This window comes from Oncorhynchus nerka, linkage group LG12 (genome assembly GCF_034236695.1).
Source record: "Oncorhynchus nerka isolate Pitt River linkage group LG12, Oner_Uvic_2.0, whole genome shotgun sequence".
NCBI lineage: Eukaryota > Metazoa > Chordata > Actinopteri > Salmoniformes > Salmonidae > Oncorhynchus > Oncorhynchus nerka.
The window spans coordinates 87993752-88109417 of NC_088407.1; the positions used below are offsets into that span (position 1 = coordinate 87993752).

A 115666-nucleotide genomic window follows, 5' to 3' on the forward strand; every position below is an offset into this window, starting at 1 on the left:
TCAGGAGAAGTGCAGTATTAACATAAGGAGACTTGTACTTGGAATACGGAGGAGGAATGGAGGGAAAAAGAGAGGCAGAGGAGGTCTAAGAGAGAGAGAGAGAGAGAGAGGAAGAGGGTGAGCTTGAGTCGGTTAAAAATGGTGGATTAAAGGAAAATGGTTTGTTAAAGAAGAATAGTAGAAAGTGTACGCAGTGTGAGCTGAAGACAGGAGGAGAAATGGAAGTGAATGAGGTCAAAGTATCAGAGGTGATAGGTGTGGTGAAGTTCTCGACGCCCGAGGCCTTCACCAAGGGTCAGGATAAAGATGAGTCTGTGACATTTTTGGAAAAAGTGGACCCTTGCCTTTTGACTGATCTATTTGTAGTTTCAGGGTGGGTGAAAACAAGAGTTGGGTGCTGTGGAATCGGTCAGGGTAACCACAAGTGGTCTTGTGATAATCGTTTGTGTTTCTGCTGGTCAGAAGGAGAAGGCTCTGCGTGTTAAATGAACAGGGGCAAGAAATGTGAATTGTTTTGCTCTTATGAAAAGGGCGCCATTGAAAGGAGTGATTATTGGGGTAGCAGTAAATGTAAAAGTTGACCAACTGAAGGGGAAGATTCCCGGTGTTTGTGATGCTCGTGGTTTGGTGCGACGCAGACAGGGTGGTGTGAGTGGTGAAACAGAAGAGTCGTTGTCTGTTCTTCTGAGTTTTGATGTTGTCTTTCCCTGACAAAGTGATGTTAGGATATATAGGTTATCCTGGACAAGCTTTTGTGCCGAATACATTACGTTGTTACAGGTGCCAAGCTGTTGGGAAAGTTATGATTAAATGACTGAACAAATCATTTTAAATGGAACTGTAACTAAGTAAACTTATACTCTGTTTTATTATATCTGATTAAAAATATGAGTTCATAAGAAGGGATTGTGTGACATGGACAAGGAGTAATTAAAGTTAATGAACACCATTCCAACTAGGAATAAAACTAATGGGTTGTGGACTGTGAAAACAGATAAGGTCGTTAGCCTATGGTTGACCCTACAGAAACTTAGCTCTGGGGTTTTTAGATAAGGCAGTGAGTGCAAGTTTTCTGTTAATTAGAACTGTCAGCTCAGTGGTGATTGATAATGTTGAGGGGTCAAAAGTTACCTGGGAGTGTGTTAGTAAGTTAGAATGAACTTTTCACCTCCCTTTGTCCCGGTCGAGAGGAGGGGATTCTGTTATAGCAATGAAATGACGTCATGATCTGTATATAAACTGTTATTCGTGGTTAAGTGGGAGCGCGCTCCGAGAATAAATTCTGTTACCTATTATTGAAAGACTGGTCTGCGTCTATTTTATGCAAACAAGAATCTTACAAATTCTCATAAAATAGATTAAGGGTTTTCAATTAATGAAAGCACATTGGCATAATTCAATTACATTAACACAAGCTTATGGGCATATGGCAGCAGTGTGTGTACGAGTGAGGTTCCTCGGTGTGAGAAGTGTGCAGAAGTGCATGAGACAAAGGAATGTGTAGCATTGGGGAAAGTAGTGGTATGTGTTAATTGTAAGGGTGCCCATGCGGCTGGGGATCAGAAATGTCCCGTGTGAGAGAGAGGCAGGTTGAGGTTTCAATGGTTAGAGTAGTGCAGAAGTTGTCTTGTGCTGAGGTAGTAAAGAAAGTAGAGGAAGATGGGTCAAGGTGGAGGGATACTGAGAGGAGTGGTGTGACTAGTAGATCTGTACCAGTACAGAGCGAGCGATCCTGAGAGGAGGGGTGTGACTAGTAGATCTGTACCAGTACAGAGCGAGCGATCGATCCTGAGAGGAGGGGTGTGACTAGTAGATCTGTACCAGAAAAGGGAGGGATCCTGAGAGGAGAGGTGTGACTAGTAGATCTGTACCAGAACAGAGGGAGGGATCCTGAGAGGAGTGGTGTGACTAGTAGATCTGTACCAGAACAGAGGGAGTGATCCTGAGAGGAGGGGTGTGACTAGTAGATCTGTACCAGAACAGAGCGAGCGATCCTGAGAGGAGGGGAGTGACTAGTAGATCTGTACCAGAACAGAGGGAGGGATCCTGAGAGGAGGGGTGTGACTAGTAGATCTGTACCAGAACAGAGGGAGGGATCCTGAGAGGAGGGGTGTGACTAGTAGATCTGTACCAGAACAGAGGGAGGGATCCTGAGAGGAGAAGTGTGACTAGTAGATCTGTACCAGAACAGAGGGAGGGATCCTGAGAGGAGGGGTGTAGTAGATCTGTACCAGAACAGAGGGAGGGATCCTGAGAGGAGGGGTGTAGTAGATCTGTACCAGAACAGGGGAGGGATCCTGAGAGGAGGGGTGTAGTAGATCTGTACCAGAACAGAGCGATAAACCAACAAGTGATATATGTTTCAGTAAGATTGGATTTATAGCATTTATAGCAATGGCTATCAACTGTACTGCAGGGATGGAACGTAAGTTGCAGAAAATTGAGATTGGGAAAGGGGGATACCTAATCAGTTGTCCAACTGAAAAGTGTCTTCTGCATGTAACCCAACCCCTCTGAATCAGAGGTTGTGGTGGCAGCTACAGAGAGGTATTTGGGTGTGTGAGACTTGACATCAGAAGAGTTACAGGGGGTGTTAAGTGGTGGTGTCCCGTCCTTTCAGGTTGTTGGCCTGAAGTAGGACTAAATATATTTAAATAGTGGAGTAGGGTGGTGTTAGTTAGATGGTAGGGTATTTGATTATTTATTTGTTTATTTTTCAAGCAAAGTGTAAGGGAGTTGTACTCCCAGCCTAGTAGGTGGCGGTAATGCAACATTTATTGGATGCCAACCGCCGTTAAACCTCATCGAAGAAGAACATTGCAGAAGAACATTGCAGTCTTGAATGCAGCCCAAGTATAATCAAATATTTGTATAACTAAACCAAGATAGACCACAGCCTGTCGTCTCCAATAGGAATAAATGAGTCATAGTTTGCAGAACAAGCAAGGAGGTGAGCAGAGCCAAGAACGAGCTAGCGAGATCCTATTTACCTGTTATAGCATGTATCTTCATATTTCCATTAGGGAACGCCTACTCTGTGAAGTTCACGCTTGCACTCCTAAACAATGCGATTAAAAATAATAATAATAATAACTTAGTCCACTCTGTTCAAAACAGATTCTAGTTTTGGCAACAGAAAATTGTCATGAGATCAAATGTTTAATTGACGAGGAAATGTGCAAAATGTCGACCCAAAATCCATCTCCTTCCATATTCTCCCACTGCCGGGCCACTGGGCTTCCTACTCACTACCATATTTGGTCACGAGTGGAAACGCAAAGCGGATGCTTCACATTTATAACATCCGGTGAAATATCTGTCTCGTTGTTCTATCTGTTATGTTCTTCCAATGTCCCATGATTCCGTGTTGCGGCTGTCCACGTCAAGCTCTGTCTGTGACAACACAGCACCGAGCTGAGATGGCAGACCTAGTACGTTATCTGAACCGGTATATACATACACGATAAAGACAACTGATATAATAGACCGGGTAATCTTCTCATTAATGTTACGCGGATGATCTATTATCGAAGTTTGTTTAGATTCGTAAATCCACGGGATCAATTTGACTGCAAGTGAGTGACACATTCAGCTAGCAAGTCTACGTTAGCATACCAGCTAACTAGCTATCCGGCCAACTACTGTAGCTAGCTTGACAACCAGTTTCACTCTACCAAATTGACAACTTCACAAAGGTGACAAAGCTAGTTTTAAGAAGTGCTGAATTGTATGAAGGTAGGGTCGAAGTTGATCGCCACCTTACCAGCTAGCCTAGCCAGTGTTGGGCCTTTTTGTTATTGTTTAGCTAGCTTACTAGCTAACGTTAGTTATTCTCAAAGATGTCATCGTGGCTGGGTGGACTGGGCTGTACTATCCGGTACTATCAACTGGGCTATCAACTGTACTATCAACTGTACTATCAACTGGCCAGGTCGGGGATATCAACTGTACTATCAACTACTATCAACTCATTCATCAACTGTACTATCAAATATCAACCTTCACCAAAGATATGCTATCAACTGTACTATCAACTGTACTAGATATTGTACTATCAACTGTGATATCAACTGTACTATTGTGATATCAACTGGTGACTGTACTATCAACTGTACTAAACCAGAAGCTATCAACTGTACTATCAACTGTGATATCAACTGTACTATCAACTGTACTATCAACTGTACTATCAACTGTACTATCAACTGTGATATCAACTGTACTATCAACTGTGATATCAACTGTACTATCAACTGTGATATCAACTGTACTATCAACTGTGATATCAACTGTGATATCAACTACTATCAACTGATATCAACTGTACTATCAACTGTGATATCAACTGTACTATCAACTGTGCTATCAACTGTACTATCAACTGTGATATCAACTGTACTATCAACTGTACTATCAACTGTACTATCAACTGATATCAACTGTACTATCAACTGTGATATCAACTGTACTATCAACTGTACTATCAACTGTACTATCAACTGTACTATCAACTGTGCTATCAACTGTACAGGAGGTACCTCACAGCCAGCAGGGCACTCAGGTCAGCAGGAAACTAATAGCTAGAAGCAATTTAACTGAGATGTTTCAGTTCTTAGGTGAACAAGTTCAGGGCTACTACACAATTGTGAAACGTCTGGGAGAGGTTTGAGAACCACTGCGCTACAGGACATGTTGCTGGTTGGTTATTCTATAACCGGACTGCAGTAAACCGGATCAGGATAGCTTTCTATTTGAGCTATGATCAGATAACAAGATTGCAATATGACCATAACATATCAGCATCAATGTAAACGTTTAATGGAGAAAATGCATCCTGTTAGAGTTTCACATTATAACATGCGAATAGCATTTGATTTCTTATGTATGTGTGTATGTATGTATGCATGTATGTATTTATGTATGTATACACTTACGGTCAAAAGTTTTAGAATACCTACATATTCAATGGTTTTTCTTTATTTTTACTATTTTCTACATTGTAGAATAATAGTTAAGGCATCACCACTATGAAGTAACACATATGGAATCATGTAGTAACCAAAAAAGTGTTAAACAAAACCAAATATATTTTATGTTTTAGATACTTCAAAGTAGCCACTCTTTGCCTTGATGACAGATTTGCACACTCTTGGCATTCTCTCAACCAGCTTCACCTGGAATGCTTTCCAACAGTCTTGAAGGAGTTCCCACATATGCTGAGCACTTGTTGGCTGCTTTTCCTTCACTCTGCGGTCCAACTCATCCCAAACCATCTTATTTGGGTTGAGGTCTGGTGATTGTGTTGGCCAGGTCATCTGATGCAGCACTCCACCACTCTCCTTCTACAAATAGCCCTTGCACATCCTGGAGGTGTGTCGGGTCATTGTCCTGTTGAAAAACAAATGATAGTCCCACTAAGGCCAAACCAGATGGGATGCCGTATTGCTGCAGAATGCTGTGGTAGCCATGCTTGTTAAGTGTGCCATGAATTCTAAATAAATCACAGACAGTATTACCAGCAAAGCACCATCACACCATTTTTATTTATTTTATTGAACCTTTATTGAACTAGGCAAGTCAGTTAAGAACAAATTCTTATTTAAAGTGACGACCGAACCAAAACACCTCCTCCTCCATGCTTCACGGTGGGAAATACAAATGCGGAGATCATCTGTTCACCCACACGGCGTCTCACAAAGACACAGCGGTTGAAACCAAAAATCTTAAATTTGGACTCCAGACCAAAGGACAAATTTCCACCGGTCTAATGTCCATTGCTTATGTTTCTTGGCCCAAGCAAGTCTCTTCTTCTTATTGGTGGCCTTTAGTAGTGGTTTCTTTGCAGCAATTCGACCATGAAGGCCTGATTCACACCTCTGAACAGTTGATGTTGAGATGTGTCTGTTACTTGAACTCTTTGAAGCATTCATTTGGGCTGCAATTTCTGAGGCTGGTGACTCTAATGAACTTATCCTCTGCAGCAAAGGTAACTTTGGGGGTCTTCCAGGGGTCTTCCATTTCTGGAGTGGTCCTCATGAGAGCCTGTTTCATCATAGCGCTTGATGGTTTTTGCAACTGCACTTGAAGAAACTTTTTAAAAGTTCTTAAAATGTTCCGTATTGACGGTCCTTCATGTCTTCAAGTAATGATGACTGTCGTTTCTCTTTGCTTATTTGAGCTGTTCTTGCCATAATATGGACTTGGTCTTTTACCAAATAGGGCTATCTTCTGTATACCACCCCTACCTTGTCATAACACAACTGATTGGCTCAAACGCATTAAGGAGGAAAGAAATTCCACAAATTCGCTTTTAACAAGGCACACCTGTTAATTGAAATGCATTCCAGGTGACTACCTCATGATGCTGGTTGAGAGAATGCCAAGATTGTGCAAAGCTGTCATCAAGGCAAAGGGTGGCTATTTGAAGAATCTCAAATATAAAATATATTTTGATTTGTTTTTACACTTTTTTTGGTTACTACATGATTCCATATATGTTATTTCATAGTTTTGATATCTTCACTATTATTCTACAATGTAGAAAATAGTAAAAATAAAGAAAAACTCTTGAATGAGTAGGTGTGTCCCTAATTTTGACTCGTACTGTGTGTTGTCATAAGTAAACAATGTTTGACAGACAGACAGACGGACAGGAACCACAGAGAACTTTGATCACTACGTTCCAACCGACACATACTGGACGCAAAGCGAGATTACGCACATGACTCATGTCAGTAACTCTTGGAAGGCTGTTTCACTTCTGAAATTAACACACAGCCAATAGTACTTTGTTGTTGTATTAAATAAACATATTAACTATTGAGAAAGAACTAGGCTAATTGGACTGAAAATATGTTTGAATTGTAGGATTTACTTAGAAAATCTATTTTGTTTGTGGGGTTCGTGTAGAAGAGTGAAGGTGAAGGCATGTTTGTTTGTGGGGTTCGTGTAGAAGAGTGAAAGCATGTTTGTTTGTGGGGTTCGTGTAGAAGAGTGAAGGCATGTTTGTTTTGGGGTTCGTGTAGAAGAGTGAAAGCATGTTTGTTTGTTTGGTTTGTGAAGAGTGAAGAGTGAAAGCATGTTTGTTTGGGGTTCGTGTAGAAGAGTGAAGGCATGTTTGTTTGTTTGGGGTTCGTGTAGAAGAGTGAAGGTGAAGGCATGTTTGTTTGTGGGGTTCGTGTAGAAGAGTGAAAGCATGTTTGTTTGTGGGGTTCGTGTAGAAGAGTGAAGGCATGTTTGTTTGTGGGGTTCGTGTAGAAGAGTGAAGGCATGTTTGTTTGCCTTCAGAATGTTGTTTTGTCATGTGAAACACTTTAAGCAGATCTCTTCATATGTGTCACATGTAGTTGCCAACCCTGGTAGTGCCTCATAGCTGCCGGATAGATAAAATACCTCATCACCTTCCAGATAATATCAGATTCCCTCAGAATGGCAGTAGCCTATTTTTTAAAAGCACAGAAATCAATATTATATCAGGATTTCCCGCCCTAACGTCCGTAAATGAAGATAGTTGCTTAGTGAAAATCCATAATTGGTGAGTAATTAACATATTTTTCCCATTTTATAACCCTTGCAGAGCTGTCTAATGGGAGTTTAATCTAGGTTCAGGACTGTAATCTAGGTTCAGGACTGTTGCTGCCACCACGGACTCTAATCTAGGTTCAGGACTGTTGCTGCCACCACGGACTCTAATCTAGGTTCAGGACTGTTGCAACAGGAGTTCTGGCTTGTAAGGCCTCTAGGTAGCCAGGAAGGATGTGTTAAGATGAGGGGGTCTAGAAGAGATATATGTGTATATATATGGAAAACATTAGGAACATGTCACATAAAGGTACAGACTCGACAGAGTAGAGACAGGCGACAGAGTAGAGACAGGCGACAGAGTAGAGACAGGCGACAGAGTAGAGACAGGCGACAGAGTAGAGACAGGCGACAGAGTAGAGACAGGCGACTATGGGGATCAGATGGGTCTATGATCAATATTTACAGTAACATACACACATATTGCGGTGTTTTCCATGAGTTTGCCTACATTTCCAGCACCTGAGGAAATGACCTGGACGTGCGCGTGTTTTTTTTCAGCTTTTGTAGTTGATAACGTACCGTAACTACAAACGTAGAAGACTGCCAGGGTTTTATCATCATTACCAACTGAGGGCATGGTTATACAACGTAGAGCAACAACTGAATATTATTGAGGACTTCCATTGTCCAAACGGTATCATCATATCACGCACAGTGGAAGGAGGAAGGATAGGGCCGCCCATCACAACGAATAAACTGAACCGGGCCCCGTTTTCCCTAAAACATTTTAACACCAGGTTAATCGTTAGAACCTTTTTGTAGGAGCAATTGTTACATCTCCGAGCTGTGTCCCAAAACCATTGTTATTAAAGTTGCACTTGAAAAAAGCTTGTTATCTAACGCCTGCCTCAGACCACTTGTAGAACAGCGAAGTGCGTCATTGGAGCCCCCCCCCCCCCCCCCGTGTCATTTTATACACAAAAGATCTCCCCTTAACACAGAATCACATGGTTTATCCATCTCTCTGTGACGCCGATAACTTCAGGACAAAGTTGACTACAAATACAAAGTAAGTTGCCAAATGTCTTTTTGCAATTGTTACAAACAAGCGACCATGTAAAATGATGCTTCAAATGAAAACCCGAAATGACTGAATTAAAATAAACAGTAGTCTATAGGCTTATTTCAATCCATATTGAAATACATTTCATGTCCAATCAATTGAGTTTTTTCTGCTTGTAGGCTACTGTCTGTAATTTGTCTCAATATATTTCATGATGTGTAGCCTAACATGTGCGTAATGATGTGCCAAGCTTGGGATTTGGGGAATTTTCATTGGGTAAGCATTAGAATAAGCCGCCTCCATATGGTAGTATCTCTCTAGGAGCTGGTCCGTCGTCAGTATTGGGGAAATAATTATAATGATAAGAAAATATTTGAATGGAGAAATCTCATCTGAGAGCAGCGTTCCCTTTTCCATCGAGCCTATCAAGATAGACACACATGCTCCAACAACGCACTTAGTGACCGTTCTTTCTGCATGTTACATCTTCGGGCCGTTGTGGGAAAGATCGTTAAAACACCAACATTCTGTCACTGTCTGGGAACTGGTGCCTGGTAAATAGGAAGGAGCATGCAGATTATATGCAGATTATATGGGGTGAAGAAGGTAGAGGAGTGGGGGGTAGAGGAGAGGCACAGGTGGGGGAGGAAGGGGCCGGGGCCTTGGGTAGAGGAACGTGAGTGGGGGGGAAGGGGCGGGCCCTAGGGTAGAGGACGGGAGTGGGGGAAGGGGCGGGTCCTAGGGTAGAGGGACGGAGTGGGGGGAAGGGGCGGGGCCTAGGGTAGAGGGATGGGAGTGGGGGGGGAAGGGGCGGGGCCTAGGGTAGAGGAACGGGAGTGGGGGAAGGGGCGGGGCCTAGGGTAGAGGAACGGGAGTGGGGGGAAGGGGCGGGGCCTAGGGTAGAGGCACTGGAGTGGGGGGTAGGGGTGGGTCCTAGGGTAGATGCACAGGTGTGGGGCCTAGGGGCGGGGCCTAGGGTAGAGCTACGGGTGTGGGGGGGAAGGGGCTGGGCTCCTTCCCCCCCACACTGGACACTGGAGTTCTGTAGGAGTGCTATGGCCCTAAACAACAGTCAGCGTCTCTAAAGTACAGATACTGGGGCACATGCCGACTAACGGAAATACACGCCACAATTTAATTCCAAACTGTTTTGCTAATTAACCTATAGACCGATAACCATGACTGTGTTTACATCGACTGATATTTCGGTCATTGAAAACATTCTCCCGGACAATTTTGCTGGCAACTACTTTATTTATCGGCTATTCATTTTTTTTAATCGGCCAAAAACCGACAATTACCGGCTAACAACAACCCTGTATATTAGGACAGTAGGTACAATTACCGGCTAACAACAACCCTGTATATTAGGACAGAAGATACAATTACCGGCTAACAACAACCCTGTATATTAGGACAGAAGATACAATTACTGGCTAACAACAACCCTGTATCTTAAGACAGTAGGTACAATTACCGGCTAACAACAACCCTGTATATTAGGACAGTAGGTACAATTACTGGCTAACAGCAACCCTGTATATTAGGACAGAAGATACAATTACCGGCTAACAACAACCCTGTATATTAGGACAGAAGATACAATTACCGGCTAACAACAACCCTGTATCTTAAGACAGTAGGTACAATTACCGGCTAACAACAACCCTGTATATTAGGACAGAAGATACAATTACCGGCTAACAACAACCCTGTATATTAGGACAGAAGATACAATTACCGGCTAACAACAACCCTGTATATTAGGACAGAAGATACAATTACCGGCTAACAACAACCCTGTATATTAGGACAGAAGATACAATTACTGGCTAACAACAACCCTGTATCTTAAGACAGTAGGTACAATTACTGGCTAACAACAACCCTGTATCTTAAGACAGTAGGTACAATTACTGGCTAACAACAACCCTGTATATTAGGACAGAAGATACAATTACCGGCTAACAGCAACCCTGTATATTAGGACAGAAGATACAATTACCGGCTAACAACAACCCTGTATATTAGGACAGAAGATACAATTACCGGCTAACAACAACCCTGTATATTAGGACAGAAGATACAATTACCGGCTAACAACAACCCTGTATATTAGGACAGAAGATACAATTACCGGCTAACAACAACCCTGTATATTAGGACAGAAGATACAATTACCGGCTAACAACAACCCTGTATATTAGGACAGAAGATACAATTACCGGCTAACAACAACCCTGTATATTAGGACAGAAGATACAATTACCGGCTAACAACAACCCTGTATATTAGGACAGAAGATACAATTACCGGCTAACAACAACCCTGTATATTAGGACAGAAGATACAATTACCGGCTAACAACAACCCTGTATATTAGGACAGAAGATACAATTACCGGCTAACAGCAACCCTGTATATTAGGACAGAAGATACAATTACTGGCTAACAGCAACCCTGTATATTAGGACAGAAGATACAATTACTGGCTAACAACAACCCTGTATATTAGGACAGAAGATACAATTACTGGCTAACAGCAACCCTGTATATTAAGACAGTAGGTACAATTACTGGCTAACAACAACCCTGTATATTAAGACAGTAGGTACAATTACTGGCTAACAACAACCCTGTAAATTAGGACAGAAGATACAATTACCGGCTAACAACAACCCTGTATATTAGGACAGAAGATACAATTACCGGCTAACAACAACCCTGTATATTAAGACAGTAGGTACAATTACTGGCTAACAACAACCCTGTATATTAGGACAGAAGATACAATTACCGGCTAACAGCAACCCTGTATCTTAAGACAGTAGGTACAATTACTGGCTAACAGCAACCCTGTATATTAGGACAGTAGGTACAATTACTGGCTAACAACAACCCTGTATATTAGGACAGAAGATACAATTACTGGCTAACAGCAACCCTGTATATTAGGACAGTAGGTACAATTACTGGCTAACAACAACCCTGTATATTAGGACAGAAGATACAATTACTGGCTAACAGCAACCCTGTATATTAAGACAGTAGGTACAATTACTGGCTAACAACAACCCTGTATATTAAGACAGTAGGTACAATTACTGGCTAACAACAACCCTGTAAATTAGGACAGAAGATACAATTACTGGCTAACAGCAACCCTGTATATTAGGACAGAATATACAATTACTGGCTAACAGCAACTCTGTATATTAGGACAGTAGGTACAATTACTGGCTAACAACAACCCTGTATATTAGGACAGAATATACAATTACTGGCTAACAGCAACCCTGTAAATTAGGACAGAAGATACAATTACTGGCTAACAGCAACCCTGTATCTTAAGACAGTAGGTACAATTACTGGCTAACAACAACCCTGTATATTAGGACAGTAGGTACAATTACTGGCTAACAACAACCCTGTATCTTAAGACAGTAGGTACAATTACTGGCTAACAACAACCCTGTATATTAGGACAGTAGGTACAATTACCGGCTAACAGCAACCCTGTATATTAGGACAGAATATACAATTACTGGCTAACAACAACCCTGTATATTAGGACAGTAGGTACAATTACTGGCTAACAACAACCCTGTATCTTAAGACAGTAGGTACAACTACCGGCTAACAGCAACCCTGTATCTTAAGACAGTAGGTACAATTACCGGCTAACAGCAACCCTGTATATTAGGACAGTAGGTACAATTACCGGCTAACAGCAACCCTGTATCTTAAGACAGTAGGTACAATTACTGGCTAACAACAACCCTGTATATTAGGACAGTAGGTACAATTACCGGCTAACAGCAACCCTGTATATTAGGACAGAATATACAATTACTGGCTAACAACAACCCTGTATATTAGGACAGTAGGTACAATTACTGGCTAACAACAACCCTGTATCTTAAGACAGTAGGTACAATTACCGGCTAACAGCAACCCTGTATCTTAAGACAGTAGGTACAATTACCGGCTAACAGCAACCCTGTATATTAGGACAGTAGGTACAATTACCGGCTAACAGCAACCCTGTATCTTAAGACAGTAGGTACAATTACTGGCTAACAACAACCCTGTATCTTAAGACAGTAGGTACAATTACTGGCTAACAACAACCCTGTATATTAGGACAGAATATACAATTACTGGCTAACAACAACCCTGTATATTAGGACAGTAGGTACAATTACTGGCTAACAACAACCCTGTATATTAGGACAGAATATACAATTACTGGCTAACAGCAACCCTGTAAATTAGGACAGAAGATACAATTACCGGCTAACAGCAACCCTGTATCTTAAGACAGTAGGTACAATTACTGGCTAACAACAACCCTGTATCTTAAGACAGTAGGTACAATTACTGGCTAACAGCAACCCTGTATATTAGGACAGTAGGTACAATTACCGGCTAACAGCAACCCTGTATATTAGGACAGAATATACAATTACTGGCTAACAACAACCCTGTATATTAGGACAGTAGGTACAATTACTGGCTAACAACAACCCTGTATCTTAAGACAGTAGGTACAATTACTGGCTAACAACAACCCTGTATATTAGGACAGAATATACAATTACTGGCTAACAACAACCCTGTATATTAGGACAGTAGGTACAATTACTGGCTAACAACAACCCTGTATATTAGGACAGTAGGTACAATTACCGGCTAACAGCAACCCTGTATATCAGGACAGAATATACAATTACTGGCTAACAACAACCCTGTATATTAGGACAGTAGGTACAATTACTGGCTAACAACAACCCTGTATCTTAAGACAGTAGGTACAATTACTGGCTAACAACAACCCTGTATATTAAGACAGTAGGTACAATTACTGGCTAACAACAACCCTGTATATTAGGACAGTAGGTACAATTACCGGCTAACAGCAACCCTGTATATTAGGACAGTAGGTACAATTACCGGCTAACAGCAACCCTGTATATTAGGACAGAATATACAATTACTGGCTAACAACAACCCTGTATATTAGGACAGTAGGTACAATTACCGGCTAACAGCAACCCTGTATATTAGGACAGAATATACAATTACTGGCTAACAACAACCCTGTATATTAGGACAGTAGGTACAATTACTGGCTAACAACAACCCTGTATCTTAAGACAGTAGGTACAATTACTGGCTAACAACAACCCTGTATATTAAGACAGTAGGTACAATTACTGGCTAACAACAACCCTGTATATTAGGACAGTAGGTACAATTACTGGCTAACAACAACCCTGTATATTAGGAGAAGACACAATTACTGGCTAACAACAACCCTGTATATTAGGAGAAGACACAATTACTGGCTAACAACAACCCTGTAAATTAGGACAGTAGGTACAATTACTGGCTAACAACAACCCTGTATATTAGGAGAAGACACAATTACCGGCTAACAACAACCCTGTATATTAGGACAGTAGGTACAATTACTGGCTAACAACAACCCTGTAAATTAGGACAGTAGGTACATTTACTGGCTAACAACAACCCTGTAAATTAGGACAGTAGGTACAATTACTGGCTAACAACAACCCTGTATATTAGGAGAAGACACAATTACCGGCTAACAACAACCCTGTATATTAGGACAGTAGGTACAATTACTGGCTAACAACAACCCTGTATATTAGGAGAAGACACAATTACCGGCTAACAACAACCCTGTAAATTAGGACAGTAGGTACAATTACTGGCTAACAACAACCCTGTATATTAGGAGAAGACACAATTACCGGCTAACAACAACCCTGTATATTAGGAGAAGACACAATTACTGGCTAACAACAACCCTGTATATTAGGAGAAGACACAATTACCGGCTAACAACAACCCTGTATATTAGGACAGTAGGTACAATTACTGGCTAACAACAACCCTGTATATTAGGAGAAGACACACCCAGTACAAATAAAGTGTTGAACTAAAATTTGATTGGTTTAGCAAATCTTATTTTGGAGGATGCATGGCTGTGATTGGTTGTCCAATTGTTATTCCACAGTATCTCTTTTCTTTCAGATGCTTCCACTGAGCTGCTGGTGTCCAGTTCTAAGCAGGAGCAAGTGGAGGCTGAGGTACGAGGGTTCTTACCATGATAGGAGACGCGTTTCCAACACACAATATTTTAAAGCCTAATCCTGGACTAAAATGTTATTTTAATTCAGATTCTCCGTTGAGTTATGCTTTGGAATCCAGGACTAGATTTAATAGTGTTTTTTGACCGCAGTCCCAAAAGTATATATTTGTAACAGATTCCATGTGTGTGTATTGGAGTCTGATAGTTGGTTATGTACGCTCTCCTGTTTCTCTGTGTTACAGTATGAGGGTTTTTAAGGGTACATTTTTTGGGGGGGGGCCAAAATAGTATTTTTTTTTTTTTTGACAACTTTAAACTTCAAAGAGTAGGTCTGATGGTAATTTGGGATATCAGCCCCACCCTCGCTTGGGGAACAAAAGAGGACCCCTCCCCCCTCCCACTAGTACCATGTCATGTTATACCCGGACCGCCTATTTATTAGTTAATTAAATCAATATTTAAATGAGGTGAAAAGGGAGACTGGAGGAGGACTTTAATTATTTTTATTTTCATCTTGTTTCAGTACATGCGTTTAAAGAGGATCCATGCCGAGCTGGAGGAGAAGCTGGAGGCCTCAGAGATCCAGAATAAACAGCAGTCAGCTGAGTACAGGACCATGATGCAACAGAAAGATGTATGGTCTGATACATAGAACTATATTATACACTCAATGAAATGTGAAAATGTCATCCTCTTGGAATATGGATAGATAGCTACAGTTTTTCAGAGGGAGCGTTTCAAAGTGTGCTGGTATCTGACATTACTATTTTTTTTTACCTTTAAACCTGGTACTGGATGTGTCCGCGCTACTTCTAAACTGTGTCTTCATGTCACCTGTCCAGGTGGAGATCAGTCACCTGAAAGCCCGTCAGAGTGGACTACAGGACGAGGTTCAGAAACTACAGCACTCGGCTCAATCAGCTACTTCCGACCCTGCCGTACTTCCTGTCACCACCGCCTCCACCACCACCACCTCTTCCTCTTACATGTCCCGCCCCCTGGGGGCCCCCCACCACCACCAGGGTTTCCATGGCAGCGATGAGATGGACTTCGGTGACGTGATCTGGTCCCAGCAGGAGATTAACCGTCTGTCTACGGAGGTGATGAGGCTGGAGGCCGAGGTCTCCCATTGGAGACGCGTGTCTCAGGTAGGGTGTTTTATTTATTTATTTATTATTATTTATTTATTTACAACGTCGTTCATTACATCCACTATAACACATTTGATCTATTACCGTTTTACTGTACGGATTCTAAAGGTTCGTGTCAAATTCCTATTTAAAAAAAATCCTTGGTATGAAATTCAGAGGTTTCTTCTCTAGTAATACATACAAGTAAAAACAAACATTTTTAAATTGAGGGATGGAATCATATCTTAATTCTGATATTTCTATATTTTCTTTCAGGCATCCGTAGCCCCAGGGGCAGGAAACGGTGACCAGGGAGAGGTCCTGAAGCTTCAGAGGATCATCAAGGTGGTTTGCATGTGCTTTCTCCTTGGGAGGCCGGGTTACTGTAAAACAGGGCTCTCCAACCCTGTTCCTGGAGAGAAACACTCCTGTAGGTTAACTACAACCCTGTTCCTGGAGAGACACCCTCCTGTAGGTTTTAACTCCAACCCTGTTCCTGGAGAGACACCCTCCTGTAGGTTTTAACTCCAACCCTGTTCCTGGAGAGACACCCTCCTGTAGGTTTTAACTCCAACCCTGTTCCAGGAGAGACACCCTCCAGTAGGTTAACTCCAACCCTGTTCCCGGAGAGATACCCTCCTGTAGGTTTTAACTCCAACCCTGTTCCTGGAGAGACACCCTCCAGTAGGTTAACTCCAACCCTGTTCCCGGAGAGATACCCTCCTGTAGGTTTTAACTCCAACCCTGTTCCTGGAGAGAAACCCTCCTGTAGGTTTTAACTACTGGAGGGTGTCTCTCCAGGAACAGGGTTGGAGTTAAAACCTACTGGAGGGTGTCTCTCCTGGAACAGGGTTGGAGTTAACCTACTGGAGGGTGTCTCTCCAGGAACAGGGTTGGAGTTAAAACCTACTGGAGGGTGTCTCTCCTGGAACAGGGTTGGAGTTAAAACCTACAGGAGGGTATCTCTCCGGGAACAGGGTTGGAGTTAACCTACTGGAGGGTGTCTCTCCAGGAACAGGGTTGGAGTTAAAACCTACTGGAGGGTGTCTCTCCTGGAACAGGGTTGGAGTTAAAACCTACAGGAGGGTATCTCTCCGGGAACAGGGTTGGAGTTAACCTACTGGAGGGTGTCTCTCCAGGAACAGGGTTGGAGTTAAAACCTACTGGAGGGTGTCTCTCCTGGAACAGGGTTGGAGTCCGGGAACAGGGTTGGAGTTAACCTACTGGAGGGTGTCTCTCCAGGAACAGGGTTGGAGTTAACCTACTGGAGGGTGTCTCTCCAGGAACAGGGTTGGAGTTAAAACCTACAGGAGGGTGTCTCTCCAGGAACAGGGTTGGAGTTAAAACCTACAGGAGGGTATCTCTCTAGGAACAGGGTTGGAGTTAAAACCTACTGGAGGGTGTCTCTCCAGGAACAGGGTTGGAGTTAAAACCTACTGGAGGGTGTCTCTCCTGGAACAGGGTTGGAGTTAAAACCTACTGGAGGGTGTCTCTCCTGGAACAGGGTTGGAGTTAAAACCTACAAGAGGGTATCTCTCCGGGAACAGGGTTGGAGTTAACCTACTGGAGGGTGTCTCTCCAGGAACAGGGTTGGAGTTAAAACCTACAGGAGGGTGTCTCTCCAGGAACAGGGTTGGAGTTAAAACCTACAGGAGGGTATCTCTCTAGGAACAGGGTTGGAGTTAAAACCTACTGGAGGGTGTCTCTCCAGGAACAGGGTTGGAGTTAAAACCTACAGGAGGGTATCTCTCCGGGAACAGGGTTGGAGTTAACCTACTGGAGGGTGTCTCTCCAGGAACAGGGTTGGAGTTAAAACCTACTGGAGGGTGTCTCTCCTGGAACAGGGTTGGAGTTAAAACCTACAGGAGGGTATCTCTCCGGGAACAGGGTTGGAGTTAACCTACTGGAGGGTGTCTCTCCAGGAATAGGGTTGGAGTTAAAACCTACAGGAGGGTGTCTCTCCAGGAACAGGGTTGGAGTTAAAACCTACAGGAGGGTATCTCTCTAGGAACAGGGTTGGAGTTAAAACCTACTGGAGGGTGTCTCTCCAGGAACAGGGTTGGAGTTAAAACCTACTGGAGGGTGTCTCTCCAGGAACAGGGTTGGAGTTAAAACCTACTGGAGGGTGTCTCTCCAGGAACAGGGTTGGAGTTAAAACCTACTGGAGGGTGTCTCTCCAGGAACAGGGTTGGAGAGCCTTGCTGTAGACCTATTTTGCCAACTGTTTATGTAAAAAGGGCTTTATGAATCAAATGTTTAAAAAATATTGTTTTAAACCCTGCTTGGACTAAGAGAGACTGACCGTCTCTATTCCTCTTTCTGTGGAACATTCTATATGATTCTATTCTACTGGAACAGGAGCTGCGTGAGGAGATGGGTCGTGAGGTAGATGAGCACCAGCATGAGTTAGCAGCTCTGCAGGACGCTCAGAGACAGAAGATGGCCGACGTCATCCGGCGCCACCGGGACGAGCTGGCAGAGTACGAGGAGAGGATAGAGGAGCTGGAGGAACAGAAACAGACTGGAGGAGAGGAGGAGGAACAGACTGGAGGTGAGGAGGAGGAACAGACTGGGAAGGAGGAACAGGGACAGACTGGGAGGGAGGAACAGGGACAGACTGGGAGGGAGGAACAGGGACAGACTGGGAGGGAGGAACAGGGACAGACTGGGAGGGAGGAACAGGGACAGACTGGGAGGGAGGAACAGGGACAGACTGGGAGGGAGGAACAGGGACAGACTGGAAGGGAGGAACAGGGACAGACTGGGAGGGAGGAACAGGGACAGACTGGGAGGGAGGAACAGGGACAGACTGGGAGGGAGGAACAGGGACAGACTGGGAGGGAGGGACAGGGACAGACTGGGAGGGAGGGACAGGGACAGACTGGGAGGGAGGGACAGGGACAGACTGGGAAGGAGGGACAGACTGGGAGGGAGGAACAGGGACAGACTGGGAGGGAGGGACAGACTGGGAGGGAGGAACAGGGACAAACTGGGAGGGAGGAACAGGGACAGACTGGGAGGAACAGGGACAGACTGGAGGTGAGGAGGAACAGGAACAAACTGGGAGGGAGGAAAAGGAACAGGGACAGACTGGGAGGAACAGGGACAGACTGAAATATCACACAAGTATTCAGACCCTTTACTCAGTACTTTGTTGAAGCACCTTTGACAGCGATTACAGCCTTGAGTCTTCTTGGATATGATGCTACAAGCTTAGCACACCTGTATTTTGGGAGTTTCTCCCATTCTTCTCTGCAGATCCTCTCAAGCTCTGTCAGGTTGGATGGGGCGCTGGATGGGGCGCTGCACAGCTATTTTCAGGTCTTTAGAGATGTTTGATCTGGCTGGGCCACTCAAGGACTGACATTCAGAGACTTGTCCCGAAACAACTCTTGTGTTATCTTGGCTGTGTGCTGAGGGTCGTTGTCCTGTTGGAAGGTGAACCTTCACCCCAGTCTGAGGTCCTGAGTGCTCTGGAGCAGGTTTTCTTTAAGGATACCGCTGTACTTTGCTCTGTTAATCTTTCCCTCGATCCTGACTAGTCTCCCAGTCCCTGCCACTGAAAAACATCCCCACAGCATGATGCTGCCACCACCATGCTTCACCGTAGGGATGGTGCCAGGTTTCCTCCAGACGTGACGCTTGGCATTCAGGCCAAAGAGTTCCATTTTTGTTTCATCAGGCCAGAGAATCTTGTTTCTCATGGTCTGAGAGTCCTTTAGGTGCCTTTTGACAAACTCCAAGTGGGCTGTCATGTGCCTTTTTACTGAGAAGTGGCTTCCATCTGGCCACTCTACCATAAAGACCTGATTGGTGGAGTGCTGCGGAGATGGTTGTCCTTCTGGAAGATTCTCCCATCTCCACAGAGGAACCCTGGAGCTCTGTCAGTGACCACCGGGTACTTGGTCACCTCCCTGACCAAGGCCCTTCTCCTCAGATTGCTCAGTTTGGCCGGGCAGCCAGCTCTAGGAAGAATCAGTGGTTCCAAACTTCTTCCATTTAAGAACGATGGAGGCCAGTGTGTTCTTGGTGACCTTCAATGCAACAGAAATGTTTTGGTACCCTTCCCCAACCTGTTTTTACTTTGTCACTATGGGCTATTGTGATGTCACTATGGGCTATTGTGATGTCACTATGGGCTATTGTGATGTCACTATGGGCTATTGTGTGTAGATTGATAAAAACAAATGTATTTAATCCATTATAGAATAAGGCTGTAACGTAACAAAATGTGGACAAAGGGAAGAGTCTCAATACTCTCCCAATGCACTGTACCTGTGACTGATTTCCCCACCCTGACCTAAGACTCTCACACATTTCCCTTACGTCTTACCTTCTGTCTCCAAACCCTTCCACAGCCAACGCTCTTCAGGAGTCCTCCATGCTCTCAGACCTCCAGAACACTATCCAGTCCCTGCAGGAGGCAGCGAAGGAGCGGCTGAGGGGAGGAGCAGGAGGAGCAGCTGAAGGAGGAGCAGGAGGAGCAGCTGAAGGAGGAGCAGGAGGAGCAGCTGAAGGAGCTGACGGCTCATCTGGAGGAGGCAGGGAAGAGACAGGCCACGCTGCAGCAGGAGAAAGAGGAGGCGCAGGCAGAGAACGCTGAGCTGCTGCAGAACTACACTCGGCTGCAGACGTCTGTCACAGAGCTCCAGTCACGTGTCCAGGAACAGGAGGGGAAGGCCCGGAACAAGGCTCAGCTAGACCAGGAGATACAGGGGCTGAGGAATGCTCTCGCAGGTACAGCCTCAGTATTTATTCCCCCCAAAAAGTATTGAACATTTATTTATAACAGGTAAGATATATTGTGAAACTTAGGCCTCATTTACAAATGTATAATACAATATAAATATACACAAAGTATAGTGAGGGTCAACTGAAATTCAGATTTTCCATTCAGGTTACTGATTGAATTTAAATGAAAGGGAATTGATTCTATCCCTTGAGTGGGTTTTAGTTATTTGTCAAAAGCTCAAGTTACCTCCCAACTTCTTTTTTTGGTCCTCTTTTTTCAAGGTGCAGAGAAGGAGATCTCTAGGCTGAAGAGTCTTCAGGTATCTATCCTGATCACGTAATGTATTCACAATGTGGTTGAAATCTGTAGTTTATTCTGTGATCGTTCCTGCTTTAAATGATTGTGTTGATTGTTTGGAACAGAGTGAAACAAAGATGGAGATGGAACACGCTGACATTCTAGAACTCAACACTGTCATCGAGACGTTGAGGAAGGAGAAGGTGGGTGTTTACTCTCAAATGGAAACTTCACTTGGGAAATTACTTTAAAAAAAAATTTATACAAGTTAACACAACTTAAAGATCTATATGACTTGATTTCTGTTTGCTAATGGTCATCATTGTAAAAGAAGAATTTGTTCTTAACTGACTTGCCTAGTTACATAAAGGTTAGATGAAATAAAAAATATAAATGTATGTATATATATGTATGTATGTATGTATGTATATATATTTGTGTGTGTATGTGTATATATATGTGGATATACACAAGGTACCAGTACTGAGTAATGATAGCTAGGCTATATACACAGGGTACCAGTAATGAGTAATGATAACTAGGCTATATACACAGGGTACCAGTACTGAGTAATGATAACTAGGCTATATACACAGGGTACCAGTACTGAGTCAGAGTAATGATAACTAGGCTATATACACAGGGTACCAGTACTGAGTAATGATAACTAGGCTATATACACAGGGTACCAGTACTGAGTAATGATAACTAGGCTATATACACAGAGTACCAGTACTGAGTAATGATAACTAGGCTATATAGACAGGGTACCAGTACTGAGTAATGATAACTAGGCTATATACACAGGGTACCAGTACTGAGTCAGAGTAATGATAACTAGGTTATATACACAGGGTACCAGTACTGAGTAATGATAACTAGGCTATATAGACAGGGTACCAGTACTGAGTAATGATAACTAGGCTATATACACAGGGTACCAGTACTGAGTAATGATAACTAGGCTATATAGACAGGGTACCAGTACTGAGTAATGATAACTAGGCTCTATACACAGGGTACCAGTACTGAGTCAATGAGTAATGATAACTAGGTTATATACACAGGGTACCAGTACTGAGTAATGATAACTAGGCTCTATACACAGGGTACCAGTACTGAGTCAATGAGTAATGATAACAGGAGTATGCAATAATTGAGGTAGATGGGTACATATAACTAGGAATAAAGTGTTAGATTGTAATCAGTTGCCTCAGAGAGGGTGAGGGCCCTGAGAAGGGTTTTCTACAGTGGCGTTTGCTGTTCGCTGAGAGCTATTTTCAGTTAAATTATTTCATGATTGTTGACTATTTTATTCTTCTTTTTTCTTCCTCAGCGGAATCTACAGGAGAGGCTTGCCAGGGCCGAGGAGAGAGTGGAGTCAGACAGCCTTGATGGAGAGGAGTCGTCCCCATCCGCCACAGAGCAGCTATCAGGGCTGAGGGCAGAGCTAGAGAAGAGCGAGCGGTCGTTGAGAGAGATCCAGGAGGAACGAGATACCCTCCTCAACGAGCTGGAAGAACTGGACCGACAGAACCAGCAGGCTACACAGGTCTGGTTTGCATTTGTACAGACTACACTGTGGGGTTTGCTTGTTTGTTTTTTTTAACAGGGAAATGGGTCATTTCATTGTGAATTTATTTAAAGACGAGGTTTACGTGTTTGTCACTCACATTTGTGTTATGCCGTACAAACAAGTCTCCATATTAGTCAGACGCGCAGCAAAGTAACACGACTGAGACAAGGTTATGGACATGCTGTTTCATTGTGTTGCGTCTCCACGTTACAGCATGTCATCTCGGTGAAGGAGCAGCTCTCTGTTCAGCTGAAGGAATCTGAAGCCGTTGTGGCTCGGCTCCAATCAGAGCTCAGTACCACCGCCGACCAGAGGGTGGCGCTGCAGCAAGAGCTAAAGGCCCAGCAGGAGAAACTGAGCCACAGTGCCTTCACTCTCAACGACTTACACATGGGCAAGCAGCAGCTGGAGGACACCGTTAAGGAGCTGAGAGACAAACTCGGACGGGCAACAGAGATGGGCAAAGAGGCACGCAGGGAAACCCAGGAGTTCCAGAGAACCATACAGGAGAGGGAGGAGCAGCTGTCGGCTGCCCGGGCAGAGCTGTGTGAGGCTGGGGAGAGAGGGAGAGAATCCGGGGCGTCCATAGAGCAGCTGGAAGTGCTCAGGAGAGAACTGGCAGAGATGAGGAGCTCCCAGGAGAAGATGATGTCAGAAGACTACGAGATGAAGATGGAGAAGCAGAGGCTGAAGACGGAGGCTGAGCAGGCCCAGGGGAGGATAGAGGAGCTGGCCAGGCAGGTCAGGGAGGTCCAGGCTGCTCTCACCAGGACCGTCCTGGAGAAGGACACTCGTATCAAGGCTCTGAAGCTGGAGAAGAGCCAGCTGGAAGGGGAACTGGGCCAGGCAGAGAAGGGCTTACAGGAGCAGACCAGGCAGTACCAGCAGACCATCGAGGAGCTGACCGCTGCTCGCTCCATGGACGCCTCGGCACTACAGGTCCACTGTTGTTTTAATCAATTTATCGATCTTCATTTAATGTTTCTAGATATTTTCAAGCTTTTTTTCTGATGTTATTGAACAGAGAGAGATGGATGTCAGTGGGCAGGTACAGAGAGAGGTTATGTCAAAGTCCCGTAGGCTGGATTTGAACATATGCAGACTTTCTATGCCAGGGGTGTCGAACTCATTTCGTAGAGGGACTAGTGTCTGCAGTTTTTTGGGGGAGGGGGGGGGTTCCTTTCAATTAGAACCTAGACAACCAAGTGAGTGGAGTTCCTAACTCATTTGTGACCTTATTTCATCAATCAAGAACAAAAGAGGGGCAATAATCCGCTGACCCTCGGCCGTCCGTGGAAGGAGTTTGACCCATGTGTGCCGGAGGCTGCTGCATTAGGATGCTGTTAGACCGGCCAGGACACTTAGTATCTTCAGTTATCATTAGACCAGCCAGGACACTTAGTATCTTCATTTATCATTAGACCAGCCAGGACACTTAGTATCTTCATTTATCATTAGGATGCTGTTAGACCAGCCAGGACACTTAGTATCTTCATTTATCATTAGGATGCTGTTAGACCAGCCAGGACACTTAGTATCTTCATTTATCATTAGACCAGCCAGGTATCTTCATTTACATGCTGTTAGTATCTTCATTTATCATTAGGATGCTGTTAGACCAGCCAGACACTTAGTATCTTCATTTATCACTTAGTATCTTCATTTATCATTAGGATGCTGTTAGACCAGCCAGGACACTTAGTATCTTCATTTATCATTAGACCAGCCAGGACACTTAGTATCTTCATTTATCATTAGGATGCTGTTAGACCAGCCAGGGCACTTAGTATCTTCATTTATCATTAGGATGCTGTTAGACCAGCCAGGACACTTAGTATCTTCATTTATCATTAGACCAGCCAGGACACTTAGTATCTTCATTTATCATTAGACCAGCCAGGACACTTAGTATCTTCATTTATCATTAGGATGCTGTTAGACCAGCCAGGACACTTAGTATCTTCATTTATCATTAGGATGCTGTTAGACTAGCCAGGACACTTAGTATCTTCATTTATCATTAGGATGCTGTTAGACCAGCCAGGACACTTAGTATCTTCATTTATCATTAGGATGCTGTTAGACCAGCCAGGACACTTAGTATCTTAATTTATCATTAGGATGCTGTTAGACCGGCCAGGACACTTAGTATCTTCATTTATCATTAGGATGCTGTTAGACCGGCCAGGACACTTAGTATCTTCAGTTATCATTAGACCAGCCAGGACACTTAGTATCTTCATTTATCATTAGGATGCTGTTAGACCAGCCAGGACACTTAGTATCTTCATTTATCATTAGACCAGCCAGGACACTTAGTATCTTCATTTATCATTAGGATGCTGTTAGACCGGCCAGGACACTTAGTATCTTCATTTATCATTAGGATGCTGTTAGACCAGCCAGGGCACTTAGTATCTTCATTTATCATTAGGATGCTGTTAGACCGGCCAGGACACTTAGTATCTTCATTTATCATTAGGATGCTGTTAGACCAGCCAGGACACTTAGTATCTTCATTTATCATTAGGATGCTGTTAGACTAGCCAGGACACTTAGTATCTTCATTTATCATTAGGATGCTGTTAGACTAGCCAGGGCACTTAGTATCTTCATTTATCATTAGGATACTGTTAGACCAGCCAGGACACTTAATATCTTAATGTATCTATCTTCATAGTCATATTTATCTGACTACATTATCATATTTATCTGACTACATTATTATATTTATCTGTCTTCATTATCATATTTATCTGTCTTCATTTTATATTAATCTGTCTTCATAGTCATATTTATCTGTCTTCATAGTCATATTTATCTGTCTTCATAGTCATATTTATCTGTCTTCATAGTCATATTTATCTGTCTTCATTATCATATTTATCTGACTACATTATCATATTTATCTGTCTTCATAGTCATATTTATCTGTCTTCATTATCATATTTATCTGTCTTCATTATCATATTTATCTGTCTTCATTATCATATTTATCTGTCTTCATAGTCATATTTATCTGTCTTCATTATCATATTTATCTGTCTTCATTATCATATTTATCTGTCTTCATTATCATATTTTTCTAGAAAGTTGTTTTTATCTTTCTCACTTTGTTTATTATTTTAATTTCATTTGTTAAGCGTTGACTTTGAACCAAAATGTTTTAAAGTGCTATATAAATACAGTTTGATTTGATTGCTTGCAGACAGAGCATGAGCGGACAGTGAGGCTGAATCAGGAGAAGGATCTGGAGATATCCCTACTTAAAAGAAACGTGGAGCAGATGTCCTCCGACCACAGAGACACCAACGAGATGCTGTCCATCACCGTGGCCGGGCAGAAACAGCTGACCGACCTCCTCCAGGTCAGCTGACATACCATAGAGTTAGATAGAGGACTCATCTTTTGTCTGACATACCATAGAGTTAGATAGAGGACTCATCTTTTGTCTTATAACGGGTATATATATATATATCCATGAGTCCTTTTTATCTAACTCTGTGACAGACCTTTCTGACATTTTAAAGGGTCAATCTGTAGTTAAAACAACTACATAGCGGTCACGCCCGCCACCTTTCGGGTTATTAAGGATAGATATGGCTGCCGAAATGTAATGACTCTCATAATTCGTAGACCAAGCTATGGATACAAGGACTGACTACAAGATCAACATGATAAATGTAACCATGTGTTGGAGCTATACAGCGTTTGTTTACAATTACGTTTTTTATAAACAATGGAGTGAAACGTTTGCCTTCCGATGGGATTAGACAGTTGAACGAAGCTCATGAGACATTTATAAGTTATATATATATATATATATAGTTTTTTTTATAATCAATGCCTATGTATCATTCATTTATAAGTCCAAACAAATGCATGTAGGAATTGCAGATTGCACCTTTAAAAAAAAAATTTTTTTTTTTTAATGATTCTAAATGTGAATCTCCAGGAGAAGGACTCCTTCACGGAGAGTCTGAGAGCCAACATGGCCGCCACCCAGAGGGAGCTGGAGGCCGGGGTCCAGGCAGCCACCCAGGAGGCTGAGACCCTGAGAGGAGCTCTGGAGGAGAAGGACAAGCAGCTGGGAGGCATGAAGGAAGACAACAGCCACCTGAAGGTAGGTCTACAATATGTATGACATGGGTAACGTGCAATATATCTGTTATGCTATTCATTATGGTTTATTTGGATAGTGACAAGTACACGTTGAGACCGTACTGTGTGCCTAAGTTACTTTTCCCCTCGGGGAAATTCAAGTTCGTCAACTCCGCTCTTACCCTTCTCACTGATCTACCCGGCCTGTCATGACTGATCTACCTACCCGGCCTGTCATGACTGATCTACCCGACCTGTCGTGACTGATCTACCTACCCGGCCTGTCATGACTGATCTACCTACCCGGCCTGTCATGACTGATCTACCCGGCCTGTCATGACTGATCTACCCGGCCTGTCATGACTGATCTACCCGGCCTGTCATGACTGATCTACCCGGCCTGTCATGACTGATCTACCCGGCCTGCCATGACTGATCTACCCGGCCTGTCATGACTGATCTACCCGGCCTGCCAATACTGATCTACCCGGCCTGTCATGACTGATCTACCCTGCTGTCATGACTGATCTACCCTGCCTGCCAATACTGATCTACCCGGCCTGCCAATACTGATCTACCCGGCCTGTCATGACTGATCTACCCGGCCTGCCATGACTGATCTACCCGGCCTGATCTACCCGGCCTGCCAATACTGATCTACCCGGCCTGTCATGACTGATCTACCCGGCCTGCCAATACTGATCTACCCGGCCTGTCATGACTGATCTACCCGGCCTGCCATGACTGATCTACCCGGCCTGCCAATACTGATCTACCCGGCCTGTCATGACTGATCTACCTACCCGGCCTGTCATGACTGATCTACCTACCCGGCCTGCCAATACTGATCTACCCGGCCTGTCATGACTGATCTACCTACCCGGCCTGTCATGACTGATCTACCTACCCGGCCTGTCATGACTGATCTACCTACCCGGCCTGTCATGACTGATCTACCTACCCGGCCTGTCATGACTGATCTACCCGGCCTGTCATGACTGATCTACCCGGCCTGCCATGACTGATCTACCCGGCCTGCCAATACTGATCTACCTACCCGGCCTGTCATGACTGATCTACCCGGCCTGTCATGACTGATCTACCCGGCCTGTCATGACTGATCTACCCGGCCTGTCATGACTGATCTACCCGGCCTGTCATGACTGATCTACCTACCCGGCCTGTCATGACTGATCTACCCGGCCTGTCATGACTGATCTACCTACCCGGCCTGTCATGACTGATCTACCCGGCCTGCCATGACTGATCTACCCGGCCTGTCATGACTGATCTACCCGGCCTGTCATGACTGATCTACCCGGCCTGTCATGACTGATCTACCCGGCCTGTCATGACTGATCTACCCGGCCTGTCATGACTGATCTACCCGGCCTGCCATGACTGAACTACCCGGCCTGTCATGACTGATCTACCCGGCCTGTCATGACTGAACTACCCGGCCTGCCATGACTGAACTACCCGGCCTGTCATGACTGATCTACCCGGCCTGTCATGACTGATCTACCTACCCAGCCTGTCATGACTGATCTACCCGGCCTGTCATGACTGATCTACCTACCCGGCCTGCCATGACTGATCTACCCGGCCTGTCATGACTGATCTACCCGGCCTGTCATGACTGATCTACCCGGCCTGTCATGACTGATCTACCCGGCCTGTCATGACTGATCTACCCGGCCTGTCATGACTGATTTTCCCGGCCTGTCATGACTGATCTACCCGGCCTGCCATGACTGAACTACCCGGCCTGTCATGACTGATCTACCCGGCCTGTCATGACTGAACTACCCGGCCTGCCATGACTGAACTACCCGGCCTGTCATGACTGATCTACCCGGCCTGTCATGACTGATCTACCCGGCCTGTCATGACTGATCTACCCGGCCTGTCATGACTGATCTACCTACCCAGCCTGTCATGACTGATCTACCCGGCCTGTCATGACTGATCTACCTACCCGGCCTGTCGTGACTGATCTACCCGGCCTGCCGTGACTGATCTACCCGGCCTGTCGTGACTGATCTACCCGGCCTGTCGTGACTGATCTACCCGGCCTGTCGTGACTGATCTACCCGGCCTGTCGTGACTGAACTACCCGGCCTGTCGTGACTGATCTACCCGGCCTGTCGTGACTGATCTACCCGGCCTGTCGTGACTGATCTACCCGGTCTGCCGTGACTGATCTACCCGGTCTGCCGTGACTGAACTACCCGGCCTGTCGTGACTGATCTACCCGGCCTGTCGTGACTGATCTACCCGGCCTGTCATGACTGAACTACCCGGCCTGTCATGACTGAACTACCCGGCCTGTCATGACTGATCTACCCTGCTGTCATGACTGATCTACCCGGCCTGCCAATACTGATCTACCCGGCCTGCCAATACTGATCTACCCGGCCTGCCAATACTGATCTACCCGGCCTGCCAATACTGATCTACCCGGCCTGCCAATACTGATCTACCCGGCCTGCCAATACTGATCTACCCGGCCTGCCAATACTGATCTACCCGGCCTGCCAATACTGATCTACCCGGCCTGCCAATACTGATCTACCCGGCCTGCCAATACTGATCTACCCGGCCTGCCAATACTGATCTACCCGGCCTGTCATGACTGATCTACCCGGCCTGCCAATACTGATCTACCCTGCTGTCATGACTGATCTACCCGGCCTGTCATGACTGATCTACCCGGCCTGCCAATACTGATCTACCCGGCCTGCCATGACTGATCTACCCGGCCTGCCAATACTGATCTACCCTGCTGTCATGACTGATCTACCCGGCCTGTCATGACTGATCTACCCGGCCTGCCAATACTGATCTACCCGGCCTGCCAATACTGATCTACCCGGCCTGCCAATACTGATCTACCCTGCCTGTCAATACTGATCTACCCGGCCTGTCATGATTGTCCATCTAATCATTAGTTTTGTTTTTTAAATTGCATTGTCGTTGTCCCCCCCTCTTTAAAAATACTTTTAGATGATTTAATTAATGTAATGATAAATGCAATAAAAGTGTAATAACTGATGATCACCCTATCAGGAGGAGATCGATCGCCTCAGGGACCAGCAGAACAGACCCCAGCCCTCCGGCCTGTCCGAGCCACGCACCCTGGACATCATCACAGGTAAATAGAATTTGCTGTTCTGCTGTTGTTTAGAACATGATGTGATTTCGTCTGTGTATATTGTTATGGCTCCAGGCTTTCCCTTGGTGGCACCAGCCCATGATTTGGGGTCACACCCCACAAAAGTTTTGTAGCCGTCACATAATAAATACATTTCGAATCAAACTTTATTCATCACGTGCGCCGAATACAACAGGTGAAATGCAGTGAAATGCTTACAGGACCTAACCAATGGTGTAGACCTTACTTAACCAACAGTGCAATTTGTAAGTAAAAAATAGGTATTAGGTGAAAAATAGATAAGTAAAGAAATAAAAAACTACAATAAATGACAGTGAAAAATAACAGTAGAGGGGTCATACACGGTAGAGGCACTCTATACGGTAGAGGGGCTATACACAGACACCGGTTGGTCGGGCTAATTGAGGTAGTATGTACATGTAGATATGGTTAAAGTGACTATGCATATATGATAAACAGAGTAGCAGTAGCGTAAAAGAGGGGTTGGTGGAGGGCACACAATGCAAATAGTCCGGGTAGCCATTTGATGACCTGTTCAGGAGTCTTATGGCTTGGGGGTAAAAACTGTTGAGAAGCCTTTTGGTCCAAGACTTGGCGCTGACTTTATATGAGTCATCTTTATAAAGTGATTATGAAGTCGTTCACAATATACAGATTTATAGGTTTATAGGTTTATAGGTTTATATATACAGTTTATACAGGCCTAATTCGATTGGTTCTAATTGACCACCTGAGGAAGTAGAAAGTCAAAACACATTAGCTATGTCGCTAACTTTTAAATATAACACCATGTATTAATCTAACTGTAAATGTAAATACGTTGCAATGTGGCCGAGTTCACTTGTGATGACCGTCACGCTGCGTATTTCAAAGCCCTATCAGATGTCTTGATTTGTTTAAATAGGTGTGTTTGCGCTCGGTAATGAGCGTTAAGAAAATAAACATTACACCTACAAGAAAGCGTTGACCGTCCTCTCTTTTTAATTTGGACAACTTATTGCTTCCAAAGTAGTAGTAGTTTTCACGCAATTCTGAGAGGCGTGAGAAGACTCACTCACTACAGCAGCCGGTCCCAGCGCACCAGGCACAGCAGTAGGGCAGACACTTTCATTACAGCAATCATGAGAATAATGCCTTTTTACTGTTTAATCAAATTCATGGTTTTATCCGCCCCAGAAAATAGGAAGTTTTGATTCAGGTGAACAATTCAAAATGTAACTCACGCAAAGGGTCGCAAAAATACCTTTTTAAAATTTTTTAAAAAAAAATGTTAAGTCGCCGTCTCATAGTCCTGCAGAAAGGATTTGCCTCATTGACGACAGTCACATTCAGATTTACATAAAATGTTAATCACAGAACTGGAGAATGAGATCAGCCAGCTGAAGAGCACCAGAGACGGACTGGAGGAGGAGGGCCACTCCCTGACTAGGAGAGTGGAGGAGCAGCGAGGTCACCTCCTCTCCTCCCAGCAGTCTCTCCTGGCGCAGCAGAATGAGTTGGAGCAGGCCCACCAACGCCACGAGCAGAGCAGAGAGAACTACGATAGGCTGATCCACGCCAAGGACAAGGAGATTGGGCGCCTGCAGCAGGAAGTAGATCACCTCGGCCACACCCACTCCTCCCAGGAACAGGAAGTGGTCATCCTCCAACAGGAAGACAAGACCCAGTCGTCCCTGAATAACGGAGAGAACGACAACGAGAAACATGACCTGTCAAAGGTGGAGATAAACCGTCTCGTGAAGGTATTTCCTGCATTTTATTATTTAATATTGTAATAATAATCTAATAAATAACCTGATTTCTGTTAAATGACAACAACAACAAAAATTAAAATAAATGTAATGACATCATCCATCTCACTTGACTTGAGCAACTGTGGCCTTCTTGCTAATAAACCTGAAGGGCATCAAGGAGAAAGAGACTGAAATCAGCCAGCTGAATGAAAAGAACCTGAACCTGACCAGACAGCTGGCCCAACTGGTGGTCTCCAGAGAGGAGATTGGGAAACTCTCCCAGATGCTCTTGCAGAAGGTATGTCGTTTGTAAAAGGGCAATATGCAGTTGAAACAACTGTTTTAGTAAAAAAAAGCCGAGGGATGGGGCTGGAGAAATGTAACGTCTGGACCCTACTATGGATACAAGGACTTGACCATCCCTGATATCTAATGTATAGTTTAACCATGTTTTGAGGTCGATGTAACAGTTTGTCTTATTGAAGGATACAGATTTGTATTCCTCTCTCTCAAGGACCTGGAGATCCAGGCACTGCATGCTAGAGTCTCCCTGGGGGGCCACAGCCAGGACGTGATGTTCCTCCAGCAGCAACTGGAGGCTTATGCCGTGGAGAGAGAGCAGGTCAGAGTAAACTGTATTTGCCAAGTAGACTGTATGTACAAATACTACTACTACATCTATATACTATATGTAGACAAATACTACTACTGCATCTATATACTATATGTAGACAAATACTACTACTACATCTATATACTATATGTAGACAAATACTACTACTACATCTATATACTATATGTAGACAAATACTACTACTACATCTATATACTATATGTAGACAAATACTACTACTGCATCTATATAGTATATGTAGACAAATACTACTACTACATCTATATACTATATGTAGACAAATACTACTACTACATCTATATACTATATGTAGACAAATACTACTACATCTATATAGCATCTATATAGTATATGTAGACAAATACTACTACTACATCTATATACTATATGTAGACAAATACTACTACTACATCTATATACTATATGTAGACAAATACTACTACTACATCTATATAGTATATGTAGACAAATACTACTACTACATCTATATACTATATGTAGACAAATACTACTACTACATCTATATACTATATGTAGACAAATACTACTACTGCATCTATATACTATATGTAGACAAATACTACTACTACAGATGTACACTACCGTTCAAAAGTTTGGGGTCATTTAGAAATGTCCTTTTTTGAGCCGTTTCCAGCTACAACAGTCATTTACAACATTAACAATGTCTACACTGTATTTCTGATCAATTTGATGTTATTTTAAAAATGGACAAAAAATGTGCTTTTCTTTCAAAAACAAGGACATTTCTAAGTGACCCCAAACCTTTAAACGGTAGTATATAGATGTAGTAGTAGTATTAGTCTACATATAGTGTAGATGTAGTATTAGTCTACATCTAGTATACATGTAGTAGTAGTCTACATATAGTATATAGAGGTAGTAGTAGCCTACATATAGTATATAGAGGTAGTAGTAGTCTACATATAGTATATAGAGGTAGTAGTAGTCTACATATAGTATATAGAGGTAGTAGTAGCCTACATATAGTATATAGAGGTAGTAGTAGCCTACATATAGTATATAGAGGTAGTAGTAGTCTACATATAGTATATAGAGGTAGTAGTAGCCTACATATAGTATATAGAGGTAGTAGTAGTCTACATATAGTATACATGTAGTAGTAGTCTACATATAGTATATAGAGGTAGTAGTAGTCTACATATAGTATATAGAGGTAGTAGTAGCCTACATATAGTATATAGATGTAGTAGTAGTCTGTATATAGAGGTAGTAGTAGTCTACATATAGTATATAGATGTAGTAGTAGTCTGTATATAGAGGTAGTAGTAATCTACATATAGTATATAGAGGTAGTAGTAGTCTGTATATAGAGGTAGTAGTAATCTACATATAGTATATAGAGGTAGTAGTAGTCTACATATAGTATATAGAGGTAGTAGTAGTCTGTATATAGAGGTAGTAGTAGTCTACATATAGTATATAGAGGTAGTAGTAGTCTGTATATAGAGGTAGTAGTAGTCTGTATATAGCGGTAGTCTACATATAGTATATAGAGGTAGTAGTAGTCTGTATATAGAGGTAGTAGTAGTCTACATATAGTATATAGAGGTAGTAGTAGTCTACATATTGTATATAGAGGTAGTAGTAGTCTACATATAGTATATAGAGGTAGTAGTAGTCTGTATATAGAGGTAGTAGTAGTCTGTATATAGAGGTAGTAGTAGTCTACATATAGTATATAGAGGTAGTAGTAGTCTGTATATAGAGGTAGTAGTAGTCTACATATAGTATATAGAGGTAGTAGTAGTCTGTATATAGAGGTAGTAGTAGTCTACATATAGTATATAGAGCTAGTAGTAGTCTGTATATAGAGGTAGTAGTAGTCTACATATAGTATATAGAGGTAGTAGTAGTCTGTATATAGAGGTAGTAGTAGTCTACATATAGTATATAGAGGTAGTAGTAGTCTACATATAGTATATAGAGGTAGTAGTAGTCTGTATATAGAGGTAGTAGTAGTCTGTATATAGAGGTAGTAGTAGTCTACATATAGTATATAGAGGTAGTAGTAGTCTGTATATAGAGGTAGTAGTAGTCGACATATAGTATATAGAGGTAGTAGTAGTCTACATATAGTATATAGAGGTAGTAGTAGTCTGTATATAGAGGTAGTAGTAGTCTGTATATAGAGGTAGTAGTAGTCTGTATATAGAGGTAGTAGTAGTCTACATATAGTATATAGAGGTAGTAGTAGTCTGTATATAGAGGTAGTAGTAGTCTACATATAGAGGTAGTAGTAGTCTACATATAGTATATAGAGGTAGTAGTAGTCTACATATAGTATATAGAGGTAGTAGTAGTCTGTATATAGAGGTAGTAGTAGTCTACATATAGTATATAGAGGTAGTAGTAGTCTACATATAGTATATAGAGGTAGTAGTAGTCTGTATATAGCGGTAGTAGTAGTCTACATATAGTATATAGAGGTAGTAGTAGTCTACATATAGTATATAGAGGTAGTAGTAGTCTACATATAGTATATAGAGGTAGTAGTAGTCTGTATATAGAGGTAGTAGTAGTCTGTATATAGAGGTAGTAGTAGTCTGTATATAGAGGTAGTAGTAGTCTGTATATAGCGGTAGTAGTAGTCTACATATAGTATATAGAGGTAGTAGTAGTCTGTATATAGAGGTAGTAGTAGTCTGTATATAGAGGTAGTAGTAGTCTGTATATAGAGGTAGTAGTAGTCTGTATATAGCGGTAGTAGTAGTCTACATATAGTATATAGAGGTAGTAGTAGTCTGTATATAGAGGTAGTAGTAGTCTACATATAGTATATAGAGGTAGTAGTAGTCTGTATATAGAGGTAGTAGTAGTCTACATATAGTATATAGAGGTAGTAGTAGTCTGTATATAGAGGTAGTAGTAGTCTGTATATAGAGGTAGTAGTAGTCTACATATAGTATATAGAGGTAGTAGTAGTCTGTATATAGAGGTAGTAGTAGTCTACATATAGTATATAGAGGTAGTAGTAGTCTACATATAGTATATAGAGGTAGTAGTAGTCTACATATTGTATATAGAGGTAGTAGTAGTCTACATATAGTATACATGTAGTAGTAGTCTACATATAGTATATAGAGGTAGTAGTAGTCTACATATAGTATATAGAGGTAGTAGTAGTCTACATATAGTATATAGAGGTAGTAGTAGTCTGTATATAGAGGTAGTAGTAGTCTGTATATAGAGGTAGTAGTAGTCTGTATATAGAGGTAGTAGTAGTCTGTATATAGAGGTAGTAGTAGTCTACATATAGTATATAGAGGTAGTAGTAGTCTACATATAGTATATAGAGGTAGTAGTAGTCTGTATATAGAGGTAGTAGTAGTCTACATATAGTATATAGAGGTAGTAGTAGTCTACATATAGTATATAGAGGTAGTAGTAATCTACATATAGTATATAGAGGTAGTAGTAGTCTACATATAGTATATAGAGGTAGTAGTAGTCTACATATAGTATATAGAGGTAGTAGTAGTCTACATATAGTATATAGAGGTAGTAGTAGTCTACATATAGTATATAGAGGTAGTAGTAGTCTACATATAGTATATAGAGGTAGTAGTAGTCTGTATATAGAGGTAGTAGTAATCTACATATAGTATATAGAGGTAGTAGTAGTCTACATATAGTATATAGAGGTAGTAGTAGTCTGTATATAGAGGTAGTAGTAGTCTGTATATAGCGGTAGTCTACATATAGTATATAGAGGTAGTAGTAGTCTGTATATAGAGGTAGTAGTAGTCTACATATAGTATATAGAGGTAGTAGTAGTCTGTATATAGCGGTAGTAGTAGTCTACATATTGTATATAGAGGTAGTAGTAGTCTACATATAGTATATAGAGGTAGTAGTAGTCTGTATATAGAGGTAGTAGTAGTCTGTATATAGAGGTAGTAGTAGTCTACATATAGTATATAGAGGTAGTAGTAGTCTGTATATAGAGGTAGTAGTAGTCTACATATAGTATATAGAGGTAGTAGTAGTCTGTATATAGAGGTAGTAGTAGTCTACATATAGTATATAGAGCTAGTAGTAGTCTGTATATAGAGGTAGTAGTAGTCTACATATAGTATATAGAGGTAGTAGTAGTCTGTATATAGAGGTAGTAGTAGTCTACATATAGTATATAGAGGTAGTAGTAGTCTACATATAGTATATAGAGGTAGTAGTAGTCTGTATATAGAGGTAGTAGTAGTCTGTATATAGAGGTAGTAGTAGTCTACATATAGTATATAGAGGTAGTAGTAGTCTGTATATAGAGGTAGTAGTAGTCTGTATATAGAGGTAGTAGTAGTCTACATATAGTATATAGAGGTAGTAGTAGTCTGTATATAGAGGTAGTAGTAGTCTGTATATAGAGGTAGTAGTAGTCTACATATAGTATATAGAGGTAGTAGTAGTCTGTATATAGAGGTAGTAGTAGTCTACATATAGTATATAGAGGTAGTAGTAGTCTGTATATAGAGGTAGTAGTAGTCTACATATAGAGGTAGTAGTAGTCTACATATAGTATATAGAGGTAGTAGTAGTCTACATATAGTATATAGAGGTAGTAGTAGTCTGTATATAGCGGTAGTAGTAGTCTACATATAGTATATAGAGGTAGTAGTAGTCTACATATAGTATATAGAGGTAGTAGTAGTCTACATATAGTATATAGAGGTAGTAGTAGTCTGTATATAGAGGTAGTAGTAGTCTGTATATAGAGGTAGTAGTAGTCTGTATATAGAGGTAGTAGTAGTCTGTATATAGCGGTAGTAGTAGTCTACATATAGTATATAGAGGTAGTAGTAGTCTGTATATAGAGGTAGTAGTAGTCTGTATATAGAGGTAGTAGTAGTCTGTATATAGAGGTAGTAGTAGTCTGTATATAGAGGTAGTAGTAGTCTGTATATAGCGGTAGTAGTAGTCTACATATAGTATATAGAGGTAGTAGTAGTCTGTATATAGAGGTAGTAGTAGTCTACATATAGTATATAGAGGTAGTAGTAGTCTGTATATAGAGGTAGTAGTAGTCTACATATAGTATATAGAGGTAGTAGTAGTCTGTATATAGAGGTAGTAGTAGTCTGTATATAGAGGTAGTAGTAGTCTACATATAGTATATAGAGGTAGTAGTAGTCTGTATATAGAGGTAGTAGTAGTCTACATATAGTATATAGAGGTAGTAGTAGTCTACATATAGTATATAGAGGTAGTAGTAGTCTACATATTGTATATAGAGGTAGTAGTAGTCTACATATAGTATACATGTAGTAGTAGTCTACATATAGTATATAGAGGTAGTAGTAGTCTACATATAGTATATAGAGGTAGTAGTAGTCTGTATATAGAGGTAGTAGTAGTCTGTATATAGAGGTAGTAGTAGTCTGTATATAGAGGTAGTAGTAGTCTGTATATAGAGGTAGTAGTAGTCTACATATAGTATATAGAGGTAGTAGTAGTCTACATATAGTATATAGAGGTAGTAGTAGTCTACATATAGAGGTAGTAGTAGTCTACATATAGTATATAGAGGTAGTAGTAGTCTACATATAGTATATAGAGGTAGTAGTAGTCTACATATAGTATATAGAGGTAGTAGTAGTCTACATATAGTATATAGAGGTAGTAGTAGTCTGTATATAGAGGTAGTAGTAGTCTGTATATAGAGGTAGTAGTAGTCTACATATAGTATATAGAGGTAGTAGTAGTCTGTATATAGAGGTAGTAGTAGTCTACATATAGTATATAGAGGTAGTAGTAGTCTACATATAGTATATAGAGGTAGTAGTAGTCTACATATTGTATATAGAGGTAGTAGTAGTCTACATATAGTATACATGTAGTAGTAGTCTACATATAGTATATAGAGGTAGTAGTAGTCTACATATAGTATATAGAGGTAGTAGTAGTCTGTATATAGAGGTAGTAGTAGTCTGTATATAGAGGTAGTAGTAGTCTGTATATAGAGGTAGTAGTAGTCTGTATATAGAGGTAGTAGTAGTCTACATATAGTATATAGAGGTAGTAGTAGTCTACATATAGTATATAGAGGTAGTAGTAGTCTGTATATAGTAGTAGTAGTCTACATATAGTATATAGAGGTAGTAGTAGTCTACATATAGTATATAGAGGTAGTAGTAATCTACATATAGTATATAGAGGTAGTAGTAGTCTACATATAGTATATAGAGGTAGTAGTAGTCTACATATATAGAGGTAGTAGTAGTCTGTATAGGTAGTAGTAGTCTGTATATAGAGGTAGTAGTAGTCTGTATATAGAGGTAGTAGTAGTCTGTATATAGAGGTATAGTAGTCTACATATAGTATATAGAGGTAGTAGTAGTCTATAGAGGTAGTAGTAGTATATAGAGGTAGTAGTAGTCTACATATAGTATAGAGTATATAGATAGTATATGTAGTAGTCTACATATAGTATATAGAGGTAGTAGTAGTCTACATATAGTATATAGAGGTAGTAGTAGTCTACATATAGTATATAGAGGTAGTAGTAGTCTGTATATAGAGGTAGTAGTAGTCTACATATAGTATATAGAGGTAGTAGTAGTCTACATATAGTATATAGAGGTAGTAGTAGTCATATAGTATATAGAGGTAGTAGTAGTCTGTATATAGAGGTAGTAGTAGTCTACATATAGTATATAGAGGTAGTAGTAATCTACATATAGTATATAGAGGTAGTAGTAGTCTACATATACATAGTAGTATATAGAGGTAGTAGTAGTCTACATATAGTATATAGAGTAGTAGTACATATAGTATATAGAGGTAGTAGTAATCTACATATAGTATATAGAGGTAGTAGTAGTCTGTATATAGAGGTAGTAGTAGTCTACATATAGTATATAGAGGTAGTAGTAGTCTACATATAGTATATAGAGGTAGTAGTAGTCTACATATAGTATATAGAGGTAGTAGTAGTCTGTATATAGAGGTAGTAGTAGTCTATAGATATAGTATATAGAGGTAGTAGTAGTCTGTATATAGAGGTAGTAGTAGTCTACATATAGTATATAGAGGTAGTAGTAGTCTGTATATAGAGGTAGTAGTAGTCTGTATATAGAGGTAGTAGTAGTAGTCTACATATAGTATATAGAGGTAGTATAGTATATAGAGGTAGTAGTAGTCTGTATATAGAGGTAGTAGTAGTCTCTGTATATAGAGGTAGTAGTAGTCTACATATAGTATATAGAGGTAGTAGTAGTCTACATATAGTATATAGAGGTAGTAGTAGTCTACATATAGTATATAGTAGTCTGTAGTAGTAGTCTGTATATAGAGGTAGTAGTAGTCTCTGTATATAGAGGTAGTAGTCTACATATAGTATATAGAGGTAGTAGTAGTCTGTATATAGAGGTAGTAGTAGTCTACATATAGTATATAGAGGTAGTAGTAGTCTGTATATAGAGGTAGTAGTAGTCTACATATAGTATATAGAGGTAGTAGTAGTCTGTATATAGAGGTAGTAGTAATCTACATATAGTATATAGAGGTAGTAGTAGTCTGTATATAGAGGTAGTAGTAATCTACATATAGTATATAGAGGTAGTAGTAGTCTGTATATAGAGGTAGTAGTAGTCTGTATATAGAGGTAGTAGTAGTCTACATATAGTATATAGAGGTAGTAGTAGTCTGTATATAGAGGTAGTAGTAATCTACATATAGTATATAGAGGTAGTAGTAGTCTGTATATAGAGGTAGTAGTAGTCTGTATATAGAGGTAGTAGTAGTCTGTATATAGAGGTAGTAGTAGTCTGTATATTAGAGGTAGTAGTAGTCTGTATATAGAGGTAGTAGTAGTCTGTATATAGAGGTAGTAGTAGTCTGTATATAGATGCAGTAAAAACAGAACAATAAGAGGATATAATAAACAAATGGACACATTTTTTAAAATTGTGTAAAGTGTGTAAAGTGACTGTGTAAAATTGGTGAATGTGTGTAGAATTTGGGATTGTTAAAGTAAAATGTGTTTCTGTTCATTTAGGTGCTGGCGGTGCTGAATGAGAAGACGAGGGAGAACAGTCAGCTGAGGGGGGACTACCAGCGCATCATGGACATTGTAGCAGGGAAGGAAGCTGTGCTCCTCAAGGTCCAGCAGGAGAACCAGAGGCTGTCCACCATGTCTGACCCCTCAGGCAGCCAGGAGATGTTCAGAGAGACCATCCAGAACCTGTCCCGGATCATCAGGTGTAGTTGTGTTGTACATTCGGTGCAGAAATACAGTAACTCAGTTGGTAGAACACGGTCCTTGCTACTCCAGGATAATGGATTCCTTTCCCGGGAGTACAAGTCCATTTGAATAAAAGTGTCTGCTAAATTATATACTCTACCGTTCAAGAGTTTGGGGTCCATAAAAAAAAAAAAAGCAGTATCTGAGAATGGCCAATAAAAAGAAAAGATTAAGATGGGCAAAAGAACACAGACACTGGACAGAGGAACTCTGCCTAGAAGGCCAGCATCCCAGAGTCTCCTCTTCACTGTTGATGTTGAGACTGGACAGAGGAACTCTGCCTAGAAGGCCAGCATCCCGGAGTCGCCTCTTCGCTGTTGACGTTGAGACTGGTGTTTTGCAGGGTACTATTTAATGAAGTTGCCAGTCTGTTTCTCAAACTAGACACTCTAAAATACTTGTCCTCTTGCTCAGTTGTGCACCGGGGCCTCCCACTCCTCGTTCTATTCTGGTTAGAGCCAGTTTGCGTTGTTCTGTGAAGGGAATAGTACACAGCGTTGTACGAGATCTTCAGTTTCTTGGTAATTTCTCACATGAAATAGCCTTCATTTCTCAGAACAAGAATAGACTGACGAGTGTCTGAAGAAAGTTCTTTGTTTCTGGCCATTTTGAGCCTGTAATCGAATGCACAATTGCTGATGCTCCAGATACTCGACTAGTCTACAGAAGGACAGTTTTATTCCTTCTTTAATCAGTTTTCAGCTGTGCTAACATAATTGCAAAATGGTTTTCTAATGATCAATTAGCCTTTTGATTGTTGCTGATAATGGGCCTCTGTACACCTATGTACATATTTCATTAAAAATCAGCCGCGTCCAGCTACAACAGTCATTTACAACATTAACAATGTCTACACTGTATTTCTGATCAATTTGATGTTATTTTAATCAACAAAAAATTTGCTTTTCTTTCAATCACAAGTACATTTCTAAGTGACCCCAAACTTTTAAACGGTAGTGTATATATATGTATGTGTAATAAATTGTTATTATATATATATATATATATTATATATTATATATTATATATATATATATATATATATTATATATATATATATATATATATATATATATATATATATATATATATATATAAAATGTGTTTTGGTGCCATCTTGCCCCTTCTAGTGTACTGTGCCCTACTTGGTAATGTCATGTATCCACGTGCTGTTAAATTCTATTCTCCTGTCCTTGAGTATGCAAATACAATTTCATTTTCTTCTTATTATTGTCATCATCGTTGTTGTTGTTGTTATTATCAGAGAGAAGGACATTGAGATCGACGCGCTGACCCAGAAGTGCCAGACCCTGGTGTCGGTGCTGCAGGCAGGAGACTCTGGAGGCGTCAGCTCCAACCAGTTTGAAGAGCTGCTGCAGGACAGGGACACATTGAAACAACAGGCAAGACAAGATATTTAGCATTTTGTCTGTTTTTACAGAACTGTGTCTCACAGGACATAAAAACATTATTCACATCACAGATGAGGAATCGCTGTTTTTAAAGTGCGATAGTGCAATTCCATGTATAAAGGTGTCTCTAATGTATGTATTGGAAGGTGCCTAATGTAGCTGAGGCTAATGTAGCTGAGGCTAATGTAGCTGAGGCTAAGGTAGCTGAGGCTAATGTATGTATTGGAAGGTGCCTAATGCAGCTGAGGCTAATGCAGCTGAGGCTAATGCAGCTGAGGCTAATGCAGCTGAGGCTAATGCAGCTGAGGCTAATGCAGCTGAGGCTAATGTAGCTGAGGCTAAGGTAGCTGTGTCTAATGTATGTATTGGAAGGTGCCTAATGTAGCTGAGGCTAATGTATGTATTGGAAGGTGCCTAATGTAGCTGAGGCTAATGTAGCTGAGGCTAATGTATGTATTGGAAGGTGCCTAATGTAGCTGAGGCTAATGTAGCTGAGGCTAATGTATGTATTGGAAGGTGCCTAAGGTAGCTGAGGCTAAGGTAGCTGAGGCTAAGGTAGCTGAGGCTAAGGTAGCTGAGGCTAAGGTAGCTGAGGCTAAGGTAGCTGAGGCTAATGTAGCTGTGTCTAATGTATGTATTGTAATGTATCCAGGTGAAGAAGATGGAGGAGTGGAAGATGCAGGTGATCACCACGGTAAAGAACATGCAGCATGAATCTGGACAGCTGGTAGAGGAGCTCCACAAGCTACAGGGACAGGTAACCATCATAATATCTTAAAGTAATGAATCATGTATCATATGTAATGATAATGAGCCTGCCCAGCAGTAATAATGTTAAGATAAAGTACTAACTCAAAGCCACCCCCATACGATTGGCGAAGTAACCCTAAACGGAAACTAAAGTACTAGTCGTCCCATCCCACTGTCTACGATGACTGTAGACATCACCATAGACCCTGTAGACATCACCATAGACCCTATAGACATCACCATAGACCCTGTAGACATCACCATAGACCCTGTAGACATCACCATAGACATCACCATAGACCCTGTAGACATCACCATAGACCCTATAGACATCACCATAGACCCTATAGACATCAACATAGACCCTGTAGACATCACCATAGACCCTGTAGACATCACCATAGACCCTGTAGACATCACCATAGACCCTGTAGACATCACCATAGACCCTAGACAGACCCTATAGACATCACCATAGACCCACCATAGACATCACCCATAAACCCTATAGACATCACCATAGACATCACCCTGTAGACAGACCTATAGACATCACCATAGACATCACCATAGACCCTATAGACATCACCATAGACATCACCATAGACCCTGTAGACAGACCCTATAGACATCACCATAGACCCATAGACCCTATAGACATCACCATAGACATCACCATAGACCCTGTGACATCACCATAGACATCACCATAGACCCCATAGACATCACCATAGACCCTATAGACATCACCATAGACCCTATAGACATCACCATAGACCCTGTAGACATCACCATAGACATCACCATAGACCCCGTAGACATCACCATAGACCCTGTAGACATCACCATAGACCCGTAGACATCACCATAGACCCCGTAGACATCACCATAGACCCCGTAGACATCACCATAGACCCCGTAGACATCACCATAGACCCTATAGACATCACCATAGACATCACCATAGACCCTGTAGACAGACCCTATAGACATCACCATAGACCCTATAGACATCACCATAGACCCTGTAGACATCACCACAGACCCTGTAGACAGACCCTATAGACATCACCATAGACCCTATAGACATCACCATAGACCCTGTAGACAGACCCTATAGACCCCGTAGACATCACCATAGACCCCGTAGACATCACCATAGACCCCGTAGACATCACCATAGACCCCGTAGACATCACCATAGACCCTGTAGACATCACCATAGACCCCATAGACATCACCATAGACCCGTAGACATCACCATAGATCCCGTAGACATCACCATAGACCCCGTAGACATCACCATAGACCCTATAGACATCACCATAGACCCTATAGACATCACCATAGACCCTATAGACATCACCATAGACCCTATAGACATCACCATAGACCCTATAGACATCACCATAGACCCTGTAGACATCACCATAGACCCTATAGACATCACCATAGACCCTGTAGACATCACCATAGACCCTGTAGACATCACCATAGACCCATCACCATAGACATCACCATAGACCCTGTAGACATCACCATAGACCCTATAGACATCACCATAGACCCTGTAGACATCACCATAGACCCTGTAGACATCACCATAGACCCTGTAGACATCACCATAGACCCTATAGACATCACCATAGACCCTATAGACATCACCATAGACCCTATAGACATCACCATAGACCCTATAGACATCACTATAGACCCTGTAGACATCACCATAGACCCCGTAGACATCACCATAGACCCCGTAGACCACCATAGACATCACCATAGACCCCGTAGACATCACCATAGACCCCCATAGACATCACCATAGACCCTGTAGACATCACCATAGACATCACCTATAGACATCACCATAGACCCTATAGACATCACCATAGACCCTATAGACATCACCATAGACCCTATAGACATCACTATAGACCCTGTAGACATCACCATAGACCCTATAGACATCACTATAGACCCTATAGACATCACTATAGACCCTGTAGACATCACCATAGACCCTGTAGACATCACCATAGACATCACCATAGACCCTGTAGACATCACCATAGAACCTATAGACATCACCATAGACCCTGTAGACATCACCATAGACCCTGTAGACATCACCATAGACCCTATAGACATCACCATAGACATCACTATAGACCCTATAGACATCACCATAGACCCTGTAGACATCACTATAGACCCCGTAGACATCACCATAGACCCCGTAGACATCACCATAGACCCCGTAGACATCACCATAGACCCCGTAGACATCACCATAGACCCCGTAGACATCACCATAGACCCCGTAGACATCACCATAGACATCACCATAGACCCTATAGACATCACCATAGACCCTGTAGACATCACCATAGACCCTATAGACATCACCATAGACCCTGTAGACATCACCATAGACCCTATAGACATCACCATAGACCCTGTAGACATCACCATAGACCCTATAGACATCACCATAGACCCTGTAGACATCACCATAGACATCACCATAGACCCTGTAGACATCACCATAGACCCTATAGACATCACCATAGACCCTGTAGACATCACCATAGACCCTGTAGACATCACCATAGACCCGATAGACATTTACATTACATTACATTTACATTTAAGTCATTTAGCAGACGCTCTTATCCAGAGCGACTTACAAATTGGTGCATTCACCTTATGACCTCCAGTGGAACAGTAGTGCATCTAAATCTTTTCAGGGGGAGGGGGGGTGAGAGGGATTACTTTATCCTATCCTAGGTATTCCTTAAAGAGGAATAGGGTCTATGGACATCACCATAGACCCTGTAAACATCACCATAGACCCTGTAGACATCACCATAGACCCTGTAGACATCACCATATACCCTGTAGACATCACCATAGACCCTGTAGACATCACCATAGACCCTGTAGACATCACCATAAACCCTATAGACATCACCATAGACCCTGTAGACAGACCCTATAGACATCACCATAGACATCACCATAGACCCTGTAGACAGACCCTATAGACATCACCATAGACATCACCATAGACCCTGTAGACAGACCCTATAGACATCACCATAGACATCACCATAGACCCTGTAGACAGACCCTATAGACATCACCATAGACCCCGTAGACATCACCATAGACCCTATAGACATCACCATAGACATCACCATAGACCCTGTAGACAGACCCTATAGACATCACCATAGACCCTATAGACATCACCATAGACCCTGTAGACATCACCATAGACATCACCATAGACCCTATAGACATCACCATAGACCCTATAGACATCACCATAGACCCTGTAGACAGACCCTATAGACATCACCATAGACCCCGTAGACATCACCATAGACCCTGTAGACATCACCATAGACCCCGTAGACATCACCATAGACCCCGTAGACATCACCATAGACCCCGTAGACATCACCATAGACCCCGTAGACATCACCATAGACCCCGTAGACATCACCATAGACCCCGTAGACATCACCATAGACCCTATAGACATCACCATAGACATCACCATAGACCCTGTAGACACACCATATAGACATCACCATAGACATCACCATAGACCCTGTAGACAGACCCTATAGACATCACCATAGACCCTATAGACATCACCATAGACCCTGTAGACATCACCACAGACCCTGTAGACAGACCCTATAGACATCACCATAGACCCTATAGACATCACCATAGACCCTGTAGACAGACCCTATAGACCCCGTAGACATCACCATAGACCCCGTAGACATCACCATAGACCCCGTAGACATCACCATAGACCCCGTAGACATCACCATAGACCCCGTAGACATCACCATAGACCCCGTAGACATCACCATAGACCCCGTAGACATCACCATAGACCCCGTAGACATCACCATAGACCCCGTAGACATCACCATAGACCCCGTAGACATCACCATAGACCCCATAGACATCACCATAGACCCTATAGACATCACTATAGACCCTGTAGACATCACCATAGACCCTATGGACATCACCATAGACCCTATGGACATCACCATAGACCCCGTAGACATCACCATAGACCCCGTAGACATCACCATAGACCCCGTAGACATCACCATAGACCCCGTAGACATCACCATAGACCCTGTAGACATCACTATAGACCCTATAGACATCACTATAGACCCCGTAGACATCACCATAGACCCCGTAGACATCACCATAGACCCCGTAGACATCACCATAGACCCCGTAGACATCACCATAGACCCCGTAGACATCACCATAGACCCCGTAGACATCACCATAGACCCTGTAGACAGACCCTGTAGACATCACCATAGACCCTATAGACATCACCATAGACACTGTAGACATCACCATAGACCCTATAGACATCACCATAGACCCTGTAGACATCACCATAGACCCCGTAGACATCACCATAGACATCACCATAGACCCTGTAGACATCACCATAGACCCTGTAGACATCACCATAGACCCGATAGACATCACCATAGACCCTATAGACATCACCATAGACCCTATAGACATCACCATAGACCCTATAGACATCACCATATACCCTGTAGACAGACCCTGTAGACATCACCATAGACCCTGTAGACATCACCATAGACCCTGTAGACATCACCATAGACCCTATAGACATCACCATAGACATCACCATAGACATCACCATAGACATCACCATAGACCCTGTAGACCCTATAGACATCACCATAGACCCTGTAGACATCACCATAGACCCTGTAGACATCACCATAGACCCCGTAGACATCACCATAGACATCACCATAGACCCTGTAGACATCACCATAGACCCTGTAGACATCACCATAGACATCACCATAGACCCTGTAGACATCACCATAGACCCTGTAGACATCACCATAGACCCTGTAGACATCACCATAGACCCCGTAGACATCACCATAGACCCTATAGACATCACCATATACCCTGTAGACAGACCCTGTAGACATCACCATAGACACTGTAGACATCACCATAGACCCTATAGACATCACCATAGACCCCATAGACATCACCATAGACCCTATATACATCACCATAGACCCTGTAGACATCACCATAGACCCTATAGACATCACCATAGACCCTATAGACATCACCATAGACCCTGTAGACATCACCATAGACCCTATAGACATCACCATAGACCCTGTAGACATCACCATAGACCCTGTAGACATCACCATAGACCCTGTAGACATCACCATAGACCCTGTAGACATCACCATAGACCCTGTAGACATCACCATAGACCCTATAGACATCACCATAGACCCTATAGACATCACCATAGACCCTATAGACATCACCATAGACCCTGTAGACATCACCATAGACCCTATAGACATCACCATAGACCCTATAGACATCACCATAGACACTGTAGACATCACCATAGACCCTATAGACATCACCATAGACCCTGTAGACATCACCATAGACCCTGTAGACATCACCATAGACCCTGTAGACATCACCATAGACCCGATAGACATCACCATAGACCCTATAGACATCACCATAGACCCTATAGACATCACCATATACCCTGTAGACAGACCCTGTAGACATCACCATAGACACTGTAGACATCACCACAGACCCTGTAGACAGACCCTATAGACATCACCATAGACCCTATAGACATCACCATAGACCCTGTAGACATCACCACAGACCCTGTAGACAGACCCTATAGACATCACCATAGACCCTATAGACATCACCATAGACCCTGTAGACAGACCCTATAGACCCCGTAGACATCACCATAGACCCCGTAGACATCACCATAGACCCCGTAGACATCACCATAGACCCCGTAGACATCACCATAGACCCCATAGACATCACCATAGACCGCGTAGACATCACCATAGACCCCGTAGACATCACCATAGACCCCGTAGACATCACCATAGACCCCGTAGACATCACCATAGACCCCGTAGACATCACCATAGACCCCGTAGACATCACCATAGACCCCATAGACATCACCATAGACCCTATAGACATCACTATAGACCCTGTAGACATCACCATAGACCCTATGGACATCACCATAGACCCTATGGACATCACCATAGACCCCGTAGACATCACCATAGACCCCGTAGACATCACCATAGACCCCGTAGACATCACCATAGACCCCGTAGACATCACCATAGACCCTGTAGACATCACTATAGACCCTATAGACATCACTATAGACCCGTAGACATCACCATAGACCCCGTAGACATCACCATAGACCCCGTAGACATCACCATAGACCCCGTAGACATCACCATAGACCCCGTAGACATCACCATAGACCCCGTAGACATCACCATAGACCCTGTAGACAGACCCTGTAGACATCACCATAGACCCTATAGACATCACCATAGACACTGTAGACATCACCATAGACCCTATAGACATCACCATAGACCCTGTAGACATCACCATAGACCCCGTAGACATCACCATAGACATCACCATAGACCCTGTAGACATCACCATAGACCCTGTAGACATCACCATAGACCCGATAGACATCACCATAGACATCACCATAGACCCTGTAGACAGACCCTATAGACATCACCATAGACCCTATAGACATCACCATAGACCCTGTAGACATCACCATAGACATCACCATAGACCCTGTAGACAGACCCTATAGACATCACCATAGACCCCGTAGACATCACCATAGACCCTATAGACATCACCATAGACATCACCATAGACCCTGTAGACAGACCCTATAGACATCACCATAGACCCTATAGACATCACCATAGACCCTGTAGACATCACCATAGACATCACCATAGACCCTATAGACATCACCATAGACCCTGTAGACAGACCCTATAGACATCACCATAGACCCTGTAGACATCACCATAGACCCTGTAGACATCACCATAGACCCCGTAGACATCACCATAGACCCCGTAGACATCACCATAGACCCCGTAGACATCACCATAGACCCCGTAGACATCACCATAGACCCTATAGACATCACCATAGACCCCATAGACATCACCATAGACCCTATAGACATCACCATAGACCCCATAGACATCACCATAGACAGACCCTATAGACATCACCATAGACCCTATAGACATCACCATAGACCCTGTAGACATCACCACAGACCCTGTAGACATCACAGACCCTATAGACATCACCATAGACCCTATAGACATCACCATAGACCCTGACAGACATCACCATAGACATCCCATAGACATCACCAGACATCACCATAGACCCTGTAGACATCACCATAGACCCCGTAGACATCACCATAGACCTATAGACATCACCATAGACCCATAGACATCACCATAGACCCGTAGACATCACCATAGACCCTATAGACATCACCATAGACCCTGTAGACATCACCATAGACCCTGTAGACATCACCATAGACCCTATAGACATCACCATAGACCCTATAGACATCACCATAGACCCTGTAGACATCACCATAGACCCTATAGACATCACCATAGACCCTATAGACATCACCATAGACCCTGTAGACATCACCATAGACCCTGTAGACATCACCATAGACCCTATAGACATCACCATAGACCCCATAGACATCACCATAGACCCTATAGACATCACCATAGACCCTGTAGACATCACCATAGACCCTGTAGACCCTGTAGACATCACCATAGACCCTATAGACATCACCATAGACCCTATAGACATCACCATAGACCCTATAGACATCACCATAGACCCTATAGACATCACCATAGACCCTATAGACATCACTATAGACCCCGTAGACATCACCATAGACCCCGTAGACATCACCATAGACCCCGTAGACATCACCATAGACCCCGTAGACATCACCATAGACCCTATAGACATCACCATAGACCCCCATAGACATCACCATAGACCCTATAGACATCACCATAGACCCTGTAGACATCACCATAGACCCTATAGACATCACCATAGACCCTATAGACATCACCATAGACCCTATAGACATCACTATAGACCCTGTAGACATCACCATAGACCCTAACATCACCATAGACCCTATAGACATCACTATAGACCCTATAGACATCACCATAGACCCTGTAGACATCACCATAGACCCTGTAGACATCACCATAGACATCACCATAGACCCTGTAGACATCACCATAGAACCTATAGACATCACCATAGACCCTGTAGACATCACCATAGACCCTGTAGACATCACCATAGACCCTATAGACATCACCATAGACATCCTATAGACCCATCACCATAGACCCTGTAGACATCACTATAGACCCCGTAGACATCACCATAGACCCCGTAGACATCACCATAGACCCCGTAGACATCACCATAGACCCCGTAGACATCACCATAGACCCCGTAGACATCACCATAGACCCCGTAGACATCACCATAGACATCACCATAGACCCTATAGACATCACCATAGACCCTGTAGACATCACCATAGACCCTATAGACATCACCATAGACCCTGTAGACATCACCATAGACCCTATAGACATCACCATAGACCCTGTAGACATCACCATAGACCCTATAGACATCACCATAGACCCTGTAGACATCACCATAGACATCACCATAGACCCTGTAGACATCACCATAGACCCTGTAGACATCACCATAGACCCTATAGACATCACCATAGACCCTGTAGACATCACCATAGACCCTGTAGACATCACCATAGACCCGATAGACATCACCATTTACATTTAAGTCATTTAGCAGACGACTTATCACCATAGACCAAATTGTAGACATCACCATGACCCAGTGGAACACATCATCTAGACCAGGGGAGGGGGTGAGACATCACCATAGACCCTATCCTAGACATCACCATAGAATAGGGTCTATGGACATCACCATAGACCCTGTAAACATCACCATAGACCCTGTAGACATCACCATAGACCCTGTAGACATCACCATAGACCCTGTAGACATCACCATAGACCCTGTAGACATCACCATAGACCCTGTAGACATCACCATAAACCCTATAGACATCACCATAGACCCATAGACAGACCCATAGACCCCATAGACATCACCATAGACCCTGTAGACAGACCCTATAGACATCACCATAGACCCTGTAGACAGACCCATAGACATCACCATAGACATCACCATAGACCCTGTAGACAGACCCTATAGACATCACCATAGACCCCGTAGACATCACCATAGACCCTGTAGACATCACCATAGACCCTGTAGACATCACCATAGACCCTATAGACATCACCATAGACCCTAGACATCACCATAGACATCACCATAGACCCTGTAGACATCACCAGACCCTATAGACATCACCATAGACCCTGTAGACATCACATCATAGACCCTGTAGACATCACCATAGACCCTGTAGACATCACCATAGACCCCGTAGACATCACCATAGACCCCGTAGACATCACCATAGACCCCGTAGACATCACCATAGACCCTGTAGACATCACCATAGACCCCGTAGACATCACCATAGACCCCGTAGACATCACCATAGACCACCATAGACATCACCATAGACCCCATAGACATCACCATAGACATCCTATAGACATCACCATAGACCCATAGACATCACCATAGACCCTATAGACATCACCATAGACCCTATAGACATCACCATAGACCAGACCCATAGACATCCCATAGACCCTATAGACATCACCATAGACCCTGTAGACATCACCATAGACCCTGTAGACAGACCCTATAGACCCTATAGACATCACCATAGACCCTATAGACATCACCATAGACCCCGTAGACATCACCATAGACCCCGTAGACATCACCATAGACCCGTAGACATCACCATAGACCCGTAGACATCACCATAGACCCCGTAGACATCACCATAGACCCCGTAGACATCACCATAGACCCCGTAGACATCACCATAGACCCCAGACATCACCATAGACCCCGTAGACATCACCATAGACCCTGTAGACATCACCATAGACCCTATAGACATCACCATAGACCCATAGACATCACCATAGACCCTATAGACATCACCATAGACCCTGTAGACATCACCATAGACCCTATAGACATCACCATAGACCCCGTAGACATCACCATAGACCCCGTAGACATCACCATAGACCCCGTAGACATCACCATAGACCCTGTAGACATCACCATAGACCCTGTAGACATCACCATAGACCCTATAGACATCACTATAGACCCCGTAGACATCACCATAGACCCTGTAGACATCACCATAGACCCCGTAGACATCACCATAGACCCCGTAGACATCACCATAGACCCCGTAGACATCACCATAGACCCATAGACATCACCATAGACCCTGTAGACAGACCCTGTAGACATCACCATAGACCCTATAGACATCACCATAGACACTGTAGACATCACCATAGACCCTATAGACATCACCATAGACCCTGTAGACATCACCATAGACCCCGTAGACATCACCATAGACATCAGACATAGACCCTGTAGACATCACCATAGACCCTGTAGACATCACCATAGACCCGATAGACATCACCATAGACCCTATAGACATCACCATAGACCCTATAGACATCACCATAGACCCTATAGACATCACCATATATAGACAGACCCTGTAGACATCACCATAGACCCTGTAGACATCACCATAGACCCTGTAGACATCACCATAGACCCTATAGACATCACCATAGACATCACCATAGACATCACCATAGACATCACCATAGACCCTGTAGACATCACCATAGACCCTGTAGACATCACCATAGACCCTGTAGACATCACCATAGACCCCGTAGACATCACCATAGACATCACCATAGACCCTGTAGACATCACCATAGACCCTGTAGACATCACCATAGACATCACCATAGACCCTGTAGACATCACCATAGACCCTGTAGACATCACCATAGACCCTGTAGACATCACCATAGACCCCGTAGACATCACCATAGACCCTATAGACATCACCATATACCCTGTAGACAGACCCTGTAGACATCACCATAGACACTGTAGACATCACCATAGACCCTATAGACATCACCATAGACCCCATAGACATCACCAGACAGACCCTATATACATCACCATAGACCCTGTAGACATCACCATAGACCCTATAGACATCACCATAGACCCTATAGACATCACCATAGACCCTATAGACATCACCATAGACCCTATAGACATCACCATAGACCCTGTAGACATCACCATAGACCCTGTAGACATCACCATAGACCCTGTAGACATCACCATAGACCCTGTAGACATCACCATAGACCCTGTAGACATCACCATAGACCCTATAGACATCACCATAGACCCTATAGACATCACCATAGACCCTGTAGACATCACCATAGACCCTATAGACATCACCATAGACCCTATAGACATCACCATAGACACTGTAGACATCACCATAGACCCTATAGACATCACCATAGACCCTATAGACATCACCATAGACCCCGTAGACATCACCATAGACATCACCATAGACCCTGTAGACATCACCATAGACCCGATAGACATCACCATAGACCCTATAGACATCACCATAGACCCTATAGACATCACCATAGACCCTATAGACATCACCATAGACCCTATAGACATCACCATATACCCTGTAGACAGACCCTGTAGACATCACCATAGACACTGTAGACATCACCACAGACCCTGTAGACAGACCCTATAGACATCACCATAGACCCTATAGACATCACCATAGACCCTGTAGACATCACCACAGATAGACAGACCCTATAGACATCACCATAGACCCTATAGACATCACCATAGACCCTGTAGACAGACCCTATATAGACATCACCATAGACCCCGTAGACATCACCATAGACCCCGTAGACATCACCATAGACCCCGTAGACATCACCATAGACCCCATAGACATCACCATAGACCCGTAGACATCACCATAGACCCCGTAGACATCACCATAGACCCCGTAGACATCACCATAGACCCCGTAGACATCACCATAGACCCCGTAGACATCACCATAGACCCGTAGACATCACCATAGACCCCATAGACATCACCATAGACCCTATAGACATCACTATAGACCCTGTAGACATCACCATAGACCCTATGGACATCACCATAGACCCTATAGACATCACCATAGACCCCGTAGACATCACCATAGACCCCGTAGACATCACCATAGACCCCGTAGACATCACCATAGACCCCGTAGACATCACCATAGACCCTGTAGACATCACTATAGACCCTATAGACATCACTATAGACCCCGTAGACATCACCATAGACCCCGTAGACATCACCATAGACCCCGTAGACATCACCATAGACCCCGTAGACATCACCATAGACCCCGTAGACATCACCATAGACCCCGTAGACATCACCATAGACCCCGTAGACATCACCATAGACCCTGTAGACAGACCCTGTAGACATCACCATAGACCCTATAGACATCACCATAGACACTGTAGACATCACCATAGACCCTATAGACATCACCATAGACCCTGTAGACATCACCATAGACCCCGTAGACATCACCATAGACATCACCATAGACCCTGTAGACATCACCATAGACCCTGTAGACATCACCATAGACCCGATAGACATCACCATAGACCCTATAGACATCACCATAGACCCTATAGACATCACCATATACCCTGTAGACAGACCCTGTAGACATCACCATAGACACTGTAGACATCACCATAGACCCTATAGACATCACCATAGACCCCATAGACATCACCATAGACCCTATAGACATCACCATAGACCCTGTAGACATCACCATAGACCCTATAGACATCACCATAGACCCTGTAGACATCACCATAGACCCTATAGACATCACCATAGACCCTGTAGACATCACCATAGACCCTATAGACATCACCATAGACCCTGTAGACATCACCATAGACCCTGTAGACATCACCATAGACCCTATAGACATCACCATAGACCCTATAGACATCACCATAGACCCTGTAGACATCACCATAGACCCTATAGACATCACCATAGACCCTATAGACATCACCATAGACCCTATAGACATCACCATAGACCCTATAGACATCACCATAGACCCTATAGACATCACCATAAACCCTATAGACATCACCATATACCCTGTAGACCACCATAGACCCTGTAGACCACCATAGACCCTGTAGACATCACCATAGACCCTGTAGACATCACCATAGACCATGTAGACATCACCATAGACCCTGTAGACATCACCATAGACCCTGTAGACATCACCATAGACCCTGTAGACATCACCATAGACCCTGTAGACATCACCATAGACCCTATAGACATCACCATAGACATCACCATAGACATCACCATAGACATCACCATAGACCCTGTAGACCCTATAGACATCACCATAGACCCTGTAGACATCACCATAGACCCTGTAGACATCACCATAGACCCCGTAGACATCACCATAGACATCACCATAGACCCTGTAGACATCACCATAGACCCTGTAGACATCACCATAGACATCACCATAGACCCTGTAGACATCACCATAGACCCTGTAGACATCACCATAGACCCTGTAGACATCACCATAGACCCCGTAGACATCACCATAGACCCTATAGACATCACCATATACCCTGTAGACAGACCCTGTAGACATCACCATAGACACTGTAGACATCACCATAGACCCTATAGACATCACCATAGACCCCATAGACATCACCATAGACCCTATATACATCACCATAGACCCTGTAGACATCACCATAGACCCTATAGACATCACCATAGACCCTATAGACATCACCATAGACCCTGTAGACATCACCATAGACCCTATAGACATCACCATAGACCCTGTAGACATCACCATAGACCCTGTAGACATCACCATAGACCCTGTAGACATCACCATAGACCCTGTAGACATCACCATAGACCCTGTAGACATCACCATAGACCCTATAGACATCACCATAGACCCTATAGACATCACCATAGACCCTGTAGACATCACCATAGACCCTATAGACATCACCATAGACCCTATAGACATCACCATAGACACTGTAGACATCACCATAGACCCTATAGACATCACCATAGACCCTGTAGACATCACCATAGACCCTGTAGACATCACCATAGACCCCGTAGACATCACCATAGACATCACCATAGACCCTGTAGACATCACCATAGACCCGATAGACATCACCATAGACCCTATAGACATCACCATAGACCCTATAGACATCACCATAGACCCTATAGACATCACCATATACCCTGTAGACAGACCCTGTAGACATCACCATAGACACTGTAGACATCACCATAGACCCTATAGACATCACCATAGACCCCATAGACATCACCATAGACCCTATAGACATCACCATAGACCCTGTAGACATCACCATAGACCCTATAGACATCACCATAGACCCTGTAGACATCACCATAGACCCTATAGACATCACCATAGACCCTGTAGACATCACCATAGACCCTATAGACATCACCATAGACCCTGTAGACATCACCATAGACCCTGTAGACATCACCATAGACCCTATAGACATCACCATAGACCCTATAGACATCACCATAGACCCTGTAGACATCACCATAGACCCTATAGACATCACCATAGACCCTATAGACATCACCATAGACCCTATAGACATCACCATAGACCCTATAGACATCACCATAAACCCTATAGACATCACCATATACCCTGTAGACCACCATAGACCCTGTAGACCACCATAGACCCTGTAGACATCACCATAGACCCTGTAGACATCACCATAGACCATGTAGACATCACCATAGACCCTGTAGACATCACCATAGACCCTGTAGACATCACCATAGACCCTGTAGACATCACCATAGACCCTGTAGACATCACCATAGACCCTATAGACATCACCATAGACATCACCATAGACATCACCATAGACATCACCATAGACCCTAGACCATAGACCCTATAGACATCACCATAGACCCTGTAGACATCACCATAGACCCATAGACATCACCATAGACCCCGTAGACATCACCATAGACATCACCATAGACCCTGTAGACATCACCATAGACCCTGTAGACATCACCATAGACATCACCATAGACCCTGTAGACATCACCATAGACCCTGTAGACATCACCATAGACCCTGTAGACATCACCATAGACCCCGTAGACATCACCATAGACCCTATAGACATCACCATATACCCTGTAGACAGACCCTGTAGACATCACCATAGACACTGTAGACATCACCATAGACCCTATAGACATCACCATAGACCCCATAGACATCACCATAGACCCTATAGACATCACCATAGACCCTGTAGACATCACCATAGACCCTATAGACATCACCATAGACCCTATAGACATCACCATAGACCCTGTAGACATCACCATAGACCCTATAGACATCACCATAGACCCTGTAGACATCACCATAGACCCTGTAGACATCACCATAGACCCTGTAGACATCACCATAGACCCTGTAGACATCACCATAGACCCTGTAGACATCACCATAGACCCTATAGACATCACCATAGACCCTATAGACATCACCATAGACCCTGTAGACATCACCATAGACCCTATAGACATCACCATAGACCCTATAGACATCACCATAGACACTGTAGACATCACCATAGACCCTATAGACATCACCATAGACCCTGTAGACATCACCATAGACCCCGTAGACATCACCATAGACATCACCATAGACCCTGTAGACATCACCATAGACCCTGTAGACATCACCATAGACCCGATAGACATCACCATAGACCCTATAGACATCACCATAGACCCTATAGACATCACCATAGACCCTATAGACATCACCATATACCCTGTAGACAGACCCTGTAGACATCACCATAGACCCTATAGACATCACCATAGACCCTGTAGACATCACCATAGACCCTGTAGACATCACCATAGACCCTATAGACATCACCATAGACCCTATAGACATCACCATAGACCCTGTAGACATCACCATAGACCCTATAGACATCACCATAGACCCTATAGACATCACCATAGACCCTATAGACATCACCATAGACCCTATAGACATCACCATAAACCCTATAGACATCACCATATACCCTGTAGACCACCATAGACCCTGTAGACCACCATAGACCCTGTAGACATCACCATAGACCCTGTAGACATCACCATAGACCATGTAGACATCACCATAGACCCTGTAGACATCACCATAGACCCTGTAGACATCACCATAGACCCTGTAGACATCACCATAGACCCTGTAGACATCACCATAGACCCTGTAGACATCACCATAGACCCATAGACATCACCATAGACATCACCATAGACATCACCATAGACATCACCATAGACCCTGTAGACCCTATAGACATCACCATAGACCCTGTAGACATCACCATAGACCCTGTAGACATCACCATAGACCCCTGACATCACCATAGACATCACCATAGACCCTAGACATCACCAGACATCACCATAGACCCTGTAGACATCACCATAGACCCTATAGACATCACCATAGACCCTATAGACATCACCATAGACCCCGTAGACATCACCATAGACCCTATAGACATCACCATATATAGACAGACCCTGTAGACATCACCATAGACACTGTAGACATCACCCAGACCCTATAGACATCACCATAGACCCCATAGACATCACCATAGACCCTATAGACATCACCATAGACCCTGTAGACATCACCATAGACCCTATAGACATCACCATAGACCCTATAGACATCACCATAGACCCTATAGACATCACCATAGACCCTATAGACATCACCATAGACCCTATAGACATCACCATAGACCCTGTAGACATCACCATAGACCCTGTAGACATCACCATAGACCCTGTAGACATCACCATAGACCCTGTAGACATCACCATAGACCCTATAGACATCACCATAGACCCTATAGACATCACCATAGATAGACATCACCATAGACCCTATAGACATCACCATAGACCCTATAGACATCACCATAGACCCTATAGACATCACCACCCTATAGACATCACCATAGACCCATCACCATAGACCCTATAGACATCACCATAGACCCTGTAGACATCACCATAGACCCTGTAGACATCACCATAGACCCTATAGACATCACCATAGACCCTATAGACATCACCATAGACCCTATAGACATCACCATAGACCCTATAGACATCACCATAGACCCTATAGACTTCACCATAGACCCTATAGACATCACCATAGACCCTGTAGACATCACCATAGACCCTGTAGACATCACCATAGACCCTGTAGACATCACCATAGACCCTATAGACATCACCATAGACCCTATAGACATCACCATAGACCCCATAGACATCACCATAGACATCACCATAGACCCTGTAGACATCACCATAGACCCTGTAGACATCACCATAGACCCTGTAGACATCACCATAGACATCACCATAGACCCTGTAGACATCACCATAGACCCTGTAGACATCACCATAGACCCTATAGACATCACCATAGACCCTATAGACATCACCATAGACATCACCATAGACCCTATAGACATCACCATAAACCCTATAGACATCACCATATACCCTGTAGACCACCATAGACCCTGTAGACATCACCATAGACCCTATAGACATCACCATAGACCCTGTAGACATCACCATAGACCCTGTAGACATCACCATAGACCCTATAGACATCACCATAGACCCTATAGACATCACCATAGACCCTATAGACATCACCATAGACCCTATAGACATCACCATAGACCCTATAGACTTCACCATAGACCCTATAGACATCACCATAGACCCTATGGACATCACCATAGACCCTGTAGACATCACCATAGACATCACCATAGACCCTGTAGACAGACCCCATCACCATAGACCCTGTAGACATCACCATAGACCCTGTAGACATCACCATAGACATCACCATAGACCCTATAGACATCACCATAGACCCATAGACATCACCATAGACCCTATAGACATCACCATAGACCCTATAGACATCACCATAGACCCTGTAGACATCACCATAGACCCTATAGACATCACCATAGACCCTATAGACATCACCATAACCCTATAGACATCACCATAGACCCTATAGACATCACCATAGACACCATAGACCCTATAGACATCACCATAGACCCAGACCCTGTAGACATCACCATAGACCCCTGTAGACATCACCATAGACCCTATAGACATCACCATAGACCCCATAGACATCACCATAGACCCTGTAGACATCACCATAGACCCTATAGACATCACCATAGACCCTATAGACATCACCATAGACCCTGTAGACATCACCATAGACCCTGTAGACATCACCAGACCCTGTAGACATCACCATAGACCCTATAGACATCACCATAGACATCACCATAGACCCTGTAGACATCACCATAGACCCTGTAGACATCACCATAGACATCACCATAGACCCTGTAGACATCACCATAGACCCTGTAGACATCACCATAGACCCTGTAGACATCACCATAGACCCCGTAGACATCACCATAGACCCTATAGACATCACCATATACCCTGTAGACAGACCCTGTAGACATCACCATAGACACTGTAGACATCACCATAGACCCTATAGACATCACCATAGACCCCATAGACATCACCATAGACCCTATATACATCACCATAGACCCTGTAGACATCACCATAGACCCTATAGACATCACCATAGACCCTATAGACATCACATAGATAGACATCACCATAGACCCCATCACCATAGACCCTATAGACATCACCATAGATCCTGTAGACATCACCATAGACCCTGTAGACATCACCATAGACCCTGTAGACATCACCATAGACCCTGTAGACATCACCATAGACCCTGTAGACATCACCATAGACCCTATAGACATCACCATAGACCCTATAGACATCACCATAGACCCTGTAGACATCACCATAGACCCTATAGACATCACCATAGACCCTATAGACATCACCATAGACACTGTAGACATCACCATAGACCCTATAGACATCACCATAGACCCTGTAGACATCACCATAGACCCCGTAGACATCACCATAGACATCACCATAGACCCTGTAGACATCACCATAGACCCTGTAGACATCACCATAGACCCGATAGACATCACCATAGACCCTATAGACATCACCATAGACCCTATAGACATCACCATAGACCCTATAGACATCACCATATACCCTGTAGACAGACCCTGTAGACATCACCATAGACACTGTAGACATCACCATAGACCCTATAGACATCACCATAGACCCTATAGACATCACCATAGACCCTGTAGACATCACCATAGACCCTATAGACATCACCATAGACCCTATAGACATCACCATAGACCCTATAGACATCACCATAAACCCTATAGACATCACCATATACCCTGTAGACCACCATAGACCCTGTAGACCACCATAGACCCTGTAGACATCACCATAGACCCTGTAGACATCACCATAGACCATGTAGACATCACCATAGACCCTGTAGACATCACCATAGACCCTGTAGACATCACCATAGACCCTGTAGACATCACCATAGACCCTGTAGACATCACCATAGACCCTGTAGACATCACCATAGACCCTGTAGACATCACCATAGACCCTATAGACATCACCATAGACATCACCATAGACATCACCATAGACCCTGTAGACCCTATAGACATCACCATAGACCCTGTAGACATCACCATAGACCCTGTAGACATCACCATAGACCCCGTAGACATCACCATAGACATCACCATAGACCCTGTAGACATCACCATAGACCCTGTAGACATCACCATAGACATCACCATAGACCCTGTAGACATCACCATAGACCCTGTAGACATCACCATAGACCCCGTAGACATCACCATAGACCCTATAGACATCACCATATACCCTGTAGACAGACCCTGTAGACATCACCATAGACACTGTAGACATCACCATAGACCCTATAGACATCACCATAGACCCCATAGACATCACCATAGACCCTATATACATCACCATAGACCCTGTAGACATCACCATAGACCCTATAGACATCACCATAGACCCTATAGACATCACCATAGACCCTGTAGACATCACCATAGACCCTATAGACATCACCATAGACCCTGTAGACATCACCATAGACCCTGTAGACATCACCATAGACCCTGTAGACATCACCATAGACCCTGTAGACATCACCATAGACCCTGTAGACATCACCATAGACCCTATAGACATCACCATAGACCCTATAGACATCACCATAGACCCTGTAGACATCACCATAGACCCTATAGACATCACCATAGACCCTATAGACATCACCATAGACACTGTAGACATCACCATAGACCCTATAGACATCACCATAGACCCTGTAGACATCACCATAGACCCCGTAGACATCACCATAGACATCACCATAGACCCTGTAGACATCACCATAGACCCTGTAGACATCACCATAGACCCGATAGACATCACCATAGACCCTATAGACATCACCATAGACCCTATAGACATCACCATAGACCCTATAGACATCACCATATACCCTGTAGACAGACCCTGTAGACATCACCATAGACACTGTAGACATCACCATAGACCCTATAGACATCACCATAGACCCCATAGACATCACCATAGACCCTATAGACATCACCATAGACCCTGTAGACATCACCATAGACCCTATAGACATCACCATAGACCCTGTAGACATCACCATAGACCCTATAGACATCACCATAGACCCTGTAGACATCACCATAGACCCTATAGACATCACCATAGACCCTGTAGACATCACCATAGACCCTGTAGACATCACCATAGACCCTATAGACATCACCATAGACATCACCATAGACATCACCATAGACCCTGTAGACATCACCATAGACCCTATAGACATCACCATAGACCCTATAGACATCACCATAGACCCTATAGACATCACCATAAACCCTATAGACATCACCATATACCCTGTAGACCACCATAGACCCTGTAGACATCACCATAGACCATGTAGACATCACCATAGACCCTGTAGACATCACCATAGACCCTGTAGACATCACCATAGACCCTGTAGACATCACCATAGACCCTGTAGACATCACCATAGACCCTGTAGACATCACCATAGACCCTATAGACATCACCATAGACATCACCATAGACATCACCATAGACATCACCATAGACCCTGTAGACCCTATAGACATCACCATAGACCCTGTAGACATCACCATAGACCCTGTAGACATCACCATAGACCCCGTAGACATCACCATAGACATCACCATAGACCCTGTAGACATCACCATAGACCCTGTAGACATCACCATAGACATCACCATAGACCCTGTAGACATCACCATAGACCCTGTAGACATCACCATAGACCCTGTAGACATCACCATAGACCCCGTAGACATCACCATAGACCCTATAGACATCACCATATACCCTGTAGACAGACCCTGTAGACATCACCATAGACACTGTAGACATCACCATAGACCCTATAGACATCACCATAGACCCCATAGACATCACCATAGACCCTATATACATCACCATAGACCCTGTAGACATCACCATAGACCCTATAGACATCACCATAGACCCTATAGACATCACCATAGACCCTGTAGACATCACCATAGACCCTATAGACATCACCATAGACCCTGTAGACATCACCATAGACCCTGTAGACATCACCATAGACCCTGTAGACATCACCATAGACCCTGTAGACATCACCATAGACCCTATAGACATCACCATAGACCCTATAGACATCACCATAGACCCTGTAGACATCACCATAGACCCTATAGACATCACCATAGACCCTATAGACATCACCATAGACCCTATAGACATCACCATAGACCCTATAGACATCACCATAGACCCTATAGACATCACCATAGACCCTGTAGACATCACCATAGACCCTGTAGACATCACCATAGACCCTATAGACATCACCATAGACCCTATAGACATCACCATAGACCCTATAGACATCACCATAGACCCTATAGACATCACCATAGACCCTATAGACTTCACCATAGACCCTATAGACATCACCATAGACCCTGTAGACATCACCATAGACCCTGTAGACATCACCATAGACATCACCATAGACCCTATAGACATCACCATACACCCTATAGACATCACCATAGACCCTGTAGACATCACCATAGACCCTGTAGACATCACCATAGACCCTGTAGACATCACCATAGACCCTGTAGACATCACCATAGACCCTATAGACATCACCATAGACCCCATAGACATCACCATAGACCCTGTAGACATCACCATAGACCCTGTAGACATCACCATAGACCCTGTAGACATCACCATAGACCCCGTAGACATCACCATAGACATCACCATAGACACTCTAGACATCACCATAGACCCTGTAGACATCACCATAGACATCACCATAGACCCTGTAGACATCACCATAGACCCTGTAGACATCACCATAGACCCTATAGACATCACCATAGACCCTATAGACATCACCATAGACATCACCATAGACCCTATAGACATCACCATAAACCCTATAGACATCACCATATACCCTGTAGACCACCATAGACCCTGTAGACATCACCATAGACCCTATAGACATCACCATAGACCCTATAGACATCACCATAGACCCTGTAGACATCACCATAGACCCTGTAGACATCACCATAGACCCTATAGACATCACCATAGACCCTATAGACATCACCATAGACCCTATAGACATCACCATAGACCCTATAGACATCACCATAGACCCTATAGACTTCACCATAGACCCTATAGACATCACCATAGACCCTATGGACATCACCATAGACCCTGTAGACATCACCATAGACATCACCATAGACCCTGTAGACAGACCCTATAGACATCACCATAGACCCTGTAGACATCACCATAGACCCTGTAGACATCACCATAGACATCACCATAGACCCTATAGACATCACCATAGACCCTATAGACATCACCATAGACCCTATAGACATCACCATAGACCCTATAGACATCACCATAGACCCTATAGACTTCACCATAGACCCTATAGACATCACCATAGACCCTGTAGACATCACCATAGACCCTGTAGACATCACCATAGACATCACCATAGACCCTATAGACATCACCATAAACCCTATAGACATCACCATAGACCCTGTAGACATCACCATAGACCCTGTAGACATCACCATAGACCCTGTAGACATCACCATAGACCCTGTAGACATCACCATAGACCCTATAGACATCACCATAGACCCTATAGACATCACCATAGACCCTGTAGACATCACCATAGACATCACCATAGACCCTGTAGACATCACCATAGACCCTGTAGACATCACCATAGACATCACCATAGACATCACCATAGACATCACCATAGACATCACCATAGACATCACCATAGACCCTGTAGACATCACCATAGACCCTATAGACATCACCATAGACCCTGTAGACATCACCATAAACCCCGTAGACATCACCATAGACATCACCATAGACCCTGTAGACATCACCATAGACCCTGTAGACATCACCATAGACATCACCATAGACCCTGTAGACATCACCATAGACATCACCATAGACCCTGTAGACATCACCATAGACCCTATAGACATCACCATAGACCCTATAGACATCACCATAGACCCCGTAGACATCACCATAGACCCTATAGACATCACCATATACCCTGTAGACAGACCCTGTAGACATCACCATAGACACTGTAGACATCACCATAGACCCTATAGACATCACCATAGACCCCATAGACATCACCATAGACATCACCATAGACCCTGTAGACATCACCATAGACCCTATAGACATCACCATAGACCCTGTAGACATCACCATAGACCCTGTAGACATCACCATAGACCCCGTAGACATCACCATAGACCCTGTAGACATCACCATAGACCCTGTAGACATCACCATAGACATCACCATAGACCCTGTAGACATCACCATAGACCCTGTAGACATCACCATAGACCCTGTAGACATCACCATAGACCCTATAGACATCACCATAGACCCTATAGACATCACCATAGACCCTATAGACATCACCATAGACCCCGTAGACATCACCATAGACCCCGTAGACATCACCATATACCCTGTAGACAGACCCTGTAGACATCACCATAGACACTGTAGACATCACCATAGACCCTATAGACATCACCATAGACCCCATAGACATCACCATAGACCCTATATACATCACCATAGACCCTGTAGACATCACCATAGACCCTATAGACATCACCATAGACCCTATAGACATCACCATAGACCCTGTAGACATCACCATAGACCCTATAGACATCACCATAGACCCTGTAGACATCACCATAGACCCTGTAGACATCACCATAGACCCTGTAGACATCACCATAGACCCTATAGACATCACCATAGACCCTATAGACATCACCATAGACCCTGTAGACATCACCATAGACCCTATAGACATCACCATAGACCCTATAGACATCACCATAGACCCTATAGACATCACCATAGACCCTATAGACATCACCATAGACCCTGTAGACATCACCATAGACCCTATAGACATCACCATAGACCCTATAGACATCACCATAGACCCTATAGACATCACCATAGACCCTATAGACATCACCATAGACCCTATAGACTTCACCATAGACCCTATAGACATCACCATAGACCCTGTAGACATCACCATAGACCCTGTAGACATCACCATAGACATCACCATAGACCCTATAGACATCACCATAAACCCTATAGACATCACCATAGACCCTGTAGACATCACCATAGACCCTGTAGACATCACCATAGACCCTGTAGACATCACCATAGACCCTGTAGACATCACCATAGACCCTGTAGACATCACCATAGACCCTATAGACATCACCATAGACCCTATAGACATCACCATAGACCCTGTAGACATCACCATAGACCCTATAGACATCACCATAGACCCTATAGACATCACCATAGACCCTATAGACATCACCATAGACCCTGTAGACATCACCATAGACCCTATAGACATCACCATAGACCCTATAGACATCACCATAGACCCTATAGACATCACCATAGACCCTATAGACATCACCATAGACCCTATAGACATCACCATAGACCCTATAGACTTCACCATAGACCCTATAGACATCACCATAGACCCTGTAGACATCACCATAGACCCTGTAGACATCACCATAGACATCACCATAGACCCTATAGACATCACCATAAACCCTATAGACATCACCATAGACCCTGTAGACATCACCATAGACCCTGTAGACATCACCATAGACCCTGTAGACATCACCATAGACCCTGTAGACATCACCATAGACCCTGTAGACATCACCATAGACCCTGTAGACATCACCATAGACCCTATAGACATCACCATAGACCCTGTAGACATCACCATAGACATCACCATAGACCCTGTAGACATCACCATAGACCCTGTAGACATCACCATAGACCCTGTAGACATCACCATAGACATCACCATAGACCCTGTAGACATCACCATAGACCCTATAGACATCACCATAGACCCTGTAGACATCACCATAGACCCCGTAGACATCACCATAGACCCTGTAGACATCACCATAGACCCTGTAGACATCACCATAGACCCTGTAGACATCACCATAGACCCTGTAGACATCACCATAGACATCACCATAGACATCACCATAGACATCACCATAGACCCTGTAGACATCACCATAGACCCTATAGACATCACCATAGACCCTGTAGACATCACCATAGACCCCGTAGACATCACCATAGACATCACCATAGACATCACCATAGACCCTGTAGACATCACCATAGACCCTGTAGACATCACCATAGACATCACCATAGACCCTGTAGACATCACCATAGACATCACCATAGACCCTGTAGACATCACCATAGACCCTGTAGACATCACCATAGACCCTATAGACATCACCATAGACCCTATAGACATCACCATAGACCCTATAGACATCACCATAGACCCCGTAGACATCACCATAGACCCTATAGACATCACCATATACCCTGTAGACAGACCCTGTAGACATCACCATAGACACTGTAGACATCACCATAGACCCTATAGACATCACCATAGACCCCATAGACATCACCATAGACCCTATATACATCACCATAGACCCTGTAGACATCACCATAGACCCTATAGACATCACCATAGACCCTGTAGACATCACCATAGACCCTATAGACATCACCATAGACCCTGTAGACATCACCATAGACCCTGTAGACATCACCATAGACCCTATAGACATCACCATAGACCCTATAGACATCACCATATTCCCTGTAGACATCAGACATCACCATAGACCCTGTAGACATCACCATAGACATCACCATAGACCCTATAGACATCACCATAGACCCTATAGACATCACCATAGACCCTGTAGACCACCATAGACCCTGTAGACATCACCATAGACCCTGTAGACATCACCATAGACCCTGTAGACATCACCATAGACCCTATAGACATCACCATAGACCCTATAGACATCACCATAGACATCACCATAGACCCTGTAGACATCACCATAGACACTCATCAGACAGTCACTGGTCCATCATGATGTATTCCTGTAACTCACTACGTTAAGACAGCCTGTCCCTCATCAGACACTGGTCCATCATGACACACAGACAGATCTCTTCTTCTCCTCCACCTGAAAGGAAAGTCTTTCAACAACATAATCATTTGTCTTCTTTTTTTAGCTGAGTTTTCTGTTTATTCTTTTTTTGAGGGTTCCCAATTGGGGTGTTGGCATCGTAAATCATAACGTTTTATGGGCACATGATCACGATAGGACAAAGGTTGACATCGCCCAACCCCTTCTGTCAACTACAACGTGACGAGTCGGCCAGCCCGCTGAACCTACTAGTGATTCGTCATTCAGCAGCCTTATTGGGATGAATAAAGGATTGTTTGTCTCTGATCCTGTAGGTGGATGCAGACAACGACTGCACCTCGACTCTCTCCGTGGACTACAGCCGTCTGATCCACAGCTATGAGCAGAAGGAGAGGAAGCTCGGCAGTCTCAGTCACGAACTAGCCCACGTCCAACAGACCATCAGCCAGCTGAGCAGTACTAAAGATGTCCTCCTGGGGAAACTGGACAGTGTGGCGCAGAGTCCCCAAGTCACCCCACTGTCTGCTGCCCTGACGTCTACTGCCCAGCCTCCTGCTGCAGTGGAACCTCCCAGACACCAGGTGGCAGCACCTGCAACACCAGGGAACCAGGAAGGACTGAGACAGGAGTTGGAGTCTCTGAGAGCCCTCCTGTCTGAGAGGGAGACTATGATCAGGACCTTGCAGGAGAATAACCACCGTCTGTGTAACTCAGCCCAGGTGTCAGACAGCGAGCAGCGAGGCCAGGCCGAGGAGGCCAGACAGGTCAGAGAGAGACTGGACGTTCTGCAGCGCTCTGTCAGGGAGAAAGACCTGCTCATCAAGACTAAAGGAGATCAACTCACCCAGGTGTGTGTGTGTGTGTGTGTGTGTGTGTGTGTGTGTGTGTGTGTGTGTGTGTGTGTGTGTGTGTGTGATATGAGGAAGGCACAGCGTGTGCGCTATTAAGACTTAAATGTAACCTTAAGTCTGAATCAAGTGACTAATGACCCCTTCATTAGAATGAGTACAACGGTCAATTCAAGTGAATTATGCCATAAATGGTGGACTGGCAGCCATTTTGAGTGTCCACATAGGTGAAAAGTAGGACGTTCTAGCAGCCATTTTGAGTGTCCACATAGGTGCAAAGTAGGAAGTTCTAGCAGCCATTTTGAGTGTCCACATAGGTGCAAAGTAGGACGTTCTAGCAGCCATTTTGAGTGTCCACATAGGTGCAAAGTAGGCCGTTCTAGCAGCCATTTTGAGTGTCCACATAGGTGCAAAGTAGGACATTCTAGCAGCCATTTTGAGTGTCCACATAGGTGCAAAGTAGGACGTTCTAGCAGCCATTTTGAGTGTCCACATAGGTGCAAAGTAGGACGTTCTAGCAGCCATTTTGAGTGTCCACATAGGTGCAAAGTAGGACGTTCTAGCAGCCATTTTGAGTGTCCACATAGGTGCAAAGTAGGACGTTCTAGCAGCCATTCAATCTGTGCATTTGTTTATTTCTCCAGGTGAGTGAGAGCCTGAGGAACCGTGAGAGCGACAACGAGGTGTTAAAACAGGCCGTGACCAACCTGAAGGAGCGAGCTCTTATCCTGGAGATGGATACCAGGAAGCTGAAGGTAGGTAGCCTAGCGGCTAAGGAGTTCAAACTTTTAACCGGAAGGTAGCCAGTTCGAATCCTGGGCTGGATTGACCTGAAATCTGGAGGGCTGCTAAATTCACATCCTAAAGACGTTGGGTTTTTGAGCAAGGCCCTTAAACCCACAACATGCTCTCTATCCAGCGGCACTAGACTGCAGCTTGACCCTCGTGTGTGAGGGTCAAGTGTACTGTCTGAAGGGGATTGAGATATATAAGATATATTAAGATATATTTCCGTTGTTGGCTGAAACCTAGACAATTTTTAAAGTTATTTGAATTGTATTGAAGGATGAGAACGAGGCTGTGGCCCAGCGGAGCCGGGAGAAGGAGTCAGAGTTCAGAGCCCTGCAGGAGACCAACATGCAGGTGTCCCTCCTCATGAGGGAGAAGGAGTTTGAGAGGAGCGCCATGTCGGAGAAGGCTGCCGCCATGGAGAAGATGCTCAAGGACAGAGAACAGGTTAGGATGTTTGTTCTGTACAAAAATCAGTTACTCTAAACTACTAACTACACATTTTTGGGAGAATGATCATTGGGGGACTTAAAATGCCATAACTCAAATCCTTTATTGAACCGATAAGGCCAGAGGAGGTGTGATATATGACCAATATACCACGGCTAAGGGCTGTTCTTAAGCACGACGCAACGCGGAGTGCCTGGATACAGCCCTTAGCCGTGGTATATTGACCATATACCACAAACCCCAGAGGTGTCTTATTGCTATTATAAACTGGTCACCAACGTAAATTAGAGCAGTGTAAGTAAACGTTTTGTCATACCCGTGGTATACGGTCTGATATACCATGGCTGTCAGCCAATCAGCATTCAGGGCTGGAACCACCCAGTTTATAATTAGTAATAGATTACAGATCTAGTGAAGGACAGAGAAATTCAATCAAAGAAGTAAAATAGGCTATTTAAATAGTTTAAATACATTTTCGAACACTTGGTTAAATCTTTTCTCAAACTGATCAGTTTATGTATTCTTTCCTGTCCCTGTAAAACAACACTTTCACTGCACCTATCAGGTGTGTGTTTTTATAACCTGACCGTTCCATTGCGGTGTCCCATGGCAACAGTCAGAAGAGCGGGAAGCAGAACCCGCTGTTTGATACAAATATTTTTTAAATATTTTTGTTGATACGTTTCCCAGGGCAACAGCCAGAAGTCTGGAGAGCTCAACCAGCTCCTGAACGAGCTGAGGTCCATGCAGGAGAAAGCTGTGGCCTTCCAGCAGGAGAGAGACCAGGTCATGCTGGCTCTCAAACAGAAACAGATGGAGACGACAGCCGTACAGACAGAGGTAGGATGGATGGACACACACCAGGGTTTCTGGTAGGGAAACGGTGGCCCGGCCAGGGTTTCTGGTAGGGAAATGGTGGTCTTTTATTATTCAAAAACATAAAAGGGCGTAAAAAGTGTGAAATGTATCGTAAGATATTTTGGCCATATCGCCCACCCCATCACACACTGCTATTATTTGAAAGACACCTGTTAGGGGGGTTGTAAACACATTCATAACCAATACACAACACATTCATAACCAATACACAACGCATTCATAACCAATACACAACGCATTCATAACCAATACACAACGCATTCATAACCAATACACAACACATTCATAACCAATACACAACGCATTCATAACCAATACACAACGCATTCATAACCAATACACAACGCATTCATAACCAATACACAACACATTCATAACCAATACACAACGCATTCATAACCAATACATAACCAATACATAACCAATACACAACACATTCATAACCAATACAACACATTCATAACCAATACACAACGCATTCATAACCAATACGCAACACATTCATAACCACCGATACGCAACACATTCATAACCAATACGCAACACATTCATAACCAATACGCAACACAACATTCATAACCAATACGCAACACAGTCTCAGACGATACGGAACACAGTCTCAGACGATACGGAACACAGTCTCAGACGATACGGAACACAGTCTCAGACGATACGGAACAGTCTCAGACGATACGGAACACAGTCTCAGACGATACGGAACACAGTCTCAGACGATACGGAACACAGTCTCAGACGATACGGAACACAGTCGTAGGCGATACGGAACACAGTCTCAGACGATACGGAACACAGTCTCAGACGATACGGAACACAGTCTCAGACGATACGGAACACAGTCTCAGACGATACGGAACACAGTCTCAGACGATACGGAACACAGTCTCAGACGATACGGAACACAGTCTCAGACGATACGGAACACAGTCTCAGACGATACGGAACACAGTCTCAGACGATACGGAACACAGTCTCAGACGATACGGAACACAGTCTCAGACGATACGGAACACAGTCTCAGACGATACGGAACACAGTCGTAGGCGATACGGAACACAGTCTCAGACGATACGGAACACAGTCTCAGACGATACGGAACACAGTCTCAGACGATACGGAACACAGTCTCAGGCGATACGGAACACAGTCTCAGGCGATACGGAACACAGTCGTAGGCGATACGGAACACAGTCGTAGGCGATACGGAACACAGTCTCAGGCGATACGGAACACAGTCTCAGGCGATACGGAACACAGTCTCAGGCGATACGGAACACCGTCGTAGGCGATACGGAACACAGTCTCAGGCGATACGGAACACAGTCTCAGGCGATACGGAACACAGTCTCAGACGATACGGAACACAGTCTCAGGCGATACGGAACACAGTCGTAGGCGATACGGAACACAGTCTCAGACGATACGGAACACAGTCGTAGGCGATACGGAACACGTTCATGATACATTCCTTATCAGATATATTTATGTATATGGCAATCAAATATTATTTGTAGTGAAATTGGTTCTGCTGTTGGTAAATATCAAATCCCCATGTGACCCCTCTCCCTGTATCTCTTTCTCTCTCTCTCTCTCTCTCTCTGTTTTTCTCACTCTGTCTGTCTCCTCTCTCTCTCTCGCTCCGTCTGTCTCCTCTCTCTCTCTCGCTCCGTCTGTCTCCTCTCTCTCTCTCCGTCTGTCTCCTCTCTCTCTCTCCGTCTGTCTCCTCTCTCTCTCGCTCCGTCTGTCTCCTCTCTCTCTCGCTCCGTCTGTCTCCTCTCTCTCTCGCTCCGTCTGTCTCCTCTCTCTCTCGCTCCGTCTGTCTCTCTCTCGCTCCGTCTGTCTCCTCTCTCTCTCGCTCCGTCTGTCTCCTCTCTCTCTCGCTCCGTCTGCCTCCTCTCTCTCTCGCTCCGTCTGTCTCCTCTCTCTCTCGCTCCGTCTGTCTCCTCTCTCTCTCGCTCCGTCTGTCTCCTCTCTCTCTCGCTCCGTCTGTCTCCTCTCTCTCTCGCTCCGTCTGTCTCCTCTCTCTCGCTCCGTCTGTCTCCTCTCTCTCTCGCTCCGTCTGTCTCCTCTCTCTCTCGCTCCGTCTGTCTCCTCTCTCTCTCGCTCCGTCTGCCTCCTCTCTCTCTCGCTCCGTCTGTCTCTCTCTCTCTCTCGCTCCGTCTGTCTCCTCTCTCTCTCGCTCCGTCTGTCTCCTCTCTCTCTCTCGCTCCGTCTGTCTCCTCTCTCTCGCTCCGTCTGTCTCTCTCTCTCTCGCTCCGTCTGTCTCTCTCTCTCGCTCCGTCTGTCTCTCTCTCTCTCGCTCCGTCTGTCTCCTCTCTCTCGCTCCGTCTGTCTCCTCTCTCTCGCTCCGTCTGTCTCCTCTCTCTCGCTCCGTCTGTCTCCTCTCTCTCGCTCCGTCTGTCTCCTCTCTCTCGCTCCGTCTGTCTCCTCTCTCTCGCTCCGTCTGTCTCCTCTCTCTCGCTCCGTCTGTCTCCTCTCTCTCTCGCTCCGTCTGCCTCCTCTCTCTCTCGCTCCGTCTGCCTCCTCTCTCTCTCGCTCCGTCTGCCTCCTCTCTCTCTCTCCGTCTGTCTCCTCTCTCTCTCTCCGTCTGTCTCCTCTCTCTCTCTCCGTCTGTCTCCTCTCTCTCAGCTGCAACATGTGAAGGACAGAGAGCAGCGGTTGAAGTTGGAGCTGGACCGACTACGTAACCACCTGCTGGAGATAGAGGAGTCCTACACACGGGAGGTCCTCGCCGCGGAGGACAGGGAGGCGGAGCTACGCAAGAGAGTCACGCTATTGGATGACAGACTGGCCACTTCCTCCAGTCAGGTGGAGAGCACCAGGTAAACATGTTCAGTAGGAACGAAGATGAAACAGGGAAGTACTATCTGAACGTTTTTGAAACGTCTTGAAACATTTTTTTGCTACTGTGTGTCCTAATGAACAAGACCCCTTGAAAACAGATGGTGTGTTTATCACTGGTGTTGGTTGAGTTTACAGAAGGATAAAAACTTTATTGTCCCGTGTCCACGAACACACAGAAATGTACGTCCAATTGAAAGTTTGTGTTCTGCACTATCAAATCAAATGTATTTGTCACATACACATGGTTAGCAGATGTTAATGGTCACATACACATGGTTAGCAGATGTTAATGGTCACATGGTTAGCAGATGTTAATGGTCACATGGTTAGCAGATGTTAATGGTCACATGGTTAGTAGATGTTAATGGTCACATGGTTAGCAGATGTTAATGGTCACATACACATGGTTAGCAGATGTTAATGGTCACATGGTTAGCAGATGTTAATGGTCACATGGTTAGCAGATGTTAATGGTCACATGGTTAGTAGATGTTAATGGTCACATGGTTAGCAGATGTTAATGGTCACATAACACATGGTTAGCAGATGTTAATGGGTCACATACACATGGTTAGCAGATGTTAATGGTCACATGGTTAGTAGATGTTAATGGTCACATGGTTAGCAGATGTTAATGGTCACATGGTTAGCAGATGTTAATGGTCACATGGTTAGCAGATGTTAATGGTCACATGGTTAGCAGATGTTAATGGTCACATGGTTAGCAGATGTTAATGGGTCACATACACATGGTTAGCAGATGTTAATGGTCACATGGTTAGTAGATGTTAATGGTCACATGGTTAGCAGATGTTAATGGTCACATGGTTAGCGGATGTTAATGGTCACATGGTTAGCAGATGTTAATGGTCACATGGTTAGCAGATGTTATTGGTCACATGGTTAGCAGATGTTAATGGTCACATACACCACATGGTTAGCAGATGTTAATGGTCACATGGTTAGCAGATGTTAATGGTCACCTACACATGGTTAGCAGATGTTAATGGTCACATGGTTAGTAGATGTTAATGGTCACATGGTTAGTAGATGTTAATGGTCACATGGTTAGCAGATGTTAATGGTCACATGGTTAGCGGATGTTAATGGTCACATGGTTAGCAGATGTTAATGGTCACATGGTTAGCAGATGTTATTGGTCACATGGTTAGCAGATGTTAATGGTCACATACACCACATGGTTAGCAGATGTTAATGGTCACATGGTTAGCAGATGTTAATGGTCACATGGTTAGCAGATGTTAATGGTCACCTACACATGGTTAGCAGATGTTAATGGTCACATGGTTAGTAGATGTTAATGGTCACATGGTTAGTAGATGTTAATGGTCACATGGTTAGCAGATGTTAATGGTCACATGGTTAGCGGATGTTAATGGTCACATGGTTAGCAGATGTTAATGGTCACATGGTTAGCAGATGTTATTGGTCACATGGTTAGCAGATGTTAATGGTCACATACACCACATGGTTAGCAGATGTTAATGGTCACATGGTTAGCGGATGTTAATGGTCACATGGTTAGCAGATGTTAATGGTCACATGGTTAGCAGATGTTAATGGTCACATGGTTAGCAGATGTTAATGGTCACATACACATGGTTAGCAGATGTTAATGGTCACATGGTTAGCAGATGTTAATGGTCACATGGTTAGCAGATGTTAATGGTCACATGGTTAGCAGATGTTAATGGTCACATGGTTAGCAGATGTTAATGTGAGTGTAGCGAAATGCTTGTGCTTCTAGTTCCGACAATGCAGTAATAACCAACAAGTAATCTAACCTAACAATTCCAAAACTACTACCTTTATACACATAAGTGTAAAGGGATGAAGAATATGTACATAAAGATATATGAATGAGTGATGGTACAGAGCGGCATAGGCAAGATGCAGTCGATGGTATCGAGTACAGTATATACATATGAGATGAGTATGTAAACAAAGTGGCATAGTTAAAGTGGCTAGTGATACATGTATTACATAAGGATGCAGTAGATGGTATAGAGTACAGTATATACGTATGAGATGAATAATGTAGGGTATGTAAACATTATATTAAGTAGCATTGTTTAAAGTGGCTAGTGATGCATGTATTACATAAGGATGCAGTAGATGATATAGAGTACAGTATATACATATACATATGAGATGAGTAATGTAGGGTATGTAAACATTATATTAAGTAGCATTGTTTAAAGTGGCTAGTGATATATTTGACATCCATTTCCATTATTAAAGTGGCTGGAGTTGAGTCGGTGTGTTGGCAGCAGCCACTCTATATTAGACGCAGCGAGGTTTCCATTATTAAAGTGGCTGGAGTTGAGTCAGTGTCTTTTGTTACACGCAGCGAGGTTTGGGTAGCAAAAGGTGGAGGAGGAGGAAAACGAGAGTCATCCTTCTTCTTCGTTTGTCTCGTAGCCACCAGGCGTCTCTCCAGGTGGAGTCTCTCCAGGAGCAGCTGAGTGGAACGGTGAGGCAGAGAGACGAGGCCTTGACTCAGCTCAGAGCAGCACGGGACCAGGTCAACCAGTACGCCGTGTCCCTGTCCAACCTCCAGATGGTGCTGGAGCAGTTCCAGCAAGGCAAGACTACTGGCCTCCGCTGGTCTGGTCCCAGATCAGTTTGTGCTGTGTAGATGTAATGCCATGATAAGGACCGTAGGAGTTGGTAAGAGCACTAACAGGTCTGGGACCAGGTCAACCAGTACTGGTCCCAGATCAGTTTGTGCTGTGTAGATGTAATGCCATGATAAGGACCGTAGGAGTTGGTAAGAGCACTAACAGGTCTGGGACCAGGTCAACCAGTACTGGTCCCAGATCAGTTTGTGCTGTGTAGCCAACTCTATGGTCACTGAGGCTGTAGGGAGAATATAGCCTGGTATCCAGATCTGTTAGTGCTCTATAGCCAACTCTATGGTCACTGAGGCTGTAGGGAGAATATAGCCTGGTATCCAGATCTGTTAGTGTTATATTGCCAACTCTATGGTCACTGAGGCGGTAGGGAGAATATAGCCTGGTATCCAGATCTGTTAGTGCTCTATAGCCAACTCTATGGTCACTGAGGCTGTAGGGAGAATATAGCCTGGTATCCAGATCTGTTAGTGCTGTAGAGCCAACTCTATGGTCACTGAGGCGGTAGGGAGAATATAGCCTGGTATCCAGATCTGTTAGTGCTGTATAGCCAACTCTATGGTCACTGAGGCTGTAGGGAGAATATAGCCTGGTATCCAGATATGTTAGTGCTGTAGAGCCAACTCTATGGTCACTGAGGCGGTAGGGAGAATATAGCCTGGTATCCAGATCTGTTAGTGCTGTATAGCCAACTCTATGGTCACTGAGGCTGTAGGGAGAATATAGCCTGGTATCCAGATATGTTACTGTTGTATAGCCAACTCTTATGGTCACTGAGGCTGTAGTGATTATATAGCCTGGTGTCCAGATCTGTTAGTGTTGTATAGCCAACTCTATGGTCACTGAGGCTGTAGTGATTATATAGCCTGGTGTCCAGATCTGTTTGTGCTCTATAGCCAACTTGATGCTATACCACACACAGATCTGGAACCAGTCTCATCTAAAGGCAACATCAACTCCGACAGAGAAAACAGAGCTCTTCTGGTCTTTATAAAGATATGAACCTCTTCTCTTCTGTTCTCCTCCCAACAGAAGAGAAAGCCATGTATTCGTCAGAGCTCGATAAATACAAGAGGGAGAAGGACGAGTGGAGAAGAAAAGCACTTAAACTGGAGGACATGGCCTCAGCACTTCAGGTAGGACACTTCAGAACGACTCATCAAGTACACATCCACTCCTCAATCATATAGTCCTTAAGTTAGTCCAAACAACTACCTCTCCCCCTACTGTATGTATTTATTTTGCTCCTTTGCACCCCATTATTTTTATTTCTACTTTGCACGTTCTTCCACTGCAAATCTACCATTCCAGTGTTTTACTTGCTATATTGTATTTAATTTGCCACCATGGCCTTTTTTGCCTTTACCTCCCTTATCTCACCTCATTTGCTCACATCGTATATAGACTTGTTTATACTGTATTATTGACTGTATGTTTGTTTTACTCCATGTGTAACTCTGTGTTGTTGTATCTGTCGAACTGCTTTGCTTTATCTTGGCCAGGTCGCAATAAATGAGAACTTGTTCTCAACTTGCCAACCTGGTTTAAATAAAGGTGTTCTCAACTTGCCAACCTGGTTTAAATAAAGGTGAAATAAATACAAATAAATGTTACATTCTGACTTATTGGTCTACTTATCATATCCCTCTCTCTCTCTCGCTCTGTCTCTCTCTCTCGCTCTGTCTCTCTCTCGCTCTGTCTCTCTCGCTCTGTCTCTCTCGCTCTGTGTCTCTCTCGCTCTCTCTCTCTCTCTCGCTCTGTCTCTCTCTCTCGCTCTGTCTCTCTCTCTCTCTCGCTCTGTCTCTCTCTCGCTCTGTCTCTCTCTCGCTCTGTCTCTCTCTCGCTCTCTCTCTCTCGCTCTGTCTCTCTCGCTCTGTCTCTCTCGCTCTGTCTCTCTCGCTCTGTCTCTCTCGCTCTGTCTCTCTCTCTCGCTCTGTCTCTCTCTCTGTCTCTCTCTCTCTCTCTCGCTCTGTCTCTCTCTCTCTCTCGCTCTGTCTCTCGCTCTCTCTCTCGCTCTGTCTCTCGCTCTGTCTCTCTCGCTCTGTCTCTCTCGCTCTGTCTCTCTCGCTCTGTCTCTCTCGCTCTGTCTCTCTCGCTCTGTCTCTCTCGCTCTGTCTCTGTCTCTCTGTCTCTCTGTGTCTCTGTCTCTCTCGCTCTGTGTCTCTCTCGCTCTGTGTGTCTCTCTCGCTCTGTGTCTCTCTCGCTCTGTGTCTCTCTCGCTCTGTGTCTCTCTCGCTCTGTGTCGCTCTCGCTCTGTGTCGCTCTCGCTCTGTGTCTCTCTCGCTCTGTGTCTCTCTCGCTCTGTGTCTCTCTCGCTCTGTGTGTCTCTCGCTCTGTGTCTCTCTCGCTCTGTGTCTCTCTCGCCCTCTCTGTCTCTTGCTATGTCACTCTCTCAGATCAACCTAGATGAGGCTAATGCTGCTCTGGACTCAGCCTCCAGACTCACTGACCAGCTGGACCTAAAGGAAGAACAGCTAGAAGAGCTCAAAAAACAAGGTGGGAGAGAGAGGGGGGAGAGGAGAGAGGGGGGGGGGAGGAGAGCAGCCATCTTATGTCAGGCTTTTTATCTAGCATGAAGGAACTTCTGACCAGGGTCTTATGGGAAATAAATTGTTCTACTTCTGACCAGGGCCTTATGGGAAATAAAGTGTTCTACTTCTGACCAGGGCCTTATGGGAAATAAAGTGTTCTACTTCTGACCAGGGCCTTATGGGAAATAAAGTGTTCTACTTCTGACCAGGGCCTTATGGGAAATAAAGTGTTCTACTTCTGACCAGGGCCTTATAGGACAATAGCCATCTTATGTCAGGCTTTTTATCTAGCATGAAGGAACTTCTGACCAGGGCCTTATGGGAAATAAAGTGTTCTACTTCTGACCAGGGCCTTATGGGAAATAAAGTGTTCTACTTTATGGGAAATAAAGTGTTCTACTTCTGACCAGGGCCTTATGGGAAATAGTGTTCTACTTCCACCAGGGCCTTATGGGAAATAAAGTGTTCTACTTCCACCAGGGCCTTATGGGAAATAAAGTGTTCTACTTCCACCAGGGCCTTATGGGAAATAAAGTGTTCTACTTCCACCAGGGCCTTATGGGAAATAAAGTGTTCTACTTCTGACCAGGGCCTTATGGGAATTAAAGTGTTCTACTTCTGACCAGGGCCTTATGGGAAATAAAGTGTTCTTCTTCCACCAGGGCCTTATGGGAAATAAAGTGTTCTACTTCTGACCAGGGCCTTATGGGAAATAAAGTGTTCTACTTCTGACCAGGGCCTTATGGGAAATAAAGTGTTATACTTCCACCAGGGCCTTATGGGAAATAAAGTGTTCTACTTCCACCAGGGCCTTATGGGAAATAAAGTGTTCTACTTCTGACCAGGGCCTTATGGGAAATAAAGTGTTCTACTTCTGACCAGGGCCTTATGGGAAATAAAGTGTGTACCAGGCTGAATGTTGTCCTGAGGGCCAACATGCCCTGATCTGCCTCCCTGATGACTGAAGCTTTCTGTGACACGGCTGTCTCTGGGACACGGCTGTCTCTGGGACACGGCTGTCTCTGGGACACGGCTGTCTCTGTGGCACGGCTGTCTCTGGGGCACGGCTGTCTCTGGGGCACGGCTGTCTCTGGGGCACGGCTGTCTCTGGGACACGGCTGTCTCTGGGACACGGCTGTCTCTGGGACACGGCTGTCTCTGGGACACGGCTGTCTCTGGGGCACGGCTGTCTCTGGGGCACGGCTGTCTCTGGGGCACGGCTGTCTCTGGGGCACGGCTGTCTCTGGGACACGGCTGTCTCTGGGACACGGCTCGGCTGTCTCTGGGACACGGCTGTCTCTGGGACACGGCTGTCTCTGGGACACGGCTCGGCTGTCTCTGGGACACGGCTGTCTCTGGGACACGGCTGTCTCTGGGACACGGCTCGGCTGTCTCTGGGACACGGCTGTCTCTGGGACACGGCTCTGCTGTCTCTGGGACACGGCTGTTGAGGTATAGCCAAACTAACCACGCTTCAGACTTCTGAGGAGCTGCAGCGCATTGAACGTGTGTGTGTGTGTGTGTGTGTGTGTGTGTGTGTGTGTGTGTGTGTGTGTGTGTGTGTGTGTGTGTGTGTGTGTGTGTGTTACAGTTGATGTGAGGCAGGAGATGTTGGAAGAGTCTCAGGACAAGTTGATGAACCTGCTGAATAGCACAGAGGGACAAGTAGACCAGTAAGTTCAACACTACACTGACTAAATATGGTGTACTTAGACACTACACTGACTAAATATGGTGTACTTAGACACTACACTGACTAAATATGGTGTACTTAGACACTACACTGACTAAATATGGTGTACTTAGACACTACACTGACTAAATATGGTGTACTTAGACACTACACTGACTAAATATGGTTTATTTAACACACTACACTGACTAAATATGGTTTATTTAACACACTACACTGACTAAATATGGTTTATTTAACACACTACACTGACTAAATATGGTTTATTTTGACACTACACTGACTAAATATGGTTTATTTAAACACTACACTGACTAAATGTAATGCTTAACAGGGCTGGAGGCAATTCAAATGAAAGTCATTCAATTCAGGAAGTGATTTGACTAACTTTTTAAAATGACTTGTTTTTCCTTTTCGGTCTTATTGAATTGGTATTTCAGTTTACTTTCCTGAATTGTCTGACTTCAATTGGAATTGATCCCTGGTATTTAATCACATCTTTCATGTAAATTGATCAGAGGTTGTGATTATAACTACTGAAGTTAACAGCGTTAACGACAATGTGTAGGCCGTGTTAATAGAGCTAGATGTAATAGATTGTAGGCCGTGTTAATAGAGCTATATGTAATAGATTGTAGGCCGTGTTAATAGAGCTATATGTAATAGATTGTAGGCCGTGTTAATAGAGCTATATGTAATAGATTGTAGGCCGTGTTAATAGAGATATATGTAATAGATTGTAGGCCGTGTTAATAGAGCTATATGTAATAGATTGTAGGCCGTGTTAACAGAGATATATGTAATAGATTGTAGGCCGTGTTAATAGAGCTATATGTAATAGATTGTAGGCCGTGTTAATAGAGCTATATGTAATAGATTGTAGGCCGTGTTAATAGAGCTATATGTAATAGATTGTAGGCCGTGTTAATAGAGCTATATGTAATAGATTGTAGGCCGTGTTAATAGAGCTATATGTAATAGATTGTAGGCCGTGTTAATAGAGCTATATGTAATAGATTGTAGGCCGTGTTAATAGAGCTATATGTAATAGATTGTAGGCCGTGTTAATAGAGCTATATGTAATAGATTGTAGGCCGTGTTAATAGAGCTATATGTAATAGATTGTAGGCCGTGTTAATAGAGCTATATGTAATAGATTGTAGGCCGTGTTAATAGAGCTATATGTAATAGATTGTAGGCCGTGTTAATAGAGCTATATGTAATAGATTGTAGGCCGTGTTAATAGAGCTATATGTAATAGATTGTAGGCCGTGTTAATAGAGCTATATGTAATAGATTGTAGGCCGTGTTAATAGAGCTATATGTAATAGATTGTAGGCCGTGTTAATAGAGCTATATGTAATAGATTGTAGGCCGTGTTAACAGAGATATATGTAATAGATTGTAGGCCGTGTTAATAGAGCTAGATGTAATAGATTGTAGGCCGTGTTAATAGAGATATATGTAATAGATTGTAGGCCGTGTTAACAGAGATATATGTAATAGATTGTAGGCCGTGTTAATAGAGCTATATGTAATAGATTGTAGGCCGTGTTAATAGAGCTATATGTAATAGATTGTAGGCCGTGTTAATAGAGCTATATGTAATAGATTGTAGGCCGTGTTAATAGAGCTATATGTAATAGATTGTAGGCCGTGTTAATAGAGCTATATGTAATAGATTGTAGGCCGTGTTAATAGAGCTATATGTAATAGATTGTAGGCCGTGTTAATAGAGCTATATGTAATAGATTGTAGGCCGTGTTAATAGAGCTATATGTAATAGATTGTAGGCCGTGTTAATAGAGCTAGATGTAATAGATTGTAGGCCGTGTTAATAGAGCTATATGTAATAGATTGTAGGCCGTGTTAATAGAGCTAGATGTAATAGATTGTAGGCCGTGTTAATAGAGCTAGATGTAATAGATTGTAGGCCGTGTTAATAGAGCTAGATGTAATAGATTGTAGGCCGTGTTAATAGAGCTAGATGTAATCGATTGTAGGCCGTGTTAATAGAGCTAGATGTAATAGATTGTAGGCCGTGTTAATAGAGCTAGATGTAATCGATTGTAGGCCGTGTTAATAGAGCTAAATGTAATAGATTGTAGGCCGTGTTAATTTCCCCATCATGCCTGTGTAATGACTCTTTGTGGTCCAGGGGGGTGTATTTGTACATCAAGCTGCCTCACGCTACAGAAACACGAGATAGGCTCCTCCCCTACGTGCTGTTTCTGGCTCAGACATGGCTGCTAACTCTTATTTATATTCTGTCTGCTCAGGGCTCTGATGCGGAACCTGTTCATGGGATACTTCCACACCCCGAAACCCAAACGCTCCGAGGTGCTGAGGCTCATGGGTAGTGTCCTGGGACTGGACAAGGATGAGGTCAACCAGGTGACTGTCAACACCCCTCCTCTTTTCTTCCTCTTTCTGCCCCTCCTCTCCTTACTTCCCCTTTCTGCCCCTCCTCTCCTTACTTCCTCTTTCTGCCCCTCCTCTCCTTACTTCCTCTTTCTGCCCCTCCTCTCCTTTACTTCCTCTTTCTGCCCCCTCCTCTCCTTACTTCCTCTTTCTGCCCCTCCTCTCATTACTTCCTCTTTCTGCCCCTCCTCTCCTTACTTCCTCCTTCTGCCCCTCCTCTCCTTACTTCCTCTTTCTGCCCCTCCTCTCCTTACTTCCCCTTTCTGCCCCTCCTCTCCTTCCTCTTTCTGCCCCTCCTCTCCTTCCCCTTTCTGCTCCTCCTCTCCTTACTTCCTCTTTCTGCCCCTCCTCTCCTTACTTCCTCTTTCTGCCCCTCCTCTCCTTACTTCCTCTTTCTGCCCCTCCTCTCCTTACTTCCTCTTTCTGCCCCTCCTCTCCGTACTTCCTCTTTCTGCCCCTCCTCTCCGTACTTCCTCTTTCTCCCCCTCCTCTCCTTACTTCCTCTTTCTCCCCCTCCTCTCCTTACTTCCTCTTTCTGCCCCTCCTCTCCTTCCTCTTTCTGCCCCTCCTCTCCTTACTTCTTCTTTCTGCCCCTCCTCTCCTTACTTCTTCTTTCTGCCCCTCCTCTCCTTACTTCCTCTTTCTGCCCCTCCTCTCCTTACTTCCTCTAAACACAATACCCCACGATGACATCACAATACCCCACGATGACACCAATCACGATCCACTGGTTGATCTACAAGGCATTCCTGGTCACCAATCACGATCTACTGGTTGATCTGCAAGGCATTCCTGGTCACCAATCACGATCTACTGGTTGATCTGCAAGGCATTCCTGGTCACCAATCACGATCTACTGGTTGATCTGCAAGGCATTCCTGGTCGATCACAATTTTGCATTGGCATGTTTTTTAAGTCACACTTAAAAAATAAATAAATAATGCTGGCTTGCATTCCGACTCCGAAGGGAATCTGGACTCCGATGAGGTTGTTGACCACTGCTGTTGAGTGTCCCCTAACTTATGATAGTTTCCCCTCACTCAAGGAGTGTTGTACTGGGTTGGAACAGTGTTTTGGACCAATCAGCCATCACTCAAGGAGTGTTGTACTGGGTTGGAACAGTGTTTTGGACCAATCAGCGATCTTTCAAGGAATGTTGTACTGGGTTGGAACAGTGTTTTGGACCAATCAGCGATCACTCAAGGAGTGTTGTACTGGGTTGGAACAGTGTTTTGGACCAATCAGCGATCACTCAAGGAGTGTTGTACTGGGTTGGAACAGTGTTTTGGACCAATCAGCGATCACTCAAGGAGTGTTGTACTGGGTTGGAACAGTGTTTTGGACCAATCACTCAGGGATTTCAACACCCTTGAGGAAGCATGTTGTTTTTCCAATGTTTACACCACTGAGCTTATCGGGACAGGAAACAAGCCATGATCAGTGACCCCGGTCAGAGTCCAGCCACAGATAGGCTGACCCCTCCGGCCTGGGCTGAGGTGATTTTATAACGTGTCCCCTGAGAGCACGGCACTAACTGATGGCATGTGGGCTGCCAGGGTTTAAATTATAGAAGCTGGGCAATGGGCCCCCCCAGAGCAAATCAGAACCCCCCCCCACCCCCCAAATAACAATCGAAATATCCCCTAGCCTCACAAATGTCAAAGATATAAATGTCGGACCCCCCCCACCTCGAGACTTTGCAAGAGTCAATATGTAAAACTCTTGCGTGAAACACTTAGTGCTGACTGGCTGTGAACGACTCCAGGGATCTTTGGGGTTGACTCTCTCGACTCCGATTTCTAGTCTAACAAAACTAAAATGAGCTATAATTATCTACAGGTGCGACGTTAGAATGTGTGCGCTGATTAGCGCTGCGTATGGAGCCGTCTGACAATCACAACTAAATATTCAAGGGTAATCAGTAGGTTACGTCAGCTGCCTGGGGGGAGAGAAATGGAATGACTCCAGGATTTTTTGGAGTTGACTCCGGCTCTCGGTGGTGAAGGAATCAACTCTTTTGGAGTCGACTCCGGCTCTCGGTGGTGAAGGAATCAACTCTTTTGTTGGAGTCGACTCCGGCTCTCTGTGGTGAAGGAATCAACTCTTTTGTTGGAGTCGACTCCGGCTCTCGGTGGTGAAGGAATCAACTCTTTTGGAGTCGACTCCGGCTCTCTGTGGTGAAGGAATCAACTCTTTTGTTGGAGTCGACTCCGGCTCTCGGTGGTGAAGGAATCAACTCTTTTGGAGTCGACTCCGGCTCTCGGTGGTGAAGGAATCAACTCTTTTGTTGGAGTCGACTCCGGCTCTCGGTGGTGAAGGAATCAACTCTTTTGGAGTCGACTCCGGCTCTCGAGGAATCAACTCTTTTGTTGGAGTCGACTCTCCACATCTACGTAACCTCTAATCCCGGATTGGTGGTCACCTCACTCTGTCCCTGACTAATCGTGATCTCTGACCTCTAACCTATGTCCCTGTAGCTGCTGGAGGAGGAGGGAGGCCATGGTGTCGGCGGCTGGGTGTCCGGCTGGTTGGGAGGCAGAGCTGTACAGAGTGTCCCCAACACACCACAGAGACCTGGAGCAGGACAGGGGGGCTTCAACAACGTGAGTATATGGACATTATGCACACACACAGAGATATGGACATTATGCACACACACACACAGAGATATGGACATTATGCACACACACACACACACAGAGATATGGACATTATGCACACACACACACAGAGATATGGACATTATGCACACACACACACACAGAGATATGGACATTATGCACACACACACACAGAGATATGGACATTATGCACACACACACACAGAGATATGGACATTATGCACACACACACACAGAGATATGGACATTATGCACACACACACACAGAGATATGGACATTATGCACACACACACACACAGATATGGACATTATGCACACACACACACACACAGAGAGATATGGACAAACACAGATATGGACACACAGAGATATAGACACACACACACACACACACACACAGATATGGACACACAGAGATATAGACACACACACACAGATATGGACACACATAGATATAGACACACACACACACAAATATCTTCTTCTCCGGTAGTTCTCTGTTGTTCTTCTTCTCCGGTAGTTCTCTGTTCTTCTTCTTCTCCGGTAGTTCTCTGTTCTTCTTCTTCTCCGGTAGTTCTCTGTTCTTCTTCTTCTCCGGTAGTTCTCTGTAGTTCTTCTCCGGTAGTTCTCTGTAGTTCTTCTCCGGTAGTTCTCTGTTGTTCTTCTTCTCCGGTAGTTCTCTGTTGTTCTTCTCTGGTAGTTCTGTTGTTCTCCGGTAGTTCTCTGTTGTTCTCCGGTAGTTCTCTGTTGTTCTTCTTCTCCGGTAGTTCTCTGTTGTTCTCCGGTAGTTCTCTGTTGTTCTTCTCTGGTAGTTCTCTGTTGTTCTTCTCCGGTAGTTCTCTGTTGTTCTCCGGTAGTTCTCTGTTCTTCTTCTCCGGTAGTTCTCTGTTCTTCTTCTCCGGTAGTTCTTCTCCGGTAGTTCTTCTCCTGTTGTTCTTCTCCGGTAGTTCTTCTCCTGTAGTTCTTCTCCTGTAGTTCTTCTCCTGTTGTTCTTCTCCTGTAGTTCTTCTCCTGTAGTTCTCTGTTCTTCTCCTGTAGTTCTGTTGTTCTTCTCCGGTAGTTCTCTGTTCTTCTCCGGTAGTTCTGTTCTTCTCCGGTAGTTCTCTGTTCTTCTCCGGTAGTTCTCTGTTCTTCTCCGGTAGTTCTCTGTTCTTCTCCGGTAGTTCTCTGTTGTTCTCCGGTAGTTCTCTGTTGTTCTCCGGTAGTTCTCTGTTGTTCTCCGGTAGTTCTGTTGTTGTTCTCCGGTAGTTCTGTTGTTGTTCTCCGGTAGTTCTGTTGTTCTTCTCCGGTAGTTCTGTTGTTCTTCTCCGGTAGTTCTGTTGTTCTTCTCCGGTAGTTCTGTTGTTCTTCTCCGGTAGTTCTGTTGTTCTCCGGTAGTTCTGTTGTTCTTCTCCGGTAGTTCTGTTGTTCTTCTCCGGTAGTTCTGTTGTTCTTCTCCGGTAGTTCTCTGTTCTACTCCGGTAGTTCTCTGTTCTTCTCCGGTAGTTCTCTGTTCTTCTCCGGTAGTTCTCTGTTCTTCTCCGGTTGTTCTCCGGTAGTTCTCTGTTGTTCTCCGGTAGTTCTCTGTTCTTCTCCGGTAGTTTTCTGTTTTTCGTCTTCTCTGGTAGTTCTCTGTTCTTCTTCTCTGGTAGTTCTCTGTTCTTCTTCTCTGGTAATACTTCTGATCTCTTCTGTTCTTTTCCAGTCATTCTCTGAGATGTTTGTAAAGTTCCTGGAGGTGGAGTCTAGGCCGGCGCTCCCTGCCCCCAGACTTCCTGTCTATGACATCAAACCTCTCAGTGCCCCGCCTCCTGGGAGGTCCACCAGCTCAGCCTGGGCTCAACAACCAGAAGGTAATGCTGTCATGGTAATGTTGTTCCAGGGTGAAATAATGTTGTCATGGTAATATTGTTCCAGGGTGAGGTAATATTGTTCCAGGGTGAGGTAATGTTGTCATAGTAATATTGTTCCAGGGTGAGGTAATATTGTTCCAGGGTGAGGTAATATTGTTCCAGGGTGAGGTAATGTTGTCATGGTAATATTGTTCCAGGGTGAAATAATGTCGTCATGGTAATATTGTTCCAGGGTGAGGTAATATTGTTCCAGGGTGAGGTAATGTTGTCATGGTAATATTGTTCCAGTGAGGTAATGCTGACATGGTAATATTGTTCCAGGTAATATTGTTCCAGGGTGACATAATGCGGTCATGGTAATATTGTTCCAGGGTGAGGTAATGTTGTCATGGTAATATTGTTCCAGTGTGAGGTAATGCTGACATGGTAATATTATTCCAGGGTGAGGTAATGCTGTCATGGTAATATTGTTCCGGGTAATGTTGTCATGGTAATATTGTTCCAGGTAATATTGTTCCAGGGTGAGGTAATGCTGTCATGGTAAAATTGTTCCAGGGTGTGGTAATGCTGTCATGGTAATATTGTTCCAGGGTGAGGTAATGTTGTCATGGTAATATTGTTCCAGGGTGAGGTAATGCTGTCATGGTAATATTGTTCCAGGTAATGCTGTCATGGGCATATTGTTCCAGGGTGAGGTAAAGCTGTCATGGTAATATTGTTCCAGGTAATGCTGTCATGGTAATATTGTTCCAGGTAATGCTGTCATGGTAATATTGTTCCAGGGTGAAATAATGCTGTCATGGTAATATTGTTCCAGGGTGAGGTAATGCTGTCATGGTAATATTGTTCCAGGGTGAGGTAATGTTGTCATGGTAATATTGTTCCAGGGTGAGGTAATGCTGTCATGGTAATGTTGTTCCAGGGTGAAATAATGTTGTTGTGGTAATATTGTTCCAGGGTGAGGTAATGCTGTCATGGTAATGTTGTTCCAGGGTGAGGTAATGTTGTAATTGTAATATTGTTCCAGGGTGAGGTAATGCTGTAATTGCAATATTGTTCCAGGGTGAGGTAATGCTGTCGTGGTAATGTTGTTCCAGGGTGAGGCAATGCTGTCGTGGTAATGTTGTTCCAGGGTGAGGCAATGCTGTCGTGGTAATATTGTTCCAGGGTGAGGCAATGCTGTCGTGGTAATGTTGTTCCAGGGCGAGGTAATGCTGTCATGGTAATGTTGTTCCAGGGTGAAATAATGTTGTTGTGGTAATATTGTTCCAGGGTGAGGTAATGCTGTCGTGGTAATGTTGTTCCAGGGTGAGGTAATGCTGTCATGGTAACATTGTTCCAGGTAATGCTGTCATGGTAATATTGTTCCAGGTAATGCTGTCATGGTAATATTGTTCCAGGTAATGTTGTCATGGTAATATTGTTCCAGGGTGAGGTAATGCTGTCATGGTAATGTTGTTCCAGGGTGAGGTAATCCTGTCATGGTAATGTTGTTCCAGGGTGAGGTAATCCTGTCATGGTAATATTGTTCCCGGGTGAGGTAATCCTGTCGTGGTGATATTGTTCCAGGGTGAGGTAATGCTGTCGTGGTAATATTGTTCCAGGGTGAGGTAATGCTGTCGTGGTAATATTGTTCCAGGTCATGCTGTCGTGGTAATATTGTTCCAGGGTGAGGTAATGCTGTCATGGTAATATTGTTCCAGGGTGAGGTAATGCTGTCATGGTAATATTGTTCCAGGGTGAGGTCATGCTGTCGTGGTAATATTGTTCCAGGGTGAGGTCATGCTGTCGTGGTAATATTGTTCCAGGGTGAGGTAATGCTGTCGTGGTAATATTGTTCCAGGTAATGCTGTCGTGGTAATGTTGTTCCAGGGTGAGGTAATGCTGTCGTGGTAATATTGTTCCAGGGTGAGGTCATGCTGTCATGGTAATATTGTTCCAGGGTGATGCTGCCGTGGTAATATTGTTCCAGGTAATGCTGTCGTGGTAATATTGTTCCAGGGTGAGGTAATGCTGTCATGGTAATATTGTTCCAGGTAATGCTGTCGTGGTAATATTGTTCCAGGGTGAGGTCATGCTGTCGTGGTAATATTGTTCCAGGGTGAGGTCATGCTGTCGTGGTAATATTGTTCCAGGGTGAGGTAATGCTGTCGTGGTAATATTGTTCCAGGTAATGCTGTCGTGGTAATGTTGTTCCAGGGTGAGGTAATGCTGTCATGGTAACATTTTTCCAGGGTGAGGTCATGCTGTCATGGTAATGTTGTTCCAGGGTGAGGTAATGCTGTCGTGGTAATGTCGTTCCAGGTAATGCTGTCATGGTAATATTGTTCCAGGTAATGCTGTCATGGTAATGTTGTTCCAGGGTGAGGTAATGCTGTATGGTAATATTGTTCCAGGGTGAGGTCATGCTGTCGTGGTAATATTGTTCCAGGGTAATGCTGTCGTGGTAATGTTGTTCCAGGGCGAGGTAATGCTGTCATGGTAATATTGTTCCAGGTAATGCTGTCGTGGTAATGTTGTTCCAGGTAATGCGGTCATGGTAATGTTGTTCCAGGGTGAGGTAATGCTGTCATGGTAATATTGTTCCAGGTAATGCTGCCGTGGTAATATTGTTCCAGGTAATGCTGTCATGGTAATGTTGTTCCAGGTAATGCTGTCATGGTAATGTTGTTCCAGGGTGAGGTAATGCTGTCGTGGTAATGTTGTTCCAGGGTGAAGTTTAGCGGGCAGCGTAGCAATGATTCTGACTAGGGGTTGTGAAGATCCCATGTTGCATGAAATATGAATAACCTGGCCAGGGTTGAGTGAGAGCATGGGATGATTTACAGTGGGAGGCAGCAGTTTCTCCCAGTAGGATATCAACCATACCCTGGACCCTTCTACCCAGACTCCTCTGCCCTCAGTCTCACCCCTAGCCAGAACCTCTGTAGAGACTTGTTTGTTTACATCTTAAGTTAACAAACAAATCTCAGGCGTAGGTTCCGGGCCATCTCAACCCCTGCCGCCTCCAGCTCATTCCGACCTCTGACCTCTAACCTCTGTTTCCTCCTCAGGAGGGGCGGCAGCCGGCAGGGGACAGAGAGCAGCCGGGGAGTCCAACCCTTTCCTGGCTCCCCGCTCTGCGGCCGTACCGCTGATGCATCATGGGAGCGGTAGTTCCAGTGCTTCGGGAGGACACCACCACCTCCTAATGAAACCCATCTCAGACAACCTGCCTACCTTCACCCCCGTGCCCGTTTCCGCTGAGAGCGGCGGGCAGGTGCTCAAAGACTTACTCAAGCAGTGATTAGAGCCACGGCCTGTCACTCAAAGCTCCTCATCCAATCAGGAGGAGCGTATACACAGACTGAGATGGAGGAGGACCGTTATTACTGTGTAGTGCTTTCTTCCAACAGTCCCTCAGTGATGGTTCTACGAACTTCTGCACACGATGAGGGTTCTACGAACTTCTGCACACGATGAGGGTTCTACGAACTTCTGCACACGATGAGGGTTCTACGAACTTCTGCACAGGATGAGGGTTCAACTAAATTCTGCACAGGATGAGGGTTCTACTAACTTCTGCACAGGATGAGGGTTCAACTAAATTCTGCACAGGATGAGGGTTCTACTAACTTCTGCACAGGATGAGGGTTCTACTAACTTCTGCACAGGATGAGGGTTCTACTAACATCTACACAGGATGATGGTTCTTCTAACCTCCAAACGGCAGGACATGTCAGGCAGACCCTCTCTGATTTAACTGTCGGGTTGATGTCGGGTTGATATTTCGTTGACACTATTAAAGTTAAAGGGGAAAATCTGCGTTGGTACATACGTTTTTGGTTGTTTGAGCTACAGATTGCCGCTTTAAGGAGATGAGGTAGAATCAGGACTTGCTGTTCAATGCCCGCAGTGTCCCTCCCACTCAGTGTCCCTCCCACTCACTCGGTCTTTGTAACTTTGTCTGCCACGGTATATTGCTAACGAGGAGACGGTTTATGCATTGAACAAAGAGGGAACTGTGTGTGTGAATGACTCCTGGGTATAGCTGTGTCATGTGATGGGTATGGCTGTGTCATGTGATGGGTATGGCTGTGTCATGTGACACGTATGTGATTGAAGGAGAACATATCGTCTAAATATGACTGGTTGGACAATTGGGGGATGTAGGACTTTCTAAATGTTATGTTTTTTGTATTCTTTCATTTTAGCCATAGGCCTTCAGGATAATCTGTCTGATCTGGCAAAATGGCACCCTAATCCCTATGATCCCTACCAGAGCCTTGGTCAAATATAGTACACTGTAGGGAATAGGGTGCTATTTGGACACATATAACACTGCTGTATGTATTCAACATGCAGTGCTATACATATATATATATATATATACATACACACACAGTATCAGTCAATAGTTTGGACACACCTACTCATTCAAAGGGTTTTTCTTTATTTGTACTATTTTCTACATTGTAGAATATTAGTGAAGACATCAACACTATGAAGTAACACATATGGAATCATGTAGTAACCAAAAAAGTGTTAAACAAATCAAAATATATTTTAGATTCTTTAAAGTAGCCACCCTTTTGCCTTTTGATGACAGCTTTGCACACTCTTGGCATTCTCTCAACTAGCTTCACCTGGATTGCTTTTCTAACCGTCTTGATTGACTTCCCACATATGCTGAGCACTTGTTGGCTGCTTTCCTTCACTCTACAGTCCAACTCATACCAAACCATCTCAATTGGGTTGAGGTCGGGTGATTGTGGAGGCCAGGTCATCTGATGGAGCAATCCATCACTCTCCTTCTTGGTCAAATAGCCCTTACACAGCCTTGAGGTGTGTTGGTTCATTGTCCTTTAAAAAAAATATATATACGCCCACTAAGCGCAAACCAGATGGGATGGCGTATCGCTGCAGAATGCTGTGCTAGCCATGCTGGTTAAGTGTGCCTTGAATTCTAAATAAATCAGACCGTAAAGCACCATCACACCTCCTCCTCCATGCTTCACGGTGGGAACCACACTTGCGGAGATCATCCGTTCACCTTCTCTGCGTCTCACAAAGAAAGACACGGCTGTTGGAACCAAAAATCTTAAATTTGGACTCATCGGGGCAACGGACGGATTTCTTTAATGTCCGTTGCTCGTGTTTCTTGGCCCAAACAGGTCTTCTTATTAGTGTCCTTTAGTAGTGATTTCTTTGCAGCAGTTCGACTGAATGCCTGATTCACCCAGTCTCCTCTGAACAGTTGATATGTCTTACGTGAACTCTGTGAAGCATTTATTTGGGCTGCAATTTCTGAGGCTGGTAACTAATGATTTTATCCTCTGCAGCAGAGGTAACTCTGGGTCTTTCCTGTGGCGGTCCTCATGAGAGCCAGTTCCATCATAGCACAGCAGAGGTAACTCTGGGTCTTCCTTTCCTTTGGCGGTCCTCATGAGAGCCAGGTAACTCTGGGTCTTTCCTGTGGCGGTCCTCATGAGAGCCAGTTCCATCATAGCACAGCAGAGGTAACTCTGGGTCTTTTCTGTGGCGGTCCTCATGAGAGCCAGTTCCATCATAGCACAGCAGAGGTAACTCTGGGTCTTCCTTTCCTGTGGCGGTCCTCATGAGAGCCAGTTCCATCATAGCACAGCAGAGGTAACTCTGGGTCTTCCTTTCCTGTGGCGGTCCTCATGGGAGCCAGTTCCATCATAGCACAGCAGAGGTAACTCTGGGTCTTTCCTGTGGCGGTCCTCATGAGAGCCAGTTCCATCATAGCACAGCAGAGGTAACTCTGGGTCTTTCCTGTGGCGGTCCTCATGAGAGCCAGGTAATTCTGGGTCTTTCCTGTGGCGGTCCTCATGAGAGCCAGGTAACTCTGGGTCTTTCCTGTGGCGGTCCTCATGAGAGCCAGGTAACTCTGGGTCTTTCCTGTGGCGGTCCTCATGAGAGCCAGTTCCATCATAGCACAGCAGAGGTAACTCTGGGTCTTTCCTGTGGCGGTCCTCATGAGAGCCAGGTAACTCTGGGTCTTTCCTGTGGCGGTCCTCATGAGAGCCAGGTAACTCTGGGTCTTTCCTGTGGCGGTCCTCATGAGAGCCAGTTCCATCATAGCACAGCAGAGGTAACTCTGGGTCTTTCTTGTGGCGGACCTCATGAGAGCCAGGTAACTCTGGGTCTTTCCTGTGGCGGTCCTCATGAGAGCCAGGTAACTCTGGGTCTTTCCTGTGGCGGTCCTCATGAGAGCCAGTTCCATCATAGCACAGCAGAGGTAACTCTGGGTCTTTCCTGTGGCGGTCCTCATGAGAGAGGTAACTCTGGGTCTTTCCTGTGGCGGTCCTCATGAGAGAGGTAACTCTGGGTCTTTCCTGTGGCGGTCCTCATGAGAGAGGTAACTCTGGGTCTTTCCTGTGGCGATCCTCATGAGAGCCAGGTAACTCTGGGTCTTTCCTGTGGCGGTCCTCATGAGAGCCAGGTAACTCTGGGTCTTTCCTGTGGCGGTCCTCATGAGAGCCAGTTCCATCATAGCACAGCAGAGGTAACTCTGGGTCTTTCCTGTGGCGGTCCTCATGAGAGAGGTAACTCTGGGTCTTTCCTGTGGCGGTCCTCATGAGAGCCAGTTCCATCATAGCACAGCAGAGGTAACTCTGGGTCTTTCCTGTGGCGGTCCTCATGAGAGCCAGGTAACTCTGGGTCTTTCCTGTGGCGGTCCTCATGAGAGCCAGGTAACTCTGGGTCTTTCCTGTGGCGGTCCTCATGAGAGCCAGTTCCATCATAGCACAGCAGAGGTAACTCTGGGTCTTTCCTGTGGCGGTCCTCATGAGAGCCAGGTAACTCTGGGTCTTTCCTGTGGCGGTCCTCATGAGAGCCAGGTCCATCATAGCACAGCAGAGGTAACTCTGGGTCTTTCCTGTGGTAGTCCTCATGAGAGCCAGTTCCATCATAGCACAGCAGAGGTAACTCTGGGTCTTTCCTGTGGCGGTCCTCATGAGAGCCAGGTAACTCTGGGTCTTTCCTGTGGAGGTCCTCATGAGAGCCAGTTCCATCATAGCACAGCAGAGGTAACTCTGGGTCTTTCCTGTGGCGGTCCTCATGAGAGCCAGGTAACTCTGGGTCTTTCCTGTGGCGGTCCTCATGAGAGCCAGGTAACTCTGGGTCTTTCCTGTGGCGGTCCTCATGAGAGCCAGGTAACTCTGGGTCTTTCCTGTGGCGGTCCTCATGAGAGCCAGGTAACTCTGGGTCTTTCCTGTGGAGGTCCTCATGAGAGCCAGATAACTCTGGGTCTTTCCTGTGGCGGTCCTCATGAGAGCCAGGTAACTCTGGGTCTTTCCTGTGGCGGTCCTCATGAGAGCCAGGTAACTCTGGGTCTTTCCTGTGGCGGTCCTCATGAGAGCCAGGTAACTCTGGGTCTTTCCTGTGGCGGTCCTCATGAGAGCCAGGTAACTCTGGGTCTTTCCTGTGGAGGTCCTCATGAGAGCCAGGTAACTCTGGGTCTTTCCTGTGGCGGTCCTCATGAGAGCCAGGTAACTCTGGGTCTTTCCTGTGGCGGTCCTCATGAGAGCCAGGTAACTCTGGGTCTTTCCTGTGGCGGTCCTCATGAGAGCCAGGTAACTCTGGGTCTTTCCTGTGGCGGTCCTCATGAGAGCCAGTTCCATCATAGCACAGCAGAGGTAACTCTGGGTCTTTCCTGTGGCGGTCCTCATGAGAGCCAGGTAACTCTGGGTCTTTCCTGTGGCGGTCCTCATGAGAGCCAGGTAACTCTGGGTCTTTCCTGTGGCGGTCCTCATGAGAGCCAGGTAACTCTGGGTCTTTCCTGTGGCGGTCCTCATGAGAGCCAGGTCCATCATCGCGTTTGATGCCACTGCACTTGAAGAAACAATTTTAGTTCTTGAAATGTTCCGTATTGATGGACCTTCATGTCTTAAAGTAATGATGGACGGTCGTTTCTCTTTGCTTATTTGAGCTGTTCTTGACATAATATGGACTTGGTCTTTTACCAAATAGGGCTATCTTCTGCTACCCCCCCCACACACACCTTGTCACAACACAACTGATTGGCTCAAACACATTAAGAAGGAAAGAAATTCCACAAATTCACTTTTAAAAAGTCACACCTGTTAATTGAAATGCATTCCAGGTGACTACCTCATGAAGCTGGTTGAGAGAATGCCAAGAGTGTGCAAAGTTGTCATCAAGGCAAAAGGGTGGCTACTTTGAAGAATCTCAAATATAAAATATATTTAAAAAATTTGGCACCTACATGATTCATTATTTGTTATTTTATAGTTTTTGATGTCTTCACTATTATTCTACAATGTAGAAAATAGTTTTTTTTAAATAAAGAAAAACCCTTGAATGAGTCTGTGTGTCCAGACTTCAGACTGGTAGTGTAAATGGGTGATATTTTAATAATAATTAAGGAAGTTCTGGAAGTACTGTCCAAAGTGTCTACCAATTTTGCTATTATGATATAAAGGTTATATGATTTGGTTTGTAAATTATTAAATACAAATATATATTTACAAAGTTGTAAAAACAACTGCACATTAAAAAGCTTTACCTCTCGCCAACTCTGTCATATTAGCTCTACAGTGAACTAGGATTATCCTCCACAGTGAACTGCTGGGAAATGATTTCCACCCATACTTCTGAGATAAAATAGTCAAATAATATTAAATGATATATCCTCATACTCCCCAAAACATGTTAAAGATGCAGTCTCAATTAATCATTAGGTAACCTTTCAGAGAAATGGTAATTCATTATTTTTTGGGGGGAAAAAAAACAATAAAATGGAAGAACACTCAGATAACTAGTGACTTTCTATGTTGGTTGTTTTGATAAAATAAAGGTATTTACAACCCCTCAAAAGTATGTAGGTCTGTCTCCTCCTTTTGAGTTGATGCTATTGGCTGCGTCTCAATTACACCCTATTCCCTGTTCACATTGCACTACTTTTGACCAGGACCCATAGGGTTCCATGAGGTTCCCATAGGGTTCCATGAGGTTCCCATAGGGCCCATAGGGTTCCATGAGGTTCCCATAGGGTTCCATGAGGTTCCCATAGCATTCCATAAGGTTCCCATAGCGTTCCCATAGGGTTCCCATAGCATTACATAATGTTCCCATAGCATTCCATAAGGTTCCAATAGGGTTCCATAAGGTTCCCATAGCATTCCATAAGGTTCCCATAGGGCCCATAGCATTCCATAAGGTTCCCATAGGGCCCATAGCATTCCATAAGGTTCCCATAGGGCCCATAGCGTTCCATAAGATTCCCATAGGGCCCATAGCATTCCATAAGGTTCCCATAGGGCCCATAGCATTCCATAAGGTTCCCATAGGGCTCATAGCGTTCCATAAGATTCCCATAGGGCTCATAGGGTTCCATGAGGTTCCCATAGCATTCCATAAGATTCCCATAGGGCCCATAGCGTTCCATAAGATTCCCATAGGGCCCATAGCATTCCATAAGGTTCCTATAGGGCCCATAGCATTCCATAAGGTTCCTATAGGGCCCATAGCGTTCCATAAGATTCCCATAGGGTTCCATGAGGTTCCCATAGCATTCCATAAGGTTCCAATAGGGCCCATAGCGTTCCATAAGGTTCCCATGGGGCTCATAGGGTTCCACGAGGTTCCCATAGCATTCCATAAGGTTCCTATAGGGCCCATAGCGTTCCATAAGATTCCCATAGGGTTCCATGAGGTTTCCATAGCATTCCATAAGGTTCCAATAGGGCCCATAGCGTTCCATAAGGTTCCCATAGGGCCCATAGCGTTCCATAAGGTTCCCATAGGGCCCAAAGGGTTCCGGTCAAAAGTAGTGCACGTTATGGGGAATCGGTGCCATTTGAGACACTGGCTTTGAGTTTGAGCCAAAAAACACTGATTTATCAGCTTAATATGTTTCATGATCTCCACAAGCATCTCCGGATATTTTGAATTTCCACCTTTTTCCACCTTGACCTCCTCAGCAAAGAACAGCTAGCCTCTATACGCTGCAACTCAGAACAGCTAGCCTCTATACACTGCAACTCAGAACAGCTAGCCTCTATACGCTGCAACTCAGAACAGCTAGCCTCTATACGCTGCAACTCAGAACAGCTAGCCTCTATACGCTGCAACTCAGAACAGCTAGCTTCTATACGCTGCAACTCAGAACAACTAGCCTCTATACGCTGCAACTCAGAACAACTAGCCTCTATACGCTGCAACTCAGAACAACTAGCTGCAACTCAGAACAGCTAGCCTATACGCTGCAACTCAGAACAGCTAGCCTCTATACGCTGCAACTCAGAACAGCTAGCCTCTATACGCTGCAACTCAGAACAGCTAGCCTCTATACGCTGCAACTCAGAACAGCTAGCTTCTATACGCTGCAACTCAGAACAACTAGCCTCTATACGCTGCAACTCAGAACAACTAGTCTCTATACGCTGCAACTCAGAACAGCTAGCCTCTGTATACGCTGCAACTCAGAACAACTAGCCTCTATACGCTGCAAACCAGAACAGCTAGCCTCTATACGCTGCAACTCAGAACAGCTAGCCTCTATACTCAGAACAACTAGCCTTTACAGCTGCACCATCGAGAGCATCCTGGTGGGTTGCATCACCGCCTGGTACGGCAACTGCTCTGCCTCCGACCGCAAGGCACTACAGAGGGTAGAGCGTACAGCCCAGTACATTCTGGGGGCCAAGTTTCCTGCCATCCAGGACCTTTATACCAAGTGGTGTCAGAGGAAGGCCCTAAAAATTGTCAAAGACTCCAGCCACCCTAGTCATAGACTGTTCTCTGCTACTGCACGGCAAGCATTACCGGAATGCCAAGTCTAGGTTCAAGAGGCTCCTAAATAGCTTCTACCCCCACGCCATAAGACTCCTGAACACCTAACCAAATGGCTACCCAGACAATTTCCCCATAATGACAAAGCAAAAATAGTTTTTTAGAAAATGTTGCAAATGTATTCAATATATTTTAAAAAACTCATATTTACATAATTATTCAGACCCTTTACTCAGTACTTTGTCGAAGCACCTTTGGCAGAGATTACAGCCTTGAGTCTTCTTGGGTATGACACTACAAGCGTGGCACACCTGTATTTGGGGAGTTTCTCCCATTCTTCTCTGCAGATCCTCTCAAGCTCTGTCAGGTTGGCTGGGGAGTGTCGCTGCACAGCTATTTTCAGGTCTCTCCAGATATGTTCGATCGGGTTCAAGTCCGGGTTCTGGCTGGGTCACTCAAGGACATTCAGAGTTCCAAAGCGTTGTCTTGCCAGTGTGCTTAGGGTCGTTGTCCTATTGGAAGGTGAACCTTCGCCCCAGTCTGAGCACTCTGTAGCAGGTTTTCATCAAGGATCTCTCTGTACTTTGCTCCGTTCATATTTCCCTCGACCCTGACTAATCTCCCAGTCCCTTCCGCTGTAAAACATCCCCACAGCATGATGCTGCCTCCACCAATCTTGTTTCTCATGGTCTGAGTCATTTAGATGCATTTTGGCAAACTCCAAGTGGGCTGTCATGTGCTTTTTACTGAGTAGTGGCTTCCGTCTGGCCACTCTACCACATCCTCTATGCACTTCCTGATGAACCCAGTCACTGAGGGGATTTGATTAATCTGGCCTGGGCGTGCGGGTAGGTTTGTTTTTTGAAAGTTGATTGCATTAGTTTTGGAACCGGCTGCCTCCCGGGTACTCGGGCCGGAAGCACATGACCAGCCCACTTGGAGTTTGCCAAAAGGCACCTAAATGACTTCTCAGACCATGAAAAACAAGATCCTCTGGTCCGATGGTACCAAGATTGAACTCTTTGGACTGAATGTCAAGCTTCACGTCTGGAGGAAACCTGGCACCATCCCTACGGTGAAGCATGGTGGTGGCAGCATCATGCTGTGGGGATAGTCAGGATTGAGGCAAAGATGAACGGAGCAAAGTACATAGAGAATTTTAACTGTGCTTAGTTCTATTCCGTTTATTTTTATCCTAAAAAGTCCTTGCCAATGATAAGCATACCCATAACATGATGCAGCCACCACCAGGCTGTGAAAATATGTAGTGGTACTCACTGATTTGCCCCAAACATAACGCTCTGTATTCAGGACAAATTTAATTTCTTTGCCACATTTTTGCAGTTTTATTTTAGTGCATTATTGCAAAGAGGATATTTTTCCTTTTTATGCTGTACAGGCTTCCTTTTCTTCACTCTGTATTGTGGAGTAACTAACTATTTTGCTTTTCCTTTCTGTTATTGACTGTACGTTTGTTTATGTGTAACTCTGTGTTGTTGTTTGTGTCACACTGCTTTCCTTTATCTTGGCCAGGTCGCAGTTGTAAATGAGAACTTGTTCTCAACTGGCCTACCTGGTTAAATAAAGGCGAAATAAATAATAAAAATATCCCTTCCTCTGTCCCACATACATACAACATCTGTAAGGTCTCTGTCAAGTGTTGAATATCGAGCACAGATTCGACTTCAAAAGACCAGGGAGCTTTTCGAAAGCCTCATAAAAAGAAGGGCAGTGATTGGTGGATGGGTAACAATAACACATCAGACATTGATTATCTTTAAGCATGGTCCAATTAATAGTGATGCCGTGGATGATGTATTAAACCACCCAGACACATCAAAGATAATCGTCCTTCTGTACTGAGCTGCAGCCAATGGTGATTTTAAAACCTCTACAGAGTTCAATGGCTGTGATGGTAGAAAACTGAGGATGGATCAACAACGTTGTAGAGACTCAACAATAATGTCCTAAATGGCAAGAGTGAAAACGAAGAATAAAAATATACAGAATACAAAACATTCATCCTGTATGCAACAAAACACTAAAGTAATACTTTGGAAAAAAACAAGGCCATTTTTTCCTGTTTGGGGCAAATCCAACACAACACCTCACTGAGTAACTGCCTCCTTATTTTCAAGCATAGTGATGGCTGCATCATGTTATGGGTCTGCTTGACATAGGCAAAGACTAGGGAGTTTTTCAGGATAAAAATAAACGGGATGGAGCTAAGCACGTGCAAAATCCTAGAGGAAAACCTAAGGAATTCACCTTTCAGCAGGATAATGACCCACACAACACAAGGCTAATTCTACGCTGGAGTTGCCTACCAAGAAGTCGGTGAATGTTCCTTAGTGGCCAATGTAACGGATGTGAAACGGCTAGCTTAGTTAGCGGTGCGACATCCGTTACACCAAGTTACAGTTTTGACTTAAAGGGAAACTTCTGGATTTCGGCAGAGCCCTTTATCTACTTCCCCAACTCAATATTAGGAAGGTGTGCTTAATGTTTTGTACACTCGGTGTATATCTCTCTTGGACTAAGAACATACACATAGCCGGTCTGTCTGTCTTGGACTGTGGTTGTGTAATTCTACTCACTACTTCTTATCTACTCACTCTCATTGGAATGCTCCTATGTACATAAATGCATCTCAGATTAGGAGTGCTGATCTCGGATCAGTTTAGTATTTTCGATAATAATTAATTTTGTGACATGGACAAGAGGGGGGGGGATCTGATCCAAGATCAGTACTCCTACTCTGACGCTTTATGAACACAGGAGTTCAAGTGATACATCTTTCCCCCCCAATCCCATTCCTCCCTCTCTAAATGATACATCTCTCCCCCCCAATCCCATTCCTCCCTCTCTAAGTGATACATCTCCCCCCATCCCATTCCTCCCTCTCTAAGTGATACACCCCCCCCCCAATCCCATCCCTCCTCTCTAAGTGATACATCTCTGCCCCCCCAATCCCATTCCTCCCTCTCTAAGTGATACATCTCTCCCCCAATCCCATTCCTCCCTCTCTAAGTGATACATCTCTCCCCCCATCCCATTCCCCCTCTCTAAAGTGATACATCTCTGCCCCCCCATCCCATTCCTCCCTCTCTAAGGGATACATCCCCCCATCCCATTCCTCCCTCTCTAAGTGATACATCCCCCCCCCATCCCATTCCTCCCTCTCTAAGTGATACATCTCTCCCCCAATCCCATTCCTCCCTCTCTAAGTGATACATCTCTCCCCCAATCCCATTCCTCCCTCTCTAAGTGATACATCTCTGCCCCCCAATCCCATTCCTCCCTCTCTAAGTGATACATCTCTGCCCCCCAATCCCATTCCTCCCTCTCTAAGTGATACATCTCCCCCCCAATCCCATTCCTCCCTCTCTAAGTGATACATCTCTCTCCCCCCCAATCCCATTCCTCCCTCTCTAAGTGATACAGGGGAGGGAGCCACCACCAGATACCCTGGAGCTTTCTACATCTTCCAGATCAAAGGACCGGGCAACGAGGGACGAGAGTTCTACATGAGGGTGAGGGAGGGAGGAGCATTCTACAAGAGGGAGAGGGAGGGAGGAGCGCTCTACAGGAGGGAGAGGGAGGGAGGAGCGCTCTACAGGAGGGAGAGGGAGGGAGGAGCATTCTACAAGAGGGAGAGGGAGGGAGGAGCGCTTTACAGGAGGGATAGGGAGGGAGGGAGGAGCATTCTACAAGAAGGAGGGAGGGAGGGAGGCAGGGAGGGCGCTCTACAGGAGGGAGAGGGAGGGAGGGAGGGAGGAGCATTCTACAAGAGGGAGAGGGAGGGAGGGAGGAGCGCTCTACAGGAGGGGAGAGGGAGGGAGGGAGGGAGGGAGGAGCATTCTACAAGAAGGAGGGAGGGAGGGAGGCAGGGAGGGGCGCTCTACAGGAGGGAGAGGGAGGGAGGGAGGAGCATTCTACAAGAGGGAGGGAGGGAGGGAGAGAGGGGAGTTTTAGATGAGGGAGGGAGGAGCGCTCTACAGGAGGGAGAGGGAGGGAGGGAGGAGCATTCTACAAGGAGGGAGGGAGGGAGGCAGGGAGGGGCGCTCTACAGGAGGGAGAGGGAGGGAGGGAGGAGCATTCTACAAGAGGGAGGGAGGGAGGGAGGGAGGGGAGTTTTAGATGAGGGAGGGAGGAGCGCTCTACAGGAGGGAGAGGGAGGGAGGGAGGGAGGAGCATTCTACAAGGAGGGAGGGAGGGAGGCAGGGAGGGGCGCTCTACAGGAGGGAGAGGGAGGGAGGGAGGAGCATTCTACAAGAGGGAGGGAGGGAGGGAGGGGAGTTTTAGATGAGGGAGGGAGGAGCGTTCTACATGAGGGATAGGGAGGGAGGGAGGAGCATTCTACAAGAGTGAGGGGGAGGGAGGGAAGGAGGGAAGAGAGTTTTAGATGAGGGAGGGAGGAGCGTTCTACATGAGGGAGGGAGGAGCGTTCTACATGAGGGGAGAGGGAGGGAGGAGCGTTCTACATGAGGGAGAGGGAGGGAGGGAGGGAGGGAGGGAGGAGCGTTCTACATGAGGGAGAGGGAGGGAGGGAGGAGCATTCTACAAGAAGGAGGGGAGGGAGGGAGGCAGGGATGGGCGCTCTACAGGAGGGAGAGGGAGGGAGGGAGGAGCATTCTACAAGAGGGAGGGAGGGAGGGAGGAGGAGAGTTTTAGATGAGGGAGGGAGGAGCGTTCTACATGAGGGAGAGGGAGGGAGGAGCGTTCTACATGAGGGAGAGGGAGGGAGGAGCGTTCTACATGAGGGAGAGGGAGGGAGGAGCGTTCTACATGAGGGGGAGGGAGGGAGGAGCATTCTACAAGAGTGAGGGGAGGGAGGGAAGGAGGGAGGAGAGTTTTAGATGAGGGAGGGAGGAGCGTTCTACATGAGGGAGAGGGAGGGAGGAGCGTTCTACATGAGGGAGAGGGAGGGAGGAGCGTTCTACATGAGGGGGAGGGAGGGAGGAGCGTTCTACATTAGGGGAGGAAGGAGCGTTCTACATGAGGGGGAGGGAGGAGCGTTCTACAGGAGGTAGAGAGGAAGGTTCTACAGGAGGTAGAGAGGAAGGTTCTACAGGAGGGAGAGGGAGGGAGGGAGGAGCGTTCTACATGAGGGAGAGGGAGGGAGGAGCGTTCTACATGAGGGGGAGGGAGGGAGGAGCGTTCTACATGAGGGGAGGGAGGGAGGAGCGTTCTACATGAGGGGAGGGAGGGAGGAGCGTTCTACATGAGGGGGAGGGAGGGAGGAGCGTTCTACATGAGGGGGAGGGAGGGAGGAGCGTTCTACATGAGGGAGAGGGAGGGAGGAACGTTCTACAGGAGGTAGAGAGGAAGGTTCTACAGGAGGTAGAGGGAGGGAGGGAGGATCGTTCTACATGAGGGAGAGGGAGGGAGAGAGGAGCGTTCTACATGAGGGAGGGAGAGGGAGGGAGGGAGGAGCGTTCCAAATGAGGGAGAGGGAGGAGCGTTCTACAGGAGGGAGGAGAGTTCTACGGGAGGGAGGGAGGGAGGAGCATTCTACAAGAGGGAGAGGGAGGGAGGGAGGAGCGCTCTACAGGAGGGAGAGGGAGGGAGGGAGGGAGGAGCATTCTACAAGAAGGAGGGAGGGAGGGAGGCAGGGAGGGGCGCTCTACAGGAGGGAGAGGGAGGGAGGAGCATTCTACAAGAGGGAGAGGGAGGGAGGGAGGGAGGAGCGCTCTACAGGAGGGAGAGGGAGGGAGGGAGGAGCATTCCACAAGAAGGAGGGAGGGAGGGAGGCAGGGAGGGGCGCTCTACAGGAGGGAGAGGGAGGGAGGGAGGAGCATTCTACAAGAGGGAGGGAGGGAGGGAGGGGAGTTTTAGATGAGGGAGGGAGGAGCGTTCTACATTTACATTTACATTTAAGTCATTTAGCAGACGCTCTTATCCAGAGCGACTTACAAATTGGTGCTTTCACCTTATGACATCCAGTGGAACAGCCACTTTACAATAGTGCATCTAGGTCTTTTAAGGGGGGGTGAGAAGGATTACTTTATCCTATCCTAGGTATTCCTTAAAGAGGTGGGGTTTCAGGTGTCTCCGGAAGGTGGTGATTGACTCCGCTGTCCTGGCGTCGTGAGGGAGTTTGTTCCACCATTGGGGGGCCAGAGCAGCGAACAGTTTTGACTGGGCTGAGCGGGAACTGTACTTCCTCAGTGGTAGGGAGGCGAGCAGGCCAGAGGTGGATGAACGCAGTGCCCTTGTTTGGGTGTAGGGCCTGATCAGAGCCTGGAGGTACTGAGGTGCCGTTCCCCTCACAGCTCCGTAGGCAAGCACCATGGTCTTGTAGCGGATGCGAGCTTCAACTGGAAGCCAGTGGAGAGAGCGGAGGAGCGGGGTGACGTGAGAGAACTTGGGAAGGTTGAACACCAGACGGGCTGCGGCGTTCTGGATGAGTTGTAGGGGTTTAATGGCACCGGCAGGGAGCCCAGCCAACAGCGAGTTGCAGTAATCCAGACGGGAGATGACAAGTGCCTGGATTAGGACCTGCGCCGCTTCCTGTGTGAGGCAGGGTCGTACTCTGCGGATGTTGTAGAGCATGAACCTACAGGAACGGGCCACCGCCTTGATGTTAGTTGAGAACGACAGGGTGTTGTCCAGGATCACGCCAAGGTTCTTAGCGCTCTGGGAGGAGGACACAATAGAGTTGTCAACCGTGATGGCGAGATCATGGAACGGGCAGTCCTTCCCCGGGAGGAAGAGCAGCTTCGTCTTGCCGAGGTTCAGCTTGAGGTGGTGATCCGTCATCCACACTGATATGTCTGCCAGACATGCAGAGATGCGATTCGCCACCTGGTCATCAGAAGGGGGAAAGGAGAAGATTAATTGTGTGTCGTCTGCATAGCAATGATAGGAGAGACCATGTGAGGTTATGACAGAGCCAAGTGACTTGGTGTATAGCGAGAATAGGAGAGGGCCTAGAACAGAGCCCTGGGGGACGCCAGTGGTGAGAGCGCGTGGTGAGGAGACAGATTCTCGCCACGCCACCTGGTAGGAGCGACCTGTCAGGTAGGACGCAATCCAAGCGTGGGCCGCGCCGGAGATGCCCAACTCGGAGAGGGTGGAGAGGAGGATCTGATGGTTCACAGTATAGAAGGCAGCCGATAGGTCTAGAAGGATGAGAGCAGAGGAGAGAGAGTTAGCTTTAGCAGTGCGGAGCGCCTCCGTGATACAGAGAAGAGCAGTCTCAGTTGAATGACTAGTCTTGAAACCTGACTGATTTGGATCAAGAAGGTCATTCTGAGAGAGATAGCGGGAGAGCTGGCCAAGGACGGCACGTTCAAGAGTTTTGGAGAGAAAAGAAAGAAGGGATACTGGTCTGTAGTTGTTGACATCGGAGGGATCGAGTGTAGGTTTTTTCAGAAGGGGTGCAACTCTCGCTCTCTTGAAGACGGAAGGGACGTAGCCAGCGGTCAGGGATGAGTTGATGAGCGAGGTGAGGTAAGGAGAAGGTCTCCGGAAATGGTCTGGAGAAGAGAGGAGGGGATAGGGTCAAGCGGGCAGGTTGTTGGGCGGCCGGCCGTCACAAGACGCGAGATTTCATCTGGAGAGAGAGGGGAGAAAGAGGTCAGAGCACAGTGTAGGGCAGTGTGAGCAGAACCAGCGGTGTCGTTTGACTTAGCAAACGAGGATCGGATGTCGTCGACCTTCTTTTCAAAATGGTTGACGAAGTCATCTGCAGAGAGGGAGGAGGGAGGAGAAGGTGGCAAAGAGCTTCCTAGGGTTAGAGGCAGATGCTTGGAATTTAGAGTGGTAGAAAGTGGCTTTAGCAGCAGAGACAGAAGAGGGAAATGTAGAGAGGAGGGAGTGAAAGGATGCCAGGTCCGCAGGGAGGCGAGTTTTCCTCCATTTCCGCTCGGCTGCCCGGAGCCCTGTTCTGTGAGCTCGCAATGAGTCGTCGAGCCACGGAGCGGGAGGGGAGGACCGAGCCGGCCTGGAGGATAGGGGACATAGAGAGTCAAAGGATGCAGAAAGGGAGGAGAGGAGGGTTGAGGAGGCAGAATCAGGAGATAGGTTGGAGAAGGATTGAGCAGAGGGAAGAGATGATAGGATGGAATAGGAGAGAGTAGCGGGGGAGAGAGAGCGAAGGTTGGGACGGCGCGATACCATCCGAGTAGGGGCAGTGTGGGAAGTGTTGGATGAGAGCGAGAGGGAAAAGGATACAAGGTAGTGGTCGGAGACTTGGAGGGGAGTTGCAATGAGGTTAGTGGAAGAACAGCATCTAGTAAAGATGAGGTCGAGCGTATTGCCTGCCTTGTGAGTAGGGGGAAGGTGAGAGGGTGAGGTCAAAAGAGGAGAGGAGTGGAAAGAAGGAGGCAGAGAGGAATGAGTCAAAGGTAGACGTGGGGAGGTTAAAGTCGCCCAGAACTGTGAGAGGTGAGCCGTCCTCAGGAAAGGAGCTTATCAAGGCATCAAGCTCATTGATGAACTCTCCGAGGGAACCTGGAGGGCGATAAATGATAAGGATGTTAAGCTTGAAAGGGCTGGTAACTGTGACAGCATGGAATTCAAAGGAGGCGATAGACAGATGGGTAAGGGGAGAAAGAGAGAATGACCACTTGGGAGAGATGAGGATCCCGGTGCCACCACCCCGCTGACCAGAAGCTCTCGGGGTGTGCGAGAACACAAGTGGGCGGACGAAGAGAGAGCAGTAGGAGTAGCAGTGTTATCTGTGGTGATCCATGTTTCCGTCAGTGCCAAGAAGTCGAGGGACTGGAGGGAGGCATAGGCTGAGATGAGCCTTGTTGGCCGCAGATCGGCAGTTCCAGAGGCTACCGGAGACCTGGAACTCCACGTGGGTCGTGCGCGCTGGGACCACCAGATTAGGGTGGCCGCGGCCACGCGGTGTGGAGCGTTTGTATGGTCTGTGCAGAGAGGAGAGAACAGGGATAGACAGACACATAGTTGACAGGCTACAGAAGAGGCTACGCTAATGCAAAGGAGATTGGAATGACAAGTGGACTACACGTCTCGAATGTTCAGAAAGTCAACCTTACGTAGCAAGAATCTTATTGACTAAAATGATTAAAATGATACAGTACTGCTGAAGTAGGCTAGCTGGCAGTGGCTGCGTTGTTGACTTTGTAGGCTAGCTGGCAGTGGCTGCGTTGTTGACACTACACTAATCAAGTCGTTCCGTTGAGTGTGATAGTTTCTACAGTGCTGCTATTCGGGGGCTAGCTGGCTAGCTAGCAGTGTTGATTACGTTACGTTGCGTTAAAAGAACGACAATAGCTGGCTAGCTAACCTAGAAAATCGCTCTAGACTACACAATTATCTTTGATACAAAGACTGCTATGTAGCTAGCTACGATCAAACAAATCAAACCGTTGTACTGTAATGAAATGAAATGAAAATGTGATACTACCTGTGGAGCGAAGCGGAATGCGACCGGGTTGTTGAGTGAGGAAGTTCTATTCGGTAGACGTTGGCTAGCTAGCAGTGTCTCCTACGTTAAGGACGACAAATAGCTGGCTAGCTAACCTCGGTAAATTAAGATAATCACTCTAAGACTACACACTCTAAACTACACAATTATCTTGGATACGAAGACAGCAAAGACAACTATGTAGCTAGCTAACACTACACTAATCAAGTCGTTCAGTTGAGTGTAATAGTTTTTACAGTGCTGCTATTCGGTAGACGGTGGACGTTTGCTAGCTGGCTAGCTGGCTAGCTGCTGGGCAGATAGCAGTGTAGACTACGTTAGGACGACGAAATACGATAATTACGCAATTATCTTTGATACAAAGACGGCTATGTAGCTAGCTAAGAAGAAATTGCTAAGATTAGACAAATCAAACCGTTGTACTATAATGAAATGTAATGAAATGTAATGAAAAGTTATACTACCTGCGGACCGAAGTGCGGATGCGACCACTCGCTCCAACCCGGAAGTGGATTTATGGCTGTCCCTTTCCCTACATGAGGGAGAGGGAGGGAGGAGCGTTCTACATGAGGGAGAGGGAGGGAGGAGCGTTCTACATGAGGGAGAGGGAGGGAGGAGCGTTCTACATGAGGGGGAGGGAGGGAGGAGCGTTCTACATGAGGGGAGGGAGGAGCGTTCTACATGAGGGGGGGAGGGAGGAGCGTTCTACATCTGAGGGGGGGGGGGGAGGGAGGAGCGTTCTACAGGAGGTAGAGAGGAAGGTTCTACAGGAGGGGGAGGGAGGGAGGGAGGGAGGAGCGTTCTACATGAGGGAGAGGGAGGGAGGAGCGTTCTACATGAGGGTGAGGGAGGGAGGAGCGTTCTACATGAGGGGGAGGGAGGGAGGAGCGTTCTACATGAGGGAGAGGAGGGAGGAGCGTTCTACATGAGGGAGGGAGAGGAGCGTTCTACATGAGGGAGAGGGAGGGAGGATGATGAGGGGGAGGGAGGGAGGAGCATTCTACAGGAGGTAGAGAGGAAGGTTCTACAGGAGGTAGGGAGAGGAAGGTTCTACAGGAGGTAGGGAGGGGGAGGGAGGGAGGAGGGTTCTACATGAGGGAGAGGGAGGGGAGAGGGAGGGAGGGAGGAGGAGCGTTCTACATGAGGGGGAGGGAGGAGCGTTCTACATGAGGGGGAGGGAGGGAGGAGCGTTCTACATGAGGGGGGAGGGAGGGGAGGAGCGTTCTACATGAGGGAGAGGGAGGGAGGAGCGTTCTACAGGTGCGTTCTACATGAGGGAGAGGGAGGGAGGAGCGTTCTACATGAGGGGAGGGAGGGAGGAGCGTTCTACATGAGGGAGAGGGAGGGGATGAGGGGGAGGAGCGTTCTACAGGAGGGAGAGGGAGGGAGGGAGGAGCGTTCTACATGAGGGAGAGGGAGGGAGGGAGGAGCGTTCCAAATGAGGGAGAGGGAGGAGCGTTCTACAGGAGGGAGAAGAGTTCTACGGGAGGGTGGGAGGGAGGGAGGAGCGTTCTACATGAGGGAGAGGGAGGGAGGAGCGTTCTACATGAGGGGGAGGGAGGGAGGAGCATTCTACAGGAGGTAGAGAGGAAGGTTCTACAGGAGGTAGAGGGAGGGAGGGAGGGAGGAGAGTTCTACATGAGGGAGAGGAGGGAGGGAGGGAGGAGGTGCGTTCTACATGAGGGAGAGGGAGGAGGTGCGTTCTACATGAGGAGAGAGGGAGGGAGGAGCGTTCTACATGAGGGGGAGGGAGGGAGGAGCGTTCTACATGAGAGGGGGAGGGGGAGGGAGGAGCAGGAGGTAGAGGGAGGGAGGAGCGTTCTACAGGATGAGGGGAGGGAGGGAGGAGCGTTCTACATGAGGGAGAGGGAGGGAGGAGCGTTCTACATGAGGGGAGGGAGGGAGGAGCGTTCTACATGAGGGAGAGGGAGGGAGGGAGGAGCGTTCTACAGGAGGGAGAGGGAGGGAGGGAGGAGCGTTCTACATGAGGGAGAGGGAGGGAGGGAGGAGCGTTCCAAATGAGGGAGAGGGAGGAGCGTTCTACAGGAGGGAGAAGAGTTCTACGGGAGGGTGGGAGGGAGGGAGGAGCGTTCTACATGAGGGAGAGGGAGGGAGGAGCGTTCTACATGAGGGGGAGGGAGGGAGGAGCATTCTACAGGAGGTAGAGAGGAAGGTTCTACAGGAGGTAGAGGGAGGGAGGGAGGGAGGAGAGTTCTACATGAGGGAGAGGGAGGGAGGGAGGAGCGTTCTACATGAGGGAGAGGGAGGGAGGTGCGTTTCTACATGAGGGAGAGGGAGGGAGGGAGGAGCGTTCCAAATGAGGGAGAGGGGAGGAGCGTTCTACAGGAGGGAGGAGAGTTCTACGGGAGGGTGGGAGGGAGGGAGGAGCGTTCTACATGAGGGAGAGGGAGGGAGGAGCGTTCTACATGAGGGGAGGGAGGGAGGAGCGTTCTACAGGAGGTAGAGAGGAAGGTTCTACAGGAGGTAGAGGGAGGGAGGGAGGGAGGGAGGAGAGTTCTACATGAGGGAGAGGGAGGGAGGGAGGAGCGTTCTACATGAGGGAGAGGGAGGGAGGGAGGAGAGTTCCAAATGAGGGAGAGGGAGGAGCATTCTACAGGAGGTAGGAGAGTTCTAGGAGACGGGAGGGTGGGAGGGAGGGAGGAGCATTCTACAAGAGGGAGAGGGAGGGAGGGAGGAGCGTTCTACGGGAGGGAGGAGAGTTCTACGGGAGGGTGGGAGGGTGGAGAGTTCTGCTGGAGGGTGGGAGGGAAGGAGGGAGGAGCGTTCTATGGAGGGTGGGAGGGAGGGAGGAGCATTCTACGGGAGGGAGGAGAGTTCTACGGGAGGGTGGGAGGGAGGAGAGTTCTGCTGGAGGGTGGGAGAGAAGGAGGTTAGGAGCGTTCTATGGAGGGTGGGAGGGAATGAGGGAGGAGCGTTCTACAGCGTGGCTGATGTATTGTTTCCTACCCTGACCACCTGAGGAGCGGCCCGTCAGGAAGTCCAGGATCCAGTATGTGCTTGGTATAGTTGGCCAGGAGATGGGGCACTAAGAGTGTGTTCCGTTAGAGATGCTCTACTCTGCTAGATTCTGATTGTGTTCTCTGAGATTAGAGGTGTCCTCAGCTGTTTGTTTTTTGGTGTGAAATAATCTACTGCAAAGACGGTGATGGAATCTTTCCAACGTACACTGTGGCGTATAATACTGTGCTGGATCCTCTGTGTGCTCATGATTCGTCAGTGTTTGATCTGAAACCATAAATCATGACTTGTGTGTAGGAATGTAGGAAGTGGTTTTATCTTAACCACTGCGATGCGGAAGGGAAAGGCATGTTGCCAGTGCTGCAAGTATTCAGACCCCTTGACTCTTTCCATATTTTGTTACGTTATTCTAAAATTGATTAAATTGTTTGTTTTCCTTATCAATCTACACACAATACCCCATAATGACAAAGCAAAAACAGTTTTTTTTTGGCAAATCTATTAAACATTAAAAAACAGATACCTTATTTACATTCACCTGTAAGTGAACCTGGTCAGTCCTCTCCAGTAACAACCTGTAGTGAACCTGGTCAGTCCTCTCCAGTAACAACCTGTAGTGAACCTGGTCAGTCCTCTCCAGTATCAACCTGGTCTGTCCTCTCCAATAACAACCTGGTCAGTCCTCTCCAGTAACAACCTGGTCAGTCCTCTCCAGTAACAACCTGTAGTGAACCTGGTCAGTCCTCTCCAGTATCAACCTGGTCAGTCCTCTCCAGTAACAACCTGTAGTGAACCTGGTCAGTCCTCTCCAGTAACAACCTGGTCAGTCCTCTCCAGTATCAACCTGTAGTGAACCTGGTCAGTCCTCTCCAATAACAACCTGGTCAGTCCTCTCCAATAACAACCTGGTCAGTCCTCTCCAATAACAACCTGGTCAGTCCTCTCCAGTAACAACCTGGTCAGTCCTCTCCAATAACAACCTGTAGTAAACCTGGTCAGTCCTCTCCAGGATCAACCTGTAGTGAACCTGGTCAGTCCTCTCCAATAACAACCTGTAAGTGAACCTGGTCAGTCCTCTCCAGTATCAACCTGTAGTGAACCTGGTCAGTCCTCTCCAATATCAACCTGGTCAGTCCTCTCCAGTAACAACCTGGTCAGTCCTCTCCAGTAACAACCTGTAGTGAACCTGGTCAGTCCCCTCCAGTATCAACCTGTAGTGAACCTGGTCAGTCCTCTCCAGTATCAACCTGTAGTGAACCTGGTCAGTCCTCTCCAATAACAACCTGGTCAGTCCTCTCCAATAACAACCTGGTCAGTCCTCTCCAATAACAACCTGGTCAGTCCTCTCCAATAACAACCTGGTCAGTCCTCTCCAGTAACAACCTGGTCAGTCCTCTCCAATAACATCCTGGTCAGTCCTCTCCAGTAACAACCTGGTCAGTCCTCTCCAGTAACAACCTGTAGTGAACCTGGTCAGTCCTCTCCAGTAACAACCTGTAGTGAACCTGGTCAGTCCTCTCCAGTATCAACCTGGTCAGTCCTCTCCAGTATCAACCTGGTCAGTCCTCTCCAGTATCAACCTGTAGTGAACCTGGTCAGTCCTCTCCAGTATCGACCTGTAGTGAACCTGGTCAGTCCTCTCCAGTATCAACCTGTAGTGAACCTGGTCAGTCCTCTCCAGTAACAACCTGTAGTGAACCTGGTCAGTCCTCTCCAGTAACAACCTGGTCAGTCCTCTCCAGTATCGACCTGTAGTGAACCTGGTCAGTCCTCTCCAGTATCAACCTGTAGTGAATTTGGTCAGTCCTCTCCAGTAACAACCTGGTCAGTCCTCTCCAGTATCAACCTGTAGCGAACCTGGTCAGTCCTCTCCAATATCAACCTGGTCAGTCCTCTCCAGTAACAACCTGGTCAGTCCTCTCCAGTAACAACCTGTAGTGAACCTGGTCAGTCCTCTCCAGTATCAACCTGTAGTGAACCTGGTCAGTCCTCTCCAGTATCAACCTGTAGTGAACCTGGTCAGTCCTCTCCAATAACAACCTGGTCAGTCCTCTCCAATAACAACCTGGTCAGTCCTCTCCAATAACAACCTGGTCAGTCCTCTCCAGTAACAACCTGGTCAGTCCTCTCCAATAACAACCTGGTCAGTCCTCTCCAGTAACAACCTGGTCAGTCCTCTCCAGTAACAACCTGTAGTGAACCTGGTCAGTCCTCTCCAGTAACAACCTGTAGTGAACCTGGTCAGTCCTCTCCAATAACAACCTGGTCAGTCCTCTCCAATAACAACCTGTAGTGAACCTGGTCAGTCCTCTCCAGGATCAACCTGTAGTGAACCTGGTCAGTCCTCTCCAATATCAACCTGTAGTGAACCTGGTCAGTCCTCTCCAGTAACAACCTGTAGTGAACCTGGTCAGTCCTCTCCAGTAACAACCTGTAGTGAACCTGGTCAGTCCTCTCCAGTATCAACCTGGTCAGTCCTCTCCAGGATCAACCTGTAGTGAACCTGGTCAGTCCTCTCCAGTAACAACCTGTAGTGAACCTGGTCAGTCCTCTCCAGTATCAACCTGGTCAGTCCTCTCCAGTATCAACCTGGTCAGTCCTCTCCAGTATCGACCTGTAGTGAACCTGGTCAGTCCTCTCCAGTATCAACCTGTAGTGAACCTGGTCAGTCCTCTCCAATATCAACCTGGTCAGTCCTCTCCAGTAACAACCTGATCAGTCCTCTCCAGTATCAACCTGTAGTGAACCTGGTCAGTCCTCTCCAGTATCAACCTGGTCAGTCCTCTCCAGTAACAACCTGTAGTGAACATTGGTCAGTCCTCTCCAGTAACAACCTGGTCAGTCCTCTCCAGTATCGACCTGTAGTGAACCTGATCAGTCCTCTCCAGTATCAACCTGTAGTGAACCTGGTCAGTCCTCTCCAGTAACAACCTGGTCAGTCCTCTCCAGTATCAACCTGTAGTGAACCTGGTCAGTCCTCTCCAGTAACAACCTGGTCAGTCCTCTCCAATAACAACCTGGTCAGTCCTCTCCAGTAATAACCTGTAGTGAACCTGGTCAGTCCTCTCCAGTAACAACCTGTAGTGAACCTGGTCAGTCCTCTCCAGTAACAACCTGTAGTGAACCTGGTCAGTCCTCTCCAATAACAACCTGTAAGTGAACCTGGTCAGTCCTCTCCAGTATCAACCTGTAGTGAACCTGGTCAGTCCTCTCCAATAT

General features: G+C 45.4%; 2 protein-coding genes across 2 annotated transcripts; both read left to right on the forward strand.

The window, feature by feature from the left end:
• Nucleotides 1-218: 218 nt before the first annotated feature.
• On the forward strand, nt 219-98151 carry trip11 (thyroid hormone receptor interactor 11). Its single transcript, XM_065025034.1, has 34 exons — nt 219-310; nt 14631-14703; nt 15229-15339; nt 15548-15853; nt 16112-16180; nt 18194-18386; nt 20194-20285; nt 20323-20572; nt 20849-20886; nt 20990-21067; nt 22201-22416; nt 22654-23379; nt 25649-25807; nt 26396-26563; nt 29611-29695; nt 31073-31458; nt 31619-31747; nt 31964-32071; nt 40116-40318; nt 41626-41764; nt 42426-42530; nt 70041-70574; nt 71219-71329; nt 71640-71810; nt 72504-72653; nt 75339-75532; nt 77997-78160; nt 79241-79344; nt 80605-80704; nt 82331-82412; nt 84712-84826; nt 87331-87456; nt 89160-89307; nt 92361-98151. The coding sequence occupies exons 1-34, from the start codon at nt 219-221 to the stop codon at nt 92591-92593; spliced, it is 5958 nt and encodes a 1985-aa protein (XP_064881106.1). The 3' UTR covers nt 92594-98151.
• LOC135574378 (loricrin-like) lies at nt 95847-98151 on the forward strand. The gene is made up of 2 exons (XM_065025929.1): nt 95847-95855; nt 95961-98151. The coding sequence occupies exons 1-2, from the start codon at nt 95847-95849 to the stop codon at nt 97131-97133; spliced, it is 1182 nt and encodes a 393-aa protein (XP_064882001.1). The 3' UTR covers nt 97134-98151.
• Nucleotides 98152-115666: the final 17515 nt, after the last annotated feature.

Coding starts and splice junctions, on each gene's coding strand:
- trip11 (XM_065025034.1), top strand. CDS start 219: ATGGAAGTGAATGAGGTCAAAGTATCAGAGGTGATAGGTGTGGTGAAG. Junction 15,854..16,111: donor ATTGGAGACGCGTGTCTCAG/GTAGGGTGTTTT, acceptor ATTTTCTTTCAG/GCATCCGTAGCCCCAGGGGC. Junction 72,654..75,338: donor CGACAGCCGTACAGACAGAG/GTAGGATGGATG, acceptor CCTCTCTCTCAG/CTGCAACATGTGAAGGACAG.